The sequence below is a fragment of the Tympanuchus pallidicinctus genome, unplaced genomic scaffold (assembly GCF_026119805.1).
Source record: "Tympanuchus pallidicinctus isolate F22 unplaced genomic scaffold, pur_lepc_1.0 scaffold21, whole genome shotgun sequence".
Taxonomy (NCBI): Eukaryota; Metazoa; Chordata; class Aves; order Galliformes; family Phasianidae; genus Tympanuchus; species Tympanuchus pallidicinctus.
Window position 1 is genome coordinate 703,156 of NW_026294733.1, and position 141,153 is coordinate 844,308.

The following is a 141,153-nucleotide window of genomic DNA, read 5'->3' on the forward strand; positions in this document are numbered from 1 at the left end:
CTTTGCCATGTGAATATTTTTAGCCTGTGCAATTGCCAGTGTTTTTTTTTTTTACTGTTGTGCCTTTCCACTTTTCCCGGCAGCTGGCACATCAGTTTGTAGGAGAATCTGTTTAGGTTTCCCATCATTACTCTTTTCCCAGCAGGAGTGTCGCTTATCCCAGGCACAACTATTAGGCAATTACTTAGCGCCTCCCAAAGTCCTCTATTAACGTTGCACTCTGCAAAGCTCCCTCCCGTGTGCCGCAGTCCGTGCAGTTCTTCTCAGCCTTGACATAAAGCGTGGCACTGAGCCCATCTTCCTCCCCAGAATGTAATTTTCACATTGATGCCTTCTTGGAGATGGTTGAGGGAACCGGCCATTCTTCACAGGTACTCCAAATCACAGAATGGATTGATTTCACAGGATGGAAAAGACTCCTAAGATCCTCAGCCCATCCCACCATGCCCACTGATGGCATCCCTCAGTGCCACATCTCCACAGTTCTCAAACATCCCCCGGGCAGCTGTGCCACTGCATCACCACTCTTTCTGGGAAGACATTTCTCCTAATATCCAACCTGAATCTCTCCTAGCACAGCTTAAGGCCATTCCCTTTTGTCCTATTGCTATCTTGATGAAGACCCTGAATATTCAGCATCTTTGGAGTCCTGGAGGTCAAACCTGGGATGTGTGGAAGTGTTGTTTCTGTGGGATCCGTGTGCTGCCCTCCTCCCAGTTTGGGGTGGGAAGAAACAGAGGAACACTGCAAGCTCGTTCTGCATCAGTGTTTCAAATCAGTACTTTTTTATTACAGAGACTCATTGGGTTGCTCACACTGTGGCAGAAATGTAATAATATAAGGCACAGGGAACATTCAGAGGTCAGAAAGAGTTCTCAGCCTGTGACACTTAATCACCCTTTCACTCCCATCAGAACTCTTTCCATAAAGCAAGATCCAAATATTTCTCCCTTCCCACCCATCCCTCAACCCACAAATCCTCATCAAGAGGAAACAGTGCACAGTGTGTGTGTGTGTGTGTGTGTGGCATACGCAGCTCCCCTGGAAGAACAGGGCTGGGATTTAAGGATGACCAAAGCAGAGGTGGGATGTGCTTGAGGACACCGTGATGTGGGACAGCTGAGTGCCTTATCTCAGCTGCGGCAGGGCCACAAGAGCCAGGCCAGCCACCAGCACCCACGTCTGCACCGCATCGCACCTTACAGAACACAACTGCAGTACAACTGGTGAGTAATGGTAAAGCATGAAGCACTTTCAAACCTTTATTTTTTTAAGGGGGTTTTACAGGATGGGATGTATTTGTTTCATTTGGTTTTCTTTTTCATTATTTTTTGTGTGCTTCCCCACTTGTTTCTTGGATTAGCCCTTTGTTTTGGTGCCTAGTGATTGTTAAATTCAAGCCCTGGGAATGAAACTTACGAGGGGGGGAAGGGGACCAAAAAGCAAAATGACATCCTGCCTTTCTGTGCCTTCCTCAGCTCTCCCCATACCACGAGCCAGGTGGCCACAATGTCACCTGCAGCTGCTCTGCTCAGAAAGCCCCATTTCCCACATCTTCTGACTCTGCCTTCCCTGCGGGCAGTCTGTGCTGGTAGTCAGGAGTTAACAGGAGTCGGTCTGAGAGTGGATACAGAGATGGAGCAGATATTTAGGACAGGAACAGGGTTGGTCAATTGTGAAGACACATTGGAGAGAGAGAGAGTGAGGAGAGTGAGAGCAGGTGGAAGTAGCTGGTGGGTAATCTAGTGGTAACAGGTTAGCTATGAAGGACTGTTATTTCTCTTAGCACCCATACTACATACGTTTAGACCTATATTAGCACCTTGTTCCCAGGGAAAACAAAACAAAAAAGCGATTCAAAAACCGAAGGAAGTGGGAAGGTTAAAACAAGACAAAGTTGGCAGTAGAGAGGAGGAAGCTGGGGCTTTAGATCACCAGATCCTTGTCTATGTCCTCTGTGGAAGGAAAAGAGAGAATTGAAGTTAGAGGACAATGCTGCCCTGCAGGGGTCACTCCTGCACCCCCACTTCTCCCCTGCGTTCCACTCCCAGGAACCCTTGCTTCATCCCAATGGGGGCTTTTAGAAGGGGTCTGCAGGCAGGTACTTACGCTCCTTAATGCCAAAGCAGCTGGCCCATTCCTCCAGGGCGATGTACTTGTCGTTGTCCAAGTCGCAGGCCTCAAAGAAGCGGGTGGTGCAGTGCTCCATGGGGATGAGTGGGGCACGGAGCGGGGCCAGCTCAGTGTGGGACAGGTACCTGCCAAGGTCACATACTGTCAGCATCTTGCTGCTGGCTGTGGGAGCCAGAGTGGGACCCCAGCCCTCACTTCGTTTTGAACTCCTAGAGGTGTTCTAGGCCAGGTTGGACGGGGCTCTGGGCAGCCTGGTCTAGTATTAAACGGGGAGGTTGGTGCCCCTGTATGTGGCAGGGGGGTTGGAGATTCGTTGAGGTCCCTCCCAACTGTGGTCATTCTGTGATTCTGCCAGTGCCCTCCCAGCATCCACTGCTGAGCACTGTCATGGATGTGTGTCTGGTTATGCAGCCAGCTGTGCTAGTCATTAAAGAGCCTGTGATGGAGGTGCTCACTGGCTGCTCCCAGACGCATGTCCAGCTCACAGCCAAGCCAGCAGCTGCTCTTTCAGCTGTTGAAATCATCCCTGTGGTCTTTGGGTGGAGGTGTTTTAGGGTACTGTCACCCAGCAGTAAATCTGAGAATGCTGAAACTCCACCCAAGGGAGGTGGGAGCAGCAGGACCCTCTTTCTGCAGCAGAGCTGTTGGCAGAAGGTGAGGCTGCCTCTTCCCTAGCTTCACCCCAGCCCTTGCCAGATGTGCTCAGCTCTTGTTCTCCATCACACTCTTGTCACGCCTCCAGCTTGCTCTAACTCCTGCTGCCACCAAACCACCTTGGGCAGGGAGAGGTGCCAAGTGCCCATCCTACTCTGCCAATGCTCACCCATCGATGGGGTGCTGGTCCAGCTGCCCAAACTGCCAGTGCACGGGGAAGATGTACATGTTGTAGTTCTTCTCAAAGTCGCGGGCCAGCAGCTCCACAGTGTGGTCACCGGCCTCCAGGCGCTTCTCATTCTCGTGGATCTTCTTCACCTGTCGTAGGGAAGATGGGGGGCATTTGTCAGTGGGGCTGCACGTGGGGTGCCAGCATTTTGAGGGAGAGTTCTCTGGGTGCATGGAGAAAACTGCAGGGTTTAGTTCGGTGTTTGGGAACGATGCAGTGGTTTTGGTGCACAGGTGTGTGTGGGGTTGCCCCCCCCGGGCTCTGTTGGTAGGGTGAACTCCTGGGTTCCCTCCCCAAGCCCTCACCTTGAGCTTCTGCTTCTCGGTCAGCAGGTTGTTGTCCTCATCACGCTCATACAGGGTGATCAGCACATTCTTCAGCCAGTCCCGCATGCGCAGGGGGAACTCTGTCAGCTCAGTGTCCAGGCAGGCAGGGATGACTGGAAGCCACACACAGCGGTCAGCATCCTCCCTCCCTCTCCCTGAACCCATGTAGACTTCTGCTTAAACCCTGGTCTAAGGGGCTGTGCTCAGGTTAGCCGTCCTTTTGACTAAGGCAAGGATCCCACTTACATTTGCAGGGCCCAATGTAGTCCAGGTGCAGCTTGTGTCCCTTCTTGGTTCCCTCCAAGGTGCACTTGGTGGCAAAGAAGTGGCAGGAGGAGTCATAGGTCTTGTTGTCGGTGCCACAGACCTGCACAGGATGGGGAGATGCTGTGTGAGAGCCTCCTGAAGAGGCACGACTTCTTCCTTGGGGTGGACAAGGGGACCTGCCACTTCTGGAGCCAGCTGTGCCCCTTGGGGTGTCCCTCCCTGCTCCCACCCATCACCCAACTTCTTGCCCTCACCTTCTCAAAGATGCCGGAGGTGGCTGGGCAGCTGGAGGGGTCCTGGCACACACACATGGGTGAGTTGTTGTCGTCCACCTCGCACACCTTGCCGTGCTTGCAGTGATGGTTCTGGCAGGGATCTGGGACAAACCAGGAGTGATGTCAGAACCTGCCCTGTGCTCTCCCTTGGGAAACAGATCCTATCCTTTGGGCTTTTCCTGGGCTTCTTTGGAGTGACTGTGTGTCTCCTATCCCAGGAAGGGATGGCATCTCCACTTGCTAGAGGGCAAAAGCTGTGGGACATGGGAACAGTGACTCACTCTCTGTGACGATCTCCTCTACATCTTCTGTAGGCTCCTCAAACTCTCCCACCTCCACCTGGACAGGGTTGGCCCCTACAGGCTCCTGCAAAAGAGGGCATTGTGTCCATGGGGTGTGCACAGCCCCCACTGCCCTGTGCTTTAGAGATGCTTTGGAAGAGCTGATGCAAGAACTTCTTCCAGGCAAACACTGATACCTGGAGGAAGAAACCTGAGAAACATCGCTTATTTCCACTTATGGGGAGTTTCCACAGCACAAGGGAGAGCACCCCAAGGAAAGCTTTCCAAGCCTTTTGCTCTTCCCAGGGCACTGTGTGCCATGAGGGATGGGTGATGGGGGGAAGTGCAGTCACCTACCTCTGTGGTGAGGTCTTCAATCACCTCTGTCTCATCAGGCAGAGCCTCTTGCTGCAGGGAAAAAGGACCATGAGCTGGGGGTTTCTGGGGACAATGATCCCAAGGTGGTCACACCCTGGGGCAGGTAGCAAGGTCACTACCTCCCCCATCCTTTGGGGACTATAGGAGAGCGTGAAGCTGCTCTGTCCTTCCCGTGGTGGGAGCGGGGTCCCAGTTTTATTCATTGTAAAAGAGAATCCCCGTTGGATGCATCGGGAGTCGCATACATCCCTGTTAGGTGCAGCAGAGAGGGAGGCTCCATTACTCACCGGAGCTGCCAGGGCTTTGCCTGCCAGGCAGAGGAGGAAGAAAATCCAGGCTCTCATCTTTCAGCAAACCCTGAATAAAGGAGAGGAAGAGCAGGGATGAGCAATGAGGGCACTGGAGCTCCCTGTGCCTCTCAGCTCCATGCTGAGCTCACAGCTGGCAGTAAGACATGCAGAGAAGGGTGCTTGCTCTATTTCCTGCCTTGTCTGGTCAATGCTGCAGCTCTACATGCTGGCTTTTCTGGCTGAAACCTTAGGCCAAATACTGTTTCCAAGACAAATTCTTTTTATTTTGCAAAGTGAGAAGGTGAGGGTTTAGACTTTCATCACTCTCCAGGATGCATTAGAAGAATTGCACTAAGCTGTTCACCTTTCCCTCACAGGAATTATTTCAGACCAAAAAAAAAATAAAATAAACTAAAAGCCCCTGCTGAGAGCCCCAAGAACTGGCAGTGAAAGTCTCCATGATTTTGTTTGTCATTCAAAGAAAGTGGAGGAAGGCAAGAGGGAACAGAGGGGCAGGCTGCTTGAAGGTTAAATCTCTTAGAAAAATGCTTCCCACTTGGACTCTGTAGGGGTGGCAGGGATCAGGCATCCATCTCTAGCACCCCAAATGCTGGAGTTTCTGCTATGCTTTCTCTCTTTCCTGCTCAGACCTGAAGGTGCCAAACTGGCTTGAAGGGCTACGATGTGATCTGGGAGGAGAGCTGCAGCTGTGAGCTCACCCTGTGTGCTCCCTGCTTCCTGTTTGGCAGGATGGAGCCCCTCAGCTGGGTGCTGGATATGCCAGCAGCATCCCATGCTCCCCGGTGGGATACCTGCTCCTTCTGCCTGCTGAGGTGATGCTTCCACCACCACTGAACTCAGTTCTCCTGCTGTGGCTCCCTTTACTCCCCCTGTGTGGATGTGGCTGGGGGCAGCCCTCTGTCTTTATTTGCTTAATAGGCTGTTGAGGGCCCTGCCTGGACCTGACTGAAATGGCTGGCTCTGCCCTCCTGGTGAGGTGGTTTTTGGGAGAGGAGGTGGAAAAGTACTGAATGTGGCCATTTCCTCCCCTGCTGCCGTCCCCTGGCTTGTAAGGGCTGCTCCTGGGCTTCTCCCAAGGGGCTTGTTTGCCTTGGAAGGTTCTCTGAGGTTCAGTGATGCTCTGTGGGCAGAGCCCAGCCTGGAGGAGAGGCCATGGCATGTGCACGTGGAAGAAGAACCCAACCCAGACCAAGGCCCTCTCAGATCATTTCCCCAAGCTCCTAAAGCACTGAGTTTCAAAGTCTGGGCACGCAGTGAACCGGGGTCAGGGAATTACATGCTTGCTAGGAGCCAGCAGACAGCTGGAGCTGCCGGTGTTGTGTTTGGAGGAAGAAGGAGCATGAAGGAGTCTGAGCAAACAACTTGCTGAGCCGTCCCATGCCAGAGATAGGAAAACAAGTTTATTTGAAAAACAACATCTTCCTGGAGTCAGAGGCTGCACACAGAGGACGTTGCAGTATTTGTGAGACCCTGACTGTTTTGCAAGGGCGCAGCCTTTCCTGAATATCTGATGGCCAGAACTCCTGAAATAACAGCACAGGAGCCTTTGACGTTGCTCTGGCAGAAGAGCACGGCTCACTGTGCAAGTCAATGCGTCCCTCCCTGTGGGCCTGCCATGGTTCTGCTATCCAAGAGGATGCTACCAGCCAACAGGTACCAACGGGAGGCAGTGCTTTCTAAGAAGCCAGAACCTCCTGGGCATAAGGAATATGCCAGGCAGAAAGTGTTCTGTGCCAATGATGGCACTTGAGGGCTGGCACAGGTGTGGCACTGGCACAGCAGCAAGGCTGCTCCCTGGTAGCTGGAACCATGATGAGCTCAGAGCTGCATGCAGGGGCTGTGGAGCAATATTCCCTCTGCTCTGACTGGGTTTTACGTGGGGAGCAAGGGGGAGGTCACAGTGCATTGTCCCCATGGCCCAGACAACACTCGACCCTACTTGCATCCTAAGTGAGGCCTTCATCTCCCAGCTGCTGTGTAAACACGTTCTTGTGGCTCCCATAAATGCCTCTTGATGGGTCTGCTCAGTCCTAGATATCTCCTCCCATCCCACCAGAGTGCTTCTGTGGGTGGAGGAAGACAGGGGATGGAGGAACCTGGTCCATGTGGCACTGACCATGGCCAGGGTTGCATAAGCCCCACGGGATGCCACGTTAGCGTGGGGAGGAGCCTCCTCCTGGCCACTTTGACAGCTCCTCCCCGAGGCACAGGACAGGCAAGGACCCCAGGCCCACTGCAGAGGGTCCCCTCACACACTGTGGGCTCGCAGGGCTGAGAGAAATTCCCTCCAGCCCATGCACATGCTTACAAACATCCTGCCCACCACATCTCCCCATGCAGTCACTGAAGGCACAGCCACCCACTGCTGCACTATTAGCCCATAAACCTTGAAAACAGTTATTGAGGTGCTGCGACTGCATTTATAAACGCAGCAGATCTTTACAGAGCTCACTTCTATCAGGGTGAGAGCCCTCGTGCCAGCGCAGCTGTGTGCTGGCCTGAAGCTGTCACAGCTTGCCTTGCAAATTGCATCCAGTTAAAGCAGCACCAAGAGAAGAGCATAGATGAGCCCCTTGCGGGCTGCACTTGGGAAGAGGAAGCAATGCAGCTTTTGGCTGTCCTGCCTGAGCTTCTCCTTTTGCTGGAGTGCTGTGCCAGGTGCAAGCGGGTCCCTCCGGCTCCCGGGGAGCACGGAAAGCTGATCTCTCACTGATGCACAGCTCCACAAAGCAGAAAGCAAAGAAACCCCCCCCAACACCCCGCTAAATACGCTGCAAAAATGCGAACCATCTTCAAAGCATTCCCCGGGCTCGCCCTGCCACAGCCGCTGCGGCGATAACAGCCCCGACATCCATCCGAGCAGCGGACCCAGGAGGAGTTTCCATGGGAGCCGACATTCCTCCGGAGCTGAGTCATGGAAGAGCAGAGGGCTGAGGAAGGAGGGGCTTGCAGAAAGCTTGAAAAGTTTATTTCTGCTCTTCCCCCTCCCATCACCGCCCGCATCCCGGCTCCTGCCGATGTGGCAGACAATAGCCGGGCTGCAGCAGCTGCGCACTACGCGACAGCTTTTAATTTCCACGTAAAACCCATCCGGCCCACCCTGTCGGGCTGCCGCGGTTTATTGTTGTCCTTGGAGGGGATGGCGGAGCGTTTCGGGCTGTTCCGAGCGCCCGGTGCTTCGCTCACCTCCCCGGTGCCCCCAATTTCACAGCAGCTCAAAAGCGCTGCGTTTCTCTGTGCTGGGAGCTGAGCTCCCGTCCCGCTCGGTGCGCTCCGTCGGGGGCACAAAGAACCGAGTTTAAGGCTGAACGTCACCGCACCCAGAGGTCGGCTGCTGCCTTTAAAGGAAGAGAGCCCTGGGCTCTTCTGCCTGGACGGGGGTTGAGGCTGACTGATTCCAAGCCATCAAAGCTAAGCCAAAAAAGAAAAGAGCTTTGTCCTTCCTCCCCCGCCTCTCCCTCCGACAGTTGAGCAGCTGGAGCTAAGCGGCCAGCAGGACCTGGAAAGGTTTCGAAATCTGCTCGGAACAGAAAGCTGAGTGTCTCGTTTTGTTGTTTTCGCAGGAGAAAACGAGAGCGGCGGCACTGAGATAAAGCCGAGAGCTCTTTTGTTCGTCCCCCCAGATATCCCGGTGAGTAACATCGCTGCCTCAGCCCGGACTGCGCACGCTGGGGCCGATTTGCTGCAGGTCGGTTATTCTTATGGGCCCCTTCCAACTCGGGATATTCTGTGTGTCCTGACCTCGGTAGGGAAATAACCCACAGCCCAGAGAGGAGAAAGGGATAAGGTCCGGTAATTAGGGGTGGCCAGGTGACACCAAAGCCGGGGGTCTGGCGGTGAAACTGAGCGACAGTTTAAGAGCTGAGATGCTGCAAAGAGAAGCGAGAAAAGAGGCAGGAGGGGTCCCCAAAGGCATCGCACGGCGGTGGTCGGGGCTTTGTGTCACGGGGAGGGGGGGGAAGGAGCGGGGCTCTGGCCGTACCTCGTAGTCCTGAGCAGGGCTGGGGGAACTCCGGGAGCTGGGAAGGACTGGAGGAGTCTGCAGGTTTTAGAAGGAGGCAGCAGGAAGGCAAAGTGTGGGCTGGGTTTCCTCTCCTCCTCCTCCTCCTCCTCCTCGCTATCTTTCCAAATCGGTCCCTTCCTCTCCCTCTCCCCGCGGTGGGCTGTCCCAGCTCCAAGTGCGGGCAGAGGCGCGGCCCGGAGCGCAGGGCAATCCAGAGAAGTCAAACGGACGGAGGGGCTGAAGGGGACCCTGAACCCCCTACGCACATTGCTGAGATGAATGTATCAGTTCTCTGGGAGGAAAACCGTGTCCCTGCTCGGTCTGTGCAGCTTCCAGAACAGTGGCTTGCATTAAAGCATGAAATGCTGTTGTTTTGCAATAGTTTGGTCTCTGAATTGGTGCGTTCTGTTCTCAGGAGGGTGCAGAAGAAAGGAGAAGGGGCTTTGCTCCTCCGTTCTCTGCTGCCATAAGGAAATGCCTTGTGGGAAGGAGGAGGAAAACATGATCCCCTTTTTCCAGAGTGCAGAGTGTTATGGCGTGTCTGAGACATGCTCCCAGGGGGCACAGAAGTGCTCAGCTGGGAGAAAAAGCAAAACCCCCATCCTGGAAATTTGCAGGCCAGTTCAGTCTGATATCACTCGGTATTCTGACTTTGCAGCCCATTACTCAGCCTGAGCAGCTGCCCAGCCAGAGGCAGCCAAACAGCCAAACCTTTCAGGGCTGTTTTGCACTTCTGTTCTTCCTGCTTAGGATGAAGTCCCCAGCACCCTTCTCCTTGCATTTCACCACAGCAGACAGCGTGGCCATGGTGCTCCACTGCAAAGCAAAAGCAGCAGCTAAGAAGTGAGGCTGTTGGTTGCTGGAGTTTGGGTGTCCCTGAAGAGTGTCTCTGCTCCCGGTGCTGGCTCCTGGCTCTACTGAGTGTCTGATACTCTGATTTATATTGTCAGCACAGCCCTCACAGCACTTCTGCTGCATGTGAAAGGAGCAGATATCAGCACAAACATCTGTACGGCCAAAGGGAAGCAAAAGATAAACAGAACAAAAAGGAAAAGGCAAGGGAAAAAAGAGATTGTGGTGGGGGCTGTGTCACCACTGCCACTTCCCATTGAGATGAGGAACATCTGCAGTCGGGATCCTGGGAAGGTGAGAGGGAAGACCCCTGTATGTGGCTGCATGCTGCCTAAAAGCCTTTCCTGGATGCTGTGTGGATGCTGCTGCCGCCCTCATGGACATCCCAAAAGGGAACACCTCTGTGCCCATGGAGGTCACTTGGTGACGGTGTCTGATGCCACGTGGGTCCTTCTAATAGGAACAAGCACATCTGGAGCACCTTTTGCTCCTCAGCTCAGTGTCACTCATGGGTTCTATGGCTCCAGACGTCACATATCCCCAGGATCCAAGTTTCATTTGGCTGATCCACGCCCGAGGAGTTGAATGCTCTCTGTGCTGGATTAGTCACGGCTCGCATTGAAGTCATACAGCTGTTGGTAGTTCTGTGGAGGAAGGAAAAAAAAAAAAAAAAAAAGAGACATCTGGAAAGAATTTTAGGGAGGGGAAAAAAAAAAAAAGCAAGAGAAAAGAAACCACGTTTTTGTAACTGACAACGTGGCAATTGCTCAGTGCGCTTTAGTGCAGCCCAAAGCTAAGCCCTCTTCTAATAGCTCAACAAATGGCAGTGCCAGGAAGATAATTATAACAGGGATCAGGGATTTCTTTACATACGTGGCGGCTTAAACCCTGGGTTTGGGAGAAAGCAATGAGAAGCCTGGTGCAGCAGTGCAGCCACTTCTGGAAATAGGGTGGCATGAGGAGTCGTGATGTCCTCCTGGTTATGGGGAAGAATGGGACCCCCAGTGTGGGGCACACTGCCCAGCCTGAGAGGATGACAGGGATTGGGAGGCAGAGCTGGAGCAGCTGGCTGGCTCTGTGACCTCAGGCTTTAAGGAGCTGTAGAAATGACGGAGAGCTTGCAAAAAAAGAGCCCTCTCTGCATTCACAAGGCTTAGCAGGGCTGTCGGAGAGGAGATGTCAGGCTGCCAAGAGAAAGTGTGGACCTCACACATCTTGAGGATCATCAGATGTATCTGAAGCTCAGGTGCCAGGCAGAAGGTGGCCCAGGGTTCTCATCATCTTTGCAGTGCCTGTGGTGTTTTGCTCAGCTTCTGGTCCTGCTGGGTGCTTCCTGCACCCCACGGCACCCTGACACTCCACTGGAAATGCAAACAAGAGCAGAGTACGTGGGGCTTGACCTCAGCTTGCAGCAAAGCCAAGAGGTTTGCAGGCTGAGGGCTGAACTCGAGATAACCCCAGTTCCAAATCCAAATTTCTTCATCCTCCTGGAAGCCCCTTGGGCAGATCTGGGCTGGAGCAGTGCAGGGAACCCTGAGGCTCACCAGGAGGTGAACAAATCTACTCTAAGGGAAGGAGAGAAAATTGAGTGGTGAAGATACGAAGGGGTTCATAACCCTGCAGTCACAGACCTGCTGATGGAGCAGTCTTCCCTGCTCTCAGCTCTGGGAGGAAGAGCAAAGAGTAGGAAAGGAAGAACTTTCCAAGGAGTGTTTTTGGAGAGGAGTGCTCCTGCATTTATAGCTGGTGGATGCTACTGCCAAACAACAAACCCAAAGTGCACACAGATAGGCAGGGTGCCCTGGGATGTCTGTGGGAATGTTGCTCACTGAGATGTCATTGATCACTGTGCAGTGAGCTCAGGACACACAGCTGTGAGCTGCAGCCATGGGGTGCAGTGGGGAAGGATGGAGTGGGAGGGGAAGATGAGTGAATGAGTGTGGAGCACTGCTTCTCCCAGCATCTCTTCCACTGCCTGTTCCTGGAGGGCTCTGCAAGAGGGTGACACAGGTGAGCAGGCACTGGCTCTGCTTGAGGCAGATGGAGAGAGAAGAGTGGCTGTCACTGCAGATTTTCAGCCGGAGGGCTGTGGGAGGGGAGGAGAAGCCCAGCTGTGCGTGGCTCTGCAGTGAGTCACAGCCCGGCAGCAGCTCCGTGTTCCCGCTGTGTGCGTGGGCTCCTCCATGGGAAGGAGCCTTCACCCTTTGCTCAGTGTGTCCCTGCATGAGCCCAGCATCTCCAGTATCCGAAGGGCCTCGTTGCCTTTCCTGAAAGGACTTCCTTGCTGCAAGGGGCTGTTCTGCATTTCTTCATGAACACGGGAGTGCTGTGTGCCTGGGCTGTGGGGTGAAGGCTCAGCCCAGCTTCTTGGCTCTGGTACATGTGATGTGCAGAATGTGCCACAAAGCTTCTGAGAATAGTGCAGTGAATGCTGGAGGCTGCAGGCAGCCCCACCTCGCTTCAAGTGTTTGCCTAAGGTGCACTCCTGAATCCTTCTGGGGTTGACAGGTGCAGCTTAGCAGCTCCTGAAGCTACAAATAGAGCTACTTGAGGAAATACACATGAATCCACCTTCCAGCCCCTGGGACACAGAGCAAAGGAGGCTGGTGGGCTGCAGGGCAGCTCCTTGGCACGGAAACGCAGCAGAGAGCCCCCAAAGGCTTGAACACTTGAAGGGCTCAGGAAGGTCTCTGGGATCAGCTGCCTCCACTCTGGCACCCCAATGGGGCTCAGCAGGGCACATGGTGAGTGCTGGAGTACCCCAGGAGCGTGCACACACTCTGGGAATGTGCAGCTTTCTATCTGTTGCTCTGACACTTTCTGCTGGAGCCAAGCTCACTTCAGGACAAGCCCTGGCTTGAGGTGTCCCAGATGATCGTGCTGGGCTGCCAGATGCAGGAAGCTTCATAAACCTCCTCAAGCAGGAGACAAAACGGAGTTGGTTTTGGCAGGACATATTTGGGAGGATCTTGTGCAGAGGGAAAAAGGAGTCACAGGTGGGCTCAGAAATGAGCAAGGGTGGTGTAGGGGAGACAGGAAGAGATGCTTTCTGACAGCAGGGCTGTCATCTGTCCCGAGCTGATTTGTAAGGGTTTCACTTTTCAGCGTGAAAGAAACCAGAGAGGACACTGGCTGAAAACACAGCAGGATGCTGTGTTCTGCATATGAGGGCATATGCAGAAAATACCTCATCACTGCTCCAGTGTGATGAGTTCTGGGGAGTTCTGGGGAGCTCAGTTTAGCCCTGAAACCTGTTTACTTCCCTTTGAAAACCACTGCCCAGCTCGGCTGGGTTTGGCAGCAGTACTGGGGCTGTAGGAGGACCTGGGGCTGCTCCGTGCCTGTGGGTTTGGGCAAGGTGGGACGTGGTCAGCCCCAAAATAGCAGCAGGGCTGCGGGCGAGCGCTGTGACTTTCCATCCCCTGCCCAGCTCGGGGCTGCCTCCCTCTCTTGGGACCTTCTGCTAAAATTAACAGTGCTGCCCTATGCCCTGCTTTGCTCTATCGGCAGCTGTCTGAGTGGATGGGGAGGGGGGTGGAAAGCACACTTAAAAAAGCAAAAGTGTTAGATATGGATAACTCCCCTTTAAATGTCTCACTTATGTGGGGGGGGGGGGGGGGGGGGGGGGGGGGAACACAATAAAAGTCATGGAAAAATGTCTTTACTTGCAGTATGAACCTTGGGGAGGTCCCTAGGCTCTTTCCTTTGTGATGCTGTGACTGCAAATGAATTGATTATATCAAGAGTCTGCAAAGAGCAGAGAGAAAACTACAGAGGAGTGAAATGAGCGTTGATGATGCCACACCCCCAGTCCCTTAATTTCACCACTCTTCTTCATCCGCAGGCTTAGAAACAAGGAATGTTATGGAGAATGTTACAGCTCCCCCGCCACGACTGTGGAATCTGGAATAAGAGTTGGAGGCTTTCTGCCTTCTTCCCCCTGTGGGGGGTGAATTTTGAAACCCTCCTCCCTGGGTTGGGTTGCCCATTGTTTTGCAGGGCGATGATGAGTGGTGCTGGTTCCTGCCTAGCTTCCCTCTGTCTGAACGTGGCCCTTTCAGTGTCTGTTCCATGGCTCCTGCTGTGCCCAGGAGGTTTGTGGAGGGGGTGGCCCTGGCTGACCCCTTTCTGGGGGTGCATGGTGCTGTGCATTGGCCCTTGGTGAGAAGCCTTAAGGAATCAGAGCTGGCCTCTTGGTTTCCTCAGCTTTGTGTCCTGATCATCACTTTGACATACGCCAACCTCAGGGCAGGGCGAGCTCGGAGGGCTGCTCCTGAAACTGGAAAGCTGAAAATCTCCCCCCCCCCCCCCCCCCCCCCGTGGTTGGAAGGCCACAGAGAGGGCTCTGGATGTGCCACATCTCTGCTTTCTTGGCTTCTCCGCTGGCAGAGGAAAAGCTGAATTAAGAAAGCAAACGGAGAGGAAACTGGGGAGGAATAACGGCGGCACTGTGTGCTGAGGACAGCTCTGGACTCAGTCCTGTACTGGTTGCCCTGGAAATTGGATGCTTCCCACTGAGCTGCCCACTTTGCTGGCTGCTGCTGGGAGGGGAGCAATGTCCAGAACCACCAGGGAGGAAAAAACAAAGGGGAATATGGATGCAAATGATGGTATCAGGGTTTTCTCCATTAAGGGAGACCCCAAGCTCTTTTGCCTATGCCTTTTTGGACAGTGGAAAGAAGTAAACCCCACCAGCTCAGCAAACACACAAAGTGAGGCAAAATCCAAGCACTTTGGGGGCTGGCTGTGGGTCTGCAGCCCTGCAGTGGGGCTCATCCACAGAACCTGGGAGCCAGCGTGGTGCTCAGCACAGAAACAGCAGCCCCAGAAACACAGCATCCCTAGGAAGGAGCAGTGGACCGATGCTTCAATCCAACCAGGCAGCAAAAGACTCCCTGCAATCAGTGCCCAGCACCACCTTTATGGGCACTGCAGTGTGTGCCCCCTGCAGCACCCTCTCCCATGCAGCCTTTTGATGCCAGCACTGCACTATTATTATTATTATTTAAAGGTATGCACAAGAGATTAAGCCAGCAGTCCCTGTTATGATTGCTGGGCATTGTGCTCCATGCTGACGCTGGTTTCTGTGGGCCAAGCTCCATCCATGAGCGAGCAGCAGCTTCAGAGGGGGGATTTAGCTCAGCTGAGTGCATTTGGACATAGTGGATTCCTGCTGCATTCAAGCATCTCCTTTTACTCACCAGGGAATGGGCTGAGTTTGTTGTTTCAACATTTTCTCATCCAACTGTTGGAAATGGGTGAGCTGATCCCTGATGGGCTGAGAGATGGCCCTGTCCTGGGAATTCCCTAACAGCTGTGTTCCGTGGGAAACTCGGACACACGGCAGCATCTCAACACAGCACGACTGCTCTGGACCAGTGAGGACAAAGCTGGGCAGCAGCCAGCAGCCCTTCAGGAGGAGTTGGGAGGGTACAAGAGCAGGGCAGGGTGGCAAACGGGGGACCCTGCATCGTGCCCCATGCATTGCCTCCCTACCTGCTCCCTGCCACTGCTCCCAGTGCCACCACCTGCAACAGCTGCAGGGCTTGGAAACTCCACTTGCCCAGAGCCTGATAAATTATACCTTAGTCCTAAAGGGGCTCAGGCTTTTTTTTTTTTTTTGCAAACACATGCAGCACAAAAGCTGCCTTTCTCCCTCTCATTTGACTTTGTTTTCTCTCCCTCCTCATCTGCTTTCAGCCAAATGGGTGAATAGCTTCAGTATATACTGTGGGAGGATAAAGCCAAGGCTGGAGCAGTGGGAAGGATGCAGAACAGCAGTGCCCTGTGCCCGCTGCCTTCCGGAGGGGTGGGCACTGTTTGCTACCCTCGCTCTGTAACCCAGCCTCCATCGCCTCGCTGAACCCTTTAAGACTGCAGCACTGAAAGAAAATATTTGTGCTCTGGCTAGCACATGTGCACGCTTCCTGCTCTTGAAATCCCTAATTAAGCTTGTTTTTTATTTATTTATTTTTCTTTTTGTTTAGAAAATCCTTCCCTTTCGGGACACGGGATGTTTTTCTCCAAGCCATTGGGGATCACCGTGTGCAGGAACCAAGGGGAATCTCCCATCCCTTGCCTGCTTTCTGCAGCCTGTGGGGTTATTTTGGAGATTCTCTCATTTACTGGGTGGTTCAGCTGAGTCCAACCTCTCCTTGGGCTAAAATCATATCCTGTCAGTGAGATGGTAATTAGAAAGCATCAAAAAGCCAATGGTGCTTAAGGCAGTGCCGGGGTAACGAAGGCAGCTTCTACTTCTGTGGATAAAGGACTGAGTTTGGAAGCTGTAGACATTTCCACTGAAATCAGATTTTGGTTTAAAAAGGGGAAGGAAGGTAACATGGGGTGAAAAATGCCTCCCAGGAGCATAGCAGCACTACAGCACTGCTGCAGCCCATCTATCGGGGCTCACCCAGCTCTTACTGGTGCTGCGGTTATACGTGGCCCTGCATACCTAAGTGGGGTGACACAGGGTGTTATCACCCATCTCTGGCTGCATGCTCGTGGCCTTGGAGATGCACACTGCACTCCCTGGAGGCAGGACACCAGAAGGTAATTTTTCTGGAGGTTCCTTATCTTATCCCAGTGAGACAAAGGAAGGCAGAGAGCGTTCTGCAGGTCTGGCTGAAACGCTCTGTTCCCTGATAAGCTTGCAAGGTTGACGCAGGAACACAGGAGATGCTGTCCTGCTGAGTTGTGATGGAGAAAACAAGCAGCAGCTTGGGCTCATCCAGCAGCCCTGATCTAAAAGGAATCACTGTTGTTTGGTGTTCTCCCTGATGTGCCTGTTCGGAACAGGGTCAGTGCAGCAGAGACAGCAAACAACATGAGCCACACACACACAGAGCTTCCATAGGAAATCAGGGACACCCTCGGGGAGGCTGCAGTCCTGCAGATGGATGCTGAAGCTTCAGGCATCTGGAGGAGTCTCCCAGCTGGTGGAGGGCAGAAACCTCTGCTTGTCTGGCTCAGTGATAAGCAGGCTTCAAGCAAAACAGCCAGTTCAGCAGCAGGGAGGATAAGCCAGGGGAGTAGGGAGAGTGTAAGCTGCAGCCAAGGACGAGCAGCCTGGATCCCAGCAAGCCAGACTAGGAGTTACTCCCTTGTGTGCACGACAAGGACAGCTGGCTCCAGGCACAGCAGTGCCACAGTGTGCCACTCAGCTCTATGCCAAGCTAATGGCATGCATCCTGTCCCTGCACATGGCCATCAGAGCAGAGCTGCTGGGCATGCAGCTGCCAGTAATGGGCTGGCTGTGTCTGGGAGGAAGCTGAAAGCAAAAATTAGCTAATATTGGCAAGAATACCAGCTGAGAAAATGCAAGAAAACGATGCAGTGATGTTACTTTTATCATTGATCTTATTCTCTTTTTGAGAATCGTGATCATTGATCATTCTCTTACATTAAAAAGTAATTAAAAGGGTCTGCAATGTGTTCCTTGAAATGTCTGCAGCCCCTGGAAGTGCATCTGCAGCAGTTAGTTGTGCTTCAGATCAATGGTCAAGAAGAACTTGACGTACTGAAGCTCTCCAGGAAAAGATCAAGTTGCAACAGTGCCAAATGTAACTTCAATGTACAAGTGTGAAATATCTCCTAAATATAAAGTGACCACTTCCTTCCAATTTCCGCTGGTTTTCCTGTCTGCAGATCAAGCCACACGTAACTGGTAGACATAGAAGACATCCTCTGAGTGAAATGACCCATCAGTGGGCTGAGAGACTTGAACTGAACAAACGGAAGCTGGACCAAGCAACAGTGCAGCCCATAAGAGAGAGTCCCACATCCCCCTGCTTCCTCCATCCCTTCTGCACTTCTCATCAGCATGGGCGTTCTCCTACCATGCCAGTCACACCTGGGGATCTTGCCCAGCATCAGGGCTTTGTGGTGCTGTTAACCTGTTTGGCAAGCAGGCATGGAAAGAGGCAAAAAGGTGAAGGGATTGATCCAGGTGTGCTGAACTGGACTCAGGATCCAGAATGATTCCTCACGTTCCTATGGGAATGTACTGACCTGATAAGCACTGCACTACTGCCAAGTCTGTTTCTGCTCCTACCTGCAATGTGGTTGGCCTCTTAGCTAAAGCATGTTACTGGGGTCCAGTGATTTCTGCCCAGCGGTCTCCTGCAGCCCCAAAGCACGCTTGGGTATCGCTGACCTACAGCACCCACTCTGCAAAAATTCCTTCTTCCCATTCTGAATGGAAAGTTAGTGTGTTCTGTGGAGGAAGCAAACATCCGCCACAGATTCCCTGAATCTAAGTGACCTTCAGCTGAGTTTTCCTGAGCCATGTCTCTCAGGCAGAGGTTGCAGTCAGCTTCTAAAGATAGGGGCAACTTCCTCAGACCTGCCTTGCATGTGATGGTAGTTTCCCACCCTTAAAAGCCGCTTGTACAGAAAACCACATAAAGACACACAAGACACACAGACACATGCTGAAAGATAGAAGCAGCACCTCGATTTACTGTGGGGCTAGAAACAACATATAACCTCCTTCTCTAGATTTGTCCACTTTTAAAGCCCAAATGCAGCTGTCTCCTCCTGCCAGCTCTCTCCTTTCCGACATCAGGCAGGGTAGCAAAGGTCAAATGTCAGAGCAAGGTGGGAGATATGCAAACAGCTTAAACCATCTTATTTGCTGGTCAGGTTTTGAGTTCCTGTAATAAATAAATAAATAAACAAGCAAACAAATAAGTGGGAGAAAAAAAAAAAAACAGAGGCACGGAGGAGATAAAGCTATGCAAAGATGCCCTCTGCTGGCCACAAGTCAAAGGAAAAGGTGATGGTTAATTCTTTGCAGATATTTCAGATGGAGTTCATAGGTTCCCCTGCAGATTGATACTGGCTCCTGCAGTCAGTACTGAGAGCTGGAAACTATTTGAGGCACCAATCAAGTCAGAGCGTGCTCCCCTCTCTCTCTTTTAAATAGCAATGTTATTTGATTAAAGTTAGGATTTAAACACAACTTCTTAGAAGTATTGTTAGCATGCTCATATGATACAAATTGCAGATATTTTGTCTGTTAAATCAGTCTACTAAACAGTGCAGATATACTGCATGCAGATATTACTATCAGTTCGACTTTTTCTTCAATCATTTTAAGTCCTGCTGGCTTAAACCTCTCCTTTAACTTACTGACTGGGAATTAATCAGCGTGAACTGATTTTGGTGCACTTCTGCTGGATAATTGTGAAGATCAAGTGAGACCATTTTAAAACAAACTAGGCCATTTTAAAACAATGCTACCGCATTAGAAAGCTCCAGCACAGAGCCAAGCTTTTAAGAGATGCTGCATAATTATCAAGGACACTAAAGAAAAGCACATACAGTGAGTGTGCAACCCTCTCCTCTCACTTCATTCTCTTTCACTGAAATTCAATCCTGTCCACAAAAACCTTTCACAGGAAGGAGGGTGCATGTCAGCATCATGCAGGGGCTCCAGGAAAATCCACAGGCTGCAAGAATTGGGTTGTCTTTGAGATAGATGTTCAATTGGCCAGGGGCTGAAAGAGTTGGGAGCCGATCTGGAAACCAGCATTTCAGCAGGGTGCTGCTCCTTTCAACCCTTGGAGGATGTGTAAGTGCAGTAACAACATGATCAAAAGCTGGAGTTTCCTTTGCTAACAAACAACCCCCTGAAGCACCTACTCACAGGTGTCTTTCTGTCTCATCACTGTCCCCAGCATTTTTGGTCACTCTCTCTGGCCATTTCACCAATGTCCTTGGGGTTTGTTTTCATTCATGATATACTCTGGCAAACTCTAGGTTCACCTAGTAACTGCACAGAGGCTACGTTCTACCTCTCCACACAATTAGATCATACAAGCATCAGTCAAAACCTCTCAAATTATCAAATGCCATAGTTCTCCTTTGGCTGCAGATACTACAGCCATAGTTCGGATCCTATGGGCTTTGCAGAGCAACTGAGGAGTCCTATATGGAAATGGTGCTGGCTGCATGTGCTCCCACTGCTTCTCCAGCATGAGGGGATTGCTAAAGCTAGACCTACAAGTCTCTCCTCCTTTGTGCTTCCCAGGAAACAGTGTGGTTTACTGAGAAAGCTGGAACAAGCTCAGATCTCTTCAGTGTTTCATACACCTGATATATACCTAGCCTCCTCACAGCAGGCTACTGCACAGACTTCTCCCCCAGGTAGGATGCGCTCTTTCCAGTCTTCTTTAGAGTTTCCAATAGGGTGTCAACATTGTGCTCTGACTCAATGTACACCTTCTTGTTGGGCAGGTCAATATCAAACTGGACACCTGGAAGGAAAGCAAAAACATTTTACTTAGGTAGAAGCAAATGGTATGAGAGCAGGGAAAAGCTCACTTTCATGCATTTATGCTCCCAAGGCCACCAAGTCAATCGTACATGCCTCTTGTCAGCAAACTTCTATCCCGTGACCAGCCAGCACAACCAGAGCAGGGTCCCACCAGCACTGGTACAAAGGAAGCCAGATTGCCTATAGATGTGCATTAGGTGCCATAGCTTTATTAGGGGGCTTTATTAGACTAGCACAATCACAAGCATTAATGAGAACGAGTAGAGTTTAAACCGACCACTATAACCTCCAGACAGCTCACTCTGTACTGAGATTTGGAATGGAGAGACACTAATAAGGAGATGATGTGGAAGTTAAGATGGGGTTGGGGCAGGTTTTATCAGTGGCAGTACCAGCTAGCAGCTGTAAGCAGGAGGAGGACAAAGACACCTTCCATGTGGGTATCCCACTGGTAAATAAAGGTCAGCTACTCTCAAACCAGTGAGAACTCAATGAAGCTACCCAACCATACAATGTCACACAACTTGTAGATACGTAATAGCTTTGGCAGCTCTGCTGCTCCATCCCATGAGGCTGAATTTGGCCAGCATGTCAAAGAGTGATGGGAGAACAGAGGTGCTGAAAACCACACACAGAGGAACAGAAATCACCACAGCCTGGCAATGGGGTCATGAAGAATTCTCACAGCCTTCAGCTTGGCGATTGTGAGCTGTTCCCACTCGGTGAGGATGGGTAAACAGGATGACAAGTCCTCATAACTGGTGAGTGCAGGCCAAATCCTGCTCTCCTGCTGATCTCAGCACAGAGGAGACACAAGTTATAATTTTCCATGTTGTACAAAAAGCAGGCTGTGCAAGCTGCCACCAAACCCTCTGTTCAGCAGCTCTTCACCATGACTGTCCTGCATTTGGATGCCGATGACACATTCAGGGAAGCAGCACAGCTACCATCGGCCTCCTAAGGAATGGCACTTGGCAGGAGATCCACCTCCTCTTCTTCTGCCCAGCCATCCTGAGCATTGGGGTGCAGCTCCTGGCAGCTTCGGGACGAGGTCCTGGTGGTGCACAGAGCCACCTGATGCTTGAAGCCTCCCGCATCCCCAGCACCTCCTCCTTCCCATGCTATTTCTCCAAGGCTCACACCAGTTCTGCTAGCAATCAGCTACCAGCAGCTCTAAAGCAGAGCGTTTGGTGGCAGAGTTTTCCACCCGAACACTTCCAGCTGTTACCCACATTGCTTCCTGCTCAAAACGGAGGACCACGAGGCAGTGATGTCTGGCCCCAGAGTCGTCACACACCCTGTAGCTTGACTCACCTCCCAGTCTGTGCAGGACACGGGTGACTGCATTGGAGCAGCCTTCGCAGGTCATGTCCACAAAGAACTCGTGTCTCTGCAAAAAGACAGACGAGGGGTCAGGAGCATTCACCACCATCTTCCACGTTCTCCTCTGGCCTCAGGGAGGACAGCTCCAACCTTCCTCAGTCAAAACATCCAAACGTTCCAAGATGGGTTCCTCAGCAGAACTGAGAGCTCTCAGTACTTCTCCCTGTGGTGTCCTCGTGTTGCCCCTCACAGAACAACCACAAGGGACCTCTAGAAACCGCCTGGTCCAACCATGCACTGAAAGCAGGACACCTCCAGGGCCAGTTCAGCCCTCCGGATGTTCTGCTGGACCCACGTACCATGCACAGCCCAGGAGGAGCAAGTCCCCTGCTTTGCTCTGCAATGCCCACCCTATTCTTGTGCCTCTGGGCCCCGATGTCACAAACCCATAAAAACATCACAAAAATAAGTTTGAGGACTGCTCCCCAGCACTACCTGCAGTACTCATGAGTGGCACTGGGCAATGAACATGTGCACAGCCCTAACAGTGACCACTGCTCTCAGCCTTCAGTACCGGACAGACCCTCATCTCCTCTACTTTCTACTTTTCTTAGCTTTTCTTTCTTTTTTTTCTTACTTTTCCTTACTATCATATTTTTAAGTTCTTTACTATGAGAGTGGTGAGGTGCTGGAACAGCTGCCCAGAGAGGCTGTGGATGCCCCCTGTGGATGCCCTGTCCCTGGAGGTGTTCAAGGCCAGATTGGATGGGGCCCTGGGCAGCCTGGTCTGGTATTAAATGTGGAGGTCGGTGGCCCTGCCTGTAGCAGGAGGTTGGAGATTCATGATCCTCGAGGTCCTTTCCAACCCGGACCATTCTGCGACTGTGATTCTTTACCTGATTTCCTTAAAAATGAAAAGCAAGATCGCTGCTTCCTACCTGCAATCCCTCCATCTTTTTACTCCAAACCAAGCCTTTCGCCCCCCCACCATCTTCACAGCACGGATCAGTCCGGAACTGAGCAGAACCGCAGCGCTCAGCACCACCATTTATTACCATTTTCAATCTGAACTGGCACTTCCTTGATGTTTTGACAAGCCAGCGGGAAGGAAGCCCTGCATTTCCCAGGCTGGGCGCTCGCCACGCTGCCCGCAGCCCCCGGCCCTTCGATCCCCCTCCCCCCCGACTCCCACCCCCCGCCGCCCCGCAGCCCGCCCGCCCGGCCCGCACCCACCGGCATGGCGCGGCGCGGTGCTGCGCGGCTCCCGGCTCGGAGGAAGGGGCGGGCGCTGAGCTCAGCTCCGCACAGCGCCCCCGGGGCCCCGGGAGGCTGCGCCGGGTACTCGTTGCCCGTCTCTGCAGCGGGAGTTTCGGAGCTCTCGGCTTCGGCTCACCCGTTTGCTGCGCGTGTTTGTTTCGATGCGTTCTTAAGCGTTTTTAATGGGACGGTGTAAGTTTTAGGAGAGTTGCTTTTGTTCTGAGAACCGCACCTTGCTTATGTTTCTCTTCCCATTTATCTGATCTGTGCGTTAGAGTTGTTGAGGCTGAATGGCGGCTCTCTGGGTCACAGCGAAACAGAATTTCAGCCAAAAGCCCTCGCTCTGCTCACCCAAGGTGGGAGCAAGGCTGATGCCAACTGAGAGGCCAAGAGGCTTAGAGAAAGTGGTTTTGAGATGTGCCGTGGGGTTATGGACAGACAGAGGAATCAGGGGTCATCTCTACTTCAGAGCATGCTGAGTGAGAGGATGCTGGTCCCTGAGGATGGTTCTCTCTGCTCTGCTTGGCTTCTCCCCAGCTGTTTGGCCCTTTGAAGGAGGATGGGCTCCTTTCACAGAAAAACAGAATGGCCAGGGTTGGAAGGGGCCTCAGGGATCATGAATCTCCAACCCCCCTGCCACATGCGGAGCCACCAACCTCCACATTTAATACAAGACCAGGCTGCCCAGAGCCCCATCCAACCTGGCTTTGAACACCTCTAGGGACGGAGCATCCACAGCCTCTCTGGGCAGCTGTTCCAGCACCTCACCACTCTCTTTGTAAAGAACTTCCCCTTGACATCCAACCTAAATCTTCCCTCCCTCAACTTAAAACCCCTTGTCCTGCCATTACCTGCCCTTTCAAAGAGTTGATTCCCCTCCTGTACTGAAAGGCTGCAATTAGGTCACCCTGCAGCCTTCTTTTCTCCAGACTGAAGAAGCCCTTTCCTACACACTGCAGCAAGGTGGAGAAGCTGGGGCAGAGCCCAGCAGCTCAGGTGCACCGGGCAATGAGATGGGCTGAGGAGCACTAGGTGGATGTGGGACTTCCTGAGCAGTGCTGGGCTTCACAGTCCTCCTGTAGCTGGAAGGATAACGGAAATGCATCTGGTTATTTGCTCACACACTGTGTCCTGGGGAGTCGGCAAGCTTTGGCTGACCCCCATACACTGAGTTTATACCCTCCAGACTGAGCCCTACTGGGAGACCGAGCAGAAGGAGCCATGGATGCCTTTTCCAGCACGCTTCCAAGCGGGCATTCATTTTGTTGTGCACAGGACCTGGTTGTTGTGCTGCTTTATCAAAACATGAGCTCCCTATTCCTACATTGCCACCGTGGTCCCAGCTGCAGCAGTTATTTTAGCTGTTGTTGTGGGTCATCGGTCTGACGTTGAGCTCCACAGCAGCGCGTGTGATTTATGCACTGGCAGATTGCAGTGCAGCTCTATAAATAGTGGCGGTGGGGGAGAAGGATATTAAGGCAGAGCACGGCCCAGCACCGGGCACACAGGGAGGGATTTGGGTAGCGGGCAGGGATGTGGTTGGTGGGGAAGGAAGTCAGTTGTAGAGGGTCAAATATATCTCAGAATGCTTCACGTCGTAGATGCGATGGGATGTGATATAAACACAGCGGGCTTGCTCAGCCGTCTGCCTGCTTCTCCTCCATCCTGCTCTCCTCAGGTCTGAGCATCTGCACTACGAGGGCCGGATGAAGCCCTAGTGAGGCCCGGTGGTTCTTTATGGAGCTCGCAGCCTGCTCGAAGTGATGGCCCAGGCCTGTCCTCCAGCAGGGGGAGGTGCGGGCATCCAGTGACGCCCCTCGTGCGGGCTGACGGTCCCTTTAAGGATGCCGGGGCCTGCCTGTCCGTCAGAGCCCGCCGCGCTCTCCTATTGGTCCCTACGCCCCGTGCCGCATGGGGGTTCCGTCCCTATCTATAACGGGGTTTACCAGCACCTTCTCAAGGGCGCTGCCGTGCGCCTCAACCACACTACCGCGTCACGCCTGCCCCGCCTTTCGCGCCTGTTCGCGCGGGCAGCGTCGTCCTATTGGCTACGAGGAAAATCCATTAGGTCTCGCCCCGCCTCAGCACGGAGAACTTCGCCGCCCATTGGTTCGTATCGGTGTCGGTCAATCTCCCTTCTTCGTGGAGCCAGTCCTCGTGGTTGATGGAGTGAGCTGCCATTCAGTTATCAGCCCGCCTCCTTTCTCCTCTCTGAGCCAACCGGCGTCCGAGTGAGGGAGAGCGGCGCTCTCTGATTGGTGGAGCCGCCTCCGCCGGGTTAGGCTGCGCGCCGGATATATCTAGCCGGCGGCAGAGCACGCCGTTGCGTGAGGTGCTTCTCGTCCGCCGGGCAGGCCTGTGGTCAAGCGACGCCTCCCGCTCCCGTCCCGCTCCGCCCGCAGGTGAGGGGGAGGGCCGGGGGTGGGCGGGAGGGAGCTGGCGGCGGGGCCGCGGCTTCGCGGGGACGGCGGAGGGCCGCGTGCGGCGGTGCGATCCCCTTTCCATCCCCCACCCCCACGTTTCCCCCTCTCCTCTTCCCCCCCAAACCCTGGGGTAGGCCGCGGCCTGGAGGGGTCGATGGGGACGGGGATGGGGACGGCGCTGAGGCCCCCGCTCGTTCTCGGCCCTCGTCCCGCGGTGAAGCCCGCCCGGCCCCGGCGTGGCTTTGTGGGCAGCACGGTGGGGCGGGCAGCGCCCTCGGGGCCGTGCGTGGAGGGCGCGGGGCTGCCGGGCGCCGTTGGGCTGCGTGCTTACCGAGCGCGGGGGGAGGAGCGGGCGGCGCGATGTGGGGCTGCGAGCTTTGTTCTGCGCGCTGCGTGCTTTTCTTTCTTCCTTCTATTTTTTCTTTCAATCCCGTGCTTTTTATCCTTTGGCCGGTTTGTTTTTGCTATGAGGTAACACGGCGCTGGTCTCCAAGGGCTCAGCGCTTCCTCCGGGCCACCGGCAGCTCGGTGCAGCACGCGTGATTTCGGGGCGCTGGATGCAGGATTGCGGCGCGGCACCGCTGCCTGTGTGACCTTGGCCGGGCCGGGATCGAGCTGAGATTTAAAGCGGTGCTGCTGAGAAGGCCGCTCAGCCTCCTGCGAAGCCCGAAATACGCCTGGTTGAGCGGGGGGAACAACGGCGGAAAGGTTTGGGTATCGTCCACGTGCGCTTTGCTCTTGGATCTGCATGACCTGATGAATTTTTCCGGGGATACTGATGGCTTCTTTTGTTATGGCTTTCGTACACGTAGTGAGCATTCATTGCAAAAACAATGACTTGTTTTTGTGTTGTCGTCCCCCCCCCCCCCACGGTTGGCTGAAAGCAGCTTTTGCAGCAAGCCGCCATGTTTCCAGGCATGCTATTTTTGTCCGGCCTGTGTTCCACGGGATGAAGTGACAGCTTTAAGAAACCTGGACGGTGCTATCGAGCTCTAGAAGCTCACACTTTCAGGTGCCCTGAATTGAACGTTGTGTATTGGGTTGTTTTCAGCCAACCAAGGCTCTGAGCACAGGCATCAAAAAGGAGGGAGTGCAGAAGCTGGCAGACAAAAACTGCACTTGAGTTAGTTTCTAAAATCTTCTTTTTGGCCTGGTTTTCACTTTTTAATAATAACTTCCTTTTCAAGTAAAGAGGAAGCCTAATTGTTTTTACTAAAAGATGTGATCATTCTATGGCGCTGTTATAAGCCCAGTCCCGTGAACTGGGCTCACCTCTTCCAGAGGGCTTTGAGTCCATATATTCAGTGAAGTCTTCATTCACTGTATTTACTTCAGTCAGTATTTTTAGAGAAGTTCAGCATCTCGTTTTTGACGAGCTTAGTAGACCTCATAGCAAAATATAAGGTTACATCTCATTTATGTGATGAGGGATCTTGTACTCCAGAAGTCACAGAACGTCTTTGTGATAAAAATCTCTAGGTTTTTTTATAGTAATGCCTATTCTAGGACATTCTAGTTTGCGTGAAAGACAGCATTAAAACACACTGGGAAGTGGCATTCTGCAGTCTTAGGAAAAGAATCCCATCCACGAGCTTTAGCAGATGTGTATCTCATTTTTTAAGTGTAAATAATCTTTTAGAAGGAATCTTGTATACATCAAATCTGGCTGTGAACAATGGTTTCTGTTTCTCGAGTTGTGGGAAATAGGGGACTGCATTTTTTTAATGTGCTTTCTGAGTGTGAATATGTTTGGCTGAAGCTAGAGAACGCAGTTAAAGTAAAGGAGAAGACCTGGCAGGAAGCTCTTTGCTTAAGTCCTGATTTCTGAGTATTTATCTGTAGTCTTTTGAGAATGTATTGCAGAAGCTTGAGTTTGGTATCACAGTTTACAGTTCAGAGTAGCAATTAGTTCAGAAAGAGCCAAACTATGCTGATGTTTCTTGACAGTGTTATCGTTCACTTTCTGTAGTGGCTGAAGGTGCACCTGAAAGCTGGTTCAGAATCATGGAGTCATGCATTCTATGATCATAAAAAAGCAACCAACCCAGCAGTTTCCTTTTTCTCCTTGCAAATGGTTGTAACAGTGTATACTGAGGAGCATAATTTAATGAAAATGCAATAAAGAAAACAAAGATGGTGTTACTGTATATTGATAGTTCTGTTTGTAACTTCTGAGAGAGCGTTCATGAGATCAATGTGAATGGCCTGCTGGAAAACAAAACTTGAATTGTTGTAGTTTAATATTAAACCTGAGTTCTTTTGGTCCATCCAAGCAGTACGATGAAAAAATCAAAGAGGAAATCAAAGTAGAGCAGGGCTTTGGGTGGTGCTTGTTGTTAGCTGTAATCTGCTGTGTTTGAAATAAACCAAAGGGGGAAGTGATGGGATTCAGTCAGTGATAGGCAAAACTGCCTATGGATGCCTGTGTGAAATATTCAGAATTGATGTGAAGCAACTGGCAGTGAACTTCTTGTGGGAATGAATAGTCCTGATGATCCGAAGCTACCTCACTGAGTAATTAAAACTAGCAAAATGCTGCCCCCAACAACAACAAAAATCCACCAGACAAAACCCTTCATCTTCAACTACTGTAAGAATGCCCAAAACTTTGCAGGCAGTGAATATTCTCCTGGTGTGGAGTCCTGGTCTTGCTATATTAAGACTGGACCTCTTCCAGAAAGGCGTTGCTGGTGGAGTACTTGCTTTGAGAGCTTGGAGATGGCGAGCTGTTGGTTATGGAGCTCTTCACAGATTTCTACATTCCTTACTGAGGCAAATGTGAAATACTGAGTTTCAAAGCATTGGTGACCATTTCCCACTTCCTTCTGTGTTGCCTCATCCTGCTTCTACTTCACCTTATGGTTTGCTACGCTGATTTTGTTTTGATTGTGAATCTTAACAAGGGATGGATCAGTCTGAGTTGGCTGATAGATGTCTGAGGAATAGCAGTCTTCTGTGGCAAAATGGACAGCAGTGCAGTAGTTGACTCTTGAAAGGAATCTGTTGCTTGGCATGCAGAAAGCATTTCTGTTAAACCTTAGTTCTTGTGACTCGAATCCAAATGGGAGTGAGCTTGAATTTCACAGCAGTATCTGTGTGGCTAGGTGTTCTAATCTGCTTCATCTGACTGCTCCTGAGTAACTTTTCCTTTTTACTTTGAGAAGCTGCAGTGGAGCCAAATGGAAAAAATGGCAGAGCTAAGAAGAGGACTGGACCTGCTGCCAACTTCATCGAGTTGTTGGAGCAGCTCTTGGATGTCAAAACAAAACCTGTTCTAATGGGAAAATCATAGGGTTTAAGTTGCTGCTTTATAGAAGAGCAGTTTAGAGAACAGTATGGGCTCAAAGCTGACCAACTTCTCATTAAGGAAATAATTGATAAACAATTCAGATTATTGCTATCTTTGAAGAGATACCACTTCTTAAGATTGAATTTTCATGGCTAAAATGTGTGGAAAAACAATTCTTCTCATCATAGAATAATTGAAGTTGGAATGTGTCCAGTTAGATGTGAAAGTCCTTCACCTTTGTTGAGGTGAGCAGCCTCATTGGGAAGATCTGATTTTTTTTTTTTTTTTTTTTTTACTGAAAGGGTAGGAATACTTCTGTGGGTTTTGAGGCTTTGAGAATTGAGAGAACTCAGATTTTCAAGAGGAATTAACTCTGTCATATCACAAGGAGCATTTGCTATAACGCTTAATGCAGTGTAGCTAGCTTGTGGTCATCTGAAGTGTACTGATTGTGCTCAAGGCAGGTTATCTTGGTTTCCTGCATCAAGTTCTGTACAGTAGCCTTCCTTAGCTTGTTCTGTTTTAGTATCAGGACAATTCCAGTTTACTACATCAAGGTAAAGCAGGGTATAAGCAGCCCAAGAAGCATTTCAGTATGAGGAGGAAATGGAACGAGGCCTGTGCTCCAATGCACTGGGGCTGTTTGCCTAACACTGCAGCCCTGGTTACAGCTTCTCAGTAGTAAAACCATATGTCCAGATATGCACAAAACTTCAGAGGATTTAGTGTGTGTGGGGGTTGTTGTGATGGTCTTGGGGTGCTCTAAAAACAGTGGCAATTTACAGACCTCTGTAGGCACCTGTTGAAGGTGAAAACTGGCTGTAGCTGCTTTCTCAAGATTTCCTCCTACAGTTCTTGCAGTAGTGCCTCTGAGACCATGTACCAGGCTGTTCTCAATAGCTGAGTCCTCCCTCAGGAAGAATTCAGAATAGTAAGTGCCAGCTCAGACCTCTCCTGCTTTCTCTAGAAAGATCAGGGATTAAGATGTATAGTTTGGTGCCTTGGTAACCAAAGCTTGGGAACCCTTTTTTTAGGTCAGTGAGTATCAGATATTTGGAACTGAAATTTGTGTGCTCCCTGGAGCTTCTCCCTTACCTGTTTTGTGTCTCCTTTATGTAAGGAGTGACATGCAGCTTCTGGTAACTTGCTGAGAAATGCAAACGTTTCATGTTCCAGTATCATAAATCTGTAGTACGTGTTATTGAAACAAGAGTAAATAATATGCCTGTGAAAGTCAGTGTTGTTATCTCTTGGTAACATAAGGAATAACTTGGCTGGCTGTCTTCTGAGTTGGGGAACTTTTCCCCAGTGGTACAGAACAGCAGAACTTCCCCAAAAGTGATGCCAAATAGGCAGTGTGAAGTGAGCTTCTCAAGCAGACGGCTGTAAAACCTGACCTGTCATGGATGTGAGGCAGCTGCAGTAAGCATTACCTCTACAATAAAACATGTTTCTTGATGATAATTCCAAGCAAGAACACAAATGCTTCTGCTGCAGTGTTACCCCTCTGTGTGTGGCTAATTTCACAGGTTTTGCTGAGTAGGAATAATTGCATGGTGTGAAATAGGAAATTGGAAGCCGCTTGAAAGAACTTTAGAAAGGAGGAGTGGGAAAAATACCACTGGTGGTGTAGACCCTACATTAAGGAAAAGGGAAGTGCTTTATGGGTGAAGGCGAAGAGAATTGATGAGAAACGCTTGTGATATTTGTAAGTATTACTTAGAATCCAAGTTAGATCCCTTTGTGTCCTTTCCCTTTTAAACAGAACCTGACTTTGCTGTCTGTCTTTGCACCATAAGTGGGCCTTGATGCTTCTACCTACGAGGACAGTGTATATTTTCTTGCCCTGGTTCTCTGTTCCTTACTGTGCAGGTACAGGTGCTGCTCCCAACTAGCTTTGTGTTTTGTTTCTCTGCTTTTGATCTTCACGTTCTTGAAGTTGCATTCCTCTGGATGCGTCACTGTTCGTTTAGATTCTGACTAATAGCAGTAAAAATCACAAGTTTGTCTCTTTCTTGCTTGGCAGAGCTGAGCATTAAGAGAAATGCTGAATGTTGACTGGAAGCTGTCAGACTCCATCACATCTGTGTACTTGTGGCTCACGCTTGGGTCTGTTAGCAAAAACACAGCCTGACTTGTAGGATGACAGCTCTTCTGCAGCAGTTCGTGGTTTATTTGTATTCCTAGAGCGTTCAAGGGGCTGTGCATTGCCCTGGGGTGAGGCTCCCCATCTGCACAGCCAGCAGGGGCTGTTCAGTACCAGCATGTGCAGTGCTGAATGTAATTCTGAGTAACTTCTTTTAGTTCTGTAATAGCACGCTTCACTTACAAGTAACATTGGATACTTTCTTATCCTGATTATTTGGATAGTCTGAATAGAAAACAGTTAAGCTTTGATTTGGAGGTTTTTTTGTAATGATGTGTCTTGCAGATGTTACAATGTGCAGCTCTTCTGTGGTGTCCTTCACTGGTACGTGTCAAAGATTTTAGAAAGTGGTTTTAATGTTGCTCTCCCTTCCTGCAGCGTGATGTTAATAAAGCACAGAGAGATGTTTGCCTGAAGATGGCCATTCTGGTTCCAGACTAATTTTTAGATTTCAGCTCTTTAACGCCTCAGATGCCCTATGAAGCACTCCCTCTTTGTAGGAAGTGTGGCTGTGGTACAGAAGATGCTGTTCTTTGTAACAAATGGAGGAATGGAGGCAGTTTGGTTTAAGGATCCAGATATGCATCTTGCAGGCTATTACTGAAGGCTCACCTGTGATGTGCCTTGGACTGCATGCTGCTTTCCTCTGAGGAGTACCTGCTTCTAGAATTTCCTATCAGTACTTACTTTCCATGGACTTACTGGTGTTCTGGGGTTACTAAGACTTGAAGCTGATAATCTCACAAAGTTTGTTCTTTAAGTGTTTCATTATTCCCTAGGCAAATTATCCCATCACTGAACTCTCAGCACTTGCCTGCAGAGTGCCTTGCCTTTATGAAATAGTGCTGCCTCCAAAGGTGATTTTTCAGACAGAACCCTTTTCGTGTGGCTCTGTCACAATATAAAATATAGGAGTAGCTGTGGGCAGGTATGCAATGGCCTCTATATAAAATGCAGGCTGTGTTGCTCCTTGTGATGCTGCGCTTCTGAATTCTGTGTAACCTCTAAAGGAGAGCAGTTTTCAAACTTGTGTTGCCTACTTATTTGAATGGCTTTTCAGTCCTTTATTAATATTTGGGTCTTGAGGTCAACAGCAGGTAGTTCTTTCTTCCTTGTCTCCCTCAAATAGTTAAGACTGTTTTCAAATAAGGGCATCTCACATCTCAGTGTACTTGATATCTTGTTTTTAAATATGCATTCCCTTGGAAAGGTTTACATTACTCTTCCTCTTGAAAGAAAGCTGGTGCAGAGACCTGAACCCCTGGATGAGACAGGCTCTGGAGTTTGCCTAGTGGTGCAAGATTAGCTTGTTGGTGTTTCACTGTTCACTCCAATGTTTTGTATCTCAGTTCACACAGGTACTGGTTTGTTTTTTTTGCTTAGTCAGCAGCAAACAGTGGTCATGTAAAATGGTGGGGAGTGAGAAGAACTCCAGTTAATTCCCTTTTGTTGATTAACTTCCACTGTAGATTGTGCCTGCTGGAAGCATATTGGGCTGCTTTCATTATTTGTACTGACTTTTTTCTCTTGTCTGAAACAGCAATCTTATCTGTTTCTAATGCTGGCCACTCTAGATAGATAGTTTAAGGCTTTGAACACTGTTACCAGAGCATTTTAAGAAATCCAAAATGATGCTTAATAACACAACCTTATTAACTGTTGATGAAACCTTTTAAAGTCCAGCAAAACTGCCATTTGCCCGCTTTGTACTGTGATGTGCTTTGATGCAGGCATCTTTCTTCCACATGAGCTCCTCTGGGAGTTTCTTAGCTCTTTTTATGTGAAGGAATTAACTGACATGAAAATAAGGGAGTAGAGCTGCATCAGGAGTCTCCCATTCCTGGTTTAAATGGGAAAAATCTCTGTATAGGGAGCACATCAGTTACAGCATATTAACTTGCATAGGAAGGTAAAATTGCAGAAATGAAGGGCATAAATTCCACGCAGGAGAAACTGATTACAGTGTTGGAAGCAGCATAACAGCTCTGATAGTATCTTAATCAGTTAAACCTGTAATTAAAAGCATGGGGGGGAAACTGTTTTGGTGCTCTGTAAAATGCACCAATTTGTTGAGACTCATTTGCTTACGTAGCACACCGACAGCCAGCAGGGCACATGGGGCTGCTGCAGGGCTGTTCCCTGTCTGCTGTGCAATATTCCAGTCAAACGGCACTGTGATGCACTGTAGTGATCTTGTGGGCTTTCGGATGGACTGCTGCTTCTGTTGGAACAGAAGTTAAAAATACGGATATAAAAAGCAGAGAACAAAGACACCAGGATGATATAAGAGCAAACCGTGGCCCGTTTGGAATGGGCTCCAACTTCAAAAATTGTGCTTGTCTTTGTTAGTACCGCTGTTTTTATTGACAGAAGATAATTAAAATCCCAGCGTGCTTTAGGAAATGAAATTTGTGTTATTCCAGCCTGAAAGACTTGGTGATGTCTGAATCTTTGGCTTCCCACCTTGAGTCCTGTAGTCTCTGGTTGTCCTGAGAACCTGAACGCTGCAGTGTGTGTTAGAGATGCTTGTAGTACATGGGCAGTAATAGAAATGAGATGGAGACTTGAGTTTTTCTAATTGTGGGCAGCCAATGGTCAGCTGACTTTTTTCCAGTTTTCTCACCAAATTACTACACACAACCAACTAGCTAGCTGTTCTTTGACCCTCTTAATTTTGTGGATGCTGATGGGTTCTGTGGACCTAAATCTAAATTTAATACACCATTTGCATAAATGGCTCTACTTTACATAACTGTACTTTAGAAATTCAGTGCCTAGCATTGATTTTCTGCCAAGTAGGAGTGCTGTAACAGATGGTGGAATTTTCCACCAGCCAGGTGATAACCACTGTAAAGGAGGTATTTGTCTTCCCCTAAGTCTCCTGGCTTAAGGAGTGGCATCACACTGCACAATTGTTCTGATCCATTTGCTATAATTTGAGTTATTCTCTGCTTTACGTATATGGGGTAATATGAATGTGTGTTTCTGGATGGACTTTAAATCATCAAATTTTCTGCTCTTCCTGTTAACACCCTTTCATTTCAATTGACAAAAATGTGTGGATAAGCTTCCATCAGAAGTAATACAGTGATAGCCCAGACATTTGGTCCTGTCAGTTCTGTGCAGTATGAAACATTTCTCATTATTGTTGGTCAAGGAATAGAGGAACAGTGAAAATCACTTGGAGTAGTAGGCAGCAAATAATATCTGGAGGTGCTTGGCTTGTATCGTTCAGGTTGTGCTGCTGGCTGGAGATCAGGAACAGATGGCTGCTGGCAGAATAGCAGCAGGTGCAGCAGGAGTGAAAACAGATTGCAGTCCTCTGGTCAGATCATACAAAGGCTTTTCCCGTTTCTGTTTGGATGTTAATGAGAAGTGGGCACTCTGCTATTCTTCCTTCTGTGGTAAGAGTCAGTTCTGAGAGGACTTCTTGTGCCCTTTTCACTTTCAGTAGGGAGATCCTTTATTTTTGTCTTGCAAATATGAGGTGCAGTCGGAGCCACTGCCTTCAGTGCAGTGCTGGAGTGAGTCAGAACAGCTCTGGAGATGAGAGTGCTGGTGGGTTCATACAGGTGAGCTGTTGAGATCTGAGTGCAGCAGGTAACAGTTCCACGTCAGGTGAGGAGGGGAAGCTTTGTACATTCATTACAGAAGATAGGGGAAAATAATTCTCAGAGGAACCTGCTGTAACACTTATCACAAGTGTTATCACAAGTGAGTAGGAAGTCTTCTGGACATCAGCGGAAAACAAAGAAGGGGTCTTTGTTGAGGAATGAGCCTGTACACTCACCTTCAACCAGGATAGAGGAGCAAACAGGCAGTTCATGAATGTTCTTCAGTATAGAGTTGCTGTGATCTGAGGGGATGTCATAGGACTGTTTTTCTAATAGTAAGCTCATGGCACAGGAGCAAGGTTTTAAACAGTTCAGTTTTGTATTGCCAGTTACACCAACGGCCTGAATGTGGAGGAGCTGCCTGCCACTTGGTCCCACTCCTTCAGGGTTCTGCTGCTTGCTGTGCTGGCGTTTCAGAAGTGCTCTGTGGGAAATGGCTGTGTGAGGACATCAGCTATGGTACTCACAGCTTGCCCTTACTTTCCCTGTGGGGTAACACCTGATATTTTGTAGGGATCTTACTTAATGTACGTTTGAAGGCAATTAGTTTCATGGATTTGAGGGTTTAGTTACTTCAGTCCATCCTCTTAGACATCTGTATATGTAATATACTGTGCCTACAATTGAAAGGTTTCTTTAAAACCACAGATACTGAGAACTTCCTAAAATGAAAGTGATCTGCAGAATCTGAGCATCTCCTGCAGGGCAGACCCAGCTGTGGCGTATCACTTGCTTCATGGTTAGCTCGTGAAGATATGAGAACATGGAAAGCTTCTTAGTGTACTGAAATGTATGTTCTGCCTCAATATTGCCTTATCTTTTGTTTACAGTATGTTTGATGTTACACTATGGCTTGGTATGGAGCAAGGGTGCCAGACTTGATTCAGCTGTATGTGAAATCCCATGCTTGGGGTCTCTTATGTTTTCTTTGGCGGTTGACACTTCTGTTTCACGTTTCTGATACCACCTGCAGTGTGGTGGGTTCCTTTGCAGACCCATACATGCTGTGCATTTGAGCTGTCAATGCAGTAGACTTCCCTGGTAGGTCATCTCCCTGCTGAAGCTGTAATTTGTCATTGGTTCGTAGCATTTATGGGGCTTCTTGTCTGAGGTACAGCAAACACAATGAAAGCATCATACTGGAATGAACTGGAGCAAGGCTTAAAGCATTACAGAGGAAAGGCAGTCTGAATGAAACCGAGGAGGAACAGATGATACCCATGGGCAACTATTTACCCAGAGTAAAGGATGCTGTCCTGTGCAGTGGCAAGAGAGCTAGTTTCAGCATAACTGCCAAGTGCTCTGCAGGCTCCATCAGATGGGTCTGTGTTAGCTTAGCTTGACTGTGTATTTCTAGATAGCACTGCTACTTCTTGAGGCTACTTAACAGTTGTAATATTAAATAAAACCAGATGAACACAAATTCAGGAGTCATTGACTTTTTTTTTTTCCTTGAGGGCTCAAGTCAGTGGTGTATTAGGTTTGATTTGCAGCACACCTGAAGTGTGTTCTGTTTGTGTGGGCTGTGTTGTGTAGGGAAGGGATTCTGTAGGTCAGCAATAGGGAGGAGGTTCTCTCAGTTCTTATGTCTAGGTTTTGATCTTCTTTTGATAGCATTTGTTTGCCTCATTGTTGGTACCACTGCAAGCTCTTACTGTGAGCACTGCAAAGCCAGGATAGTTTCAGGGAAACTGACTACTATGTAGCCTATGTGACATCCAGAGCTAAACTGTCAGCTCAGCACCTATTCTGCTACCTTTTGGTATCACAGAACACAAAGGAAACCTAATTCTGCTTATATTAGGAAGCTTTGTTAGAAGTACTGTGGTGCCTTTTTTAGTCAGTTTGAACAATTTGTACAAATACTTGAAGAGAAGGAGACAGATGTGCACTGTGTAACCTTCCTACAAAGACTTTTTTCTTATGACTTAGGCCTGCTGAAATGAGATAGGAGGTACTTAAATCAATTTGTCCCTTGGCCTGGGAATGGTACTGTTCATCTGACCTGGATTTAAATGACTGTGGACTTGTTCAGGAGAAATAAGGGAAGAGCAGCATGCGTTGGTTTGTAGCGCAGTACCTTTGATATAATCCGATATTCTTCCAGTGCTCCTGAGCAGCAAGTGCTGCACTGCTGACAAAAATAGATTGGACTGTTTCTGACCTTTTATAAATGCCCTTAATACAGTAGCACAGGCTTTACTTTGAAACATATGACTTGTAATTCTGATTGTGAAGTCAAGTGAGGTAAGTAGAACTTGGATCAACTGCAAATGACTTAGCTTCTTAGCAAATCCTCTTGGAGAGCCATTCTTGTTTGCTACCTGCGTTTTGCTGAGGGTATGTAGGATGACTAAATGCTGGAATGCTATGAGGTAATGTCCCTTGCCTGTGCAGCCTCTCCCACCTCTGGTTTGCTCCCCTGCAGTCCTCTCCCTCTCTTCAGCACTGAAGATTGATGACTCTGAAAATACATTGGTTAAACTGCTTACTGTGTAAAACTGCTAATAGGTTTTGGTGTGTGCTTTCTACTGTGATTATGTGGCTTATGCTGTCTGTATGAGAACAGCAACACAAAAATGCTACTGTTTGATAGGGCTTTTGCTTTTCTTTTAGTTTTCAGTTGACCAAAGAAATGGTGATGGAGAAGCCAAGTCCCCTGCTGGTCGGGCGGGAGTTTGTGAGGCAGTACTATACTCTGCTGAACCAGGCACCTGACTATTTGCACAGGTAAAGCTCTTGCTTCACTTCATGATCAGCTTTTGTGTGGTTTCTTTAAATCGTATGTTCAAAATCAGTAAGTAAACTTATTCCCATGCCTTAGCTTCATGTTTTTGAAGGTAGTTGCATTTCATTTCATTGTGCTTTGAGGTGGTATTCAAGCAATTGTTTTGAAACCTTCCTTCTAATTTCAGGATCTGTTAAAAGACTTCTCAGACCTTTCCACTTAAGTGGACAGCTGATCTCTGTTTAGCAGAGAGAAAAGTTTAGGACATTGTGAACTTGAGTGCCAGATTTTATCTGCTGTCAGAATATTGTTCCATGATATTTAGCTTTGGCTTGCAATCCCTAGTTATAAAATGGGTAACCTGTAGTGCTTTAATTAAATAAACAGACATTGCTTCTTGCCTCGAACTTGAAGCCAGAGCTTGAGGGAAGCCTCCAGTGTCCTGTGTGTTCGGGGTACTATGTTTCTTTATAGCAGGGTAAGGAGAACAGGGTGCACATCTAGTTCCTATGAGAGACTTCAGTCTTGGCTGTTATTGTTTGTGTACCTGACGTATCTGAAGACTGAAGCTTATGCGGTTCTTTCTTTCCAACAGGTTTTATGGAAAGAACTCTTCCTATGTCCATGGTGGCTTGGATTCCAATGGAAAACCTGCTGATGCAGTCTATGGGCAGTCTGTAAGTATTTGGAAAAACTTACTGTCACTTACTACTTTCTTTTCTCCTTTGTGGTTCAGACACATATCCAGCTGTGATTCATCCACTTTGTCAGGTGGCTTTCTGTAGAGAAACATAGTGGAAGGGATGCCATTCAGAGGGACCTCAACAGACTTGAAAGGTGGGCCCAGATGAACCTAATGAAGTTCAAGACAGCAAAGTGCAAAGTTTTGCACTTGGGCCAAAGGAATCCCAGGCATGTATATAGACTGGGGGGAATGGTCCTTGAGAGTAGCCCTGCAGAGAAGGATCTGGGGGTTCTGATGGATGGGAAAACTTGACGTGAGCCAGCAGTGAAACTCTTGCAGCTCAGAAAGCAAATGGTATCTTGGGCTCCATCAGAAGAGGAGTGGACAGCAGGGCCAGGGAGGTGATTGTCCCTCTCCTTGTGAGGCCCATCTGCAGTATTTTGTCCAGGTCTGGAGCCCCAGTGCAAGAAAGATGGAGAACTGTTAGAGGGTCCAGAGGAGGGCCACAGAGATGATCAGAGAAGTGGAGCACCTCCCCTGTGAAGACAGGCTGGTGGAGCTGGGCTTTTTCAGCTGGAGAAAAGGCGGCTGCAGGGTGACCTCCTTGCAGCCTTTCAGTACCTAAAGGGAGCCTATAAACAGGGAGAGAGTCAACTCTTTTGAAGGATAGATAACAGCAGGATGAGGGGAAATGGTTTTAAGTTGAAGGAGGGAAGACAGGTTGTATGTTGGGGGAAGCTCTTTACAGAGAGAGTGGTGAGGTGCTGGAACAGCTGCCCAGAGAGGCTGTGGATGACCTTTCCCTGGAAGTGTTCACAACCAAGTTGGATGGGGCTCTGGGCAGCCTGGTCTAGCATTAAATGTGGAGGTTGGTGGCCCTGCTTGTGGTAGGAGGGCTGGAGATTCATGATCCTTGAGGTATCTTCCAACCCAGGCTGTTCTGTGAAAGGGGAGGAACAACTGCCGAATTTTACACAGCAATAGTTAATCAAGGTATGCTTCCTTTTGTTGAAGTTCAGTGTAAAATAGCTTGCAGAGCGAGCTTAGAGCTTACAGTCAGACTTTCTTGTGTAAGATTGGGTATATAAGTGTGTTGTTTCTTCTTTCACTGGAAGCTTCTAATTTATCAGAAATGACTCTCACAGTATAACCTGTATTCTGTCCTTCATAGGATATCCACAAGAAGGTTCTGTCACTAAACTTCAAGGACTGCCACACAAAGATCCGTCACGTGGATGCCCATGCCACTCTCAATGATGGGGTTGTAGTGCAGGTGATGGGAGAGCTCTCCAATAACATGCAGCCCGTGCGCAGGTTCATGCAAACGTTTGTACTCGCACCTGAGGTATGTTATGTTGAGTGACAGCATTATTGCAGTGCTTCTACTATCATGTCAAGATTCGAGGTCTGTTTCAGTGTTGGAATCTCCAGTGTTACACTGGGGAGGTAGTTTGCCACGCAGTTGGGTAGGAGTGCTCTGCAAATTCATAGGGGATTTGTGCTACTTCTGTGTGTTCATCAATTAACCTTGGGTATCATAATTACAGATGTAAATGCCCTGACTTGTGGCTTCTTGATTGCTACAGCACTTTTTTTTCTTATGCATTCTTTAAAGTGGTTCTGTCCTTAGTTTGCCTTCCTAGCTACTTGTCCTTGTATTGGAATGAGTGGGAAGAAGAAATTGCTTTCTGTCCCTTGGAGACAGCATTTAGATTTTCTTGTTTGGTAAAGCACTTACATGGTGTTTTGAGGTGGCTTTCAAAATACACTATTTGAACAAAATGATAATGGGAAATGGAAGGAGGATTGCAAATTCACATTACTTTTCTGGCTTACTTGGGGCTAAGAACTAGAACCTTGAATCACAGGTTGCTCTGCTTAGTGCTCCATCAGCTATAAGAACAAAAAGCATTACATTTCCTGTTGATTCATGCATGCTTGACTTCCTAGCATATCTTTTTACCTGTGTAGTGCACTTTTTTAAAGGAGGCAGCTTTGGATTGATCTTCTGTATTTGTGGGGGAAGGGTGACTTGCTTCAGCTGTTTGTGTTTTGTTACTTTTTGATATTGCATTTCATGTAATTGAATTATTTCTCCTCTTTTTCTTCTAGGGCTCTGTTGCAAACAAATTCTATGTCCACAATGATATCTTCCGCTACCAAGATGAGGTGTTTGGGGACTCCGACACTGAGCCTCCCGAAGGTGGGCACCAGCAGACTTGGTGTGATTCTGTTGGTGTTTGTCCCTGGGTCTGCTACGTGCTTTGTTTCCAGACTACAGGAAGTCTCTTTCTGCAGCATTAATCTTTATGATGTTCTGAGTCTTTTCCTTGCCTGTAGTTTTATTGTTTCAACACTGTAGTTTTCTGGTATCGTCTCTTTCTATTGAAAGAACTGCAAGGCCTTTTTTGGGCAGTAGCAATCAGATTTGTAGGCAACAATAGTTTTCTGCAGTATTTAGAAAATGTTATTTGATGTCAGACAAAAGCAAGAACTCAAGTGGAAGCGTAACTGTAAGGAAATGTCTGCTTAGCACTGTGTTTTGGTAGTGTTTCCTTGTGCTCCTTGCAGAGACTTCAAATGTGTGTTGGTGGGAGATGGGTTGGAATTGAGTACTAAAGCAGTGTGTGGTGTTTCTTCTTACTTCAATTAGAATCCGAGGAAGAAGGGGAGGAACCTGAGGAAAGACAACAGACACCTGAGGCTGTTCCTGATGATACTGGTGCTTATTATGAGCAGACTGTCAGGTAATACCTTTGTTAGATGGTAATATTGACTACTTAAAGAACAAGTCGTATGAACTTGCTGCTACGTGTGATTCTTCCCTTTTGACAGTTGAAAGACAACTGAAACTTAAATGCTGTTACGCTTAGTGCAGAGACTCCAGATTATCAGAAGATGTAATGCTTTGGTCTGTAGTGTAATAATGTGAAGCTTGCATACTTCTGCAGTGTAGTTTTATTTAGATTACCTTTGTTCTTCCTCTTTAATGAAAAGTGGTTGGCTTCTTTGTTAAACAGGTAGCATTCCTTACTACTCAGTAATCTAATCAGATGCAGTAAATACCATCCTTATTTTCTTGTGCTAATAGCAATGACATTGAAGAACACCTGGAAGAGACAACTGCAGAGGCAGAGCCTGAGCCAGAGCCAGAACCTGAACAGGAACCTGAGCCAGAGGTGCAGGAAGAAAAATCTGAGCCAGTATTGGAGGAATCGGCTCCAGAAGAAACTGTGGAGAAGAGTCCTTCTCCAGCTCCTGCTGATCCAGCTCCTGCTGTGCAAGAGGACTCCAGGGTAATAACCATGTGTGACTCTCATGTTCTTTCGTCAGGAAGTTTGACGTGCTGCTTTCTGGTGAGGGAAGTATCTGGAATTAGATAAGTGTTTAAATGCTCTGTAATTCTTTCCTGAGTCCAGATACTTCTTTTCATGAGCAGTTGCCTTTTTCTCATTGGCTTTTATACAACAGTAGATAGTTGAATTTCTACATAGTAACTACTTGTCTAAATTCCTATGATCTAAAGGAAAACTTTGTAAACTTGGGGGTTTTGGAACTTTTGTAACAGTGAGAGGCTCGATTTCTTTGGTTCTTAGTTCATAAACAGAGCTTCTGACATTATTTACAGGCTGTAGCCAAGGTGCAGAATCAGGAAAGTGGTTGAGATTCATTCCTAGCTGTTTCTTTTTTTTGTTGCTCTGTAGTGTCAAAGGAGTCAAAAGTTGATAAATGAGTACTCCATAGAGCAATGCTTTGATTAACTTAATTGTGGTACTCGGTGCTAGGCTGTTGCTGTCTCAAATTTCAATTCTACTTGCGTGCCACAAACAGGTTAGAAGTGGAGTTCAGTTATTGTAATGATATGTCTTCTGAATTGGGATGATTTGAAGGGGATTTGGGCAAACTGCTGATAGTTGAATCCATAATGTCACGGATTACTTAAAACTTTGACACTGCTAACAGACATGGTAACATCAGGAATATGGAGTTGAGTGTAATCTCTATTTCTTCAGGCATTTTCTTGGGCATCAGTAACCAGTAAGAACCTCCCTCCCAGTGGAGCTGTTCCAGTGTCGGGGATACCGCCTCATGTTGTGAAAGTACCAGTCTCACAGGTAGGAATTCAGCATCTAAAGCTGTTTCACTGCTAAACTGGCTGGCAGGAAGCTGAGATGGGAAAGAAGTAGTGAAATCAGTGTGATGAATTCTTAGGCACTGAGGACTGTCTAATTCAGTATTCCATGGTGGATGTCATAAATGCTGCTCCTTGGTTTTTGGACTGAGTAATTCCTCATGGAGAAAAGAGGTTATGACTGCTGATTGTATCTGCAGTCTAAAAGAAATGTACTTAAGAGGAGAAGCAGTTTCTCTGACTTTCTTCCTTTGCTTATTGAGGAACAAGGTTTTGTCATGAAATGTGTATTGTGATACAGCCATCCTTCAGGCGGTCACTTCTTGTGCAGTTGTATGGAATGACATAGGGAACTTTAGGCTGTGGCACTCAATATCAAATCAATGTGTTTAGTCACAGGTGAGAAGAATGGAATTCAGGCTTTTGACTTAATTTTCAAGAGAACTAGTAAATTACTTGATAGTGAGCTCTTAAATGCACTGCTGTTTTATGTTTGCATGATAATTGTCTTTGAATTCATACAGCCCCGTCCTGAGGCCAAGCCTGAATCTCAGACTCCACCACAGAGACCTCAGAGGGATCAGAGAGTGAGGGAGCAACGAACAAGCATCCCGCCTCAGAGGGGTCCTAGGCCAAGTAAGAAAAGCCACAGAGTGTGAAACTTTTCTGCTCTTTGATTTGGTGGTTTTGGGGAATTGGTAAACAGGAGTGTTGAGAGTCTCACTAACACTGAGGTTTTTCTGCTTACCTGGATATTGAATGGCATTCTGTGAAGTATCCAGGTTTTTATTTGCTATTTGCTTTCAGTCAGATGACAGAAAGCAAGCTTTTAGAAAATTCCTGGAGTAGGGTATGTATAAATTCCTATGTGTAAATGGGTACGCAGTCTGGATGCTCATTCTAACTGTGATGCTGTTCTTGTTTGTCTGTGGAACTGTCTTTTCTTAAACTTTACTCTTATGTTCAAGTTCGTGAGGGTGAACAAGGTGATGTGGAAACAAGGCGGATTGTGAGGTACCCAGACAGTCACCAGCTCTTTGTTGGGAACCTTCCCCACGATGTGGATAAAAGTGAGCTAAAAGACTTTTTCCAAAGTAAGTTGGTAGTTCTACTCCTCAGGCTTTGGGGTTGCAGCCATTGGTGTGGCCAACAGAACATTCTAATGTATGACCCAAGAACTTGGCTCTTCTCTTGCAGGCTATGGCAATGTTGTTGAACTGCGCATCAACAGTGGTGGAAAGCTCCCCAATTTTGGGTTTGTGGTGTTTGATGATCCTGAACCAGTTCAGAAGATCCTTAGCAACAGGGTAAATAAACTTTCAGTCAGGCTTCTTGCTCTGTTAATAACAGGCAGTGTTTTCCAGGTGCTTCTGATACAAAAAGGTAGTCCTGATCCTCTGAACAAGTAAGATCTTTCCTTATTGAACTGTTGACAAAAGGGGTTGAGAGGGAGAAACTGTACTAGTGTTCAAGCTGAGAAGGGTTCTTTGTAACAAAGGAAAAGTACCTGCTTAGTTAATCAGCAGTGATTGTTCATGGAAGATGCACACTCCATGAGTGTGTGTGGGATGATGGTAGGCAGTGAATCTGGATGCACCTCAACTGTGCCATGTGCTCCCTTACAGTGTGTTTTCTCAGTGGAATCCTTTCTTTTCTTTAATACTGTATGACAGTATTACTCCTGTATTTCTGACCTTAAATTGAAAGGTAGGTTATCATAGAATGGCTTAGATTGGGAGAAACCTTAAAGATCTAGTTCCATACCTCTTGCTGTGGATGGTGTTGCCAGCTACTGCATCAGGGCCCCTTTCAATGTGGCCTTGAATGTTTCCAGGGATTGGGCTTCAGCTTCCCTAGGCAGACTTTTTTTCCTTGACGTGCAGTTTGAGATTAGGATATTTTGTGTGGTTAGGCACCTTTAGCTGTAGAGTGTCAGCAGCATTTCTAACAAAGTTTGAGTTAGTGTTATTGAGCTTCATGTGATTATAGAAGCTCTTAAAGGGAGCTGGTAATTTAAGATCTTAGTGCTGATAGAGTTGCTTCCTTTAAACGCTTTGATTTTTGCAGACAGAGCAGTTCCAGTGTGGTCTAGGGTAAAGTTTGAAATGGGTGACTTGAAACCATTGCTAAAAGTAGATTGAGTTGATCTGACTTTGACCCTAATTGGTTTGGGAGCAAATAGTTCAGTGGCACTGGGTCCTTAAGAAGTTATCCACAGCTAGTGTGCAAACATCACCTTTAGTAGTGATTTAAACTTGCCTGTTTGTGTTCTTGAATTGAAACCAGAGAAATCCACTTCTGTGCCCTTCTGCAGTGGGAGAGGTAGCTTAAGGGCTGAGTGCTGGGCTTTGTGTATGGAGTGTACAATAGCAGAGACGTGCTCAGCTGGGGAATTTGTGGCCTTTGTGTACTTGTTCTAACTGTTCCACTCTAGCTGGAGCCAGAGAACAAAGTGGATGCTGAATTCTTAGATGTGGGATGTGTAATAGGCTTTCAGAGTTGGTTCATTCGGAGCATCTTTCATGCAGGCTCGTGTAAATGCTTAAGTTACAATGGATGGACATGCTATTCTAAGATTTGATTTTTCTAAATACATCTTTAAACCTTTGAAAGTGATTTTTACACATCTCCTACCTTGCTTGAAGAGCACTAAATTCTATTGCATTGCAAGGAGACCCAGTGCTTCTGGCAAAAATGTGTTCCTGAAACAGACCAAAGTGGAAGATTTCACACTGCTATGCAGGCCAGTGATAGAGGGAATCTGTCATTCTTCGTGTCATAGGATTAAGCCATCGGGGACTCTGGTGACAGACTGAATTGGTGTGTATTAATGAGATCAGGGTACTGCTAATAGGTCAGCTCTTACAAAAAGAGGTATTGGAGCACTCATCTTTTATATCATGTTGTCACTTCTCCACATCTCCAGCCACTTTTCATCTGTGGTCAAGCATGAGACCGGTTGTATAGTTTGACCACAGTTACATTCTAATCACAAGTTGTAAACACTTTTCTTTCCTTGGATGGGAAGAAGAGGATGAGAGAAAGTCGCAGAAATCTGCTCGACTTCTGGAGGCCTCCAGATGAATTCTGAACGAAAATATTTTCTCTTCTGTTCCAGCCCATCATGTTCAGGGGAGAGGTGCGCTTGAACGTGGAGGAGAAGAAAACACGAGCTGCCAGGGAGGGTGACCGCAGAGATAACAGACCACGCGGACCTGGAGGCACTCGCGGGGGGCTGGGAGGTGGGATTCGAGGGCCTCCACGTGGAGGAATGTCCCAGAAGCCAGGATTTGGAGCTGGAAGGGGGATCGGGCAACGCCAGTGAATGCATCGTGGATGTTGACGTGGTGGTGCAACCCCTTTTTACCTGCAGATTTGTGAATTTCAGCCTTGGGTATCTTGGAATGTGGCCCTAGCCTGTTATAGACTGCTACGTTTGATACTATTTTGGCCCCTTTTTTGTTTGTGTTATGGTTTTGTGATTTTTTTTTTTCTAGTCCTTGTCCCAGATTCCAGCTTTGTGGAACAACGCTTTAGGAAAAGTGGATTTTAAAAAGAAAAGAACTGAATTTCCTTGCTCACCTCAAACTTACGGACTGGATTTTTTTGGTACCAGTGGTCTTTCCTAGAAGAATGTCTTTTGTTTTTTCTTTTTTTCCTCCCCTCTCTACTGAATTTGGGTGCATTTCAGTCAATGGAATAATATTTCACATGCATGCGTTCAAGAGCCTATAGGAAAACATAGTACTTGGCAAGTATTTCAAGGGCAGGAAAATAAAACTTTGATTTATCCCTTGAGGGTCATACGAACATCATCTGATCTGGAGATATTGCCACCCGAAAATTGACGTTCACCTTTCTCTTTGTGGCGCTGTAAAAGTGGAATAATGAGTATCCATAGAATCTTTTTTTTTTTTTCTTTTGATACGTGATCACGGAAAAGAATTCTAACTGCTGTTTTACCACTTTGAAATTTTGGATTGTGGGATAGGTTTTAAATGTCTAGAACTTGACTCTCAAAACACTTTTCCTGAACTTGTGGAATTTTTTTATTGAACTAGGGAGGTTTTTTCATGTTTAGTTTGTATTTGTATAAAAAAAAAAAAAGCAAAATTGTTGTGCCTTCTATTTATCTCTCATTCCAGTCTTGGCAAATTGTTTAAAAAAAAAAAATAATAAAAATAAAAAAGGTCTAGATTTGCTTTATCAAGTCAAGAGTACGCTGGAGTTCTTCCAAGAGGAAGATGTACTTTCTTCTGTCGGTAGGCTTGCTAGGTAGAGGTGGTTATAGCTCAAGTCTTTAATACTGTCTGTTCTTCATCAGTTTGGCATTTCAATAATCAAAAACAAGGATTTTGTGGATGCAGAATTCAAAACATTTAGCTTTTGAAGCTGGGCAGCTCTCATTACTGATGCTGTACTTCTGTCACATTCTTTAAGTTTCTCTCTACTGTGATGGTTTTGCCATTTAGGCAAATTCCCTGCTTCTGCCAGACCTGATAGATGGCATAAGCATAGGAGGTGCCTCTCTGTCCTGAAATTATTACATTGAACACTCTCCAGTACTCCTAAAGAAGCTGAAACTGATGAAACAAATTTCAATTATGGGGATTTTAAGATCATATTACACAAAACAGCATTATATTTCTGTGTAAATATCTGGGTAGGAATGGCAGTCTTGAGTTTACACCAGACCTCAGAGTTCTTGATTATATGAAAGAACTGTGTAGTAAGCTTCTTTATCTGTGCTAGGGTTTACTGTTTCCATGTTTCCTTGGTTTATTAATATAACTTCTGTGCTTTGTTTGCTCTAAAGCTGGAGCAAAACTGCCCTAACTACAAAGGGTGAGTGGGTATTACCTGTTACAGAGCAGTAACTTACTGTCACTTACTTGCCAAACGTAGTGATTGAACCTGGTTGTACTGAATGTCAGTAGAGTGTTGGGTTTTGTTCTGTTTTGGCTTCATCGTTAGTGTTGCATCATTTCCCTCCTTATGGATGTTTCTCAGATTTCCTGATGGAATGGAGGAGAGCTGAAGTGCAACAGCAATAGCTGTGGCTGTGTGTGCCCTCTCACAGCCAGCAGTGCTACAAATGCATACTGCTTCCTCTTGTGGTGGTAACTGGTATTTATTTTTTCTTTGGGGGGAAAAAACAGCTCTTCTCATTAGGAATGACCATCGAGTGAAGGTGTGCAACAGAACTGTTTCACTGAACTGTCCTTGTTTGTGTGTTGTTTTTTTTTATTTTAATTCTCATATGTTGTTTCTGATGTTCTTGATGTTAAATCCAGGACTGCAGTAACAGGTTGCACTTCCCAGCTGTGGAGGTGCTATTAATAAAAGTTTCTATTGCTCTTCAAATCTGTGAAAGCATCCATAAACGTGAAAAACCCCCAACTTTTCTGTAGTGAAGTCAGACAATTCTGGCTCACTTTCATCTGAGTTGAGAAATGACTGAGGAATGTCAGTGAAGAACTGAAGTATGTAAAGTGAAGTGTATCTTGGTTTTGTATTAATCATACTCTGTGTTAAACAGTGAGACCCAGAGAGTGATCTTGTCAGAGAAGATGACAGGTAAAATAAAATATTTACAGAAACCTTTTTCTCGGGGGTATCTTGTGCAGAAACACTTCTCAGAAGCAAGTTATGCTGAGAGCATCTCAAAACATGGAGTGACACTTCAGGATGTCTGATTGTGGTTGTGGTTCTGTGCTTAGCAAATAACCAACCATGCTGAAAGGACCTGTAAAGCTTCACACTGGCTTTTTCTGTTTAATGCTCAGTAGCTATGTGCTCTGCTGGTTTATGCAATCACTGTGCTGTTTAAAACCTCTATCATCTGAAGTCTTCAATGCGTTGTGTGTTTTAATGGTGAAGCTGTGATTTGGTTGTCTTTGACTGCAAACAGGCTGGAGTACCTACAGCAAAGATAATGTCTGATGTTTGAAGTCCACAAACTCTTCTGGGACAGAAGAGGCCGCAAGGAGCTGTCGAGTGAGCAGAACTGCCATGTTCCCTGCTAGCACCTCTGCTTTAGTCTGAATGGTGAATCTTGGGTTCTTTGAAGTATTGATGTCCATGTGCTGCAGAATAGAAATGGTAGTGAAGGTTGGTCGGTCTGTTAAGGCTGTTCTCACCTTCTACAGTAACAGGCATAGTACGAGGCCAACCTCACCACCCTTGCCTTAACTCTGATGATCTGGGGGTGCAGTGCTTCTATATATGCCTGGTGAGATCTCTACCCTGGTCTCTTCTGACTGATCTTTATAGCATAGGGTAGGATGTGTAGAAATAAGTTTCTTTACCAGAGTAAGAAAGAGGCTGTGTGCTGGCACACTGCTTCCAGCAAGCTCCAACATGAGTCTGGAGGAGAAACCTCAGTATTTCTCAGCAGTAGCAGGGATATCCTGCACATGTGGGAGCCTGAGTTCCTTGGGGAAGAGGATGATTCTCAGTGCAAGCATGAAGACTCTGAGTTGATCCCAGCAGTTTCTGATTCTGCGTCTGCCAATCTTTCCAGTCAAACTGTATTTTTAGTTCTTTACGTGCTGCCTGGGGCTAGGAGCAAATGACACGCTGGCAATTTCCCTAATTACTTCCTGCTAAAGCATGCACAAACGATCTCTGTGATTGTTTCATTTCCATGCAGTGCCATTCTCCCCTTGGCTGGTAATGTGGAAGAACGACTCTTAAGATCCTGATAATCTTGTTTGCATGTTGTGTGGGAGGTGGGTTAAAGGCTGTGTGAGTGGCAAGGTATTAATAGCTTATCTTGGGAGACAGAAGGCAATCTGAATGCTTCTAAACTCCATTTCTTAAAGGTAACAGGCTATGAGCTATTGATGTATTTTCAGAGTTGAAGGGCAGAATGTTGCCCTTCTGTTTTCCATCACAGAATTCCACTTGTCATGCCAGGTGGGATCTGCTGCTGCACTGATGCATTCAGACTCTATGGAACCACATGACTGAAGGAAAAACAATCTTGTCTCTCTTGATTCAGTGTCAGTGATGGTCTGTTCACATCCCCAAATATTCCTCTGGCTGTCTGTGCCGTGGTGGGTTTATTTCCCAAGGGATTTTTGCTGCACAGTAGTTGCAAAAAGGCGTGTGGAAATCTCCCCTCTTTTCTGTGACCCCAAGCCTTGAGAGCTAAGTTTCTTGATGACCTGCTGCAGCTTGTGTGAGAATTTAAGGCCTAGTTGAGCTCTGTATGAGACTCACTTTAAAATCCAGGATACTGTGAAGGTAGATCTAGAAGGTCTTTTCCAACCTGAGCAATTCTGTGATAAGCACCAGAACTTGCTGTTTGTGCGACTGTCCCTGCTGTTGGAAAGAGCAGAGCAGCGTGTTTCATACAGATTGGAGATGTGACAGGTTTGTCTTCACAACACTTGTGCACAACCCTTTGCTGCCCAGTCTCCCTTTGGTCCTGCAGGAATTGCTGTGTGGGGTGGAGCTCAGAAGGTCACAAGTGGGGGAGATGATTCAGAATGAAGGGTTTAACAGTAATACTGCTCTTCTGCCTTGCTTTCATTGCATGTTATGTTAGCACAGGCAGATGCTGTATTGGCACAGCTGGACCAGCAGTGTGGGCTGTAGCCTGGGAGCTCTGGCATTAGATGCCTATGGAGAGAACTCCAGTAAAAATCTTTTAAATTGAAATCTTTGTACGTATGGTTCAATAACTGTATACCTGGAAATTGCTGAAATGCTTTCTATTCTAAAACTACTTATAAGCCAGAGGAAATACCTGCATAACATCACTGTATCTGGGTGTCTGTGCACTTTGTGTGAGGTGGAGGTTCATTGCAGCACGGTTTTACAACGCTGCTCATAAGGAAGCAGCTGCTTTGTGCTCTGACCTGTAGCAGAATGTCCTTAAATGGAGTGCAGTGCCTGCCAGCCTTGTGCACGTCGATGGACTGCATTCATAGAGAAAAGGAAGGTTTATTTTTAAGGTGGGTAAGGAAAAGACATGTAAGTGCTTTGTGTTAAGCTCTTAATCTCTTCAGAAGAATTGTGTTGTCTTAAGATTTTTTTTCTATATTTTCCCCGACCCTCTGAGGGGAAAGTAATGTAAAAACTGCCTTCTCCAGTATAACTTTTGGAAGCTGTTGGTAGTGATCGTACTTGGAGAACATCAGATCTGCCTGCTTTTCCTTATTCTGTGATTACCTAAACTCTTGAGTGATTAATTCTGACTGAATGCTTTTCTATCCATCCCTTGTGAGATGCTGATGGTGTTCTAGCATTCACCTTGTAAGGAAGTGGCCTGAAACAAGTGAATGTGAGCTATTTCTCCCTCTGTTTTGTAGAAGTTGATTTAGTGGGAGTTGAATTTGGTTCTCTTAGCAGCGGCAGTGCCTCTTTTTCCCTGTGCTTATGAGTGAATGAACACAGAGTGGTTTTAATGCCACTGCTTCTGAGGCTTCAGTGTGATTGAGGAGCGAGGAGTCCAGCCTCACTGCCTGTCCTTTCTGCATGGTGAGCAAAGACACCTGAATCCTGAGCTTAAACAGACTGCAAATGAAGCTCAAATCTGCATTTAGTGTTTACAACAGGCATTGATCGGTGGGCTCTGATGGGTAGGAATGTCAAAGGCACTGTAACCCACAGGTGTCTGCCTGGCCCCTCTGCAGGAAGGTGCATTCCATGCCTCTGCTCTCCATCTGTGTTGACAAACCCCAAGTTTTCATGCTGAGCTCCAGCAGAGTGGAGAGATGGTGAACCCTTCTGGCCTAGGGATGGAGTTGCTAGTAACCTCTCACACTGCAGCTGCCAAATGCAGCCCAGCTCATTTGTAACATGTGCCCAGAGCCCTGCACTGTCCCTGGTATAAACAGTATCAAGGCTCTGTTGTGTTTCGGAACAAATGAGCTTTAGTAAGTCAAGCAAGCTTTTGAAACAAAGGTTTTCTTCATGCAAATGGCTTACAGATGGGAGAGATACAGAAAATAGGACAAAATGCATCTGCCTCATTGGCTTCCTTTGTTGTGAAGTTTGGGGGAGGTATCCTTCAGAGATAGGAGGTTCTGTGCTGGTGAGGCAGATACTTCTGGGAAACTGAGATGCGTTTATAAAGGACACAATGAAACACACTGCGCTGAACTGTTCCCACTTCTATTTATTTTGTATGTTTTCAGTTAGAAAGTATTCCCGCTGTGTTTGTATTTCCCTTCCAAAGTAAATCAAATGTGCAATGGCTGTCTCGAACAGAAACATCTTAAGATTTTTATTTTTTCTGCTGAAGATAAATTCATTTACAAAACAATGTAAATGGGTGTGCGTTTGTAGGTTGGAAAGGAGAAGTTCCCGGGTTCCTCCCCTCCTGTTTTTTTTTTCTTAATATCGCTTATGCATCAATTTTTCATTACTCTTCATCTCAGTTTTAATATAATAAGCATGATAGGCTGTACATCGTGGTCAATGTGAGGAGACAACACAGTCCAGAGGGTGTCACTGCCAATGATCGGCTGTGGCTGTTATCTCAGGTGGGTGCTTGCAAGCAGCTGCTTGGGCCAGCTTTGTGCATCTGTCAGGTTGCAAAGGCTGCTTCCAGAATGGCGCTCACCAATGCTGCAGGGATGGTCAACTGCAATGAGATGTGCTGTGTGACCTTTGCATTTGTCAGGCCATTTTTGGTGAAGTCCTCAGTGTCTGCTTCAGCTCCAGATGGCTCAGTGAATGTCTTTATTTCACTGAAGCTTTACTGTCACTCTAAAGCACGTGTGAATGGCTTTTAGCACAGTGGCCTTCGAAGTTCTGTTGAGAAATTTGTCTCTTTTCTGCAGCTCAGTAAGCCCATGAAAGAGGAGGTGAGCTCTAGCTGTGATCACTGCAGTCAATGCCCAATCCAGGCTCAGGAAACACAAGCTTTGATCTTTTGCTTCTGAATTCCATTTCACAGTAGGGATGAGATGCTCCAAGCAGTGCATTTCAGGATCACTTACTCCACGTGTGTGCTGAGTTATGTCACCTGGGCCGGTCTATCAGCTCTGCAGGTGGCTGTCTGCTGCCTTCCTGCCTCAGTCACTGAGCGCTACTGCACGGTGCTGCTGAGCAGCAGGAAGGGCTCACAGGAAGAGTTCAAGCCCAATGGATCACTGTTCCCCCTCAGGGAGAAGGTGGATTTCATGCCTGCCGTTCAGATTCTTACAGAATGTTATTTACACTTCTTTTTTTTTATTTGGAAAAAAGGGGCCCTTCCAAAGCTGACAGATGCCTGTGTTCACCTGCTCATCTAAGGAGGGATGTATCGACTAAGGATTTGAAATACACGTGTCTTTCATCTGCCCTGCTTAGTAATGCAGCTCAGTGCTGGAGGGGGGCCATTGCCCTGGGGTGTGAGTGCTCTGAGTTGGCTAACATAGGGATTTGTCAGCTTGGTCTATGCTGTTCCCATCTTCTTTTCCCTGCTTACCTCTGATCTAACCTTGGCATTAGAAGAACACAAGTGTTTTGGACAGAAACGTACTTGGGTTTGGGAATAGCAGGAGAGAAAGGAAGCAGTGCAAGTTCAATGTAGGCAAAGGCAGAAGAGAGTGTCTCAAAGCCCTTGTTTGGTTGTTTCCCAGCCTACGTGAGCACAAGGGGAAAGAAATGGTGCTCCTTTCTGCTAAGGTGCTGTGTGCCCAGCCTGTAGCAGAGCATCGCTTGTAGTGCTGAGCTCTGCTACAGTGCCTGTGGCCTGTAGTGCTGGCCATGGTTACTTGGACAAAACAAATGAAAGCATAGTGATAGTTGAATTCATTACTATGATTTTAGGTTTTTTTCCCCCCTTATTTAAAAAAAAAAAAAAATTGATTGCAAGTTGTGCATATATCCATCCACTTAAGGACTTGCCAGGACTGTTCCTTTCACTCCTGCTTGTGAAGGATGTACCAGTGTCCTTCAGCTTAGGATGCACTTGTTCAAGGAGATGTGTTTTTCAGCACATTATTACACTTACTGCTGTCATACTTCCTCCTCAGCCTGCTTTCATTAACTGCTGGTTTGTCAAGGTTTGGTTTCAGAGCTGATGCTGCCCATTATGTACCTCTTGCCCACAGGGAATATCAAGCCTTGTGATTTCTCACCTCAACCCCTTGAGAAATGATCAGCTGTGTTTCACAACTCCAGCCCTCAGAGGGACCACATGGGCTGGGGTTGCAAGCATGGCTGCATTTAGAGAGAAGTACTAGAAGCTCCTGTCCATTGCCTGAGCCCTGCTCTTCTCATCCTCACATCCCCCACTCCCTGCCCTTGCTCCTCTCTTTGGCAGAGATGAGCCTGGGGTCCTCTGCTCAATTCTTTCTGCAGCATTTCATGAACAGCTGTGGTCATGACACTTGTATTCAGCTATGGCATGTCACAAACCCCATAGCTGGTTCTGCTCCACAAGGGCTCATGTTGGTTCTTTCCCATCTTACAAGTAACTGTGATGAGGGTAGTTTTAAAAATGTCTAAGTGCATATCCAGGAGACGTGGCTAAGTTACCTCCTTGACCCAATCTGTTTAGCATTGCATAGTTTTCTTTAACAAGGATTATTTATGGATTACATATCAAGCAATGACCCCCCCCCACACCCAAACCCTGATGCTGCTAGTGCTGGAAGTCAGAGCTCATTGCTCTCAGCAGGACCAGGGCAGGGCAATGCTGATTTAAGCAAGGCTGCTGTCAGGTCTCCACCTTTACTGTGAGGGCATCCTCACTGCAAGGGTGAATCAGGCTCCTACCTGCTCTGTACCTGCAGCTATAATTTACTGCCCAAATGCTGTTAAATGCATCTTAACCCTGGCCAGCTTGCTCAGCTGGTCTGCGTGCTTTGCAGTGAGGACTTGGGGAAACCACTGGGGAGCTGACAGCATCTCGATATTGGGGTGCCTAAATAAGCCAGTCCTGTCTTCCTCGGGGGAAGGCCATTCCATCTTGCTACAGTACTGCCTGTGACTCAGCTCCCCAAAACTCCAGCACCATTGAATGCTGAATTCCTGTGCCCTTTGGCGCTGGCTGCTCTAGGCTGGCTCTACCTCTCCCTGCCTATGCTAAGCTTCACTCATCTGCAGCAATAAAGACATGGCTTGCAGCATGGAGCCAGGGCACATAGTCAATGATGGTGCCTTGTGCCCCAATAGGGTGTAGCCAAGTTCTTTCTGCAGGTGACCTTGTTTGACGTGAGCTGCTTCTACATTTTGAGTAGTGAATCTATAAATAGAATCTACTTTCAAGCTAGACTTAATTTTTATTTTCCTTGGTTTTATCATTTCATACCCGGTTAAAGACAACTGGTTTTACAGTGGCAGTGTCCATGTCCTTCAACCTCAGGCTGGGAATTAGAGAGATTTTTGTATCCTCTCCCCTTGCTGAGTATTTGCCCTGCTTGCAAATGGTTGAGGTGCCCCTTCCTTGTGCTTTATGTTTCTTGCCACTGGTAGTGGTGGTGCCAGTGCTAAGAACAGCCTTCAGGTCCCAGCAGCACTGTTTTAGGAACTGGTGAGGTTCCCATACTGCTGTGAGGCCACCCTTGGCTTCCCCTAAAACAGAAGCATCTCGCTGTGCTGAGGTTCCTTCCACTGTGTGCTGGGTCAAGCCCTGCTTTCTCCATCCCCATTGCTGCCAGGAGTTGGCTGTGTCCCAGTGTGGGCTTCAGGGCTCAGTGTGCAATAGACACAAGAGATGCAGTACCACAATGCCAAGACTCTTGTTATTCCTGTTTGGAAGCCTGACACTGAAGTGCATGAGGGCTCTGACTGCAGTTTGCTTCTCAGTGTTCATCATTTGCTCTGTACAGTCTAATTTCTCTTGACAGCTTTGATAATGGCACATACATGTTGTCACTTTCTGCTTTAAATGACAGAAGATGCTGATGAGGCATGCAAATGAGGGAGATCCCAGGCAGGATTTCTCACCCTCTGCATCTCTGCTGAGTGAACTCCAGCATCACTGGTCCAGGCTGTGTCCTTCAGTGCTGTCTCAGTGTTGGCACTGTCCATCCCCTAGGGCTGCCCAGTGTTTCTGGGAGGATGACTTGGTGTGAGCACCAGCATCTCCCCATCAGCTCAAGGCAGCGCCTGGCATAGGTGCCAGCTGACACCCTGTGCAAAACATCCTCACACGCTGCCTAATTCACAGGAAGCCATTTCTTCTTCTGCCTTATGGTTGCTGGTGGCAGGATACTGAAAAGATGAGAACCCAATTTCCAGTGAATAGCTGCCTCACTGAAAAACATGGAGCTGTGTAAGGCAAACAGCTGCAGCTCTGCCTTCTCTCTTCTCTTACACTGCTTTTCTTTCACAAAGGGTGCAGTCAGAAGGGAAGCTGCTGACCCACCCTTGTGCTATTCATGTGCACTTGCTGCAGGGGAGCCTATTCGGTAGCTGCTGCCCTGACTGCTGGGAGGAATGCTGTTCTGTTTCATTCTGCATTTTGCTAGTTAGCAACCCATGCCAGGTCCTACAAAGGCTGTGGAGCAGAGGAATGTATCCCCCCAGAAATGAGAGTTCAAGGGAAGGAAGAAGGGAGGTGAATGCAGAAGAAAGTGAGATTTCTGAATGAGGTAAGAGACTCAGCAGCTGGGTTCACTGAGGTGCAAAACAGCCATTAAGAAATAAAATACTTGTTCAGGTGAAGGAGAGAGGGGCTGCAAAGATGGAATGGACCAGAAGTAACTTTGGAGATGTTAAATTAATGATTGTTAACTTCTGCTTTGATGCTCATCCCAGCACTCTAAAGAGCAATCAAGTGACTAATTTTCTACTTAAATAGCATACTGCCTCTGTGGAAACAATTGGAATGCATTGAGAAGGGGGAACATCAGAAGGTACCATACACATTTCCCTTAGACAAGACAGGAGAGGGAAGATGCCTTCCTGCAGGGCTCAGATGCTTCCAGATGCTGGGCCATTGAAAGGGATGAAGTTGTCATTATTTGGTATAAGGAGAGGAGCTGTGGATTTTTTTAAGGAATGGTACGAAGGTACAAAAATAGGACTGTAGAAAATCTGTGAAAAATATGATGCCTTTTAAAATACTCTTCTGTCACACATTCCTTTCTTTAAAAATACACGCTTATAACCTTTTGCAGCCATCATCAAGCATGGTCCTCTATAGTCCTCCATGGTCCTCGGGTTTGACTTAAAAATAAAGATCTTCAGAAGTGGAGGAAACTAAAAAAAGAAGTAAAAAATGCAAAACAAACTTTCCAGGAAGGTCTGGCCCAGGAGGGCTGCAGCACTGTGTGACCCCTGCCACAAGCATTCAAACGTGTTTGAAGGCAAGTTGGTGTTGGCTAGCATCAGGGCTGAGCCTCGCAGCTGCAGCAGCTCACGCTCCCTGCTCTGCATTGGAACTTCTTCAGCCCCAATCCTGGTTGTCCATGGGATCCAAGCTGGAGAGCTGCTTTTGCTGAGAATTAAAGAGTGAAAAACCCACCTACCCTAGCAAAAAGTAGTAAGTCTATCCTACCTTACCCGTTTATGATGTGATACATCTTCAGCAACATCTGGAAATGATGTTGTTCTGGGATAAGGCTTTGTTTTTCCAAAGAGTCCAAGTGAATTAGGACCTTACTGCCAGACCGATCACTGTTGATTTTATTCAGAGGTTTTGCCTCTGAGCCCAGCGTTTAAAGAAAGCTAACAACTTAAATTGCATCAATATGCCTGGAAGCTGCCCTGCAATATCAAAATCCAATACCTTTTACTAATAAATATAGTTGTTGGCACTAGTAAAGCAGCCTGCTTTGGAGATGAGATAGGTTATCAAAGCAAGTTCTGCTGCAGTACAGAAATTAATGTTTTCCTTCATCTGTGCTTTCTTGTGTTTCACTGTGAAAATCCCAGATTTTCCATGTCCTCCTAGGACAGTCCTAAGGTCTCATTTATGTGGTGAAGTGATCTGGCAGAACATCTGTGGAACAGCTATCAGCAGCATCAGACCTTTGCCAAAACCCCAGTGTGTTCCATGTCCGGCTGTGAGTTTTCCCTTCCACCGTGCAGCTTTGGGTCTGGAAGATGGCCCGAATGGAAACTGGCTGCTTAATGAAGAGAAAGTAATGCTGCTTATGGTGAGCATCAAGTGCTGAGTAGTTGGCAGAGCTGCAGTGGATGCAGAGGCGAGAAGGTAAGCATGTAATTCTTATTTCTGTCCCTAAACTAGCGTGGGCTCCTCTATCAGCCAAAGTACTTCTATAGGGTAGCATAGGTACCCTGATGATGATTTCCAGCCCCCTCGTTTGCCTTCCTTTTGCCTTACCTACTGCCAAGAAGTGACTATGAGCTTATCTATGTTTCTAATTGGCAGGTCTAGGGCAAGTATGGGTTGTTCTTTGGACTCCTGACCCACTTCTAAGCCAGAGCAGAATGATGGCTGTTCCTCTGCTGCCAGGCAGGTGGGGGAACTCTCTAGTTTTGCTCGTTGTCTCAGACAAGGATGAGCTGCTTAAAGCGATCGCATAACCTGCAGTTGGCAAACCCAGCCATCGAGCACGCAGAGAGAGTTCAATAATTCAGCAAGCAAAACCAGAGCCAGCAGCAGGCCTGGGCTGCAGCCAAGGCTCAGAAAGTTGTCCTAGCATCAGATAGTGGCTCTGCTCAACAGCTTGAGATCTCCCTCCTTGGGAAAGCACTGTCTGCCGGGGGAAGGGGGAATCAATCCTCAGCCCACAGCTTTTCTGTTGTTTGAATAGAGGAAAGAAGCTGATGTACTGGTTCACACTGGTATCGCATGACCATTCCTGATCCCAGCAGTGCCAAGGGAGACAAAGATAGGTGGCCTTTGCCAAAATGTTAGGAAATATTGCCATTTGCCCTAGTCCACACAGTGACAGTTGCTTTTTTTTCCCTCTTATTTTTCCCTTCTTGTTCTTTTGGTTTTGTTTTTCCTTTTGTTTCATTTGTTTCTTTCTTCTTTCTTTTTTCTTTTTTTTTTCTTTTTTCTTTCTTTTTTTTTTTTCTTTTTTTTTTTTTTTTTAAGTAAAGTGTAGTTAGTGCTGGTGAAAGGTGCTAAATTGGCACCATTGGAGATGGGTGTCCCTTTTTAGAGCCCAGGAGAGCCTTGCTCTCCTGCTCTCTCCTCTCAGCACTGACCCCACGCTGGGACAGCTGGCAGGTCCCTGTGCTCACTGCCCTGTCCCATAGCTGTCTGTTGCTATGCTGACTGGGACATGGGTGGCTGTACGTAGCCCCACAGCCTCCCATCTCCTGCTTGGGTGCTGCAGACCCGGGGATGGCAGTGCCTGGGGACGCTTTGCTATGAGCTGCTCTAGGTGCGATGGGGGTGCAGCTTTTGCAAACGGCAGTCTGTGTGCTCCCAGTGTGAGCATCAGACCTGCAGCCCAGGCCAGCAGTCCTGAGCATGAGATGGAGGGAGGGTGGGAGCATCCCTGGGTGCCACTCATCTCTCTGCCTTTTAGTGCCTAATCCAGACCTTACGCCAAGTGCTTCAGTGCGGACCGATTGTCTTCCTTCCCAATCCCTTTTACCTGACTTGCTAAAGTGCAAACAAACAAGACCAGATCGCCCTTACCCATGCCTGCCCCAAGTCAGGCCTTCCACATAACACACCAGAGACACCTGGCATGTCCCTCCCCCCCCAGACACCGACGCCAACCTGTGCCAACATTGGCCAAAGGAAGACCTCTTTGTTCCCTCCCCTTCTTCCCCATCCCCAGCACTCCCTCCCAGCCTCCCTAGGGAAGAGAGGGGCGAAGCAGCCTGCTCCGTTCTCCCATCCACATTAAAGCTAAATACAGCACCAAAATAGTTACAAAAATAGAGTTTCGGGTCCTTTGGCCCAACTTCACTATTAATATTAGTGCTATGAAATGTCTGAAAATAACAACTGCTCTCTCTGTACACACCTTCCCCCCACCCCCCCCTCACAGAGAATATTGCCGTTCGCCCATTTCTGTTGTGACAAGGCATCGATGTGCCCAGGTTTTGAACAGAATTTATGCTTTAACTCACCCAACGCTTCTATCCCCCGCATTATAAACAAACATGGCAGGATAGGGATTGGAAAACAGAAAGTGCAATTTGAAAAATCCTTCATCGTTTCTAGTGATCTGAATGGTGTTTCTGACGCCTGGGACTCAAATCTTGCCAGGTCGTTTAAAGGGACGGAAGGTACCTGTGACTGCTGATGAAGGCCCTGATGTCCTTCTTGGATTTTCCATTGGATGCTCTCTGATGGGGATGAGAGAGAGAATGTATTTGCTTTCCTCTATCCGAAAGTCATAAAGTTTGATCAGCAAGCTCGTGACTAAAAAAGCAAATATATAAAATAAACAACAAGCCACAGCCTCTTCCTTGAGTTTCCCCATCTACCTGGTTTTCTAAGTGTGAAACCTAGAGAAGCATAGAACTATTTTCTTGCCTTTTTTCCCCCCTTTTGTTAGGGCTTTATTTCCCCCACGTGCTTTACTGGTATGGCCTTTCTATAGCAAAAGTCAGGTAAAGCGTGATTGTGGTGGTTTCTGCACATGGAATTATGGATCATTCCAGTGACTTGAATCTAAGCTGTTAACAGGCTTTAAAAAAAGGATTTTTTTCATCGTTTTTTGATTGTTTTCTTTTGCGTTATAATTAAGCATGAATATATATTAATATATTACAGTGCTTGGATTGCAGCTGGAGCAATCCAAACCTTCCTATGCTGTAAAACTAAACCCCACCCTTGCGCTCCCCAACTCAAGAGCTTGTTTTCTCCTCCCTGTGCCTCTTAACCTTGGTTCACACGATTAAAAGTCCCTCCCAGCCCCCCTCCCCCCCTTTTTTTTTAGTAGATATTGCCACATTCTTAAATTCATGCATTGCTGCATTGCTATTGCACATATATAAAGGATTGCTCTCTCCCTCCCAGCTGCACTCCTTCCCTCACTGGTTGTGCACATCCTCTCTGCGGACGATCTTGTAGATGATCCAGTAGAAAATGTTGAAGATGAGGAACGCCATGGGGAAGCCGATGCGTGAGATCTTGTCGATCTTCTTGGCTCTCTGGATGAAGAGCTTTCTCATCTCCTCGGGGGAGCGGGACGGCGGGGGGACCGGGTTGGCCGTGTTGTTGTTGTTGGCACCCTTGACAGAGATGCCATCCTTGGCTTGTAGGCAAGCTGGCCCCATCCCATAGGCGGTGAAGTTGAACCTGCCTTCACCGGTGTCATCCTCCTGGAACAGATTCAGCATGGGGCTCTACTTAAAATGAGATATAGACAGTGCACCCTCGCTATAAGGCTCTCCGCTGACTGCTCCCTGCTCTGTAAGGGCAAAATACCCATCTCACACCCCGGCCTCAGCTCTACTGTACAACTCCTCAGGAGAGCAGCCTTATAGAGGGGTGCCAGCTGCATGATGCACAGATGCAAATCAGGGGATCCAGGCACCCAGTGGAGAACTGGCTTCCACCCCATTCATATCTTTGACATAAACTTCAATGGTTTAAAGTACTGCATTTATTTTTTTACTTGCATCCCCTGGTTTGCTTCTGCCCCTCCCTCCCCCCACTACCATCAGCACCTTCTTTGCATTGCCCATGGGGTACCAGTATGCCCAGAAGGAGTGGGCTCCATGTAACTCATGCAGCTGAAGTGAGGCTTCCTGCAGAGTTACATGGATGTGCAGGCACCAAGACCCGTCCAGGAAAAGACCTTTGCAGGCAGCACACCACCAGCCTTCAGCCCACCTGCCTGCAGGACATCCCTTATCCCCAGCCCCTCTCTGCCAGGCCCTCTGCTAGGCAAGGAACAGACATGCCTTTTCCATGTGCCAGTGCTAAGACATGGCTCACTATGTTAATTCAAATTATTGAGCAGAAAAAAATCCTTTATTTGCCAACCTAAAAGCAAGCTACTGCTTTTTGGTGGATGCCTTGCAGGCTTCTCAGAGCCCTATTTTATTGTGTATGAAGATGTAATCATAAGGAAAATCAAGTGTGGCTATGATAACACAACCTGCCCATCAGCTGCATAGGCAGGGCCAGAAACTCCAGGGTCTTGACTACAGGTCACTAAGGCTAGTTTCTAGACCAATGGCACTAATTAATGCCACTTTGGCTGATGCATGCCGTGTCCCCCATCACAGTCTGGTGTCCTACTGCTGTCATCCTGACTGCTTCCCTTTGATCTACCAGCTCTACATGCCTTTCTGTCTTGTCTTTTCTCTTTGCAGAGTGTCTTTTCTGGATGGCCCCTGCACCAAGCGGGTAGCTGCATGGGATGGAGGCACTGTGCTGGCTCTGAGCTGGGCAAGCAGAGGGAGGAGCACATTGGTGTTATCTGAGCAAAAACAAACAAAATCAAGCCTTTTTTTTTTCTTTTTTTTTTCTTCCTTTTTTTTTTGGCAGGGTGGCAGGTTGTTGAGCTGTATGACCTACCAGCGAGACTATTTGTATCAGAGTTCTTGCTGAGACAATTTGTGCAGGCTTTGGATAGTTTCTTCCCTGCTCTGGTTGTGCTCCATCTGGTCGCTGGTGTCTGAGACAGTTCTTAAATGTCTTTGCCTCATTATGGTGCCTGGTTGGGAATATTGAGGCACTAGAAATCAGCATCCAGATGCTCTTAGAGCTGAGTGATCCTAGTAATTGAGTGATCTTGGGGTTGGCTGATCCTCGATGCTGAGCACCTAGCAATAACGAGAGCTGCTGAGAGCTTATAGACCTCCTCTTAACCATCACATCTCTGTTCTGCAGTTAAAAGTGAAACTTGTCTCTGCTGTTCCCTGTTTGCACAAACACGGATGCACTGATGCAAAGATAGCTCAATTTTATCTCCCTAGCTGTTGCAGCCACTGTGGCTCCCACAAGACCTATCACCCAGTAAATATGGATGTAGGTCAGGGTTCAGAGAGAGCTGTCTAATCAGAGTTTCTAGTCTAGTTCACCCTCTCCCTCCCAAGAGAAGGAGGATAAGAGGTGGAAAGAGCCAACTAAAGCCTGACAACAGCTATTTTTAAAAAAGGAAGAAATATTCTTATGAACCATTACCTTGGGTCTAATTCTGAGGAAATTATGAAAGAAATGTGCCTGTATTCACTTGTGTTATCACCAGACTGTGACACGTGGTCTGGGGTATTTTGCTGTGAAGAGTGACCAGGGGGTTCCATTTGGGGCAGATCTAATAAATGCAGTCCTTTCTCAGCCAGTATGAACAGGGCAGCATCTCATTTGTTTTCAGCCAGGCATGCCCTGCCTGACCCAGGCAGAAATACTCAGACACATCAGGACACAGAGACGGAGCAATTAGGCTCTCTGGCAGCTGTACTAATCCATTTACATATCTGCAGTCAGCTCCCAGTTTTTTGATGAGCCTGCAAACCTTGTTCATTTTGCTTTTTCAAGTGCTTTTGTTTATGCTTTGTTCCAATTAAAAGTGCTGTGAGATGAGGCAGGGATTGCAATAGCAGCCTTGTGTTCAGTGGAACAACTCTGAGAAATATCTTTTAAGCTCCTCTGTATGCTAGTGTATCCTTTCCCTCTTATTGTTTTATCAACAGTAGTCTAGAGTGATCTGCTTGAAACAGCAGGGCTTAGAGAGAGAGGATGCTTGAATCTGGATGAAGATAGAAAAGCATGATGAGTGGTTTTACTTGGTTCTACTAAACATCTTCTGACCAAAAGCAGCTGATTAGAGATAGCAGGATCTTCCTCTGGGCCGATGAAATTAATGGCAGCCAATGGTCCTATCTGTAACTTTGTTTTCCTCGTGTTACCCCTGGTCCTGGATAGACTAGGGCTGGTGATAAAAAACTGATACCGCCCCCTGATTCTACCAGTTAATTAAAGGCAGCTTTTAATTTATCTCAGTCACCTTTATGTTTCCTTCTAGTGCATCCTTTGGAATTAGTTTTTTGCTGTGCTACCTCAGCCCAAAAGCATGTAGAGTCCAGGCTGCAGGGGGTGCATGTCTCTGTGACATGTGCATGCTTGGGTTGGCGTCAGTCATAGCGAATGAGCATGGAGCAAGGCTAAGGCTGTGAAGAATGTGTATTTCTTCTAAGAGGAATTTGCAGTCGGTCTGAGCAGCAGAAGCTTTTGCAGTTGCAGATAATAGAGACAAAAGTGGTGTCACTTACCTCCAGACTAACGTAGACTGACTTGTTGGGGGGATGCTCTGTTATCCCTTACGCCTCCCCAGCCATTGCTGTGCTTTATAAAGAGGGCTTGGAACAGAACATCTCTCTGTTTCCTGATGAGAACAACCTTTTTGGCTTAGATTGCTCAACTAACTAACAAAACCAGTTTGCTAGACCCCTGGGGTCAGCAAGCTGCTAAAAAAGATAAAATTGATTGAGCTTGCCCTGCTCCTTGGTGCATGGCCCTCCTTACTATCTGACCATATACAGGGGACTTCCCTGGACAGTTGGCCACGAAGTGATGGAGAGAGATGAAGCTGAGAGAGATTCCAGCCATATCCTTCATGCCTTATGTATTACCTTATGATGCCTCCTCTTCCTTCTGAACCTGAGAAGCTCTTTGTGCTGCCGGGACACAAAGTTGACAGCAGCATACTCTAGAAGTGCAGAGAACACAAACAGCAAGCACACGGCCATCCAGATGTCTATGGCCTTCACGTAAGACACCTGTGAGTCAGAAGGGGAGACGAGATGTGGTAGCTAGTTCATCCAAAAGCCATTCTTTCCAGTTGCTCCCTGGAATCCAAATCTTTTGAAGGATTTGGCCAAGCCATGCTATGGTTGACAACTGCTCTTGGATACTAAAGTCTGTCTCATTTAATATGAACGTATTAACAGGTGACTGAAATTTTTTATGTGTTATTCAGTAGCAATAATTCCATGTCTTCACTGTGATGGTTTACATGCAGGGAAAATAGCAACCCAAACTATGTTCATAAGAGTTAAATTTAGTGCTGTGTGCAAGTACTATGATCAAGTGAGTTTAAGCCAGGCTGCAGCATGCATATCCATGTCTGCTTGTTGCAAGTGTTGTAAGGTGCAGAGCTCCTGGCTACTGAGACCTGAAAAGAATCTTGGGGTGAGCATTTTCTTTAGGGAAGCTCTATTCCTTGTCATGGAAATTAAGTTAAAAATTGTATAGGAGGGAAGTGGGATTTGTTCTGCTTGCCCTTACACTGGAATAGTGCAATGGCAGCAGAACAACTCGTGTTGAGCAGGAGGATCTGTGGTGTTGCTTACACGTGTGCTGCCCCAGAAGGCAATTATTTTCACCCCTTACCTTGGGCAGTGATGCTCGAGAACCAGAGCTCTGAGTGGTCATGGTGAGCACAGTGGTGATCCCCAGGCCAACACGAGCGGGTGCAGCATCCATATTGATCCAGAAGGAGATCCAGGACAGAATGACAATGAGGAGGCTGGGGATGTACATCTGGATCAAATAATAGCCCATCTGCCGCTCCAGGTGGAAACGAGCTTCTATACAGGTGAATTTGCCTGATAAGGACAGGAGACACATGGAAGGCTATTGGTAAGGCACAGTGAGCCTCTTGTTCTCAGCTCTCGTCTGGGGACCTTCCTCACGCTGCCTAGAACCAGAAGGTTTAGTGGAGGAAATAAACAGCTTTTGACCTGTTCTAAACTATGTATAACGTCAACATAGTAAAGAAAGTTGTTGACTGTATATCATTTTTCATGTAAATTTCACCTGTTCCCCCACTTTAAAGGCAAAGGAATGTGGTGGAAGAAAAGGTCCAGGCCAAGCATCCTTTAGCTGATACAGGTGTTACTGGGGACAAGAGGATTCCACAGATTTGCTTTTTATTGACTCTTTCAATATGATTTTATTGGCAACATATCCACATTTCTATATTGTATTTCCATGTTTCTATATTACGCTTCTATGTTTTATTCTATACAATCTCTAACAAAGCTTGTGTCACCAGACTGTTATCAGACATAGCAAGAGATTCTGGTAAAGCACAGTCCTGAGTTCCTCTCTGATGAATCCATGAGCAAAGGTTAAACAGCACTGACCTGTGTTGTAGTGTTTTGTGCAGTATCTCAAGTCTTTTTCTTCTTTTAGGATAAACTGAGGCAATGTCAGCCCATCAGCAACTTGCACGGCTCCTTTTTCTTGCCACTCAAATATTAGGTCATTCATTGTGTAGCCAACTATTGAGAGAACAAATATCAGTGTGAAATGCATACTAGACACTCATCTGGAAAGGGACACATTTGTAGAAGGGAGCTGGGAGACGGGGTCTTAACCTGGTGTTCTGGCAATGCTGTGAAGTGTGGGATTTAGGCTGAAGCAGAACTGCTTGTGTATATGGTAAAAGCTAGGGTAATGACCTGCTCTGGAGCTGTGGGGATGTTCAGTGTATTGTCTGCAGTAAGTCATATTTTCACTTGAAAAAGGGCTTGTTGAGCTGTTGTTTTCTCAAACCTGACCTCGTTCTCTGAAAGAAGTTATTCATATCTTTCCCTCCTCTGGGATAAACATCATGAACAAGGGGCAAATGTTCATCCAGAGAGAAAAACATCCCATCTGCAGCAGAGAGCACTTTCACCTTTCTCCTCCAAACTGAAAGGCCAATGTAAATACAAGCAAGCCAGGCATCTCTCTTGGGACCTTCTGAGGTTTAGCTCGTCTAGGAAAAGTTACATGCTGAATGAATTGAAAATCCTACACGAACATCCCAATAGGATGGGATGAAATGCAGCTAACCTAAGAGTAGTGGTCTCTAATCACACACTGGCTTGAGGCAGTTTAGAGGTTGGTTCTTGTATTGGTGGCATCTAAATAGGCTGTGCTTTCATCTATTCTAAGAGTTTCCTGTCTCTAATTGTAAACCTTATTGCTGGCATTGGCTGAAAATGTAGATGCAGGTGATTGTGTGGTTTTTGTGGAGGGGGATGTTGGCAGGAAGAGTGAGAGAAACAAAGGTGAAAGAGAGCAGCCCCAGGCATGCACAGTGAGCAAACTCGTCCCAAAACTCCCCACCTGCCTTTCTCTTCCATACAGGGAGAGTCCAGTGAAGACTGAACAGGAAAGGAGTTGCAGGTGAGAATGGAGAAGGCATGGAAAGGGGAGAGAAACACGTTGTCTCTTCCTGAAAATGGAGAGGTGCATGGGACTCACAGCTTTCTAACTGCATGATGCATGTCTGTACATCCATAGGGAAGTTCTTCAGGTCCATGGGGCAGGCCAGAGTCAGCGTGATCCTGAGGAGAGAAGACAACAAAGGGCAGTGATGTACAGTTTGTGGTACTGATGAGGGATTGAACCCTCTCAGACACCAAATGTTGCATACAGGCTGGTAACTTGTCTGGTGTGATGGAGGGAATGACTGATTATTCACTCCTTTCCTGCCTGTGTTTCACACGTGCTGTTGGAAAGCATCAGAAATGCCAAGAATTTGGGTCTGTGAAATAATTCCTGGCAGGGACTGGTGGAACGGCAGGTGCTGTTTCACTGTAATATTATCTTGGACTGTGCAGAAGAGCGTGCTCCCACATCAAAGTTTTGCTGCCTCTGCCTTCATTTCTTGCCTCAGGCTCACAACAGTCTGGATTAGCAGTGAGCCCAAACCTGTCCTCTGGACCCAACATACATTTCTAGCGACTGATGCTGCTTGGAAATCTCTGAACAGAACTTTTCTGTATCAGAATAAACAAAGAACTTTGGTCAAGACGGCAGATTTCTGTGGGAGGAACAAGAGATGTGAATGTAAATTTCTGCAAGGAAAATGCTCTTTGCAACTCACTGTGACTGTGCCTTTCTGGATTCCCACTGTGCCTCTTGAGTCCTCTAGCTTCACCTTTCCACTAGGTGCTGGCTGCATTTCCCATGGTAAGCTGTGATGCTGTGCTGTACTGCAATCTACGTTCAAAATGTTTGCTTAGTTCAACAAGCTGTTATGAAATGATGTTGATGTGATTCATATAAACACAAGCTGGACTGTGTTATTTGATTTGATAATATGCCGTTCCCTAGATTTAGATTTAGATTAATTTCGATTTTCAGATGTATTAATGTATTTCAGACATTTAGATTTTTCAGCTATTTGCCTCGATGTAGAAACAGCAGAATTTTTGGAAGATAGGAACTGAATTTTTCTACCAGATGTATGAGGGACTTAGCAAGAAGGAAAGATATTTCAACCCAAATCTTCATGTTGAGAGAAATTCTCTACTTGAGTTTAGAGACACGTTGTGACAAAAGATGTTGTGACAGAAGAAGGAATTGAACTTGTTCACAACTTCTTTTTATGAAAATAACTGAATTTTCTGTTTTTAAACCAATATCTGGGTAGAAAAGAGCCTCCACTAGCCTTTGTCTATGTTTTTTCATTGCGTCTTTGGGAGAGGACTCCACCTCTGATCAGTGAGATATAAGCCTTGAATTATGTTGTTGAACAAGCTCTTTAGGAAGAATTAATATTAAATGTCTACCAGACATGAAATGAGTGACCGTGGCTGCAGCAATGGGCAGCACACACGTGCTGGACAAGTGTGTTCTGAGTAGAGATCAGGGAGCAAAATTCCCAGGGGTGTTTTTAGGTGAACCCAGTACTGAGCTTTGAGTCTGTGAGGCAAAGTCCACTTTCTTCCAAGAGCCTTGACTCTTGCTAATAGTCATATTCATGGCAGGAGGTTGCATGGGAGGCCTCCAGTGGTCTCTTCTCACCACATTTCTATGACACTGTTAATGGATGTTCTCCTTTAAATATTACAGCTCAGTTCCTTTACCCAAAGGCATGCTCAAAGTGTCCACTTGCCTATTTTAGGGTCAAACATCAGGAATGTAGCTCTGCCCTCTCCTACCTTTTTGGAGCTCTCCCCATTCAGTCAGCTCACCTGATGCTGTAGAGTACATTCCCATTTCTGGAGATCCTCAGCAGCTTGTTGTCTGTAGTAATCTCATGGAAATGGGCCCCTTTCTCATTTGCAAAAAACAAGTCAGGTTTCCAGATGGAGTCCAGCATAGAAGGGTCCAGGTCCAGAGAGTCATCTGGGTATTCATTGTACGCCAGCCGTGGATCATTCCATTGCTGCCGCAAGAAGATGTTCACCCTGTAATCCTGCATGGTGCAAACAGGGAGCAGAGAAACACAGTCAGTGCTCAGGGCAGATAAAAAATGCTGAGAAATGGGGAGCACGTGCTAAAGTTGCTCTCAAAATCAAATCCCATCTAGACTTACGTTCCCAAGTTATGGTAAGCCTTCTTTGTATTATTTCTCAGGGAGCCACTGATATTTTTAGCTCTGTAGCTTACAGCTATTTCACAGTATGAGCAGCTGTCTAACTCTGCATCACTCCATCACAGAACTCAGCTATGTGTGAAGTGTCAGAACCTCTAGTCTTAACCCCAGGGCTGCAGAAGCAATGTTCAGTTGCGGTTGTCATAAGCGCTGGTATCAGCAAAACAACTGTTGCAGAGGACCAGGGGAGAGGGACACTGAAGCCAACTTCCTTTCAGCACTGAACCATCCCATATCATGTCTATCTACGATTCCTTCAGTCTTGTTTAATTAAAAAAAAGACACAGTGACACAGGCAATTCATGGAAGAGAGATGCCCTGTGTGTGTCTGGAGTGTTCCCATCTGGAGTACTGCGACCAGGTCTGGAGCTCCCAGTACAAGAAGGACAGGGAGCTGTTAGAGAGGGTCCAGAGGAGAGCCATGAAGATGATCAGGGGACTGGAGCACCTCCCCTACGAGGACAGGCTGAGGGAGTTGGGCTTGTTCAGCCTGGAAAAAAGAAGGCTGCAGGTAGACCTCATTGCAGCCTTCAGTACCTAAAGGGAGCCTACAAACAGGAGGGGAATCAACTCTTTGAAAGGGTTGATAACTGCAGGACAAGGGGAAATGGTTTTAAGTTGAGGGAGGGGAGATTTAGGTTGGATGTCAGGAGGAAATTTTTTACAGAGAGAGTGGTGAGGTGCTGGAACAGCTGCCCAGAGAGGCTGTGGATGCCCCGTCCTTGGAGGTGTTCAAGGCCAGATTTGGATGGTGCCCTGGGCAGCCTGGTCTGGTATTAAATGTGGAGGTTGGTGGCCCTGCATGTGGCAGGGGGGTTGGATTCATGATCCTTGAGGTCCCTTCCAACCCTGGCCATTCTGTGATATAAATTCAGTAACTGACCCGAACTGATGGGAGCTGATGCCCTTGATGAGTGTATGAACACAGGAGGGATGTGCATGGCATCTCCTCTCTTAATCACGAGTGTTCTGTTTTCCCCTCTCTAACATTAAATTGCCATAAATGCTGCAGATTTTATGGGCTAGCCATCTTTAGCTGTAGCTGGTCCCCCAGCAACACACTGACTGATATCTACCTCACAGCCTTGTGTCTTACAGCTCCCCTGAGCTCTCCAGGCCAAGGCTGGCTGCTGAGGTCTGGCTCAGATGTCCTGGATGCTCTTGTAGACAATTAAACTCAGTTTCTGTTCTCCTTGGGTAAACTACATGTCCCTTTTCTGCTGAATTTCACAAAAGAAAGTGAGCCAACAAATTGAAATAGGGAGAGGACATGCCAGCTATCAGGAGAGGAATGAAAATTCCATGTCCATAAATTAATTGACATTTCTAAGTATAGAAGCAAGCTATCTCTAAAGAGCAGCACATATTAAACCAATTTCACTGACCTATCCCAAACTAATAGTTCATATCATGATTAAGGGTTTCTTTGGTGCCTTTCTTATACTGATGTACTTTGAAGACTTCTATTAAGAGATGGGTCATGGAAGGGCTCTGATGTGCTTGCCTAGTGCTGCAGGCACTAGGATCTTTTTTTCACTGAGACAGTGCTTGGCATCTGTGAGCAGCTTTCTGATGTTGCCATCAGATCTGTTCTTTCCATCTGGAGAACGCAAGGCTCTGGATTTGAAGAGTTCATTTGGAGGAGAGTCTGGCTGATACTGAAGCCTCTTGTGCTCACTCAGCTATGAACCTACAGCCTCTGTTGTGGGAGGATGTGAGTTTTGAAGATCTTGTCACACTGGAGAGTTGGGAGATGATTGTGTATTGGGTGATTTGCTGTTTTGGACAGGGTAGTTCATAGCCTGTGCTCTGGAACTCTGTTTCAGACCACTTAGTGGCATCTGCGTCCTCGGAGCAGAGAAGCTGGTAATGACATTAGTGATTGTGACAACAGTAAATGGACCAAGGATTTGATGCTAAAAGGAGCAGACTTCTGAACATGTAAAGAGTTGCAACACTCTCTCCTTCTGCTGACATTCCAAATGTCACCTTCATGAATCCTAGTGGCTCCCTCTGACTTAATTATTCAGCTCTGTACCCCCCAGATAACGTGCCTCGAGAAAATGTGAATAGCTGAGGACAGCTAGGAACTAAGATCTTAGTGCAGTCATGCAGACCTGAAAGAGGAAAGCAACCCTGAATCTCCACTTCCCAGGGCACGCAGCAGCTCCTTAAGGAACTTGTATACTTTCAGTTCACCCTTTTCTGTGTGTAAAGACCTGCAGCCATCGCAGGCAGGGGAAATCAGTGTCACTGACCTAATAGGTAGAAAGGAAAAGGTTGTTTTGCTTATTCAGCTACAAGTAAGCTAGATGCAAGCAGGTCAGCTCTAGATGGGGGTTTACGTCATGTACAACACAAATTAAACTCATGTTTGGAAGCAACTTCAGTGTGAGCTGCCCAGAAGTGTTCTCAGCCTGATGGAGTACTGGAAGGGGGGGGAAAGGAGCCAATCCCTCTACAGTGGTCTGTTACTGCACGCAGGCTTTGTTGCTAGACTAAAATCACTGCTTCGGCTGCAAAACTTGCCAAAAAGAAAATGAAAAGGTGAGAAAAGAGATTCAGTGTGGTTCGCTTTGCCACTACAGCAGTCGTGAGACCATAGACAACATCTGCAGTGTGTCCTCTGGCTGCGTCCTAAATGGAAACACTCGAGAAGCATGTTGTGAATATGAAAACTGCACCGCACCCTTCTAGAGGCTGCTCAGTTGTGTGTGTGCGTATGAAGGTCTTTATTCTCATTACCTTTATTCCACAATCCTGGCCTGGCCATGGAGAATGGTTTTCTCCTCATAGATAGTTTTCCTTAATGATAGGTAGCTGAACTGTGCAGTAGTAGTGGAGATGTTGAGCGGCCTTTTAGATTTCTTGCATCCAGGCTTATTTAAACACAATGTGAAAACACACGCTGTGATTGCAAACTGGACATGACACTGCCTGAGGTGCCACCATAAGGCATGGAGAGCAAATATGTCATGCCTGAGGCTGTGATGCAGCCAGAAGTATGGGCTGTACCAGCCAAAGGATCCTGTGTGTTCAGAGCTTTGTGCCTATGCACTGCAGTCAAGCTGAGAGGTGATGAGCTGAACAACGCTCATTTTTTGGCTACCTGGAGTTATACAGCATTTCTCCTGGATGCTACTGTTTGAGATCTTAGTTAGCATCACCAAGAAGTCCACAGTGTGAGGTGATGGACTGTGCAAGCCAATTTCTGATGTGAACTTTCAAGCAGAAAAGGATTGAACTGGGGATGCAAACTCAGCACAGGCACACACACAGACACACACAAAAAAAAAACTTTCTCCATTTCCTTATCACTTGAGCTCCTCATTTCCTCATCTGTGTGCTGATCACATCCAGGCATTGATTACTTTGTGCAGCTTACTCCTCTGGCAGGCTGGGGAGCAGCAAGCCTGACTTGTGATGGCATCCAGCTTTGCAATACGGCACAAAGGCCTTCTGCTTCCAAGAGGGAAATGCCACAGGGCAGGAAAAAAAAATAATTGAAGCAATCAAGGTGTTCAATTTGACAATGCTGAAGTGAAATTCTTCTTAGTGGCCTCACAGGGAGCCAAGGAGAGGGAAGGTTATTTGAGACCATTCCTTGCCAGGGCACCAAGACCACGGAACCCGCTGGGCAGTGTGTGGCAGGCTGGGGAAGGGCTGTGAGTTGAGGGAATGGGGGCTGCCAGGGAACCCAAAAGCTTTCAGCCCCTGATTCAGACTCTGCATTGTGCTGATGGAAGAAACAACCTGAACTGAGCAGAGCCTGAACTTCCTCAGGTGAATTTCCCACCTGGCTGGCAGAGCACAGAGCCTGTGTTCTCATGGAGGTAATGGCTAGGTTAATGAGGCCCTGATAGCCCCACACAGCTGCAGCTGGTTCCAGATTTGCAGTGGGAGCTGCCTCATGGCTGTAGGAGGCTCTGCTGAGGAGGGACTGCTGCTGGATGGAAAGTAAGTGCGTGGTGGGGGGCAGAAATTGTGTCTTGATGTTTCATAGGTGCATTTTTTGGTGCTGGAAACTTTACTGGGCTTCTCAAGCAAGTGGGGGAATCTCCCCCCTCGGGCTGCTGGCAGCAGCCTGTGCTGGACCTCTGCTGCTGTGGGGATAGTTAATAATCTGATTGGGAAGCTCGTGTGCAGATGTCTGTGAACAAGTATTTTGCATTTGGACGGTTGCAGCCTTTTGCTTCTCCTGTCCTTAGGAGATGCTGGGAGAGCAAATGTGGCTGTGCTGCAGCTGTTTGGAAGGTTGCATCTGATTTGCTCTTTTTAGACAGGATGACTATGGCATGAAATCAGCAAGGGTAAATTTGCATGCGTGTGCTGTGTCTGAGGGAGACTGTGCTGATAGTTTTGTAGCCTTTTGTGAGCCCTTTTAAAAATATGGGATGGGGAGGAGTTGCTTTAAGCACTCAGTCCAGCTCCTGACAACTTGAGGTGATGATATCCAAGAATATTTCTCCTTCATTATGAGACTTCATTGTAGAGAAAATATTCCCAGCTGCCTAGGCCAGCTAGATGCCTATGAACAAAACTGAAATTCCACAGGAAAAGAGATCAGGGGCATCACTTCATTCCAAGACTGTTGTTATAGTAGGAAATTTGTTAGATGAAGTGCTCAGATAATCCTGAATCGTTTATTCGCTGGCAAAAAGAGACTGTTCCCTGGGTGCTTGACTTCTGTTTCATTTTGGAATGATTTTGGTAGCTTTGCTATAGGTTTCCTACTCTGGTAAGAGTGGGAGAAAAGTGCTTTTGTTCTTTTTCTTTTAGTTTGTTTTTAAAATAAAAGTAAGCTGATAAAGTGGATGCATCCTCTGTTTGTCATCTGGAGTCCCCTGCTGTTGGATGCTCTATTGTAGTAATGCTTTGGGACAGAAGGAGGCTGTCTGGACCCATCTGCCTTCTATATCTGGTAATGTCTTTCCAATAGATGCACTTGCTTGGTTCAGGGAGATGTTCCCAATTATGTGCTCCCTTGTCCTTAGAGCTGAATGCAAGCAAGGTTGATGAGTATACTATACGAGCCACAATTAAGCATAAATGTCCCATCAATTATGGGCATCACTAAAGGCTTTTATGGTTGGTCTCCAGCTCTTCAGGATGCTGAAAGGAGTTTAATTCCCTTGCTTTAATTCAGGTTTCTTTTGGGGATTTCAATATGGTGGATGACCCTTATTTTTTTCTGTTGTATTTATTTTCTCCTCTCTTTGCCAGAGTTTCTAGAACTCCATTTCTTGCCCGATTCTTTTAGAATTTCTGTGGAACAGAAGCCAGCTTTCTGCACCTGTTGGGAGCTCTGTGCCTTCTCTCAGTTGCAACCCGCTGCCTCCCCTCTGAGGTCTGTAGACCTTAAGTGTTAAATTGTTTGCCTACTAATAAAGAACATGAGCTCAGATTAGATTGTCATGAGACAGAGTAGTTTTACCCTACTGATGACGTGCTCTTGCACTAGTAGTGACCATGCCAAATGCTTGCTTCATTCTCTATGTGGAATTTTTTCCTCTTCTAACTCCTGTGATGCTTTAAGCTGTAAAGGAACCTTCACCTCCAACCTCTCTAACCTTCTGCTTGGTGATCTCATGATTTGGAAGATTCAGTTGCTGTAAACTCAAATACCAACAGTAGTGTTTTGTGTAGGAACTAGAAGTGCTGTTACTGATTAAAGGTTTTCTCTAATTACATTTGTGGAGCCTATAAAAATTTGTTTCTTCTTGAGTCTACTAGTGGAAATTATAGGATGATGCAGCATTCCTGGACCTGAATGCAGCCAACATTTGGGTGCCTAATGGCTGTGATTTCTTAAAACCACAAAGCTGTTCCCTCCCTTGTGATCACTGAAGCAGTTGGTGGAGTTTTATTGTCATCAATCCTGCAAGTCAGTGATGGACTTTGTCCTTCTTTATGCACTGAAACTACTTTTCTCCCCTAATTTGATTACTTGTTCCAATTCAAGTGCTCCACAACAGGACCTTCCTCCCTTCCAAAAAATGTTGGCGGAGAGCTGGCGTTGCCTGTTGGACCTGCTGCAAAGAGAGCCTGTTTCTCTGCGGGGTAAATCCCAAATTAGCAAATCCTAAAGACTGCACTTACTCGCTGGGTCCTCATTTTTAAATGCTTCAGTACTTGTGTTGTCCGTGTCCTTGTCAGCGTTTACAAGAGAGAACACAGTCCCCAAAGAAGTGCATTATATCAGGTTGTATGCAGTGTTGTGTCAGCCTGACATCTGGACTAGCTTGTCAGAGCTGGCTTGGGTATTTCTAGACAAAGCAATGTGCCCAGAGGGTGCTCTTGGGTTCCCATGGGAATTTCTTTTTACGGAAGATAGAATATGAAATGGGGGGCATCTGGAGAGGATAGCAAGACCCTGCAGCATGTCTTGGAGGTGAATTGCATTTCATTCTTGTGCTACTTCATGCTAATTTGATGAATCATCCTTCTTACAGGGATGCTGTGGCATCTTTGTATGACAGCTCCAATGCATCTTGAGGCGTAGGACAGATACATTAAAAAACCATGTCACTGTGTAATGTGCTCTGTATGTTTCACAGGGATCCCTTGTGGGCCCGCCGCTCTCTCTTGCAGTCTGTGGGTTTTCCCTGCTGAATTGTGAAGAACTGCCTGTAACATCATAGGGTGTATCTAATAAAACAGTAAACTGGGAACGGAGGTGTATTTCAGTTCTAGTTCTTTCTCTTATGTTGTGTATAAATCCAGGAGTCCACTTCCCATCTGTAATCTCTGACATTCTGCAACCCACCTACTTCTTTGAGCTTGGACAGAGTCGTGGCCATTTTATACTCCTGGGACTGAACTCCTCCCACCCCAAGCACTGCCAGAAGAAAAGCATGAAGAGTAGTGTTAGAAGAGACTCATAACTGTGTGTGTGTGTGTGTGTGTATAATAGCTGTTGATGTCCTCTGACTGTGGTGTGCGTTACAAGGAACTTGTAGAGTCAGGGGGTCTGACCCATACGTAAGGTCTTTGTTCATGCTTTGTTCAACCACTTCCTAGGTAAAGAATTACCAAAGAGTAATTAAACACATATTTCTGGATTATCTTTAATTAGCACAGAGCTAAAGTACTGCACCTCCAGAGCTTTTGTTTGCTGTTCACTGATCATGTCACAACCAATCTTTAACAGTTTTCAGATGGAGCAATTATCTCCTGTTCTCCTGATTCTCTCCTCCTAGTGCCTTGCCAATTAGATCAAGCTTTTAGCCACGTTCACTAATTTTGCCTGAAGTTGGCCTTAACTTGCAAATATTGATTTAAGAGAAGGAAAAAGAACTTCTGCTAGGCAATGATTTTTCTAATGTCTCCCGGAAAATCCAAATCTAGTGATTCTCCTGATCTTTGCAAGTATGGAATCTGTTGCAGACTGGATTTGAATTCAGCTGTTTTTCTTTCATTTAAGAGATTTGAATCAATGCTCTGTGATCTCTTTGATACAAAGCTGCTGCAGCTGTCTCAGAGCTTGGAGTCTTGGTCAAGGTTTTAGGAAAGACTTCATTTGTTCCCTTTTTTCACCTTTATACTTTGCCTGTGCAATGTTTTCATAGAGTTGCGAATGAACTGTGATCTTAACCTGAGAGAAGGACTTTACTCAAACCTCAGGTAAACTTGGGAATACAGAGATATTTTCCTTCTGGTTACACCAATGCAAAGGATGCTGTGTTGGCTGGGAGTGCAATGAGGCCGAGCCAGTAGCAGAACAGCTGTGCTGTGATTTTTACTTACCATAGTCGTTTCTGCAATCGAACCAAAGCTGTTGATGAAAATGTTGCAGCTGACATTCACTGGTGGGCCTGCATGACAAATACAGATTGGAACAGCACTTCACTGTGTGCTTAAAAGACAAAATATTTCCACTCTGCAGTATTGAAGCTTGCTGTGGGGCTGAGAGGTGAGGTTGGGAATACTGTGTGGATGACCCAGCTGAGTCTAGCCTTGGATCTGACGCCAGTTTGACGTCAGGCAGTGCTCTTGCTTCACCTCTGCTCCACTGTTTGGATGAGTGTTTATGTACCTCTTCTGTAAACTGTTTTGATGAAAATGAATAGATCACAGCCTGGCAGGACTGCTTTTTAGATATCTTGACATTGCTGTGTGGGTGCTAAGCTCACCTTGAACATGATGGCACTGGAAAGAGCCAACAGACTACTGAATGGCACTGGTGTTTAGAGCTCTGTCTTTGTCTTTCCCTCTGAATGTCCAGATTAGGACCCTCTAATCTTTGTAGACCTGGTGCAGGACTAAGCAGTGTGCCTTAGGGAAAAGGTGGGGCAATGAAGCTATAATCCCATGTGCTAACAGTCATGTTTGCTGATGCTCACAGCTGCATGGGAGATTGCCAGGATGTGCCAGCAGAAGTTTTCTGGCTGTCCTGTTTTGGGTGAAGGTAATGGCGGGTTTTGGGCCATGCCTCTCTCGAGCCATGCCTTTCTTTGCTTTTAGAATGAGGCTTTGTTTAACCTGTACGCGTTAGGAAAGTCAAGGGGCCAGTTATGGGATTCAAAGGATGTAGTTAGGGTTTGGGGGATATCAGTCTGTTTGGCATTGGCATCAATGAATATGAATAACAATGTTGCCTGGGAAGAAATAGATCTGTGGGAATTTTCAAAGTGGGAATTTTTAGATTCTTCCACCATCCTTTACTGGGATGGTGTCTGCATCTCAAACATGGCCTGATGGCTCTGCAGTACTCGGGGAGTGATGCTTGCCTTCTGAGGCCACATCTGCAGTCTGGCAGATGCTGTCAGATGAGATACTTCTAGGGAGCAGGAGAGCAGATGCTGACCTGACCGGGAAGCAGGAGGCAAACACACCTATCCCTTACAGTCCCAAATGCTCTGCAGGAGATATGAAATCATACAGTATTCATTTGTGCTTTAGCAAGAAGCTTGTGCCCATAATCAGTGCAAACTTCTTCCTGCGTGGAAATGAATGATGTGCTTGGAGCTTGCTTTGCTCTCCTTTTTCCCTTCCCCATCTCCTGCTTTGGCCTCATTTAAAACTTCATGTCCATCCCCTGTAGGATTGAGGCTGCAGCCGTGTTACAGCAGTGCTTTTCATGGCTTGGGATTTTCTTGATATGAGTCCCAAGCAATCTGAGCACGTTTCTGTCTAACCAGCTCCCAGACAGCTTGTTGCCAGCTCAGCAGCAGCTCCCAGGGTGTGCAATCTGCTCAGTTCCTTCTCCAGATGATTAAATGCAAGCATGGGCTAAAATATCAGATACAAAATGGTGCCTGTTTCTTCTTCCCCTGTTTGCTATCCCTCCTATCCAACTGGCTTGTGGCAGGCCTGCTTTTAATGAGCCTGTATAATAAGGGTCTGGAGCTAATCAACTCTTCTGCTGGCAGCTTATCCAGCAGCTGAAAGTGAACATCTGACCAGGATTTAGCACTTGTCTTATGCCTTCTGTAATGCTCAGGAGGAGGAGGATGCTTCTCTACATCCAGCTTGTGAACTATAGAAAGTCAATGTACATGTGGTTTCCCTTCCTAATGGCCTCAGCATAAGAAAACCAACCACTGAGCTAACATCCTCAATGAATGCACATGCTTGTGCTTCTGGTATACATAGAAAATTCTGGCCTTGTTTATCCTGATCCTGTGCTGCTGTGCTACAGTGAGTCTGAGCATGCACAGAGCTCAACCCAGTGCATGGATATCAGGAAAAAAATTTCTTCTCAGGAAAAGCAGTGATGCACAGGCTGCCCAGCAAGGTAATGGAGTCACGGTCCCTGCAGGTGTCTGAGAGCTGTGGAGATGTGGCACTGAGGGATGTGGTCAGTGGGGGTGGGTTGGGGTTAAACTTTGTGATCTTAGTGGCCTTCTCCAGCCTGAATGATTCCATGATTCTATGGGGCTGGATCCCTCCTTGAGGCAATACAGATACTCCTTCAGCACTGTGCTCTTCATGCTGCATTCACCGTGAGCACTTGGCAGGTTGAACTATTCTTTTTTTTTTTTTTTAATTATTTTTTATTATTTATAGCAGTTTTTTTAGACAGGTTTTTATTAGACTCTAGGAGCCTTCCTGCCTGCCATGGAGGCATAACCACTGTGCAGTGGGATGTGGTTGCAGAGGCATCCAAATTTCCAGCAGTGGGGTTAAAGCTGTTATAGCCCTTGTTCTTGGTCTCGCACCCCCCGGGTCCAGGTCTGTCACTGCCTGAGTTACTGATTTAGAATCATAGAGTTGCCCAAGTTGGAAAAGACAACCAAGATCATCCAGTCCAACCATCTGCCTAACACCAGTATTTCCTCATTAAACCATGTCCCTTAGTACCACATCTAAGTGTTTCTTGAACACCTCCAGGTGTTCACTGAACTCCCAGAGGAGTCACTGAACTCCCTCCACATCCCCAGGCAGCCCATTCCAGTGCTTGACCACTCTTTTGATGAAGAAATGTTTCCTAAGATCCTACCTACAACTTCTCTGGTGCAACTTGAGGCCATTCCCTCTAGTCCTGTTGTTAGTTATATGGGAGAAGAAGCAGACCCCACCTTATCACATCCTTTCAGGTAGTTGTAGAGGGCTATAGGATCTCCCCTGAGTCTCCTCTAGGACTTCATCATCTGTCTTAACAAGAAGTCTGGATACACTTTCCTTAGTTCTCAAAATGTGAATCCACAACTAAGTTCAGCCTTCGCAGCACTTTAGGAAAATGCAATCTTTTTGTTAATTTTCCTCTCCCCAAAAAATCAATCTGATAGGGATCTTTGGTATTATTTTCATTTAGATCTAAGCCATTAAGGTGCCCTTATGAGTTATTGATGGTTAATTTTAACGACGTGCTTTGAGAGCTGCAACCCCAAGCTCTGTAAAACACCTCCTATACGTCCCATATAAATTGGAGCTTGATTTATGGGTGGGAGGCTAAGCCAGAAAAACTGCCCTGTTGGGAAGGTGTAGTTCACAGAAATAAAACTGAAATTAAATTATCTCAAATAAAATTGCAATACAGATGCCTTCAGCAAGATGATAATGTACACATTTCATTAAATATTAAAGTTTAATTTCTTTTTTGTGCGTGCATATTTTAGTAACGGTTTTCAAAGTACTTTTAACTCTCTGTGTTCCAGACAGTGCTTTCTCTTGCTTGGTTGGTTACTAGGGCACGAGCTTCCCATTCTGCTTTGGATTTAAAAGCCCAGACTAGGGCTTATTGTTTGAAGCTGGATGGCAGGTGCTGTCACCACGATGAATGGTTCCTGGTACTGTGTTAGCATGGCCAATGACTCCTCTGAAGGAGGAGGGTTTGGTGGCAAGGAACAAAAGAAAATGAAAGAAATGAGCATTGCAGAATGCTGTCCCTGAAAGCTGTCTGAATTCCTCCGGAGCTGATGGGAGGGATTCCTTCCGGCTCCTGTAGATGTAAGAAGGGAGCTTCACAGAAGGTGCTACTTCTTTTCCTAACCTGCAAGAGGTTCAGCTCACTGCTGGTCACTGCTTGGACTGGCAGGATCCTCATCTCTTTCTGTTTATCTAAGTATGGGTACTGTATGTAAATTTGTTAAAAGGCTGTTTTCATTCTGAGTGGAAATAAGATGCCTTTTCAGACATCCACAGGGCATCCATGTGCCAAATCTCTCATTATCATGCTTATTATCATACTTATTCCATATCAACATATAGGTACATCATGTTCTGTATTCAATCAGTGAGGTATTCATGCAGTCTGCAGTCACATAATGAAACAAATCCACAAAGCAAGTGTTGTTTTGCTGTTAATTTTCTTGCATACCTTTGAAATTCGGCCTGATCCTGGCATCATATCCTGAAGTCCGCCCCATCAGCTTATCCAAGAAATCAGAAGGAGACATGGGCTTGGGAGCAGATCGTGCTGCTGCTTCAGCTTCTTTGGAAGCTGCCAGGCTGTGTGAGTAGAAAGAAAGAAAGGAGTTTTTAATGCACATCCCATACTGGGGAATTTTTGAGGTCCAGAAACAGAGCAGTTGGTATCTTACTCCCACAGTGAGGCAGGATAGGTACCCACATGGATTCCTAACGAGGCTGGTCTCTGCTAATTTGTTTGCCCAGCCCAAACATTTCTGAATATAGAATCCCAGCTGCCACCAAAATGGGAGAGAGAAGATGAGTGGAGAAAATCCTTTTGTGAGTTTAGGTACAGCTCCTTGGCATGCCACTAAATTACAAATGTGAACTTTGGCACTGAGCTCCACAGGAAAAATACACTCTGAGATTAGCCTTAGGCAGCAATTACTGCTTAATTACACTGCAAATAGCAAGGAGCGTTTTTGTTACCCAGTCTAATTTTCTGAAGGCAAGTAGGGTTGGAGCAATCTGGAATTTGAAGCATAATGAATGTTGTATGATTTCATATCTCCTGCAGAGCATTTGGGACTGTAGGGGATAGGTGTGTTTGCCTCCTGCTTCCTGGTCAAGTCAGCATTTGCTGTTGGATACAGAAACACATTCTATGGACCAGGAGTTGTATGGAATCTGATTCTGAAACTGTGCTTATTTCAGGCTGAGAATGGAAGGGAATGAAATCTTTTGGGAAGTTATATGGTTCTAGAGCAGAAAGACAGAAGCTAGTAATTTATATCTCAAAGGTGAAAATCTTTCCCTCTAGAAGCCTGATGGAGGCTGCCTGTGTGTCTTCAGACTAAATGGGAGCCTTCAGGACCTGAAAGGTGGTGATTTTGGCTTAGGAGGTCTCCTGTGCAGGAACAAGTAGCCCCTGGTATGAGATGTCTGTCCTCGGTCTTGCTGGAAGGTTCGACTTCCAAGGCAGGAATAGACACCATTTGGTTCCTGCCCTGTGGATATATGGCATCTATGCAAACACAGATCTCTTCCCAGGCTGAAGCTGTGGTGTAAAATCATCCAGATTATCAGACAAACAAGTAAAACTCCAACTAACCAAATAACAACAAAAACAACAAGTGACTCGCCAGCTGTTAAGACAAGATTTGTCTCTGCTTGTGGGTTCAGATGCCTACTGCTGGCTGAAGCCTACAGGAGGTATTGCAATGCATGTACATAATAAGTCAGAGAGCTGCTCTGTAGGAAGTGCAGTTCACTGTTTCATCCTCTTCAGTTCCTGCTTTTTAAGTATAAGAGCTGTTTGGGAACTGCTGTGGCTGAGCAGCTGAGAGGCCTAAGCATGTTTACAACAGGCACAGGTAGTAAGCTGCATCATCCTCTAGTCCTCTTGCAGCATGAGAGAATCGCTTTGGGAAGTTTTGTGTTTTCTGAGGTGAAAACACTGAGGAGACTGCAGAATTTGGAGATAGTTTCTGTGTGTGGCATTAATGTGACTCAGCTCTCAGACCTATTGGTACAACGCCAACGAGCTGAGGCTCAGGACGCAAATGTTTTCTATGTGAGCCTTGACAAGAGCATTTTGAACCAGCAAGTTCTAAATTGGATGTCAGTAGTAACATGTGTTGCACTGGCTCTCTTTTCCAGTATTAGCAGATGATGACTTGCCAACCCACAAATGCAGGCTGACTTCTTGCAAGCTGCTACTGTTAGGGTTCTCCAACCCTTTTCACTCTTCTCTGCTACAAAGGGAGATAAATTCCAGACAATTTCCAGTGAGGGTCTAAAGCTAGGATGTCATTTACCCTTGTGTCTTCACAGCTTATTCCCAGACTGAACCTTATCTGAACTTAGCTGTTGCACACTTGTGCTGGGAGTTGGTGTCACAAAGTGGGGATCTAGATTTTACAATGGCCACATGACATTTCTTGCCCCCATCTCTGCTCTAAGGGCTGAAGCAAAGCCCAAGCAATGTGTTCCAGGGATAAATGGGGGTTGTGGAGTGGGTGATTGTTTTATTTTATTTTACTTTTTTTTTTTGAAGAAAGAAAACAAACTGGTGCAATTGATTTGCAAGCATATAGGAGGAAAGCTGGGAGTGGGAGGTGGATCAATACTGGGCTTGAAAGCTGCATTCCGATAGAGTGCCTGCATGGCAATGAGTCCAGAGAAAAGATTTCAATTAAGCAGCAAATGACTTGGTAACCAAAAAGTCCTGCCACTTCAGCAACAAGATGCCAGATAGTGCAATACACTGATTTCTTCTCGTTAACTCCAGGCTGGAGGAATGATGGAAGTGGAAAAAATGGGGGTGGGGAGCAGGAAGAGAGAGTAACCTTTAAGTGCAAAAAAATAATTAAAACCTGCAGTTCCCCTGGCATTTGTTTAAAAAAGAAATGAGGTGGAGGAGCGCAGGAAGGGGTGTTCAGCTCTTCTGTAAACTCAGTGTGAGAGCCCATGCTGAATGTGTTGACACTGCTTCAAATGAACAAGTCTGCTGGTGCTTCTTGGGTGCCATTTTCTGATTCTTTCTGCAAGCAGAATTAATTTCACAGGCTCATTTACTGCATGGAAGTATATGTCTAATAAATTTGATGCCTAAGTGAGGATCACTCACTCTCTCATAGCCCCACTGCTTTTTGCAGCTTTGTGCACGTCCTCAAGAGCAGTTTCTGTGAGCACCACTGGGGATGTGCTGGAACTGCCAGGAATGGTTCTGTGCCTCCTGGTGTTTGTTTTAGGAGCTCTGTTGACTTGTGTGTTGTACCGCAGTGACCTAGGAATGATAAGTCCTGAGTTTTGTCCTGTTTGTGTCTGTTTACTTAACGTTTTCCTAAAACTAGGGATAACAATTTCCCCTCAGACTTGACAATAAAGGATGAGGAGCTAACAAAACATTTCCAGCAGCAGATAGGTGCATCTACATTCTAGATCAGCCATAATGATATAAAACAGAGGCTGGCCCACCCCACCATCTTTTGTAGAGATGAGATGTATATAATGTAGCCCTGGAATTTTCACTCTGGGTGTGACAGTTGGGATTTACAACCTTCAGAGCAGCTCAGAAAAGCCTTCAGTTCTGTTCTCCTCCAGATCTGTCCTGGCCAGGTTCTCCCATGGGAGCTTTCTGGGGTTTTCTCTGTCTGTTAGTTCATGCGGAAGCGCCATTGGAAGTCCCCTAGGACTGATCATCTCCTGGCCTGTCTGAGATGAGGAGATGGAAATCTCAGTGATTAGGAAGTTACTGATGATGAAAGAGAACTGGAACTTTAGGGTGGGTTCTTGTGTTCAGAGAGAAAAAAAAATTACTCTCTGCATAAACAAAAAGAGGCAAAAGAAAGCAAAAACACAGAGGGAGAAGCTTGCATCAGTGCAGGAGTTTTGCCTGAGCTGAGTGCCTCGGTGCATTTTATCAGCAGCCAAACAGCAGATAATCTTATTTACAGTGGTGCAATCCCTAGTGAATCTGGCTGAGAAAGTGCCATCACGCAATCACCACAGTAACAACAACAGAAAGGGTTGCATCACGGGGACGGTGCTTGTGGTATCGGTGCTGGCGTGTGAGCAGCCCCCAACAGCAGGCAACAGAAGGGTGGAATCTGGTGATTGCACCACTGAGCTGCTCAGGGCATTGAAGGATTGCATTCCTTAAAATGGAGCAGTCAAGCTCTGCAGGAAACCTGCTCCTGGTTTCTCCCAGCCTACGCAAGCAGTGTTTGCTTTGTCTCTCTGCGTTATTGTTTCGGCTAAACAGATGAAATATTCTTATAAACAGATATTTGGCTTAGAAGGTGGGCCTGCTGCAGTCTGGCGTGTCAGTTTGCTCAGCTCCCTGGTTGGCTGTTTCCTTCTTTCCCCCCAACATTTATATGTCCCTCATGAAATATTTTAATCTTTTTCTTTCTTTTTTGTTTTTTCACTGTGCCCATGGCCGCCCATCTAATTAATTCCGACATCACACATTGCCCTGTTCTGGTTGAATGCTGATACTGAGAGCTATCTTTTTTTTTTTCCTTCTGCAAAGAGGAGAGACCAAGGAATTTAATTAGCACAGGGCCTCTATTCCCCTGTCAAATAATTTAATTGTTAATCTTTAATTCTGAGTGGGGGGAAAAAAACCAAAAGACCGTCTGGCAGCAAAAGCACAAACTATTGCAAAACAAGTGTTTGCAGAGGAAATGTATCACTGAGAACAGTGGAAGGATCAGATGTCTGTGAGGGTAAAAGGTGCAACATCTGTGGTTCAGGGGAGCAGCTCTGGGTTTATTGCTCTGGTTGGACTCTCTCTGCAGGTTGTTGGAAAGGAAGATACCCGATTGCTTACCCCAAACTTCAGTTTGTTTCCCACATCCTACGCTTGCCTCTGGTTTAGGGCCTTCAGGATACAATGCAGCTCTCATAGGCATTACTCGTATCTTCAGCTACTGCAGATTTAGGTCTAGGCACTACTGGAGTAACTCAGTACAGATAGATTTCAGTCTGAAATATTTCCTTCATAATACAAATTTCATGGCACATCCTGTAACTGTGACTGGAGGGGTTTGGGATGCAGCAGAAGGAAATTGCTGTCCGTGCTCGTTAGCTCTGACACAGCAGCACCGCTGCTGCAGCTGCACAGCTTTGGGTCTCAGCCTTTGCCTTGTTCACTTGGATGTGCATGGAGCTGGCTGTGCTTCGGCCCTGCAGTACTGATACCTCCACAAGCATCTTCCCAGGCTGGAGAGCATCCCAGTTTGTCCCTGGGAGGATTGTTTGATTTGATTGTGAGCACTGGGATGAAGACAGCTATTTTTCCTTCCTCCTGGATGAGGATGAGGGGGGTTATTCATGATGAAGAAGAAACAATCCCTATCCTAGGCATCAAAGAAGAAAAAGAGTGGAACAGACAGGCTGCACCAGTGACAGCTACACCGTGCACTGAGATGATAAAGCACAGCACCTGTCTGCTGGCATGCTGTGTGCCTTTGCAGGTGTCTTTTTTTTTCCCTCTTTTTAGTTTTTTTGGCCACTTTACATGCAAACAGTGTCCCCCTTCTGTAAGCCAAAGTAGCTGAGTTGGGCCAGCTAAGCTCCTGGTGGAAACTGTTCTCTTGGGATTTGAATTCCAAGTAATTTCCTCGTAAAGTGCTTAAGTTAATGCAGTCTGCTGAATCTGAGCGATCCCAGCATTGCAGCTGAAGAAGCTGGGGGTGAGGTGGAAAAGCAGCAGCCCCTCACTATTCTGTGCATTGGAAGTGGAAAGGCAGAAGGATGCTGGTGGCGCAGTTTGGATGCGTTTAGTCTTGAAAAGAAAACTCAGGTAGTCCTGATGACACCTGGAAGCAGTGGGTGCTCAGATCAGGTGCTGCAGAAGGGCCAACAACTTACACCTGCATCATGGAGCAGCAACTCAGAGGTTTTATGGACTCCAGCAGGCGCTGCGGAGAGCCACAGGCGCAAGGAGAACGCCAGGCTGTTGGGCACAGCAATGCAGTGCCTTGTCCATGATTAACTAGTGAGAGCTGCCGTACCCATGGCAACTCTCCCGTGGGAAGGGGCTTTGCAGGAGCTCCGTCAGGCCAGGCACCAGCACGGCCACCAGCGCTTTCCATCCCACTCTGCTCCCCTGGGCTTCCTGAGCTGTCTCCCCACCTCTGAGACCTCATCAGCTGGAGCCCAGCACAGCCCAACCTGCATTCAGCGTGCCTCTGGGGCTACTTCTTTTTTCCTCAGCAGCTGGAGGGAGGGGGGAAGGACAGACAGACAGACAGATAGATGAGATCTTTCCCGGCAAGGGGTGGAAGCGGCAGCCCTAAAACCCGCACCCAGACTGCTATTTCTGACTGCACATTGATGTGTTATCTTGAGGGAAATGCTGCCAGACACTGGCCTGGGAGTGCTTGCCAGAGACTGCAAGCTGACTTTTTAAAAATAATTAGATTTACTATCAAAATGAATAGCACAATCAATATTGATATACAATTCAATTAAAAAGGATGAATCTCATTTTCTGCATGTTTTTTTCTGTCACGTTGCCTCCGAATTTCTGGTCTGCATCAGTAGAGGCGGACAGGATGGAAGGAGAGGAGACGTGGGGGAAGCAATGAGCCCATGAGCCCTGGTGCTGGGTTTTGGTGTGATGGGGTGCAGAGCTGAAGGAACTCTGAGTATTACAGGTGTGCTAATTGCAATCTATGTGGCCAAGCTCAGCTGCTGGAGGTTAGAGGCAATGCAGTACAGATGTGGGGTGTACTGCAACAGTTCGGGGGGGGGGGGGGGGGGGGGGGGGGAGGGATGGAGAGGAGAAGAATTGGGACTTTATTGTGTTTTGGCTTCCTGAGAGGAGGGGGACTGCTATTTGAGAACCTCTGTGCAATAGAAGCATGGGACAGGACAGAAAGATATTAGTGTGCAGCGAGGCTGGTAAGATATGGAATATGAGAAGATGTTTCACCCTGAAAAAGAAGTGGGCAGTAAGCTATGCAGTGATCTGCTCGGTTATTATTTATTTAATATCATTTTTCACAGAGGAAAGAGAAAGGCAGAAAAGGGAGAGGAAGCTTGTGAAATATTGCTCTCTGTCCTGGGTGGTTGTACTCGGTTGCTGTGAGCTGTTTAGACCAATTCCAGCTCTTGCACCAGAAGTAGCTGCATTGCAGTAGCCGCAGGATACAATCAGTTAAAGTTTTGTGAGTGTTTAGGGATCCTCTGGGTTAAAGGTCCCACACGCTGCTTTACCATTTGTCTCTGTAGCTGTAGACGAGCAGAGGAGCTGGGAGTTGCTTTTCCACAGCCTTCAGCAAATTAACCCTTGATGATCATTCCCAGCCAAGGGAATCTGCGACAACTTCAGTGGAGCCAGAGAATCTTTGTCAGACTGCAGCATTCATACGTCTACGTATTCCACTGCTCCTTTCCTGCAGCCCATGGCTCCTACCCCATATGGCAAAACATCCTGTCTGGAACTATAAAGCATCCCAATTACTCTGATTAACTCTATGGAAAGACACCAGCACTTGGAACAATTGCTGACACTGCCTGGACAGAGCAATAATAATAAAAAATAATAAATGACTATGCAACCAGCTAGGGGGCAAAAGAAATCTGTGCTGTACAGAGTTGAGATGGAAAGAGCTCAGTGAGTACGAATGTTTGCATGGTAGCAGTGTTCAGTTGCATGCAAGATCCCTGCTCTTCAAGGGCTGCTGTTCTAAGTCTCTCGCGCTGTCACAGTTCCTTCTGCACGTCACAGAACCTCTGCCCCTTCACCTTTGCAGCACTGCTCTCCCTGCTCTCCCATGGCATCCAGATGTGCCACAGGCAGCTATCAGGGAAGGTTCTTTCAGCCTTTGATCTCATTCGTTTATTACAGATTAAGCTTTCAGGGGCTAGTATTTGAAACTAAGCCTGTTTTCTTCTTTATACTGCTTCATGGAGGTTGGGGTGGGTTTTTTGTTTTTGTTCTTGTTTTTTTTTTTTCCTTCTCCCTCAAGGAGAACATTAAACTCATCCTTTTGAAATCAGAGCCATTCTCTCTGGTGATGTTCTCAACTAAAATCTCCTCCAGAAGACAGCGCATCACTTAGAGCATAAGTACTGACTTTCTGGAAATATATAAACCCAAACCATTGAGACAGAGTTGGAAACATACCTCATAGAGAGTGGAGGATCACAAGTCAGTGCTCGGATTTTAACAATGTGAAATAAATCCAGCAAACACCAGCACTGAATTTTACATGTGCTTATCCTGAAGGGTTTAAAAAAAGACTTTTAATTGCAGTTTCATAGAAAAACAAAGGAAAAAAGACCCTGTGAAGACAAAAGCATGTGTCTATCCTCATACACACGGAATATTCCCTTTAAAGTCAAGGGGACTAGTCAGATGTATAAAGCTATGTATAAACCACCTTCCCGAATGTGGTGAATAAAGAAGAGAAACGTCTCCACAAGAAAAGATTTCACATTCCAGGTGGTAATACGCTCTTTGTTGATGCGTTCTTGATTTAACGTGAGGATGGAGAGCTGCAGTGGGAACCTCTACTGACGTCAGAAGGTTTTAGATCACAGACCAGACAAGTGTCAGAGAATTACGAGAAGTCGCGGGTGCTCTTCTATCTATAGCTCTGCAGTTAAGCTATCAGCCGCGTTTCCATCAGTTCAAATCCTTTGCTATGGCAGCCTGTTAAAAATTAGTTGTAGTTTAAGGCTTTATGCTGCTTGTTGTGAGCGAGAGAGAATGTTGCAAGCGCCTTTTTCATTTATAATAAATTGGAGGTGGTATGAATAGAAGCCTTTTAAAAAGGCTTTAACATTCAGTGCTGAGTTTCGGGGGGGGTTTATTTTCTGAAACTTAATTACAGATCCTTCGCTGGAGAAACCTGAGCTTACATGCGACCTACCTACAAAACTGTGGTCCCTGCAGTACAGCTCGTGTTCTCTGATGTACGTATCTTATATTGTGTAAGGGAAGAGGACTCATTTTGTCTCTTTCTGATAGAACAAATTGTTGTTTTGTCCAGAAGCATTGTAGGCATAGTGTGGTTTGGTTGGCGTATCTTTGGGGATGCATACACAAGGCAAATGCCCCGCCTTATAAGGGCAGCAAGAGATACAGTTTTCTGCTGTGCCATCTTTGATTTCTGGTGTATTTTATCGGCTTATTAATGATCTATAATGAAATGTGACTTCTGGACCAAATGGCTAAGCTCTGGGACCCCAGCCCAGGTGGGCTCTTCTTCCTTCCTGGCCACTCTCTGACTGGGTTCTTCAGCTCCCTGACCAAAAAACCCCATGGTTTCAGCCCTGACAATGCTGCAGGGTCCATATTGGTGCAGTAGAGCAAGCTATGTTTGATGGAGTTTGTACTTTGTCAGCAGCTGGTTTCTAAACACACAGCCCTGTATCATGGTGTGATGGACGGGGCTGGAAGCTGGAGGACACTTGTGGTTCACAGCTGTGAGGGGCAACAAAAGGGGTGGGGTGCGTGCATTTTAATTTGTACATCAGATCTTGAGAGGTTTGTTGCAGGAACATGATCTCTTTGTGTTTGGGGTACGCCAGGAGTGGTTGCCTGGCTCAGCAGAATTTCTATAGGAGAAAAGAAGTGGGAGTCAACAGGGAGACAAGATTGTAAGGATAACCCATGACAAGTCACTTTGTCGTCTACACTCTTTCTTTGCAATTCTTACAAGATAAGAGAAAGCTGCCTCACCTTAGAATTCAGAGCATCTTACTTTCCTGCTCCCAGCTGTACTAATGTGTGTGTTGCATAGATCTTACTATGATGGCTAGACTTCTACCCATCTTACATAGGTGTTCTTGGCACCAATAGGGACATTTAGCACTAAGAATTGTTTTAAACACTGCTGATAGCAGCTGACCCTTATATGCTTTCAGGTTTATGCCTCCTCAGTAAGAGGGGGAAGGAGGTGCTTGGGCTCCTTGGGGCTTTACGCAAAGCATCTTTTTACCCATATCATGCAAAATGAAAAAAACAAACAAAGCTTCCAATGAAATTGAATAGAGAGGATAACTGATGGATTCTATTGGATTTCTTGCCCTATTTCTGGCTCACTGAACTCACTGCTGAAACAGAGGTGTGTGATAGCGGTCCGATCCACCATTGATCTCAGCTGTTACACATTGATTTGTGTGTTTGTTTGCTTCAGCCCTGCCTGGGCTGGGGGACAGGATCCGCATTCTGGCTTGCGTGGTCGGAGGGCAGGCGTGTTGGGAGCTGCTGTGGGCGTTCAGCTGAAGGCAGCACATGCGATGATTGATTGCACTGCAAGCCCTGCTGTTCTGTGCATGCGACACTCCTTGTCTTGGCAACCTCTTAGTGGCTTTCCCCCCCTTTTTGCCCACCCTACAATGAGGCACTGATAAAAACAATAGAGTTCCTTGACTGTCTGCTAAGGCATTTGTTTCCCTTTTTTTTTTTTTTTTTTTTTTTCTCCATTAGTGAGCTGTGAGCCAGGGTGGAAAGATGGTAAAAGGAGAAATCAAAAGGAAAGCAGGTGCAGAACACTTTTGTTTTCCCCTTCCCTCTCAAAATCGTGGGGTTTGTTAAATTAAGATTTCTCCTGTTTTTCTCAGCTAGAACTTAAATCCAACAGAGATGTATTTACAGAATGCCAACTGTGTCTATGTAGCAGCCAGATGTGGTGCAGTCCCCAAATCAGCAGCTTACCATGGTGCATTATATGGATGAAATAATTGTCTGCATAATGGGGTGTGCTCAGCACGCGTAAATGATGGGTGCATCTGTCTCCATCTATTTCTGTTCTCTGCGAGATTTTTCTGTGCTTAGGCCCTACTGAGAGGCACAAAAGCTCCGTTTCTCTCCCTTCATTTTTAGAGCATTGGCTTCCTGAAGTATCTATAGAGGTTTAGTAGCAGCTGGGAGGTTTATATCTAATCTGTAGCACTACTGAGATCAAAGCATGCAGACCTCCAAGACCAGATCAGCTACAGCAAATTGGCAGATTCCCAAGAGGTTATGGGAGCTGTATTATTTTGTATCCTGTAGTCATCATAGTTAAGAGATACTGATGTAAATTTTCCCCCTCTGGGGAAATGCCCTCTGTTATTTGGCTTTGCAAATGCAAAAGTAAACTGTTTGGATAATTTGGGGAAAGGAAGAGGAAAGAGAGGACAGGTAAATTCATTTTTGCTGCTTTGCAGGAAAAGTGACCTGTTGAGTAAGCAATATTTAAGGTTGAGTGTAATGGAGAAGTTGCTCTTTTCTGAGCTGTGCAAGTAGGTTAGAAGGCAGCAGCCAGACAGCATGGTGATGAAGCTCATGGCTGCTAATGATTCTTCCTGTTCCTCGCATCAGAGCACATCTCACTGCTTTCTCTGTGCTCCATTTATCCCAGGACTACTGATGTTAGCAGCTTTCCGTCTTCCTCCAAAATGAGGTTCTCAAAAGCATTTGAATTTTGTTGTTTGTTTTTTTTTTTTTGTCAGGTCTGGTGAATCAAAACATGGTGGGGAGGATATGCAGAAACTATTATTCTTTTTGTTAGTGTGTCTTATGTCAGAACAGAATCAACCATTTTTCTCTAAAGGTAGTGTGGAGTGTGCAAGTGTAACCATACTCTTTGTAAGAATGGAAATCATTCTGCCTTTGCTGATGGGCACAAAGGTCAATAGAAAGTATGCAAGACAATGGCCAAACCAAAAAGGTAATTTACTGGAAAAAGAGATGCCCTGATATAATGTGCCACAACAAGAAGAAATGATACAGACAAAATAAGCTGGTAGTTCCTTTTGATTTCTATCTATCTTAATGCTAGTCACTCCAGCATTCTCAGAGAAACTCTGGAGATAAAAGAAAATGAGCAAGTGAAGCTCTGTGGATGGACTCTGGTCATTTGACGTACTTAGATGTTGTGATTTTAAAGCATGATTTATTTCTTAAAACCTTTTCTGTTTCATCAGTAACTAAATAGCAGTTATATTCAGTAGGTGGTCTGACATCGTGTTCTTAATACTGAAATTTGGAGAGCTCTTTTCACCTGTATTGTTAGAATAAAAAGAAAACAGACTTCTTTGCTGGTTTTCTATCACAGATGTTTGTTGGTCAGTGTTGGGATAATGAAGTAATTTAATTCTGGACACTGATTGAAATCCTAATTCAGATGCTGGAATCCTTTTCTGCTCAGGTTGTCTTCTAAGGGTCTGTTGGCTAATGAGATTCATCTCACTAACGTGCTGAGATAAGCGTGCTGCTGCTTACAAGTGCTTTCCTTTCTGCCTTGAGTCACTTGGTAGGTAGCAGGAAGAAGGAGTTAGCCTTTAGTCTCTGATAGCAAATCTGAGACACTTGAAACAGAGTCAAAGGCCCTTTACTGACTTGCTCTATATAAGGTGTCTCCAACACCTCTTGAGAGGAGTAAGAGGAAGGCCAAAATCACATGCCCAAAGCTTTGTTCTTAAAGGAATTCTTTGTAGAAAGTTTGTGTGATGGAACACCCCAATGTGTACTATTCCCTTTGCATATAGCTCTCTTTCCAGAAGCAGCTCCCATGATGTATTTGAAGAGTAAATATGTGTTCTGCTATTGAGACTCTGTGCAGAGTAGTGCAATGTTCATCAGAAGTAGGAGTGGACAGCTGGTCCACATAATCTGAATTCTGCACAGCACCAGTGCCCCAGAGTTGTAGATATTTTGTTGATGCATGCGAGACAGCAGCTTTTTTGGTGATGTGTTTGTTAATCCCCTTGCTTATCTACTATTCTGCTGCTCATTGCATCCATTGTAAAAGCAGAAAGCTTCTGTTCTCACATGGAGCCTTTCTTTTGCGCTGAGAGTAGGTCTTGGGTTCTTTAAGCCAGCTGTTTAGATGGCTGCAAGTTAGAAAGTGTTTTACATATTTTAATTCATCTTACCTAAATTGCGAGTGAATTGTTATGAATGGATGGAAGTGTGCATAAAATCCCTGTAGAAGACAGAGTCCCAAATATTTTGCATCTGCTGTGAGATGACAGCAAATTTATCTTCTTTTGTTGGATGATTCAAAAGGTCTTCTAGGTAGAATTGTCTACCTCATCATGCTTTCCAATCTTAAATCGGTAACTGTTTAAGCAGGGTCTCTAATGGGGCTGTCACAGGTTGCAGATCGAAGAAGCTAAAGAATATCCTTAGAGCTGCCTAGTCTAAGGCTCTGCGAAATCATTTTTATTTCATGGAGGAGCTACCAGCCTCAGAGAAGAGGCACAACAGGTCAAAAGCACAACTTCTAGGAGATTTTAGTGTAAGTAAACCACTCTTTATCTACTGACAATGTTTGTTACGTTGCTTAGCTTGCAGTTCTGTCGGTCTCTGGTTAATGTTTCGGTTACAGGTATTTCTGCAATGCTATCTAGCACTGCAGAGGTATAGCAGAAGGTTTGGAAAAGCATACATACTGCCCTTTTCTTTCCCCTGCCTTCCATTTTGTTGCATTTTCAAGGAGCTGAAATCAGGAGATCTCAAATTACCTATTTTACTGGAAAGTCTATTTTGTGAAAAGCAAAATTTTTTTTTCTTCTGAAGTTAAGAATAGCATCACAATAGTATCTTCTTATTATGAAAGATGAAATTGAAGAGCTCTGTTACTGATCAGAGGGAGTAGGAAAAGCCTAGTAGTGGAATCCAATAGTGTCTGAGCCTCTGTATCACTCAGAGCAGTTGGCTTAAATCACTCCTGTTAGCTGATAAGTCCCTGTTCAGAAGGAGCTAACTCATTTTGGTTAGATGAAGGTCATGCTTCTGGTTCCTGACATGCAGAAGAGTGATTAAGATGAGAATGAGGCACAAACCACCTCAGAGCCTCGCAGAACAGTGTCCACTTGGGTAAAAAGCAAACCTTAGACTCTCTTTTATCTCCCAATCCTCAGGCACCTGCAACAGTGTTTCTGGATCACTACAGCCATTAGAAAGCTATCATAAAGCAAAAAGTTCAGGCAATATCATCATGGGGCATGGGCAGTGTTTTTCTCTACGTGAAGGAATTCCCAACTGAACTGGGGTACAGAGATGTCGTGTACGTAGTTAGACTTTGGGAGAATCTCCAGAGATAGGAAGGCATATGGAAGAACCTGTGTAAATACTGTCCAGTCCATTATTATTTTCAAGAAATAGTATTTTGTCTTCCAGAGATGTGTAAGTAAGAATTGATAAAGCAGTCTGACTGTCAGAAGACCCGTTTCTCCTCCCACTCCAACCCAGCTTCCATCCCTATCTGTCTACCCAGGTTCTCAGTAAATGTCTTAGTCATAGCTAAGTGGCTGCAGCCTGGGAAGAAAGGTAGCAAAAGAGGAAATGCTCTCCATAAAGAAAGGCATGTTGGAATGAACTGCTGATGGCAAATTCTTTCTAAAACACCCTGGCTGTAGCAGAAACAAATATTACATTGGCAATACCATGATGTTTGTGTTCACACACCAGCTGCTACTCTTTCCCACGGGGTCTTGTTTTTTAAAAGGCTGGCAAAGGACACTTTTGTTAAGCTACAGATCTAGTCTTGCTTCTTGTATTGGCTCTGTTGCATTTTCCTTTGGGACTTTGGATTTTTCTTTCATTCCTTGTAGTGTATATATTACCATGGATTTTCTTTCCAGAATATTTTCAACAGGCTGTCAAAGAAGTAGTACGCTCTGTAATTTCAAGCAATGTATACTTCTGCTATGGATTATTGGATTATCATTTTGTATGTGTGTTGTTGGTGTGTTTTTTTAACATTATGCACGACTGAGCGCTTGAGTAATTGGCATGCTAAGTTTATGAATGACTCTTAATGAATAAACTTTTCTTACTGAAGCTGAAATAGCAAAGTTATTCCCAGACTAGAAAGGCTGGTAGATTTTTGGCCTGCAATAAATGGAAGGCATAACATGAAGGGGGGTGGAGGGTGGGAAGAAAAGCACTGTTGAGAGTCGATTTCAAGCAGGAATTGTTGAATCGGTTCTTGTTTGGAAAATGACTGCAGTACAGAGAACAATTTGGTGTCATGACTTCCTGCAGTTAAACACTTTCGAATTTTCTTAAGTATTTATTTCAAGAATACTTGACTTGATATTGCATACCTTTGATATTCAAAGATGGCTTCATCTTGCATACCTTTTATATGCAATATGTCATAATCAAATGTACACTATATGTATATAAGTGTGCATATATATTATTTATAACAGTGTAAACATTTACATTAGAACCTGAATGTACTGTTTTACCGAGATTTTTGAATGTCTGAGACTTTAACTGATGAGCTGAGAACCTGTAGGTCCTCAGATGTGTAGTGTGATGCATAACAGTGTGCATCATAAAACAGGATTGGCAAGACAAATGCGTACCAATTCATTTGTGCAGGCAGTTCAGGGAGATACGGCTTTAATATTACAGCCATAGGAAACTCAAGCCTGGAAATGCACTCTTTTTTTTCTCTCCCCTTCCTCCCCCTTTTGTCTTCTAGCTTTTCTGAAGACCATTCCTGAGTACTTGTGCTATGTAACCTTGCTTTTCATCTCTGTTTCAATGTTGTATGTTAGTCAAGAGTTTCTATTGTACATACATACACATCTTTTTATTTCACCCCACTGTGTTTTGTAATGCTGCTTATATGCTTATGACTAAATAACACAGGAAAGAATGGCTCTGAAATACTAAGTGTTGCACATTGCTTTTCAGATATTCCCAATAATGATAAGTGATACGAGAAGGTTTAAGTGAATAATAAGAAAGTATGAGTGAATATACCTTCAGCTATTTCCAGAACTTCTTTCTTGGTTTAACAGACAAATTTTGTTAAGACATCCTGTCTTTGACTTCCTATGGAATTACAAGAGAAGTAGAGACATCCTGATTTTTGTGTTTGGAAACACTTTGGTGTTCTTAAAGAAAGGGAGTGCTAACTAGAAAGCTCTGTCCAGTGTCAGCAGGAATGTTAGTGTTGTTTATAAAATAAGAAGTATTACTCCAGTGATATGCATACAAATAATGTCTGTAAGATGAGACAATGAAAAAAAGTCAGAAATGTAGAAGCAAGAGTCGTGTAACTGAAATGAAATCTAAGACTGAATAGTTCAGATCATGAAAGGTGTTTTTTCTTTCAGTTGCATGTATCTGGCACTTATCAGTTGCTATACAGCAGGCTGCACCATTCATGCAGATGGGAAGAGTTTTCTCCCTTACAGTATTTTCCCTTATCTGGTTAATAAAAGCACTGCAAGGAGAGTCGAGTGGAAGCAATTCTTGAAGGGTAAAACAGCTCTTTCTGCTACCTTGCTCCTTAAGTGAGTAATGGAATGCATCTAAAACAAAGTCAAAATACAGCTACTCAGTGATAGATATAATTGCAAAAAAACCCTCTCATTGACCCCTCTTGCTTTTGATTAGATTCCACAAGTGAAGTGATCAAAAACAACATGAAAGAAAAACAAAGTTGAAGTTATTATTTCTTTGCTTTCAGTGAATGTAGGCAAGCTGGGGCAATAGGGTGGGTTCTGCTTGGAAGGAAAGCCCAATATCTCAAGATAACAGAGCTGAGGAGAGAAAGCATCCCATGGAACTCATCTGAACCTGCAATCTCAGAATGGGGAGGGGGTGAAGCGGGGATATTTACCCGGGCAAATTCAAGTGCAGCATTCCCATCCACCACTAGTTGTCACTTTGCAACCAGCCGGGGTTGGTGTTTTCAGCACTGCGGTTAGCGAGATTGCAGTGCTAATTAAACAGAGAAACTCTCAAAGCTACAGAAAGTCCCGAACCCGAGGAGGTAGTATAGCTGATCTCGGGTAACAGAGAGGAGGGGAAAAAGCAGCTCGAGAATGGCGTAACGCTTCTGTCTTAAGGCCGAGACCGTGCCGGGTCTGTGCCCCAATCTCAAGATGGGCACAGAAGTCCAGCCCGGTGTGCACACACTCCTCCCGCAAAGCCGAGCCTTACCTGAAGAAAACGATCGTCTCCCACACGTAGACTCCGAGCGCGTTGACGTTGCACATTTTTCCAGCTCTCGCTGTGGTGTTTATTTTGTACTCCGCGAGGGGTGGGCCGGTGGGGTTGGCCAATAAAGTAGCCCGGCACTTGGGGAGAATTGGTGAGGGAAGCGAGCCACCCCTCCCGAGACGGGCTGAGCCGGGGGCAAGGCCGGGCGGCTCCCTCAACACCCCGGACAGCAGCAGAGAGGGCGGCCACGCTCAGCACCGCGGACAGCGCTCGGCGGGAGCGCGGCTCAGCACCCTGGACAGCGGCGGTGATCGGCGCTCCGCGGCTGCCTGCGGATCTGCCGGCGGCTCCGCTCCGCTCCGGCGCTGCCTTGGCTTGGCTTGGCCCGCCTCTCCGCTGTGCCCCGCCACTGCAGTGCTGCTCGGGGCCGGAGGAACAGGCTTCCAGAACTGAGATCTCCCTTCAGCGGGATCCCGCTCCGGACATCAGGCTGGCGAGTGGGAGAGATGCAGGGGGTGTAGATTTGCCATCGGGATGGTGGGGTTGGATGGGAGGGGGGCGACCCTCAACAACCCGGGGCTTTAATCTCTGCTGCTTGCCAGGGTGTCTTCCTAATTACATCCAGAGGAATTTGTCAGTGTAAAGCTGTGCTGCAGTCCCGGTCGTGTCGCTTTCCTGCTCACCGTTTGGCTGCTGTTGATTCCAGCTTCCTGGGTTATTTTCCTCCCGAATAAGTTATTGCTGCTGTAGGGAAGATGTCCCATTGCTCAGGGCCAGAGTGGAGGGGAGTGAAGGGGAAGTTTCTTGGGAAGCACTCCCATTGCGTTCGGGAAGGAAGTGGCTCAGTGTCCTCCTAATGCATTTCATTTCCCCTCTGCCCTCTCTCCCCTTCTAGGGCTTGCCAGATCTTGGGAGTTTCTTGCTGCATTAATTTACTAAACTAAAAAAAAAAAAAAAAAAAAAAAAAAAAAGGGGGTGGTGGTGGAAAAGAGGCAAAGCAGAAAGGAGGGGGTAACTCAGCCTCTCCACCATCCAAAGGCCCTCCTCTTAGCTGTGCTCATTGGTCTCAGGGTTGAAAAAACTACTCTAGGATGTGGTTGGATAAACGCATGTTGTTCAGCAGAGGATGTTAACCTTTAAAGCGCTGATACGTTTTGTTTTATTTCCATTTTTTTAACTCAAATCACTGTCTTTTTAAGAAGTCTCTGAAATCATCTCCCTTGACATGGCAAGCGTAACGTGCCTTAAGTCTCCATCTCGTGGAAGATTTACTTGAGTTGCAGTTGCTATGTGTTGCTGTTGGCTTTTAAGGATCATCTCTGTTGTTTTTCTTCTTCCTGCTGTTTTTTTTTTTGTCTTTTTTGTCTTTTTTTCCTTCTCGCATGAGGTTTCTCAAAGAGGTTTGGCAAGCACCAGAGCCATCAAGGCTGGGGCAGGTAAGGAGCATTTAGCAGTTTCATATAAAAGCTCCAGTACCCTGGGCTCCTGCTGCTCTCTCAGGGTGCTGAGTGTGGTTGCTTGGGAGGGAGGAATGGGCTCCTCAGCCATAGTTTAAGTCAGCCACTCTGCTTTGCTTCTCATTAATTTCTGAATATTTAAATAAAAATGTAGCACTCCTACATAGCATAGGATATTTTTTTCCCTTCTGTTTTATCCCATTGTAGGGATTTTTCTTCTTTAAGTCCTACTTTGTTGACTTGTCCTGTGCTTCGTAAAATTCCTTGTGGAAAAGAAAGAGTAACTTCTAACACTTTTTTAGCTGTTTTTCTTTATTTCCAATGTGTTCAAAGAATCTTTCCATCCTCGAGGTGGGGTGGGGATGTGTGAAATGGACAGCTTGCATCACCAGTACTATAACCCCTAGGCTGGGAATTACCCAAGTCTTTCTCCTCACATTTGGTTTTATCACAAAGGACATTATTCAGTGCCAAAATTAACCTGATGTTTTTGATCTCCAGTTGCTATTTGTTTCCAATTAGTATGTTTGTATAGCTAACAGACAAAAATATCCCCTCGGTTGTCATTCAAAAGAAAGGGGGAAGAAATTAATATGCTTGGCTCCTATCTATTGAAGAGAAGGAGTTTAATCTGATTTACTCCAGCTACTGGGTCTCAGTGTCTACTTAGATTAATAACTGGCTCTGATTTCAGTCCATGGTTACTCCTGGGGATGTGGTTCTGTGCAGAAGCATTCTCCCTGCTGCTTGCTGGCTTCTTGCTGTACTTTCTTTACTGATATTTATCCCCACATGGGCAAAATTCTTGTCACTGTTCTTTTCCAGCCCCCACTGTGTTGACAGTCGAGAGGAGGAGCTCCAAACAGGGAACACTAATAGGACCCACGGATTACAAGGGAAATCGTGTTTCCCTGTGTTTTCTATTGGAAAGCAGTACCAAGGGCAGAAGGCAAAAACATCTCTTGGCAGCTGTGCCTTAAATCTTGAGGCTAATCAGACCTCTTCTTCCCTTAGAAATCAGCTCTGTGAAAGATATGACCAGATTGTGGGATTTCTCCTTTGGTTGCAAATATCATCTTTATAACAAAGGAATTCAGACTTGCCTTCTTTTCTCCCAACCACCTGCTCTCCTTGCACTGCCCTGGGTTAGGGAGTAGAGTGGCTATGCACAAGATTGAGAAAGCAGATGTCTGTGTGTGTAACACAACGATGCCTCACAGCTGTTCCTGCTGAAGGCAGCAAAACTCCTTTTTTTTTTCTTTTTTCTTTTTTCTTTTTTCTTTTTTCTTTTTTCTTTTTTCTTTTTCTTTTTCTTTTTCTTTTTCTTTTTCTTTTTCTTTTTCTTTTTTCTTTTTTCTTTTTCTTTTTCTTTTTCTTTTTCTTTTTCTTTTTCTTTTTCTTTTTCTTTTTCTTTTTCTTTTTCTTTTTCTTTGTTTTGCCAGGGGAAGAATTTACCTGCTTTGCAGCCCTCTGTCCTGCTGATGTTAGATGGCAGACTGGAGAGATTTGTTTAGGTCTGGGGACTCTTCTGCTGGTCCTTGAACATTCCTTGTTACTGAAGAGAAAGAAAAGAATTTGCTTTTTCTGATGTTTGGGGAAACTAAGGCAAAAAAAAAAAAGTTACAACATGTTTTGAAGCATGTCTAGGCATTCGGACAATTTAGATCAGGTAAGAAAATCAAGAGATGTGAATTTAAGAGATGTGAATTTTGTATGTCTTCTCATGGAGGCCCCATATGTACCTGTACTTCCCATATTACATGTTTTGCTGTTATCCAGAGTCTCTTCTGTTTTATTTTTATTTTTTTGTTTTGACTAATGTCTGCCTCTGCATTATATACTCTTCTATGTCCTCCTGGTGCCAAGGCAATTGTTACTTGCTTGTCTTGGTACAGTGCCCTGTATTTGCTACTTACGTATGTGGTTAGGGCTGGCTCCTGCTCCTTGGAGTTCCCATTCTCTGGCTTAATCAAGCTGATTCAAGAAACAGGCAACTGACCCCTGCTGAAACCCTTCTACGAGGATCCTCATGCTACTGGTTGGCAAGACATTTTTCCCTGCTTTGTTCATAGGCTGGGTTTTAGCTCTGTGCTTGATTTTGCTGGGTTTTTGTGATGTTTAGGAGGGCTTACTTGCCAGATCTCTTATTTTTCAAGTTGATTCCAAATGGTTTTGAAAGGCATTTATAAAATGATTTTCCTTTGTGGAACTCATTCAAGCAGGATAAAAGTTAACCCATAATAATCTCAGTGAGGCTTTCAAAGCCAGGATTACCTGCTGTGTGTTCACTTTGCTGCATTTTGAAACAGACCAATAAGAACAATAACAATCCTGTAGAACTCATTCTGGATAAAGTTGTCCAGGAAACTTCTGTGTCATCATCTTTCTGGTCTGTGACTGGTGGATAATTTTTCTTCAGAAGATGCTATTAAACATTGCAGCTGCTGACAGTGGAGTGTCACCTTTGCAGTAAGTAACTGATGGGACTTTGTTCTCTGCAGTTCTAGGCTTACCTCAATAAAAATGAAGCTGCTTGTGTTGCATGGTTGGGACTGTAGATGCTTGTTCTACAACAGAAATCTTAACTGTTTTATCATCAGTCTTGTTTCTGTCTTCACTACAGGTGAATTTGATTGTTATCCTTCCTTCTGGTGATTCAAACATTTCAGTTGGTACTGATGAATGAGGCCTCTGTAGTCCATCCAGTTCATCCGATGGTTTTTCTGTTTTCCTTTGTGCTTTCATTAGTGCTTAGGGATAACTGGCTTCTAATGCTTGTTTCCTATAAGAGATACTAATCTTCAGTGTTACGTTTGGCTGTTCTACGAATGGTGATAACAAGGAGCAGGATATGACTGTAATCAAGACTGAGCCATATTAGCAGTGCAATGAATGGCAGCTGTTGAGGGAAATGGAAACAGGAACATGGCAAAGAGTTTGTGAAATCACTCTTTTGCCTTCTCTTGTTACTTCAACTCATCCCTTTCATCAGTCTAGGTCAGGGGGACTAGATCAGTCTTATAAGGCGATTGTACCTTATTAAGAAAACATCTCCCGGTCTATTTTCTCTCCCAAAAGCTCATTTGCTGCATCTGAAGCTTTCAGAATTTTATTTGTTAGAATGAGGCTTGAAATGAATAAAAATCACTGCATTTTTATTTGCTATATATTAATTACAGATGAAAGGTTGAATCTGATCTGGAATGGAGTGGCTGCAACGCACACGTAGCTGTAAGCCTGTTTCAGTATCTCTCTTCCTGATCCCTTGTGCAGTTGGAGCAGATCAGGCCTTTTTGGTAGGATGCTATGAGGAATGTGCAGAATGCTTTTGACTTGCTAAACTTGTTACTCTGCATGCACACCTGTAGAAAAGAGTGTACATATATTCAGGAGATACATCTGTCAGTAGATCCAAGCTTTTTCGGGCTGGAAACAAACCACTTTCTAAGTGTCTCCTCTTTCTTCATTCTTTCTCTAGTGAGAGTCAGGGAGTACCTGTTCCTCCAGATTCCTTTAGAGTCTGTTCTTCTTTCAAATGATTACTCACTGATTCTTTCCCTCTGAAGCATGTCAATGAATCTTTCAGTGCTCCTGGAAGTCTGTGAGTTCATTTTGGTTTTGATAGTTGTCCCCTGTTATCATTTTAAAGGAAGGGAGAAGCCGTAAGGCTGTGGAAATCACTCTGTGACTAAATGAAAATGGACCCCATTTGAATAATTTACCTAAAGTCTCATTCACAGCTGCAAGTTGGTTCTGTTTATGGTCTGATTTTCATCTCTGGGTTTTACAGCAACACCATGTTCAGTTTCTTTTCTTTCCTTTGTTAAAATTCTGATACTAAACCCATAGATGAGGGTAAGCTCCTTCAAGTTGAAAACAGAATATGCACACTGCCTTCTTTCCCCAAATATGTTACAGAATTTTCAGTGAAGAAGTGGCTAGCATGACAGTAAAGAATGCTCAGAGTATGTTGGGAATACTAAATCCATTATTGCCAGTTTGTTCTGTGGAGTATAGCTAATGAAGAAACAGGGCCCCAGTATTTTCATTGTGTTTCTCAAGGCAGAGGTTCAAATTGCTACAGTACTAATGCTTGCCTTTCTGATGCTGTAAAATGAAAAGCAGATCTGAAATGTAAATTTAGTGGATTTTACAAAGAATTCTATGAAGTACATTCATATCCTGTTTATTTCTGTGTGTAGTGAACTATTTGTATGTAAGACAGTGCAACTAAATAAAAATTTCCTAGAAGCTCAAGAGCCTGTGGCATTTTCTTTCACAATTACTGGTAAAATAACACCCTAGAATGTTCCTGCAGTGTTTTCTAAAGTGATTAGTCAAGAATTTTGCTGAAAAGATATCCAGATGAAAGAGAATCCACTCAAACTAATTTAAAGATCTGTTTTATCTACAGTTCCAAAAGAATGTTTAAAATTGAATTGGTAAGACATTTGATGAGGTCTGTTTTGATATGCAGTGGATTGGTGGAAAACATCCAGTGGAGACCTCTGCATAGAAAATTGCAGAGTGAAGTTAGAGGCCATTAAGAGTGGAGGTGAGGGATCTGTAGGGTGAGTGAGTGATTTTTGGCTGAAATTCAGACCCCCGTATCGTGTGACAAAACGTTTTCAATTTGTTTAAAAAAATGAGAGGTCTAATCTTAGAACCAGAGCTTTAGTTAGAAAAAGTAATAAAGCTGTATATGGTCTCTATGCTGGAGCTTATTGGTTATGAGGTACTCCATCGTGTGTGGTATGTCCCTACAAAATTATCTCCTGGTTTCTGTATGTTTCTTTATTGGGAGCTGCACCTCAGGTTGAAGGATGTTCAAAATAGAAGTGGCCTGTACAGAAAGGCTGCATTGTCTTCCTCCTGCCCTACAGGCTGTGCAGGCTGTCATTCAAAGTGTCTGCTGACTGTCGTGTTTCAACCAATGCAGATATGCTTTCCCTTCTTGTAAGGCCATATATAAACTTTAGCTTAATGTCTTACATATGAAGACCCCTACCCTACATCTTTCCCTGCTTTTATATAGATCGTTCTTGACCCTCATTCTCCTGGGCAATGTACTTATTGACAAAAGGATTAGGGGCTGTGTTGGTTTATCATCGGAGGAAAGTCTCCATGGAAAGTTTAGTCATCGCCCATCTGTGGTTGTGGAGTCCTGGGAAGTGGTGCAAAGCCCTTGGTTAGATGACTGCATGACAGATTTTATGCGTGTAGAAGGCTGTGTGAAGAGCTTGTTGAGTGAGGCATTCAGGTCGTCTTGTGAGTGTGTTTGGCTCCTGTGCCAGATGTGTGAGTCAGGTTAAGGCAGTAATCCCTGAAAAAAGAGGAATTGAAAAGGAAAGGATGGTTGTTTTCCCCCCATCGCTGCTGGTTTATTAATAGTTTTCAATGTCTTGTGTTTTATATTAATGACACCTGAATTTAGCTGTGAGCTGTCCTGCTGCATTCCATGGGCTTGGCACTATTATGATTTATGTAGTATCGGGAGGGTAACTATTAAGATGCAGCATAGGCCTTGTAGCCCTAGAGAAAATACATTGCTCCTTCCATGGGAAGTTTGAGCCAAAAGTCAGAAGTTAATTATGTACTGACCTGTACAAAATAATTACCAGGCGATCCCTGAGAACCCAGAACTACTATTTCTTTCCAAGGTCTTGCCTATAAAACATCTTAGATTACGATATCGTATGCATAAGAAATAAACCAGAGTTGCTTCTAGAGCCAATCTTGCCGGAACTTTTCTTTCCAGGTGCTGAGTATCATGCAGTTGTTGAGAAATACTATCTTGATCTCTATTTTTAGTGCAGCTCCCTGCTCCTGCCTCAGCATCCCTCTCAGGTACTGCAGGAAATAAAACTTTTCTACCCTGTGTCTTGACTGTAGAAGAAAGAAGCCATTTATTTTGAGAGAAGCTTACACAGAGGCATGCATATCAGTCCAAGAGCTGTTCACCTCATCCTCTTCATTCCTCTTGTTGTGGTTTAAAAATAAATACATAAAACTGAAACGAAAGAAACAAATGTTATTTACCTTCATTGTTTTATTTGCCTGCTGAGTTCAATGGAGTGTGTGTGGAGGGGACACCAAGAACCCTGCAGAGGAAAATTCCAACTGCCAGCAGTAGGTTGAGGAAATGGGGAGATGACAGCCTGCAATGCTGAAGTGGCCCCTCAGTGTCCACACGTTTAGAGGCTGAAGCATCCTCCTACATGCCCAAATTTGCTCACAGGACCAACTACAGTAATTTGTCTTCTGGAGTGAAAGAAGCAAGCTGTGGTTGTTTTCTGTTCATTTGTTTTCTTTTTTTGACAATGGAAATGGCTTTTGACAATGGAAATATTTGCGTGTCAAAGACGTGAAGGATAAAATGAAACCCTGTAGGATCATTCTTCTTTTAGTGAATAAGAATGGTCTGATCCTCCATCCACTCTAATGAAGATCTTTGACTGTAGAAGGAAGTATTAAGTATTACTGCTCTTTCTAACAATCTCCGTGCTCCAGAAAGTGCTGATAATAAGGTATGTTTTCATAATGCATTAGCAGAAAAAACAGCTTTTCACCTACCTGAGATGCTTCCAGATTTGATTGCTCTGCTGAGATGTACTGTTCTGATAGAGGCTTCTCACTACAAGTGTTTTTTGCTTCGGCGTCGCAGTTTCTTTGAATTGCTCAGATTAGTGAATGTACCTATTTTATTAACATGTTCTGGAAGCTCTGTTTGCTTCACTGCCATCTAAAACAGTCAGCTTGCTAGCTAGCAATGTTTCCTAAAACCACCTTATTTTTACCCCATTATTTGAGATAGAAAGCTGCTGTTGGGTTACTAAGAGTGCTTCTGCATTAGGATTGCACGTTTCTGTTTCTGGAAATCCACCTGCAGGTGAAAGTTGTCATTTGAAAATCTTGGCTGGGTTGCGTGCAAATCAAGATGCTCACCTCACCTAAATCCTCACTGCCCCAGGTGAGGTACCTCACACCTCAGGTGCCCTTCTCATAAAGACTGGAAAAAATTGGGATTTCAACACACTAGCCAAGTAGCTTGTTGTTGCCTTGGGCAATATTTTCCCTTGCAGCTTGCAGTGTTAAACCCTATGACAGGTACAAGCCTGCTTTCATGCCATCTCTCAGCCTGCTCTTTGCCCTGGGCTCTGGCAAAATTTTGCCCCCATAAGATGTTTGTGAAGTTTATTCAATGTATTCTGTTATCTACTTTTTGTGTGATGCAGTCGATTCTCCACTGGGAAAAAGGTGCTAGAAAACGTGGACTACTCATTAGGTTTAGCGAAAGGAATTTGCAGTAGTTATTTTTTGCTGACATACTCTGCGAAATATGAATGGAAAGATTCCTTCCAATGGAAGGAGTGTCAAAGATTCCTCTTTGACAGTTTGTGCATGGCCTATTTGATCACAGCAGTTGACAAAGCTCCTCCTCCAAAGGTTGCCACCGTCAGTGAATGGAAGCTCACGATGTTCCTGAGACACTAATGGCTAATGACCTTCCTTCTACACACTGAGCAGTATGGAGTCACGCACTGGGGAACAGCACCAAATCTTCTCATATTTTTTCCAAAATATTTACATAACTGCTGGTTTGAGAAACTCTGAAGGCAGGCAGCTTTTGTGTCTGCAGTTTGGCTACAGCGAAGGCGCTTGAGTGCTGCTGGGCACAAGTGCTGTGGTACCATTCTATTGCTGCCTTTGCCTGCTGTGTACGTGGTCAAAAGCTAAAGTTGCAAAAACTCTGCAAATTCGCACAACGCATCAGTGGCCGTTACTTGTTAAGAGGAATGGAAGCATAAAACCCAGGATGTAAACAGTGTGAATTTGCTGAGGGGAGGGGAGAAAGGGGGAAATGCTCGCTCCGATTTCTTCCAACCACCAACGTAGTTCTTTTTGGAGAAAACTGGAATATTATCATGCACTTTCTTTGGAAAAATCGGAGAGAAAAATTGCAGCCCATTCGTGATGTTACAACATGACAGCATTTTTCTTTTATATAGCTTTCCCTTCCCGTGTAGATAGTTCACTACCAAGGTGATTGAATTAGACAAAAGTGATTTATGTAGGCTGTGCTGAGAGAAAAGGCTTTGTTAGGTTTCAGGGAAGATTTGGAACACTGAGGGTGAGAAACAGCTTGGCTGAGACATGGGGAATCACAATCCTCTCATTAAATCTCCATGCCTATGACCAGACATGGCCTCACTTTGCATTTGCTGCTTGGTTACTGAATCTATGAAGCCGTTGTCTGGAAACAAAAGGCAGTAAATCAAATCAATGGGCATCTTTCAGTGGGAACCAAAGAAGATTGTGAAGCTGTATTCTCCCTTGGCTTGCTATTTGAATGTAGCAGATGCTATAACATATCTATGCACTTTTCTGCTTGCATATGCTATTGCAAATAGAACTTTTTAACTTTTCACGTAATGCATATTGGTTTAGGAGAGATTTTTCCTAGCTGGAAAGAAAATCTGCCCCTCTCTTCCCAGATAACATATCTATAGGGAAATCAATGCCTTTGACTGGTGGATAATTTTATTTTATTTTGATTTGATTATGTTAAACCATCTCAGGCTGTGATGACGAGAATAAAGCAAGAGGTAGAATTGGTTCAAAGCAATCTTATGCATTGTAAAGGAGAAACAGATCACTGGTTACTAACACTTGACTTCTAAATGGACAAATAACACTGGAGATATGTCTGATTTGAAAGAACTCTGTTAAAGAGCTAGAAGTTAGGGTACTGGGTTCAATTTTTAAGAGAGCTTTCTTCCACAGAGACAAGTACTCTAATACACTTTTCTTGGTACTTGAGAGCTGGGAGACTTATTTGTGAAGAAACACTTGCATGGGCTTTCTGTATGGGAACCATGAGCCAAAACTCTAACGTATTTTATTTTAAAAATCTGTTGTTTTTTGGTGGAAAGGAGAAAAAGAGTTTAGAAAATGATGGAACTAATAGCAGGAGGTGGTCAAAGTGGCAAATGAATGACACGGGGTGTTCCAATGGACTTCAGGCAGGCTGAAGTACAGGCTCTGCCGTGTAACATGATGTATTGTCTTGTAAATTCCAGTTAACATTACATCAGCTTTCTACAGAGGGTGTGTCTATGCTCCTGTGAAAATCAGAGACCTCTGGGACCCTGTCCGTTAAACAGTTTGTTGGCTCAATAAAATGGCTCACGTGGCAGAAATGTACATTAGAAATCAATATAGCTGCACTTTCCTTCCCTAGCAGGAGAAGGAAAAGCTCCAGGGACTGATTAAGTTCCCTTTGAAAGAGCTGCCACATCCTGAAACATTTTAAATAAATGCCATGGGTGTACAGATAGATCTGTATTTAACTCAGATTTTGTATTTGTACACTAAATAAGTGCATCTTGATTATAAATAGCTTAACTATAAACAAGCATCTTCACAGATGTTGGATCTCGTGATAATATCGATTTGCAATTAGTATGATGAGCTGTCATAGTGAATTCTCATGGGGCAGATTTTCTTGGTGATACTATGAGTGTCAAAATTCAGTTATCCATTTGTCATGACAGCCCTAGAAATAGTAATTTATTTATGGTCTTCTAATAAGCCAGATAACGTGCATGCTCCTCTTCATTTGGCTCAAAAGATTCAGGATTGTTTTGCTTTCTATCTAAAGCCCTCAATGACACCAGCTGGTCAATCTCCCCTGGGATGGTGCTTTTAGGAAGGAGAAGCTCAGCTGCCTCCCATCATCTCTGGGAAAGCACAAGTGATGTGGCTGTGGGATATATTTCACAAGTCACCAAATTTCCAGGTGGACAAAGACTTCAGTCACAAGTTCACAAATTCATATTGGGGACAACTAGTTTATCTTTTGGACTTGAGTACCTCTGGAAACTGCTGGTAGGAAGGAGCCCCAGGGGGAACTTGGAAGAATTTGGCTGTGCTGATGCATGGGTTCAAGTAGGATGTGTGCTGGTGCTGGAAGTATGGGCACTTTCTGCCAGCCCTTGTGATGCTGAATGAAGGTGATGCTCTCTGATGAGTCAGGTCTGTCCCTAAATGCCTCTTGAAAATTCAGAGCTAAAATATCTAAGGACCAAGCTGGGAAGGGAACTGGACCTGCCTTAGAGCCAGTAGGTTTCTTTCCTATCCGAGAACCAAACTGGAGGGATCATGAAGGGGGATGCATGTGCTCCTCCACACTCACATGCCTATATGCTCAAGTATTCTATGTGCAATTATTTTTTCCCCACAACAAAAAAAAGAAAGAAATGGAGAGAGAGAGAGAGAGAGAGAGAGAGGAAAAGAAAGAGCGTTGAATTATGCTGCCCAGTAAATTACTAAGGCGAAGCTTTGCGAGTGATTTGTGTGATTCCAAACTGTTATTCCCATAGGAAGAACAGAAGGAGGAAGAAAAAGGGAACCTGCCATGACAGTAAGATGGAAGTTAATCACCAGTTTAATTCATAATCTCCAGCTCTTTAAAGGAGTTGCTAATAAGTGTTTGTCTTCTTTTTCCCTCCCACTCTTTTCCCCTAGGAGCTAGCAAGAGACACAGTCAGCACTGATCACAGCAGTAAAATTATTAAGGAGAGGAGAAATCCTCAATGGAAGCCCTTTAATCTGCCTCTGGAAAGGGCAGTTTGTGTTAATAGGACAAAACTGTAACATTTAATATTAATTATAGGGACTTAGGGAGGAGCACGTGAAGGATGGAGGCAGAGAACAGACAGGAAGGAAGGAGAGATCTGATTGCAGCAGTCTTTTGCTGCAGAAGGAAATGGGGCAGCCAGAGGAGATGGATCTCTTTGGTTGGCCTGGGGATGTTTATGGTCGATGGGTGACATCCAGTTTCTATGGCCTTGGACTAAAACCTGATCAGGAACCTAACTGGCCTTTAGATGAGAAAAGGAAAGGTGTAAAGAGAACAGACATTTGGTTTCAAGGTCAAGATTCAGTCTGTGTGACTTGTGAGTCCCATGACAAACAAAGGGGCACTATGGGAGGAATGTGACTGTATAGCAGTAACTTGACTCATACTCATCTCTTGCATGCTTGAATTAATGCAGCCCTATCAGTTTCAGCTCCTTCTTCTGCTTCTTTTGTGAATGCTACATTTGGCTCCCTATTCTTTCCTCCGTAGTGTGATAAAAAGATGATAGGAGATTTAATTTCCAGAAAAGAACACCCAGGCAGGCAGTAGGATGCCAGCTGTTGGGCAGATTAATGCGGTAAGGGTTCATATCAGGCATTCAGTGTCTCTGTTACAGATAAACAATTTTTCTTAAAAAATAAAAATACATATAAATGCCCTTTAGCTGATGAAGCATCTTGGTGATGTTCCATTATAAAGCAGGATGAACATGAACTGGATTTCATCTGACCTTTAAATTACCTCCGTTTTATCAGTTCCATTTTATCAGCAGCTCTTTAGAGAAGGAGTCCTTACTTTGAATTAATAGATTCTTTCATTGCAATAACTGTGAATAGCTCAGCCAAGAGAGTGTTTCCTCAGAAAAGATTGCATCTGGAGCAGAAGGGTACACTAGTATGTAGGTAGTATGTTTAGTAGTGTTGGTCTCGCCCTCTTTTTACCTGTGTTCTGTACAAAAGAAAGCTCATCACAGGCAGCGATGAGGGATAGAAATCCAATTCTTTCTTCACTGTGTGCTTCAGAGCTGTGGCGACAGAAGGTGGCTCATCTTAATGTCTAGGAATGAAATAAAATCACTTCTTAAGCTCTAGAGATAGACACTGAGTAACTAGGTGTGCGGAGGTTTGCTTTGGTTGTTGGTATGGAATGATACTGGATGGGCTGCTTTTGTGCTTTTTTTTTAAGGAGCTCAGAGCTGGCTGACTTCTCTAACGCTCTACCAAGGCTGAATTCTGCAGTAAAGATGGAAGAATGCTGGAGGAAAGGCAAATAGGCCAGCACAGCCCTTGTAGCAATACGGCTTCCGAGAGAGGAGCATGACACACGCAGGGCAGTTCTGGAGGCATAAACAGCTCCCAGGCAGCACTGAGGCTTTCCCACTGCCCTCCTGTAGTAGATCAGATCCTAGGATTGCAATGAATGCAGTTTTACTTCCACAAAGAGGTTGCAGCCAGGGAATGAAGCTTGAAGGAAATGTGCTTGCTTGGCCACAGCAGTGCTGGAAACACGTTCTGTGCTTGTGCCGGTGCTGACTTCCACTGCTTTCCTGAGGGACAGCACCTGGGACCTGTGTGACACACAGATGATTCGGGAGAATGGCCTCATTTTCCAGTACAGAGCTGTTTCACATTTAGTTTGATTGCTTTTTCTGACTGACTTTTTGTTAAGTGATTAATTGCTGGTGTATGCATGGAGAGATGGCTTTTATTATCTAGATTGTGTTTTGTCATGTCAGTTCCTGGAAACTCAAATTTCTCTCTCTCTCTCTTTTTTTTTTTTTTTTATTAAGATCTATTAGAAAGATCCAAGTGGAATCATGGCTGTAATGCCACATGTTTTCTTTCCCAGTCACTTTTAGATTGATCTATCTATTTACATAGCAGCATGTCACCCCTCTGACTCCTGCCTTGCCTTGTCTTGGGGGCTGCTTTAAACAATGCCACTCCTGCATTTGGTGAGGAAGATGGGATTTTATAATGGAGATATATCCTGTTGATAGTAGTTAATCTCCTTGTTAAAAAAAAAATAGACCCATTTCATCTTCTAATTTAATGATAAATTGCATTCATTCATCAGGGAATGAAGGTTTATTAATAGAGAGGATAATAAATGGGCTGCAGAGAGATATAGAAAATAGTTTTGTCAAAGAAGGGACTTAGGGGAAAGTCAGAGCCCGAAGGCAAAACCGAAATCTCCAGAATCATCAGCACCTCTCCATAACCCAAACATCACCACCATGACCTTCAGTCCTTGTCTCAGGCTTGCTAATTCAGTTTAGATTTATACTGTAAAAAATTTCCAAGAAGAGAAATACTTAGGGATGCAATGTTTGCTCCTTGGGTCAGTGGACACATCTTCAGACCCAGAGAAAATGCTCTGAAATAGTCTGAGTGAGGGCAAGTGACACTGAATCTGGGTTGAATTAATGGAATGTTTTCTGGAAAGGAAACTTGAAACTAGAAGTTGAAACACATCAAATTCTTCATTTCCTATGCAAAATGGAAGCTGGAATTCCAGGGTCTGCACTGTGCTTTGCAGAGACAATGCAGATGACATTACCTATATAGCAGAGATTTCCCATCAATACTTTAGGGGATTCCTCTTAGAGTTAGATTAATAGCTGTCAACTGCAACATCTTTCCTTGGAAATTGTGATTTAATTTCCTGGGTACAAAATTGGGGGTGGAATTTTCACAGAGGCCTATTGATGAAGGCCTTGCTGTTAGGAAATTTTTCTTATTGTGTGCATTTTTTTCTCGCTTTGCTTTGAGTGAAAAAGCTAAGTTATTGTAAGAACTGCATGCTACCTTTTCCCCCATCACCTTTCTCCCAGCTAAACTGCTCCCCCAGCACTCAGCTGCCTTCCCAGACCTGTGCTGGGTCTGACCTGGCAAGCTGCACTAGCCCAGTGTTCGTCAGCCACATGTGTGAGCTGCTGACTGATCCTCCTGGTGCTAGTTAACAGAGATATTAATCATGCTTGCTTTCCATCCCTTTTGACAGAAGGAAAAGGTCAAGAGGTGCTCTGCTCTGCTCCTCTTGCTATCAGGGGAATGCAGGAGATGGGTTGGGGAGGGACATCACCTGCTGTGGAATGGGAGAGCTATGTGTGTGTGTGATGCTATTTAAGGAAACACAGATTAAGAGAGGGGAGGGAGAGGGAAAATCCCTCTATTAATGAACTCATTAGTGCTGGGAAAAGTAAAACCAAATTGCTCTTCAGAAAAGCACTATCTAGCTGGATTTATTATCCTCTGTAATTAGGGACCAAACAGAATGGAGTGGTATAAGGATTGAGAGAGGAAAATGTGGTCTATTCACAGCCTAATTACTCAGGTAACAGAAGAAGTGACATTTGCACCAAGAGGAAATAACATGGGGACCCTATTGCTTCACCTGCAGAGCCTGGGCTATCCTTGCACGTTTTCTGGGGATCAGAAATGTTGGGATGCTCAGGAGAGGAGGGAGAAGGGTTGAAGTAAGGTTGCCTGTACACTGACCCTCAGTTTGTGCCTGGGCCCACACTGGTGAGGTCCATATACATCTACACTGAGTCATGTGGGTCTGGTAGCAACATCAGTTCTGGGATCCCTTTACAGGCTTGCAAAGGGCAGAGTTGCACATTTCCACTGGAAAAGGGAGATCCCAATGTGGAAGTGCTGTGGAGCCTCAGCAATGAGTGCATTTTGGTATCACATTGCTTTTCTCTGTTGAGCTCAGCACTCGGTGCTCCCTGGGCACCTGTCCTGGTGCAGCACAGCAAGGATAGCAGCAGAATTCCTATAGCAGAAATAGTGTTTGAGCTGTTTGACCCACAGAGGAGTCCTGGCTGGGTTACGAACCTGGCTGTCTTTTGTAGAAAGTGGTAGGGAAGGAAGAAGAAATAGGTTCCCCAGGGAAAACTGCATTTAGTCCCGTGCCCAGGAGAGCCTGTGAAGCCTGCACCAGTTGCAAAAGCTTTTGTCTTTGCTTCTTCAAACAAAGCTGCCTGGAGGGTTTTCTTTGCAAAAGGCTTTTTAGTGTGTTTCTTTCAAGTGGCAGGAGCTGCGTGTTGGAGCTGCAGGTGGTCTGCTTGGAGACTGAGCAGGGTGTTTGTAGGAGCTGGGGAATTGAAAACACCCTGACAAGAGAAGAAAAATCAGAGATGTTTAAGACTTACTGTGCCAGGATGTGGCCCGAACTTCTGAACCACTGCGCATGTTTAAATTGCCTTCATTGAAGAAGTACAGTCCTCTCTGTGGAGGCTCACAGCTGGCTTTAAAAGTGACTTTTAAAAAAATTTAAGTTATCGATCCACTGGTTAATTGATTAAATTGACTAAATTTAGTGCGAATCTTCCTGAGTTTAGCAATGTCTGTTTAAAATGTGTTTAAAGCAAATGAGGCAATAAAAACCTGAACTGGAACCATTCCTTTCCTCCCACTCCCCTTCAGCATGTGGTCCCACGTCCCACTCACACTGTTCTGTGGAAATTGCTGACCATCCCTGTGTGTTCTGTAAGGAACAAAGCCTATCTCTCTGGCACCTGCAGTGAAGGCTTGCATGGGGAGTTGAGACAACCTACTGTGACCCTTTGTCTGCCCCCTTTTTTGTCACTGAGACCACATGTGCTTCTCCATAGAACCTCAGGCCAATGGTACTGTGATCTGAAAGGTTTGTAATTTCCCTCTTTGTGTTGCTCAGTATTGTGAATCTTTTCTACCTCTGCTCATTTCCACTGTTCCCAGCTCTGGGCTGCTTAGATATTTCTGTATATCAGAGACATTGCAGATAGTGAGATGGAAAATGGGGGTTGGCCAGAGCCTGTGTTTGTGATGCTCTGCATAGTGGCTGGGAATTTTGTTCTTACATTTCCTTCTCTTCTTGGGCTCCCTGACCAGGAGGCAGCTTCTGCCTCAGCTGCATAGAGCCTGCACTGTAGCAACTGGCCCTGATGGAGCAGTCGAAATGGAAAGGGATAATTTCTATCCAGATGTCACACTGATCTGAACGGAGAGGAAGGAATGCCTTCGTACAGCAAGATGAACAGAGTTCTCTCCTAACTCATTAAAGCTCAGTTTCCCATGAAATGCCAGACACCCTTATGCACTCATTCAGTCACTCACATTAGATGTCTGAGAAAGAGCAAAATCCTCATGCTGCTCTCCCTGGCACCATGACCTGATATGACACCCTTGCTAAGAGCCTCGTGGGCCTTTATGGATAACATAAATATCCATAAGGCTACTTAATTAGCTCTGTCTTCTGCTTGTGCAGCTCCCATTGCTGTCACAGCTGAATGCCTTCTGCAGCATCTCACAGCAGCATCCGACACAGCCCCTACCTAACCCACATCTTCTAGAGGAGCTGCAGAGCATCCCACACCCTGTGTGTAACAGAGCAGCTGGTACTGTTACAGCTATGGCAGAACCTGGCAGAGGTTGTCTTGTTTGTTCTGTTTTTCCAGGGATGGGGAAGATGTTTGTGGTATAGGAGGTAAACTGTTTGCTAACCCACTTCTTCGGGAGTGAAACCTCAAACCTCTCCAACCAGCCTGGTATCTGAAGAATACCTTTGCTCTGTGTGAGAGATGCTCCTCAAACAGATAAAGGAACCTCACAGTGACAGGTATCAGCATCAACAGAGGTGTTGGTATGTAGCTGGGCTCTCAGCAGAGTTTATAAACCTCATTGCTCTTTCTAGTGAAGTTGGCTGAATTTTGCCAAACTGCTGTGTTTGAAGGCATGTTTCCTTGAGAGTCTGTTCATGGCATCTGAGCAACCAGAGACCTTCCAAAGGATTTGGAACTCTGCCTGTGCTGTATTTTGTTCTTTATTATACTGCATCTACAGCATTTGATTTTACAAGCAAGAGTCTTAGCAAACAAACTGAGAGATCTCCCATTCCATTTTCCTACTCTGTTGGATGCCTGTTGTTTCTGGAGGGTTTCAAGGTTCAGAACCCACCTTGTGACTCGGAAACACCAAAGACAATGTGTAATCCTGTATACTGCTATCCTCCTTTCAGTCATTTGCTGCATGTATGAATTCTTTTGAGTCTCAGACCTGCACAGGAGGGGGACAGATACTTCACCCTTCACTGTCCTAGTTGATTGTGTCAGTGCTGTGTACATTTCCCTATGGCGCTGTTTCTCTGGGTATGTCTGTGCTGCAGCATAGACAGCTTTAAATTAACTTGCTTCCATCTTCACAGCTGTCAGTTGTTTTTCAGCAGCTTGGCATTGGCCTGATGCTGCCTTAACAGGTCTGCTGCATGCCAGCTTGGGTGTTTTGGTGCCTGAATGCTTCGGCCCTCTGGCAGGCAATGGGACTGTAGCACAGACTCGTTGGCTGCCAGAACACAAGCCCTGCAGGAGGTACAGCTGTGCAATGAAACTCTGCAGACATTATCCAAGTTCTCTTGGGTTCATGTAGCTCGTGTGGGGAATGGTAGCAAGGATGATATCTTATGTAGCATGAATTGGTACACTGGGGTGCTGTCAGTTTGCCTGCTGGCGTACCAGATCATGCCTGAAACTGTCCCTTTTCTGTCCTCACATGGTTAACACTGACACTGGTTCAGCACCTTGAGTTGAAATTGAGACCTTCTCTTTTAGAGGCTGTTTTGTAGCTTAGAATAGTAAAAACAAGGAAATGTTTTATGCCTGTGCCTTTCAGCCATTTAACACCAAGAGGAGTTTGTGGGTTTTAGTCTGCATGGCGGTGAGGGGGTGCTTCCTTACCTTCGGAGATGTCTGCACAGGGAGCTGCTGGGTGAGTGGCTGGGCAGAGTGAATTCATAGCATCACAGATTTGTTGGACTGCTGATGTGGCTCTCAATTGGCACTTTGCAAGTCACTGACTGCAGGGCTGGCTGCAGCACCAGCACCAACGTCCCCTTGCGTGGTCCCAGGAGTCTTCTGCAGCTGCCTCCATCTTCTCCTTGTCATTTCTCCCCTTGATTCACCACAAAACTCCTCCAGTTAATGCCTGCTCTCTGAAGTCATGTCTCTCTGCAGCTCTGAGCCATTTCCAGAGGTGTTCTGAAATCCACTGAGGATGAAGGGAGATGAGTTTCTTACTGATAAATAGGTATCTTTAACTCTGCAAATATCCCAATCCCTGGAGTGTGCCTGTACTGATAGAAGGATGGATTTTGTCATTCTAGTTCCTGTGTGATGCTTGAAAATTAACAGGAGAGCAATGCAGAAAGCATCTTCTCTAGGAAAGCAGAGCATGACTCAGTGCTTTCTCATGTTTCCTTCAGGGAAAAATGGGGCTAAGAGCACATTTATACAAAAAGAAAGGAAGACAAAAAGAAGAAAAAAATAACGTAACACAACGCAATACAGACAAGTCTCAGGGCCTCAGGTTATGAGATGGTTGCACAATCTAGGATGAAAGAAATGGGTTGTTGGCCTTCTGCAGAGCTGAATGTCTATCAGACAACTGCAGGTTTTGATCATATATCTACTGAGATAAGCATCCAGAGGACGTCAAAAGTAGCTATGGGGCTGCTGGGAAGTGCAGGTTTTGCAGTTTAAGGTAGAAACAAGAAGGTGTGCAGTGTCCTGGGGGCTTGTAGTGTTGATGTGGCTGCTATGTAAAGGAATTATAAAGGACAGAGGAAAAGATAACGGTAGGAAATGTATAGTGATGATGTAGAAGGGAAGAAGGTTGTTGAGTTCTGATGCATCTTGCCTGCTTTGGCTGCCAGAGATAGGACTCTGAATTAGAATCTTCTGACAGATACTGTGAGACTGTCATTATTTTCTAATCAAGCTCCTACAGCAGCAAATTGGAGACTGATAAACACAGATTCTCTTCAATCTTTGTTCCTGTGAGCCATTGCCTTGTACTTCTGTGGATTCTACAGCTACAGATAAGTGCTTTTCGTTGAGGGGGACATGTGTACCTAGTCAAAGCAAAACCGAAATGGATGTATAGTATCAAACCATGGCAGCCTAAAGAATGAATTATTCAATTTTGTAGAGGGTGAGCTCTATTTTTTTGTTTGTTGATGTGCAAAATCATTACAATGTGCCGTGGAACCAGACACAGACCCCCAGATGGTTTGCACACTGCTCCCTTTGACCTGGTTTTCTGCTCTCCATTTTCGTGGTGTTTGAGGGGCCGTATAAAACCCATGCTCTCATTAGTGAGTCTAGACTGGAAAAAACCCAGACTGAATGATGTCTGAGCTATTACGAAGATAGAGAAGAGAATTAAGCATTTTGATGGTTTCGGAAGCAATCCTAGCATGAAACTCTTCGTGCTCGTGCGTTTGTGAGATCTTTGCAGTCTTGAACAAAACACAGTTCCTGTACATTTGAGGGTGACACTAAATAGGACAATGTATCTAGATGAGTCTCTGCTTTTATTCCTGTTTTTGAATGTTGTCTTCTTCCATATATATATTTTTTTTCTTGAACCTTTAATTCCAAGGTTTTCTCGGTGCACATATGGTAAAATCTCCTGCCCCACTTCATCACTTCATCAATGAGTGGAAATGCTCATTAATGGACTCATTAATTATCTCCTGTCGGACATTACCCAGGGAGGTCTGTGTGCTCCGAGTTAACATGTCTGTGGTTACCTCTGCCAAGTGGAGATCTATTATTTTCTCACCTCGGCCACAGAAATGACTCCCCTGACAGAGGCACTTTGCTATACCACAATACCCAGAGATTGCTGAATATTCATTATATCTGCTCCTGAAAATGCCTTGCCAGCATATGGTGTTGGAGCCAAGATGCTTTATTACCTCTTGCCTTTTGCTTTCCTTGGAGAAAGTGTTGTGGCTTGTATCATCAGTTCAGTTAACTTTTTCATCTGAGCTCCTTTGCATCGTGCTTTCCTTTGAAAAGGGAAACAGAGGGAAGAACTCTGATTTAGCCCTGGTGCTTTGGTTCTATGAAAGTGAGATTTACAGCCCCGCTAGTCTGCTGGAAGATTGATTAAAGAAGACAAGCCTTTGAACTTTGTTTCAAACAAGAGGTGGTTGTAATAACTGTAATCTCCTGCTTTATATTTCCTGGTGTGAGGGAGGGAGGATCTCCATTTACCTTTCTGTCACAGGAAAAAATGAGGGATGTAGGTGGCCTGCATTCCAACAGCTGCAGCCGCAGATCCTCTTTGTATCCTCAAATTACATCCGACCGCTCCGTGTTGCTCATTGAGCCTTAGGGCTGCCCACACTGCTTGGTGTGCTCCCACCCTGAGGAAGGGCGAGTGGCAGAACAGAACAGATCTGTAGGATCGTGGTCTGTGAACTCCATGTTCCAGATGAAGTGAGTTTTAATTCTAGGGTTGCTTTCCAGCCTTTCATATTTGCTGCTGATGTAATAGAGCAAGTTAGCAAACAATTTTGAAAGTATATGAAACTGTATACACAGTGAGCTTTCTTCTGTCCTTTCAGCTCCTAGTAATCAGAAATGAAGGCTTGGAGCTACCACTTGCATCCAAATGATTCCACTTAATGTATCGTCCTTCATGAATTTCTCTAATTCATTTTCTACTCCATTTATAATCCTGCCCTCCTGAATCCCTGGTGTCTGGGAGCTGCATGGCATTTCTGTGCCATGTGAAGCATCTCTACAGTGAACTTCACACATCTGAAACCTGCTTTTGCATCACATGCTCTACAGATCACCACTGGCATATCCTTGTGGCTGAATAGCTGTGTACTCCTATGGACCTATGCAGATTTACAGAATTCCACTTTCAACACAGCCCCTTTTAACTCACTGACAAGGGAAAAAGATACTGAAAATGTGGTTTTGATCATTACATATTTATTTGAGAATCTACCTTCAGGGCTACAGGGAAATTACTTTAAAAATGCCTTTTACCTATGTTTTACCTATGTTCAATCTGTCACTCATGAGCAATATTTAAATGTTCAACAAGGGAAGGAGCATGTCTGCCCTGTGTAGGACACCCATATGTTCTGGGCAGCTTGATCACCAGATTTGGTGAGCAGGAGCCCTGAGGAACCAGCAGCTGGCTGATTTGATTGTACTGTTGAGAAATGTGGATTTGGATACCGTTGGCTAGAAGAAGGAACTGAATCCCTTTTGTTTGCCTGCAGTCTAGGGCACGAAAGAAGACAATGTTATTACCTTCTCGTCTGATTTATGCAGTCTTTAATGACTTGAATCATGGCTTGAATCAGTGACAACCTGATGGACTGTGTCATCCATCACGTTAGTCCTTCTGTCCTTCATGTGTTGATTATAAATTTAAAGATGTACCCAAGGAATTTTATATTTACATCTGTTGAAATGCTGAGAAATATTTAACTATGCAGTGGCAAAGGCTCCACTGCACTGATCAGAGTATATTTCACTGATTACAGAATGAAACTTGACATGCTACTTTGTGTACAATCTGCTGGTTCTACAGGAGATATTTCTGCTTCTCAAGAGGAATTTAGAGTGGGAATTGGACGACAAATACAACTTATTTTTTGGGTATTCTGCAGAGATTCCTTCATGCAAGATTTCAAGTGCAAGCAAGATGATGTAAATGGAAAACAGTTCCAGTGGTGATAACTGTGTAGAAGTACCATATTATACTAGTTTAGATTAAGGGTCTCTATTTAAACTCTTTTGTTATTACCTTTGTGAGACACTCATTTGGAGCAGTTATAGTATATTTTATCCTGCAGGTCCCAAAGTCAAACCTCTTCCACTGATGAAAGTAGTTGTATCCCTCAGTTCTCAGCACAGCAGTTATTACTTTATAGTTGGAAACAAAATTGTGGGGGTTCTAAAACATTTTCCCCAATCCTACAAGAAGTGCCTAACGGGTTGTTTTTGTAACAGCTGCTCTAGCTAGAAGCAGGACAGAACAAATTGTGACTGGCTGCAGGCATTCAAACTAACAGTTAAAGATCCGGATTTTCTAGTTACTTATTCAGTGTTTGACTTCAATATATTTGGCCAGACTTTGCAGAAGAGTAGGTTCATGCACTGTCTCTACCAACAATATTAATATTTCAACACTGCATATCTAAAATAGTCTGCCTGAGTTGTCCCAGTATTAATTCTTTTCCTGGAGGTAAACAGTGCTCCGTAGCAGTGTGGTGCTGTGGGTTTGATTTTGGCTTGGTTCAGATTTCGTATCCCATGCTGAAGGAAAGGGGTCTGTGCTTTTGCTTTTCAGCCACAGGTGCATCGCAATCACACCTTGGTTTGCAAGCAGGAGACTTGCCAGGTGGACAATTCCTTCCCCTCCCCGATTAAATCACCTTGATCCTGCTGGTTTTGAAGCCTTTTCTACAGCAGATATATAGATCCCATATAGCAGGGACTCAGGAGAGGCTGAAAGAGCAGCCCTGGATAGCTGTGGAACTCAGGATGGGGCTCCCATGTGAAGTAAGATGCGGGAGGATGGAGCAATGTTGTACAACAGCAGGGACATGTTCTTCCTTACTGGGCCAGAGTGAACACAGAAACAGGCAGGGCTGATAGCAATGTGTGAGCTGTGCTGTCAGAAGGAAGGACTGTGTCTGTCCAGGGTCGAACAATGGAAAATACAGCTATATTACATGCTTCCCTTTCAGGCACTTTCCAGCCATCGGAAATTTACTGCTATTATGTGACTCTTAAATTCCAGAATCCTTTAGAACTACCCTTTGGATCAAGATGTTCTTAGGTTTTATTTATTTATTTATTTATTTATTTATTTCCTGAGACAAAAATGTTCAACTTCTGGAGAAATAATGCCAACCTTGTACCTTTTACGAGTCAGTATATATTTAGCTAAATCACAATGGCTATACAATTTTTTCATAGCAATGCAGCTTTTTTTTTTTTTTTTTCTTCAAAAAGAATTTTTGTATAAAAGCCATTTCCATTTATCACTAAGGAATTAAGCCTTTGTAGGCACTCTTTGATTTCTTCAGAGTACTAAAGGTAAGGCACAGGCAGGGTTCTAATTTCATGGTTTGCTTGATATTTCAGAGGCAGTGAACGATGTTTAGATCAGCTGATAGTGAATAAAAAATCACAGCTGTAGTGCAAATGCTAATTCCCAGCTTAAACCAGTGATTGAGCACCTGGTGGGAAGGCAGGGCCAACACAGGGGAGCTCAGGTGTATGCAGTGTTCATGAGTGACTGGAAGGGGTGGAGCCAGGATTCACCCCTTCCCAGACCTCATTTAAGTGTTGGCAGTGGAGGTGAATGGATCTTGTTGGAGGTCTTTGTGTACCTGAGGCCTTCCAAAGGTAAGCAGCTTCTTTCCTTTATTCCTGTGCCTTTAGCTGATGTGTTTGAGCAAATCCTCACTGCTGCCTTAGATGTTGCTGCTCTGCTGTCATTGCTGTGCTTTCCATCATGTTGTGACACATTTAGATTCTGTCAAATCCAACAAGTGCTTTTTTTGTCTTACTAGTTCCTTCTGATCGTATGTTTTTGGTACCCCACTTGAAAATGGGGGTAAGTCCTCACAAATGGCAAATGTGCCAGGCCTTAAGTGGGCAAAGTGATGGGCAAAATTCCTTTGGACTTGAAGCAGTGTTTAAAAAGTACAAAAACAGGCAGGTTTTCTTCAGGACTCGTGCCTCTGAACCATTTCTCTCCATCTTGTTCAAACTCATGCCGAGGACGACCTCTGCTTCAGGTTGACTGGGGACACAGGCCAGGCTGAGACCTTGTTAAAGGACCTCTATCTACAACTGAAGTTGTAGGCACTAATGTGCCCTATCAGATGAAGCTTGATGTTCTTGTTGCCATGGGCTGCTTTTAAACACAGCTCAGCCTTCTCTGGGGTGATCCAAACACCGAGTTTGGATCCAACTCAAAGTTTGGATCTGTAGTTGTGTGCAGGCACGGATTTTTTAGATGCTCTAAAATGCCAAAGTAGAATCAAAGAATCATCAGGGCTGGAAAAGACCGCTAAGATCATCCTGTCCATCTATCACCACATAGCACTGATAAAATTTTAAGTAATGGCAGTAATTTCATGAAGAACTTCAAACACTGAATCAGCAGAATCTGATTCTGATGCAAATTTCTGCAAGATTTTGAGTGATACAAAAGCTTCTGGAAAGGTTTTTTGTTTTCAGAAATAAGATGGATCAGGCAATACTGCAATAGTGACTTAAAACCATGAATCATAGAATGAGTTTGGTAAAGGATATTGAAATACTGGTACTTTTTTTTTTTAATGTGGGGAGTTATGCAGGAAATTGCCACATTTTCACAAAAGCTTAACAGAAAATACCTTAAGGATCAGAACAGGTGCAATTGCAAATTCAGACGTTCCTATTGAGTCTATTATTGCACTCTGTGTTGCAATGAGCAATTGACATTTAATTACTTTGTGATTACTAAAGCATTTAATTTAGCTTCCTATTCTTTCCATATTTGAACAAAGGAATCCTGGATGTGGTAACAAAGCCATTTCATCTCCTCGTAGCAGCACTCAGTTTGCTTCTGGTATATATGGAAAGCCAAATTTGCTCAATGTTCCTACATGAGATACAGAATAAATATTCACCAGGTTTTAAAAGCTCATTCAGCTTTCTGGCACCATTTGGTCTAACTGTGCCTTGCACTGACTTCATGGCACTGATCTCAAGAGTTGCTCCTCTTTGTGTTTGCATGGGAGAAGAATGATGCTCATCTCTTGCTTGTGCTGGAGGAGGCAATTTCAGATTCAGCCTGCAGCGCTCCTCGGCTCTTTCCGGGCTGAACAATGAAGCAATGGCACTCCCAATTCAATGTCTTGCACCAACACCACTGCCAACTTTCAGATCCACCTGCTGGAAAATGAGAAGCTTCGAGGCTGTGCATCCTCATGCACGGGAAGCCCTGAAGCTGAGCTCTTGCAGTCTAACCTTCAGGCCATCCCTGTAGCAGCGTGATTGACACATTGCTAATAGAGGATCATAACTTGAAAATGAGGGTAAGCGCTGGGAGCAGATGAGTGTTTAAATAACAAAGAGCCTCTTTTTATGCAAATACCCTAAGCAATAAAGAACAAAGAGAGAGGATCTCATCCCTCTCCTGCCCTCTGAGAGCCGGGGAAGTGGAAGCAAATCGTTCCTGCTCACCAGCGAAGGGTTTTGTTCTCCTCGGCAGCTGGGGTGAACGATCCGGCTCCTTCCAGCCCTCTCTTTCCCTCTCCCCACGCTCTTCTGTTGATCCAGCACTCGATTTATCCGTTCGTTTGGTAAGCTGGAAAAGTGCCCCCGCTTAAAGGTATCTACCAGAATGGAAATAATGCTTTTTGGAACGGGCACATTTACTGTCACAACGGGATTCTCTGCCTGTAGCCGACGTGAGGATGCTGCCCCTGTAAGTGTTCTTGCTGTTCTGCGCGTGTGAGCTTGAAATGCTGCTGGGGGGGGGGAGGGGAGAAATCAATCCCATAGGTGGAGAGCTGCGGTGCTGCATGTTCCCATGGGCATCCGGATTCCCGAGAAACCTCTGCTAATCCCAGCTGTAATCATTATCAGTAAACGTTTTGCTGTCGGGAGCAGGTGAGTGTGGCTCCAAGGAACTGGCGTATATCCAAGGAATCTAAATGCAGTCACTGTGATACTGAAGCGGCACCAGGGAACAGGCGGTGTGTTTTCCTACCGTTTCTTGACTTCGGTGACTGAGGCACAAAAAGGCCCATAATCGATCCATAAATCCACGGCCATCACTGCCTCCCATGCATTCCACCTCTACCACCAAGCACCAGGTGGGAGGGGATGATTCCAGTGATTCTTTTTGCCACAGGCTGCGTTGGTGACTTCTCCTTTTTCTCTCCAAATTCTTACAGAACATTTTCTGTTTGTTTTCTTGGTAGAAAATCAGATGTTTTAGAGGTCCGTCCTTCTTGTTTTTTCCTTTTAGTCCTTGGTATTTCCAAATATGAATTTGTTTCGTTGTGATTTTGGTATACAGGAAACCAACGTTTTAACCCAACCTCATGCTTTGCCCCAAATGTTCATCTTCAACAGAAGGGCTGTTTGTGGCTTCATATCACAACATGTCCACGTGAAAACAGAAAAGTGGAAGTTGCATAAATTGGAATGCGATGTCAGCGATCCAAAGTAACAACTATTTAAAAAAGAAAAATAACAGTGATCCAAAGTGCAAATTCCCAAAAGATCCAATGTTCTTCATTAGAACTGGTATACGGTTGCCAAAGCACAAAAATCAGTTTCGTGCAAATAGTTTTCCCAAAGCCAATGCGTAGAGATGGAAAGGTTGCTGAACTCTCACTGAGCAGATTATAAAAGAAGTAGCGCTGGTGTTTTCAGCTCAACAGCCAGAAAGTCTCATGCAAACCCACAGGTATGCACAAGTTCTGAAATGGAGCAAAAATGAATTGAAACATTGAAACTTGTGTGTTTTTTAACCTTGTTCTGCCATCCTATCCTCTCCTCGTGCAAAGTGCTTTCATTTTCTCATCTCATCCCTTTTGTTTTTGCAGCAATGAGCCTGATAGGAAAGCAGAATGAAAATTAATCTAAGGTAGTGCCTGTAATTGTGCCCCATCTCAGTCCCTGTGCTGTTCTCAGCTTTGCAGTGACTGTTTGCCTTCCAGAAGCATCTGGCACGTGTTTGTTCTCTTCCCTCCTCAGGGGAAATCATTTTCAGCTGAACGATTTGTTCAGAGTTTTTAAAGAATAAGCATGCATGTGATGCTGAATAGTTGCTAGAACAAGGCATGGCCATAGAAAATTCCTCCTAGAATAGAGGAAAATGAATTTTGTGAGGTTGATTGAGATGCGCAACTTTCTATTCAGTGACTTTTTTTTTTTGAACTCTGCCATTGTTTCATGTCTTCCTTGGATTATTTTCACGGGTGGTAGCAATTTACTGCCAGCAGTCACAGGTGGACTTTTTAGAGCAATCCAAAACCAATTGATGAGGTACAGATGTTAGCATCTACTTATCTGGTTTAGATTCTTAACTGGCAGTTCCTGTTGCATGACTCTAGTTACTGAAGTTGTGTTTAGCCAGGAGGACGTATTGGGCATGAGGATTTGGAGGATATTTCATACAGTCACAGAATCATTAAGGTTGGAAAAGAACTCAGAGATCCTTGAATCCAACCCCAGCCTGCCCTCTCCGTTCCCACTGACTGCATCCATCAGTGCCATGTTTCCATGGTTCTGGAACACCTCCAGGGATGGTGACCCCCCAACCTCCCAGGGCAGCAGATCCACTGCATCACTGCTTCTCCAGAGAAGAAATTGTTCCTAATTTAAGTTGGTTTTGGATGGCCTTAGTACTGTTCACATTGGTTAAAGGATTGCTTTTTACAGAATTACAGGTGAATTACTGTTATACTGTAGTTACTTGATCAGTAGTGTTGCACCGAGGCCTGCTTCTGCTCTCATTGAATAAAATTAATCTCTATGCAGAGGATTTTGCTCCTTTTAAAAGAAAAGCCTTTTCCACCTAGGGATTTTGATGGCATATTTAAAAAAAAAAAAAAAAAAAAAAAAAAAAAAAAAAAAAGGAAATTACCATTCCTTTACATTTAAAAAATATGCAATATGTTTGAATGAAGATTTTTTTTGATGTCACCTATGGAGACTTTCAGAGGGGCCGAGTCCCGGGTCATCACATCTGCAAACTGTTCCCAAGCTATCTGGCAGCCCGAAGTCAACATGCAAATTGGAAGCAGAGGACTTGTTTCTCCAGAAATGCCATATCCCCAGGGTGTTCCAGGGCAATGAACACACCTGTGCTGATTTTATTTTTAATTATTTTTTTTGTGCTACCACATCTAGAGCTTTGTCCCCAGCTGCTGCCAGCAACCCAGATGTCAGGAGGATTCCTCTGCTCTCCCACAGGGCTCCAGGCTGTGCTCAGAGCATGATCTCGTTGCTTCTGTGCTTACCCAGGGGGGTAAGGGCTTTCCTGACTCCTTTCTCTATGAACAAAAAGGAGGGCAGAACACAGGCACCAGATGTGATGATGAGCATCTCTGTGCCTCAGCATCCCTCGGTGTACAACAGGGAATATATCTCCTTTGTTGCACTTCAGTGGACTTCCGTTTGTGATCGTTCACAAAGGCAGAAGCAGTAGAAATGGAATTTTTTTGGAGTATGTTTAATTAATCACTTGAAGATTTATTACCACTCCAAGGGGGTTTCACTCTACACTAATTTTTTTTTGTCCCTCATCCCAGTGACAACTTCATCTCCCTATCACAAAAACATTTACAGGCACTTTAAGCATCTCTTTGGAGAGTAAAAATTGAGGAAATTGTTTCTGACAAAATAAATACTTTGATCTGTTATTAGAAATACCAGTTGTGTTGGTTCATATGACAGAGGTTTTTGTGGCTTGGATAGTGTGTGGGGTCATCCAAGGGGAGGTGCTGGGACTAGATGACCTTTAAGGTCCCTTCTAACCTGAGCCATTCTTTGTCTCTATGAATCATCATTGCTTATTTGGGGCTACACAGAGATGGGGGTGATTCTTTTTACCAGCATCTCAGCAGGTCTGTACACAGCTCACCCTCTTGGCAATATAGGTTCTCCAGAAAGACACCATCTGGGCTGTCTGTCTTCCTGTAACAGGACAAACAATTACATTTGGTAACTCTAGGTGTAAAAATATAAAAAAATGAAGGATGTGAGCTCTTATATGTAGCCCTGTTGCTACTGCAGATCCACCGCACAGCATGTTGTGCCCAGCATCCCTCTGGCTCCATATGCCATTTTGCTCTTGGGCTGGCCCAGCTCTCTCACAGGACAACTGCTTAGAACTGCTGTGCTACTTGCGTTGTTTGCTTGTGGTGTTGCTAAAATGAAGCCTCTGGTGCTTCCTTTGAGGGCAACCAAAGGTTGGGATGAGTGGCATGAAGAGGTGGAAACAGTGTCCTTGCTGTGGTTCGTTTCTTGGAGTTTTGCCTTAAGGCAGGCTGTGTTCCCTGCAGAACTCATGCCTGCGTGCAGATTTCTGACTGCAGCTGTTTCTTTGTAAGGCTGTGGTTCCCATGCATGGGGCAATGTGCTTCTCTCCCTTTTGCTCTGCGCCTTTTGTGCTTCCACACCACCACCTCTGTTCCTCATCCAGATTTCCCAGCTGCTCGAAATAGGATAGAGAAGCAACCAAAAACTGGGAGCTTAACCTCAAATGCCCTGACAATATGATACTTTCTGATTAAAGCTCTTACGGATGCTACGAAAAACAATCCATCTTTCTTCAGGCTATTGACTTTCGTATAAAGAGCAATGCTGAGCGATGTCCTTCCTCCAGAAATCTCAGAGGCAGTTTAAATGCTGCTTCCTGGGAGGACATTGTTCTCATCTAAACGTGATGGTTTTCTGACTAATTTAAATTTCTCCTTATTCAGCTTCAGTGCTGTCAGCCCTGCTACTGAAAATAGAATTTTTCCATAGGTGAAAGTTTCTAAATGCTGGACTGGCAAGAGGCAGACTTGTGCCAGACTTTTTAAAAAATTACCAGTCTATTTAAAATTCCACTTTAAAAATTAATAGGAATTAATTTCAAGACGGTGCTTCCATGTGAAGTGCCTTTCAGGCAAGTAGTTTCTGCTCTTCCCTCTCCCTCTATATTACCCACATAAGCACGCGTTGCAATTCGGTGTGGCTGGATAACATGTAATGATGAACACTGCTTTCAGGTTTCTGGGCAGGGCGTTGTGGCCCTCCTTGCCAATTTGCTGCCACTTTTCAGCTGTTGCTCCTGTTGTCATGTGGGTGACAGCATCTGCTGGTGAGCTGAGGTGGAGCTGGGGAAAAATAGTATGATTTTGGTAAGATCTCTGAAAGGTTTAAGCTGTTCCCAGACAGCGACACTCCTGTTTTCTTTCCTGATAAAGAAATCAAGAGGGGTTACTAATCTGCATGTGCTCAGCCGCTGCTTTCATTGGGAACCTGGGCTAAAAGCATATAAAGGTACCAATTTAACCTGCTCAGCTTGGACTCTGGCTCGTGCCTTTGTATCTGCAGTATCTACTGTACCTACTGGTTATTTAACAGCAATGTCCTGCTCTTCCTTTCTAGGCCCTCCATCCTTTTCCTCTCCCTGATGCCATCGACCAGAGTTCCTCAAGTGCTCCTCTCCACTCTAGCAAGGCTCAGAGTTTGTCTGCTGTCTCTGCAGCTCTGCAACCCTTCTCCTGCCCATGGGATGCTTCCTCCAGCACCACCTGGTAAGTCTCCTTCTTTCCACATTCAAATCCTTCTTAAAAACATACAGTGCCTGTGAAAAGTAGATGCAGAGATCCCAGGGAAATCCATGCTGGAAATGGTAAATCAACATATTTTCCCTTGCTTGTTTTTATTATTTTTTTTACCATAAATCTGAAGGAAAAAAAAAAAAAAAGAATCGTCTTAAAACAAGCTGAGATATGTTTTTGGTATGGACACATGCAGAACAAAAGATGGTCTATTTTGCCTAGCAGATTTTGAAATGCTGTCTTTGTTTTGTTCGACTGATTTAGAGTGAGAGGAAGCTATATGTTAATTTTGTGTATTAGGTGGGGATAAGCAATGGGAGAGGCTACCATCTGTTGTGCCTTTTCTTGCGTTTCTTGTATTTCAGTGGTACTTCAGTTGGCTCTTCAGACAATTGCCTTTGTAAAACTGGCCAAATCATATTTATTTTGCAAACAGGTTGTTTCTTTTTCTTTTTTTTTTTTTTTTTTTTTTTTTTCATGCAAGCATTCTAGCTTTCAGCTGCATGGTCTTAAGGAGAACTTCATCCTTCCTCCCATTTTGATGCCAAGCTTTGCTTGTTTTCTGGTATTTGTTTTGAAGCTAGGGAAGATTTTTGGTCTTGTGAGTAGTGGGGTCTGATGGATAAGGAAGGCGCTTGAGCCAGAGATGGCTCTAATATTTGGAATACTGAAGAAATGGAAAGAAAAGTTAATGCTGCCTATGTGTAAAATGTCATTATTATGAAGGTTTGAGTCTTCTGTACACTAAATGTGTTCTAGAGGGCCTGATTAAAGTCTAGTGATGACGTGACTCAGTTTATATGAATGATTAAAGTGAATGCGTGTACCGCTTGCAAATCACCTGGTTCCTCTCATCTGGCAAAGCAGCAGTGTTCACTGCTCTCATCCACATCCTGGTTGAGTCCTGGATGGTCAGAGCTGATCAAAGTGTTAATTCCCTCCCTCCCTGATGTTATCTTCATAGGGGCTATCTCAGGTGGTCACCCAGTCTATGGTAACTGTTGAGTCACAGCCTTGAACCACTGATTGAGCACCTGGGGAAAGGACCTGGTCAGCCTTAAGAGCACGAGGCAATTCAAGGTGAAGGCAATTCAGCTGTGCAATTGGGGTGGAGCCTGGCTACACCTCTCTTAGACCTCAGTTAAGGGCTGACAGCCACTGAGGAGGGATCTCTGGTTGAAGATCCCTCCCTTGTGGAGTTTTCCTTGTTGAGCCCAGATCTTTGGAGATGGGTGAGCAGTTTTCCTTTGCCACACCATTCCATTCACACTAGTCCCTTTGCTACCACACTCCTGTATCACCCTTCCATCACACTGACCTTTCTGATTGTTACACCCAGCAAAGAGCACATATGTTATCCCTATCAAATGCCCACACGTAGGCTTTTTCCTGGACACAGTTTCATCTTGTAGTCTTGAATGTACAAATATAAAGAATTGCTGAGGTGAATGTTACATGTTTGTTGTCCAAGGTCAGTGTTTGGTTTCAGCATATTTCCTGTTATGTGTGATGCTTCGTTACTAATAGGAATTGTTGGGATAGCTGCTGTAGAGCTCGCGCAGCTCTCATGACATCACAGGACTTCTATTAAATATGTCAAAATGGCAGCAATCAGCAAGCCTCTGGGCCAGCTCTCAGAGAGGCCAGTCATTTGCCTTGGTCTGAGGGGTGGCTGGAAAGCAGATTTTGCCCAGCTCATTTCTGAAGGTACGAGCGTTGTTTAAAAATTCTCAGCAACATCTGGAAATCTCTTATGCCCAGGTGGAGTGGAAAAGTTATTAACCTTGAGTGAACAGTTTGCTTTTTTTTAAAAATGAATCAAAGGAATGTGTTTTGATACATTAAGAAATGCATGTCGTATAACTGCTGCTCTCTGCCTGCCAAATCCAAGAACTGCTCAAGCATGGGAAAGAGCAAAGAGAAAAAAAACAGTAAAAATTATCGAAGCCTAAAGGAAATATTAGGAAAGGAGATGAAAGATATCCACCTGAGATGTGCGTGCAGCAAAGGTTTTTTATCCCCTGCTGGTGTTGCGTGTTTCCTTAGAAAGGGAATATACAGATAAGTAAAATTTGCATGAATAATATTCGTGCAAATAATATGGTCAGTTTGTAACCCTTGGCTTAAGGCCAAAGGTTCTCCTTAGAGAAAAATGCATTGTTTACTTGCAAATAGCAGGAATTCTCTTGCTCTATGGATCTCTCCTCTGCAGAACTGCTAGTGTTTTAGTGACAGAATATTGGCCTCCATTGGCAGCAATGGTCACAATGCACAAAGAGGTAGTGCACTTTTGTAGTGTTACAGTTAGGAGAAATTTATGACCGGTGGGGAAGTCTAGGAGGAGTTTGGAAATGGTAGCTCCAGCTTTATGCTGCTGAGATGATGTTTGCAATGCAGCCAGTTTATTAAAATGTGAGGGTTTGTCCTTATGCAGAAGTTATGGAGGTTTGAGCAGCAGCCAGGATGCCATCTGCGTGTGTCCAACTTAAGTCCCAAGCACTTCGTAGAAGAGACGTTGTGCTCTCCCCACTCAAAGCTCCCAACAACTGTTCCAGCCAGGTGGTCATGGAGGAATTATATAAGATTAGCAGACTGCAGGCAACAAGCAGACAGCTAACCTTGTCTGATTCAAAGCCAGCAAGATGATCTCTAAATTAAATTTACAAGATTGATCACAGCTTTGCTGGTTGATGAAGACCAGACAAGCCAGAAGAGAAAAGATGTGAGATAGAAATTGGACTAGAGGAGTTTTCTCATGATGATGGTAGAATGCACAGCTCAAACCACAGAGATGGAATTAGTACTGGCTCTCCAAACCAAATTGTTCCAAAACACTGAGGTTTTTAATATGTTACAATCCAAATGTAATATCTCAGGACAGCGACTCATCTTTTATCTTGGAGGAGTCAGATGGAAAGTACGTTAGAAGTTGAAATTTGTCTCCACTGGGGGAACTGCGTGGAGTCGTGGTGATGTATGGGGTCTGTGCAATGAGAAGTGTGGGCACGTTCTCCTTATGATTTATCTGTTGCATAAGTTCTTCCACTTTCTAGTGTTTCTTTTCTGTTGGCTGCAGCCGAATGCAATAAGAGGTTTTCTCTGGGCTCCTTTGCAATGGGATTGTACTGGGGTGTCAGTGTGTAAGAGCTCTGTTAGGGATGTGGAAATGTGTTTGGAAAGCAAGGAGAAACTAATACAAATGATAGAGCAGTGGAAGCTGATCTCAGAGAAGATATGGCAGATTTGATGCCTTCTGTGCATCAGGTGCTTTAGTATATGAAGTTAAAACAAGGAGGAATGGCTGGATTAAACATCTCAAGATTATGAGTTCTTCACTGCCAGCATTTGGGGCATCTGTAAAAGGACTTTGTACAAATCTAATTCCATAGAGAACTAACAGGGAGTTTGGGTTATGCAAGACCAGGCTGCTGTCAGAATAGAGCGGGTCCATGACCAGGCTTACATGGAAAGCTAATGCCATTTTCATGTTAATGCTAGGATCAGAATTAGACCTAGGAAGGTTGAGTAAGCCTAGTTTCCATAAGTGAAGAATTTACAGCATAAAGGAAAGCCTGAACATGCTTTTTTGCTGGGCTGCACCGCAGAAGGGGCAAAGGATGAAGTAAATGTTTTTTTCTTGCAGATCTGGAACCTGAATCACGTTGGCAATGCTTTTTTCCCTCTAAAACTGATGAATATTTGGTGCTCCCTAAGAATCTTATCCTATCTTTCTTTCTGTGATTCTCTGCACCTCCAGTTCCCACTCATACCCCACCATAGAGCTAGCTGGCCTCCATCCAGTTACATGCTTCTGATTTGTCTTTGCTGATTCTCAAGTAGCATCTATACCTAAGCCAGGAATAAAACTGTGCTTTCAAAAATTACCCCATGCAAATTTGCAATGAGACTGATTAAAAATTTCTTGTTATCCCTGAGAAATCTGAGATCCTCTTAAGAAAGAGAAATGCACTGTTTTCTTTCGTTAACCATTGGAATCTTCTTAGAAATTCCATCATACTTCATTTTTAATGTCTGTTACTAGAACAACCAAGGTGGCATATTGAAAAATACTCGTCAAAAATGCACTATTGTTCTTTTATCAAGAATAAATGCTGTTTATCTCACAACCCAATCATATTTTTTTTCCTGAGGTAATTATAGACCTAGGCAAATAGGAATCAAAGTTGATGTATTTTCTTATTGCATTAGCGTTCATCTTTCCTTGTTTTTTCCAAGAAAAAAAACCCATACAAAACAACTTGTTTTGTGATTTCTTTTTTGTGAGAGTTCTGCTGGTTTACTGAAGTTGGCAAGGGGCCACATCCAAGCAGTATCTCTTGCAACGTGATGGTGGGGTGCTGCTCCAAGCAAACACCTCATTAAATTCATGTTGACAAATGCACCTTCTTGGGAGTTCTGTGGTGATTCTGGTTGGGATTTTCCTCACCCAACCTCATCTCTGAGCACGTTTGAACTGGCTCCTGGATTGGAGTGCTTTCACAGATAGCCAACATCTATTGCCCTCTATTTTCTCTTTCTCTTTTTACTCGGGAAGACTGGATGATAAGCGCAGGTTACATACTTCATTTTAAAATGCTTAAAATGAGATGAGATGAATTCTATCTACCAGTTCCTTTAAAGCTATTTACTTGATTTTCTTCCTGGTTGCTTCTGGCAAGAGACTGCTTCAGATCAGCTCTGCCTGCAAGAAGAGTTTCTCACTCAGTTCCTCCAAGGCTTGACCTTTCTCCAGCTTTTCTATTTGTGCCACCTGCTTCCCACATTTGACACAACCCTAACCAGTTTTGTGTTCTTATTCCTTTTTTACCATCCTTAGAGTTACGTTTTACAGCAGTCACCTCTGAAACTTTTCCCCTAGCAAATACAGGCTGTGTTTACCAGCACTTCCATGAGAGGTGCCAAGCTGCTAAAATCAATATTGTGTCACTTAAATACCATCCTCACTGCGACATCTTCAAAACTGCTGCTTGTCCAAGGTGTAAGAGTGAGAGAGAGGAAGGATATGAGGCAGCTCTCTTCCCGTATTAGATATATTTGCCCCTTTATTTCTACCTACCTTACTTACCCTGAAATTCACTTTCCAGTGGTGAGGGTTGTTTCTTTAGCTCGGAAATCAGAATACTGTGAGATGAATGGACATAAAAGCAGATCACAGTTCAGCACGACCTGAACAAGATTGTGATAATGTGGCTGCAATTTGTCCACTTTGGGGCTCGGTTTGAGTAATCACTTCCCCAGCACGGCACGGCTATATAAAGTAGAGCTCCTTGATCATATTCCCATTTTACTGCTTGCTTAAATGTAATCCTGTGCCTTTATGTGCTCTCGGGGGCTTTTAGCTAAGGTGCACACTGAGTCTTAGGACAATGGTGTAAGGAAAGCTTGTAAGAGTTACAGAGATTTTTTGGGGGAAAAGGACTGATGAAGATATTCACTGGGGGGGAAGGAGAAGCTGATTGATGTTCTGAGCTTTGTCAGCTGCGTTGAAGTAAAGTCCTTTCCTCTGGTATGAGAGATGGGATAGCTTCATCCTTTCACTGTGATAGCCTGTTCTTGAGGCTGAGGGCCATGGTGGAGCCACCTCACTAACTCTTCCTCTGTTGTGTGACTGCAACACAGGAATCCTAGGATGTGTCTGCCAGAGCTGGGTGAACTTGCGCAAGGAGGTAGGGAGGAGGGGAAAAATCTACAGCAAACCCCCAGAACACTACTGAGCTGTAAGAACGGCTTTCAGGAAGCAGATGAAGAAATGATTTATCAAGAAGCAGGTTTGACTCTTGCCAGGGTCTTGCTGAGCACCATCTTTCCTTACAGCTGAGTCTGTGTAGCATTCAGAGGCTGGTTGCGAGGCTTTGATAGGCAACTTTACGTCTTGCCCCCCGTTATCTAAGCCATGGTGAGGGAGCTTCAGCCTTTGAAAAGGGGAAGCATGAGATTAAGCAATACACAGGTATGAATGTCTTGCACTTTGATAGTGCAGTGTGGCTTATGCCAAATAAAAGAAATAATTTGCTTGCGCTTTTTGCTGTTCTTACGGAGCTGATGCAGTTGTGGAGAACCTGCTGGGCTCAACCCTGCTTTATCTTGTCAGTAATAGACCTGTACATAGACATGTTCTGGTCAGTTCCATGAAGGGAGGTAAAATGCAGTAGTTTTTAATGGGGAAGTCTTTAAATGGGCAGGGTGGGGGGGCTTCCAAATCCCTTGGAAACGTTGCTTTGGAAGCTGATGTCTCTTACCCCTGACACAGCCCACCGAACTCTGGCCCTGAGGCAGCTATATTAGCCTTCAGACCACCTCTTTTTCACCCTGCAGAATGTGAAAGATGAATACACAGAATGGAGATCTCAGTTGGGTGAATCATTGAGGACATCTCTTCCCTCCAGCACCCAGGGGGACCAGTTACTAATTTCTTATTTTGGCATCGTGGTTACTGGCCTATTTTCTTGTGGGTGAAACTGCATTGGGTCCCACAGCTAAACTGCTAGTCTTCAGTGGAGTATGTGGGCTTTCAGGCCTTTTACTGCTGTGGGTGGGAAGATGAACCTCAAGAGAGGGTTGTCCTTTGCCCTGTGTTATCAGGGTAACAGTGTACTTTGCACCATTAAAACTGCAAATTCATGGTTGGCAAAGTAAGCAGACGCTCTATTTTTGTTCAAAGGAGGCCTTTGAATCTGCCAAATACTTGTGAGACCATAAAACTTGCAAAGGGTCTGGAACAGGGCTGATTTACAACTGCTTTGTGGACACAGTTTTCTCCGCTTACTGGTCCTAAGCTTTATTTGCTTTGGATGAACACCGCTGTGCGTGTTTCGGTGTGACATTTACAATCTTCCTCATGCAAATTGGCCAAGCAGCAGCCCAGGGACAGCAGACCGTGAACTTATAAGGGTTGGCAGGGAGGTTGTGTGGCCGGGTCAGAACCACCAGGGTGTGATTTCTCCTCAAAGTGGGAACTGGATCAGTTGCTGTGGAAGGATGCTCTGGACGAGTGTCTGAGGAAAAATGATGCTCTTTCTGCTTCAGTTGCCCTTTATCTCAGCAAAATCAAACTAATAGTTTGGAGTCATGCTGCCCAGTTTCAAGCCTTCGGGCATTTTTTTGCTGAATGATGCTTTTTGGTGTCCGTGGCAAGGAGTTGGAATTAGATGGTATCTAAGGTCTCTTCCAACCCAAACTATTCTATGATTATTTGTCTTTTTGAATGGTTTTAAGAAAAGCTCTAAGAGCTCTTTCACAAATGTAAAAATCAGCTGATAAAATTTTGTTAAAAGGAAGGAAAAAAGAAAAGAGAACTCAGTTTGGAATGAAGATTTGAATGTCAGCCTGGTAACAAAATATTTTGAAAGGAGTGAAAATGTGGTTCAATAATAGGAATAAGGTTTTTTAAGGGTTACCATAGGGGATGCTATCAAGTCCCCATGGCAGTGTGGGGAAAAAAGACATAAAATAGGAATGCTGGTAAAATGGTACTGGGCTGTAGAGCCTGATGGGTGGCTGTGGAGGGGTTGTGAGCAACAAACCCACCTTGCAGCTGTGCGGTGCTGCATAAGGTGAGATACTGCAGCGATCCAAAAAGAACAGAGATGCTGCTTCTGCCAAGATCTCAGAGCAATGTAAACTATGCAGCAAGAACTGGCACAGCTTTCTTGTTTGGCTAGATATGGCACTGATTTATATTGGAAGGCGTTTCATGCAGCGGGACACTGTAGGGATGCAGTTGCTTGTGATTTACTCATTGTGCCAAACTTGCTTTGTGTCTTATTTAAAAACAAAAACCTGTGTAGCCTCTTTTCCCTCCCTCTCTCTCCTGTACTGGTCAGCACTAAATGCTGCTTGCCATTGAGGACATTTAAACTAATTTTTCAGAAGTGCTGATGAAGCAGAAAGCACTTTTACTGCCATCAGAACATCTTGCTCAAGCTTGCTTCCTTGATTGTGTTTGTAAACCACTGACCTTAATGAGTTCAAACCCCAAGGAATGGATGGTGCAGAGGGTAGTCCCTGAGGGGCAGCCCATCTGGCTATGTGTCTTGCAGGCCTAAATGACTTCATTACAAAGCAGTGTTCAGCTGAGTGCAGAGCAGGAAGGAAAGCTCAGCCTTCTTGCACCTACTGCTTTGTTCTTGCCTCGTTTGATCCCATGGTGTCTGCCAAGGTAATTGGCACACAGGCTGCGTTCCTCTTGCTGGGAATTACACAGCATGTTTCCAGCGAGCTGGGAAACATGGGCTTTGCATGTCAGCACACTTATGTGCTGGTGTAGAGAAGAGCTGACTGGCTGCCTCCTGATGCAGGGGACATGGAACTGGTGACAAATCTTAGATAGTAAAGGAAGGATGGGAGCAGGGCATAGTGCAAAAAATGCAAGGAAACTGCTCTTTTGAAAGGACATCTTTACCTGCATTGGATACTTTTCCCTCTCTGTCCCTCTCTCCTCTGCCTTGACTGCCTGTTACCATCAGAGTCCTGTCATTGTGCCTAACTTCTGGTCTGCTCCTTTTCTAGAGTAGAGACATTTCTGTCCAGGATGCTGTGTGACTCTTTTTCCTCTTTTGTGCCACATGCAGTAAGTTGCCAAACCTCTACACCTCACAGCTACAGCCATCAATGTAACAGCACTGTGTGACTGACCCCTGGTCTTTGTCAGGAGGAGAGGGAGCAGTGGATGGCTCAGCTAAAGTTTCTCCATCCTCCCCAGAGCACAACTCCTTCCAGTTCTATTTGGCCAAGGAAGCACGGGATCAATACTTTTGACTTGTCAGTATTCTGAGCTAGCTCCTTTTTTTTTTTTTTTTTGCCCTGCTCACTATTACTGCTCTCTCTGCTGCACCTGTTTTATTTTTCATGCTCTTGATTTCCATCTCAGCTCCTTTGTGGTGTAACCTTTCCCCATCTTTAAGTTCATGGCCCTTGTTCTCTGTGTTTGATACATCTTTAAGTAGCTGTACAGTTTCTTTTCCCTCCTCAGTCCCTCCAGAACTGATATCACTTGGTCAGATCACTTTTTTTGTCCTATGGACTCCAGCTCCACTTCTCCATCCTTTTGTTGTAGTTTAGGTCCCTTAGTCCCAGAACTATCTTGCTGCATCCCTGTCACATCTTCTGCATGTCTTTGTAATGATCCTTTGTTCAACTGCTGTCAGCAGCTGAACGTGGTTTCAAATATGCTGGAGTGTTTCTCCCCGTCTGTTGTTGCTGAAGCTTTGCTGGTGAATCCTGGATATCTGAGCAAGGGGAATGCAGACATTCTCATCCCTATCTCAGTCCCAGGGAACTGGTTTGCTGAGAGATGGAGGTGGGAATTATGCACTGAATTAAGCGCAAGTACCACGACCATGGGACCTCTCCACTGCTTGCAACAGAACGGAGCTCTGAGATCTTCTGGGGTACTCTCCTTGATCAGAGCAGGATCAAGACCACATTAGGGCTGTGTCCGTTTGCATTTTCTGCATCTGTAAGGACAGAGGCTCCAGAAACTCCTGGGCAATCTGTTCTAGTATTCAGTTAACCTTCCAGTATGAAAAAAATAATAGCTTTGTGTTTGGATGGATTTTCTTGCTTTTCAGTTTGAGCCCTCTGCCTCTTGTGCTGACTCTGAGCACTACAGAGATGAGTTTTGCTCTCTCTCCTTTACTTGTCCCATCAGGTATTCATGCACACTGATAAGTTCCCTCTGAGCTTTCTGTCCTCTAAGGTAAACAATCACATCTCTCTCAGCCTTTCCTCATACACCAATCCCTTAATAACCATCATGCCCCTTCACTGGGGTTGTTTTGATGTGCCCATGTCTCTCCTGTCCCAGGGAACCCTGCACTGGCTGAGCACTTCAGATGTGTCTCACCAGTGCTGAGCAGAAGGGAAGGACCACCCATCCCTCCTGCAGCCCAGGATGCTGCTCTGGGGACTGTAGGGACACATTGCTGGCTCATGTCCAACTTGTCTAAGAAGTCTGTGGTGTGCCCTGAGTGTATCAGCGTTTTTCCATTTAATTTGTGTCATTAGCGTTTCATCTGGCTGCTGGAAAAACTGCAGAGCCGTCTCTGTTTGTGTTAGATTGTTCCAGTTCATACTGAGTATTATCAGATTGAAATTTGATGTGAAATGGGCAAAAGCTGATTGAAGGGCCAAGGCAATTCTCTCCCTCATCATCTTCCAGAATAAGCGCTGTTGTTGTAAGCTCAAAAACACCTGTGAATGAAAGAATGTTCTTAAATTTTTGGATGACTTCCAGCATCTATCTGTGGGGAGGATAATCTTTCTGTGAAGAAGAGACGGAAGCCTGTGTGTGTACAAGAATGGCATTAAACTGAGCCATCCTTCTACTCACATTTGTTCATAATCCATTGCATATGTTTTGGGGACTTCGAGTTCCAGTGTGAATTTCTTCTTGGCTAAAGGACCCTCTCACAATATGGTTTTTGGGGCCTTAGAGACAAGCAAATCTTCCTCAAACATTTTGAATCATTGATGGATATTTGTTCCTAGCTTTGATTGTTCCAGCCTCATTTTTGCCCTAGTGACTGCTGCTTGTGGCAGCAGGGTGAGATAGTGCCACGTCCCTATCAGAACCAAAATGCTTTAGAACAGCTTGCATCCTCCTGGGCTTGTCTGGGATGCTGGTGCTCTGCATTCTGGTAAGATCATAGGAAACTTTGCCTCTGAAGCAGCAGAGAAGGCTTCCCAAGCTCCTTCAGAGACCTGTTCACTCAGCTTATGTTATGTGGTTATAGACAGTTTCCATGGGCAGAACTGAACTGCAGCTGCTTTGGCAATCCTCTCTCTCTCCTGTCATCACTGATAACTGACTCTGCAGCAGATGTGGAAACAACTCCCTAACCTTTCTCCTGCCCGTGGCAGTCCTCAGGCACTCCCATGTCCCCCTTCTTCCCATGTCACCAGAAAAAGCCTATTTTGTGCTCAAATAAGAAAAAAATCCAGCAACGTAAGAAGTTGCTTTGCCACAGAGGGTCAGCAGAAGGTGGATTACACCCTGGAAATCCCCTGGCAGTTCTTAGAAAATAGGATTTAAATCTTTGTATAAAGGCAACTTTTATTAAGCAAACTGGTATCCAGTTGGCTCCCTGGAATGCTGAGCTAGGTGAATTTAGGAAGATCTTAACTGGGAAATTGGAGGGACACGGTTATCTGTCATAGACTAAAAACCCTGCCTGCATCCCCAGAGATGATGCTTCGATAGAGATGCAGGAAAAAAATCCTTGTGTAGTGAAAGCAATGAAGAGATTGTCTTCCAAGTGACAATATTTCCATTTAAAATCAAAAGGAAAGTCCCCAAGTCTCTTGGATGATCATTGAGGATCTTCTGATGCCCTTAAACACAGCAGCTTTCTGTATGCATGTGTATGGTGGTTTTATACGTGTTGATTTCTTTCCATACAGCTGGCAGTTAGCATTTCACAAGCTGGTTTGAGAGCAAAATGGGCAACAGCCTTGTTTCTGAGAGCAACTCTAAAGGAAGGCACATCCAATACACTGGGGAGCACAGAACAAATGTCTGTGGATGCATGAGTGCACAGAGCTGCTTGGGAAGACCTTGTGAACACGGCCTTTGGGCTTATTCTGGGCTGACTGTGCTCCTAGGGGCAGTGCAAGGAGCCTGAAGGTTGCTGTCTTTTCTGCCAGCTGCCAATAGCTTTTGGCCTCTCTGAAGACCTGATGTCCCTGGGCACACTTGGCCCTGTTTGCATGATGTGAAGTGCTATGTTAAATACATGGACTACGGCATTGGGAGTTGCTGTGTTGGTGTAAATCTAATCAGAGATCCTCCTTGATGGTTGTGTTTCTCTAGTGGAGATGGGCACTGTTTGCAAAGTCATGTGAACTGCCATAGGAAGATGCATGTTTTTGTTAATGGCAAAAGAGAACTAAGGCTTTTCCAGAACTGGAGCCCAAGTTCAGTCAAAAGATATCTGAGATAGGGAGATGAGTCCTGGCTGCAGGAATAAAATAGTTCTTTGTTCCTAACTGAACTTTATTTCTTCTTGTGTGATTTCTGGGGTTCTTTGTCCTTGTTCAGAGGAAGGGACACTGTAGAGAGACCAGACAGAGCCCACTGATGGGCATGCTTCATCCCATGGCTGCAGGGACTCCAGGACAACACTGAGGCCACAGCAGTGCTGCAGTCACCTCTTTTCTGTTGTGTAATGGGAGCAGACGGACCTGGGGGTCACGAGCGTGTCACTGAGCTGCAGGGAAGGTGTGCTCTGAGTGGTTCCCTGAGGGGCTTGACCTTGAATCACATAGCTGGGAAGGACCTGCTTGACCTCTGACTTGGAGTGTGGGGCCAGTTGGGCAGACAAGCTTGGTTCTGGCAGCTGGGAAATGCCCTTCATTCACCCAGCTCAGACACAGTCAAGAATGCCCTGTCTCCTTGCATCCACACACAGACAAGGCTCAGTGGGTCTGTGTGGGGCTCAGCCTGTGTTGCTTTCCCTGCTGGCCCCACCGCACACCCTTACAGCCATCACAGCTTGCAGGCAATAACTGCATGTCAGCACTTCCAGCAGAGGCTGGATGTTGTCTGTAGTGTTGAAAGAAGATAGGTAGCAGGTAATTTTTAAGTTAATGAGACCTTCAGATGCAAGCTCTCTGAACAAATATAATATACCCCCTTCTTCCTTTCCCTTCCATGTCTCCCAGTGCTCCCTTATTCCTATTTCAGGTGCTTCTGCTTCTGGAACGGCATTTATCATTTCTCCATCTTTGACAGCAGGGTTTTTTCCTCCCCTGCTCTCTCATTTTATCTTGCCCAAGGGGTCTGTGCTACCTTTTATTAGCTGACACTTCACTTCTGTAGATGGAAATGACACTAATGGAATGTGGCTGAGGCTTTATTACAGAAATGCTGTTTGCCCTGCACAAGCAAACCTCCAAATAATCCCACAGGAAAGGAATACACCTTGAATGCAGGTGTGAGAGCTGAAAAAAAAAAAAAAAAAAGGAAAACAAAAAACACAGGAGGCAAGAAGACGAGGTGCTGATGATGCACAGGTCTCTACCTGGCTGTTACTCCTGCCGTTGCCATGGCTTCTTGCCTGAAAGCTATGCCTGTAAAATAGCTGTGAAGGACAGTGGGTGCTGTTCTGGATGGAAGCTTTGGGGTTGCTTCTGCTAGTGAGCAGCAAGGACTTTTGAGATGAAGGCGTGTTTCACCAAACCTGTCAAACCAAGGATACAGGGCAGCAGTTTTTTGCTTTTCCTGAGTGTGAAAACCTGTGTGTGACTACTGAGGGGAAAGCACAACTGCGCCCCTTCTCTTCCCAATGTTAACAAGGTTGTGGTGTCCCTCTGCACAAAAAGAAGGAAATGATAGCAATTGCAAAGAACCCTTGGGTACCATTCTTGTATCTTGCCTCTTGGCTGCTTCCAGCTCTAAGCCCAAGGACATAACGATAACCGAATTATGGCAGAGATAAAATGCTCAGAGAGCCAGAAATCAAGCATCTGGTAAGGGAGGATGGCAGCTGGATGGGAAGAGTCGGGGTATGAGGGAGGTGACATTCACTGAGCAGCAGCCTCTGTGGCTGCTTTTCCATGTTATTGATGCTTGCTTTTCCCTCCCTCTTTTATTTTCATGGTGTGTCTGTTACATCTATGGCTCATTAAGCAACAAGATGCTAATACTGTCTGTAAGGCTGCAGGATAGACGCCCTCCCCCTCCTCTGTTCTTCTGTGCCTTAAGAACTATATATATTGGCTTTCTTTTAATTCTATGTCATCATATTCCACTGTCTCCCTTCATTCATAGTGTGGCTCAAAGGAGAATCAATTCACAAATTGGAAGCTTTTTGTTCTATTACCCTTTGTAAGGAATTTTTCCTGCATCTTTAGACAATTAACCCTATTTATACAAAAATGAGTTACATCTGTTAAGGGAGATGGGGGATGATACTGTTTCAATGGGAAAGCTCTAGATGTG

At 45.4% G+C, this 141,153-nt stretch overlaps 4 protein-coding genes across 7 annotated transcripts; 1 reads left to right on the top strand and 3 right to left on the bottom strand.

The window, feature by feature from the left end:
* Window positions 1–1,231: 1,231 nt before the first annotated feature.
* Window positions 1,232–8,978, bottom strand: SPARC (secreted protein acidic and cysteine rich). Its single transcript, XM_052684438.1, has 10 exons — window positions 8,837–8,978; window positions 4,831–4,900; window positions 4,523–4,573; window positions 4,166–4,250; window positions 3,864–3,985; window positions 3,589–3,709; window positions 3,322–3,455; window positions 2,957–3,105; window positions 2,110–2,258; window positions 1,232–1,955 (listed from the first exon to the last, which is right to left on the bottom strand). The coding sequence occupies exons 2-10, from the start codon at window positions 4,885–4,887 to the stop codon at window positions 1,927–1,929; spliced, it is 897 nt and encodes a 298-aa protein (XP_052540398.1). The 5' UTR covers window positions 4,888–4,900; window positions 8,837–8,978; the 3' UTR covers window positions 1,232–1,926.
* Window positions 8,979–18,142: 9,164 nt separating this feature from the next.
* Window positions 18,143–22,626, bottom strand: ATOX1 (antioxidant 1 copper chaperone). Of its 2 annotated transcripts, none has more exons than XM_052684695.1 (4): window positions 22,545–22,626; window positions 21,303–21,378; window positions 19,816–19,968; window positions 18,143–18,363 (listed from the first exon to the last, which is right to left on the bottom strand). In XM_052684695.1, the coding sequence occupies exons 1-3, from the start codon at window positions 22,548–22,550 to the stop codon at window positions 19,835–19,837; spliced, it is 216 nt and encodes a 71-aa protein (XP_052540655.1). In that variant the 5' UTR covers window positions 22,551–22,626; the 3' UTR covers window positions 18,143–18,363; window positions 19,816–19,834. The 2 variants fall into 2 exon arrangements, with proteins under 2 accessions (XP_052540655.1, XP_052540656.1); XM_052684696.1 differs by lacking the exon at window positions 22,545–22,626 and adding an exon at window positions 22,367–22,464.
* Window positions 22,627–24,838: 2,212 nt separating this feature from the next.
* G3BP1 (G3BP stress granule assembly factor 1) lies at window positions 24,839–46,949 on the top strand. Of its 2 annotated transcripts, none has more exons than XM_052684658.1 (12): window positions 24,839–24,970; window positions 36,657–36,770; window positions 37,364–37,445; window positions 38,625–38,798; window positions 39,566–39,656; window positions 40,107–40,200; window positions 40,545–40,749; window positions 41,467–41,568; window positions 42,110–42,221; window positions 42,554–42,679; window positions 42,762–42,892; window positions 44,704–46,949. In XM_052684658.1, exons 2-12 carry the CDS (start codon window positions 36,676–36,678, stop codon window positions 44,908–44,910), a joined length of 1,419 nt encoding a protein of 472 aa, XP_052540618.1. In that variant the 5' UTR covers window positions 24,839–24,970; window positions 36,657–36,675; the 3' UTR covers window positions 44,911–46,949. The 2 variants fall into 2 exon arrangements, with proteins under 2 accessions (XP_052540618.1, XP_052540619.1); XM_052684659.1 differs by having other exon boundaries at window positions 42,783–42,892.
* A 12,412-nt stretch (window positions 46,950–59,361) lies between these two features.
* On the bottom strand, window positions 59,362–96,179 carry GLRA1 (glycine receptor alpha 1). 2 transcript variants are annotated; one of them, XM_052684699.1, is made up of 9 exons: window positions 95,952–96,179; window positions 79,500–79,630; window positions 75,485–75,552; window positions 67,335–67,558; window positions 65,617–65,699; window positions 64,509–64,646; window positions 63,754–63,968; window positions 62,994–63,140; window positions 59,362–59,756 (listed from the first exon to the last, which is right to left on the bottom strand). In XM_052684699.1, the coding sequence occupies exons 1-9, from the start codon at window positions 96,005–96,007 to the stop codon at window positions 59,442–59,444; spliced, it is 1,377 nt and encodes a 458-aa protein (XP_052540659.1). In that variant the 5' UTR covers window positions 96,008–96,179; the 3' UTR covers window positions 59,362–59,441. The 2 variants fall into 2 exon arrangements, with proteins under 2 accessions (XP_052540659.1, XP_052540658.1); XM_052684698.1 differs by lacking the exon at window positions 95,952–96,179 and having other exon boundaries at window positions 59,362–59,732; window positions 79,500–79,601.
* Window positions 96,180–141,153: the final 44,974 nt, after the last annotated feature.

Coding starts and splice junctions, on each gene's coding strand:
- SPARC (XM_052684438.1), bottom strand. CDS start 4,887: ATGAGAGCCTGGATTTTCTTCCTCCTCTGCCTGGCAGGCAAAGCCCTG. Junction 4,574..4,830: donor GCAAAGCCCTGGCAGCTCCG/GTGAGTAATGGA, acceptor TTTTCCCTGCAG/CAAGAGGCTCTGCCTGATGA. Junction 1,956..2,109: donor CTGCTTTGGCATTAAGGAGC/GTAAGTACCTGC, acceptor TTCCTTCCACAG/AGGACATAGACAAGGATCTG.
- ATOX1 (XM_052684695.1), bottom strand. Junction 19,969..21,302: donor TGTCCTGCACAGACTGGGAG/GTGAGTCAAGCT, acceptor CTTTCCTTCCAG/GTGTCCAGTTTGATATTGAC.
- G3BP1 (XM_052684658.1), top strand. CDS start 36,676: ATGGTGATGGAGAAGCCAAGTCCCCTGCTGGTCGGGCGGGAGTTTGTG. Junction 40,750..41,466: donor CTGTGCAAGAGGACTCCAGG/GTAATAACCATG, acceptor CTATTTCTTCAG/GCATTTTCTTGGGCATCAGT. Junction 42,680..42,761: donor GCTAAAAGACTTTTTCCAAA/GTAAGTTGGTAG, acceptor GTATGACCCAAG/AACTTGGCTCTTCTCTTGCA.
- GLRA1 (XM_052684699.1), bottom strand. CDS start 96,007: ATGTGCAACGTCAACGCGCTCGGAGTCTACGTGTGGGAGACGATCGTT. Junction 63,969..64,508: donor CACAAAACACTACAACACAG/GTCAGTGCTGTT, acceptor TGTCCTTATCAG/GCAAATTCACCTGTATAGAA. Junction 63,141..63,753: donor CTCGAGCATCACTGCCCAAG/GTAAGGGGTGAA, acceptor TCTGACTCACAG/GTGTCTTACGTGAAGGCCAT.